A 144,179-nucleotide genomic window follows, 5' to 3' on the forward strand; every position below is an offset into this window, starting at 1 on the left:
CCTAGAATAGAGCGAGAGACCCTCCTCGACGTTCTCCGCCTCAAAGCTGTCTGGAACACTGCCTTCCCCCACCTCCTTCCCGCAGACTTCCTGCCACCTGCTGGGCCTGGGGGCTTGCAGCTCCCCTGCTGCTGGTGTGGGGCCTCGCAATCCCCAGGCCCAGCTCCCTCGGGCTTGTGCCGCCAAACCTTGGCGTCTCTGAGAACAGCATTTGTCATTTGAGATTTTGGCGTCTACTCAGGTGTTAGTTTCCGAGGCCTGCGCGTCTGTCGGGACTGGGGTTCAGGCCTGAGGCAGCCTGGGTGGTGGAAGAGGGGGTCAGACAGGCACTCGGAGGCTCAGAGGACCCGAGAAACCACAGCACACTGTCACAGATGGGAGTATCCCCGAGCCACCTCACTCATTGCTGGGGAAGGCCCCCGTGCCTCCTGGGAGCTTTGCCAATGGCGCTCAATGACCTCTCTGTGCTTTCTTTGCATCCAAATACCTTCCCCTCTCCCCTCCCCCACAGGTAAACATCTCAGCACTGGGGTTGCAGAGGGTGGGGAGAGCTTGAATGTTGCCTGTCTTGCATCCTGCCTGCCAGGGCTAGGAAGGGGGTGGGGGAGACACAATGATGAACCCCTGATGTGAGGGTCTGGGGAACCCAGAGAAGAGAGGCCCTTCCTGGCTGTCGCCAACTGGAGTGTGGGTTACCAACTGAAGTAGGGGGTTATCAGCCCCGCTGATGTCCTCTGTGTGGCTGGGATAGAGCAACAGAGCAGGCAGAGCAGTGCTCGGGTCCACCTGGGGGCTGAGGAGTCTCCAGCCCTGCTCAGGTCTATGAGAAAACTCCAGAAGGAAAGAATAGGAGCAAAGGTGAGAGTGAGCCAAGGGTCCAGTGGTCTGGATGAGAGGTCGCTCCGCAGAGGGTGCTGGGTGGACCCTCTGACTTGGATAGATCATTATGGGCCCAAGGACCGCAGAGGCCAGTTCCTTCTTGCAGGAGGCAAGCGTTTCCTCTTTTTGTATTTGTAGGAAGAATTTGTGATAAAATGACGTTAAGTATTCTTTAAATGAAGTTGTTAGTTAGAACTAAATATAACAGAAGAAGTGCAAAACTTACCTTTGAAAACTATACAACATTACTGAAAGAAAGTAAAGAAGACCTAAATAATGAAAAGATATCCCATGTTCATGGATTGGAAGACACAATATTGTTAGAAAATGGCAATATATGTCAAATTGACTTACAAATCTGATATAATCTCTATCAAAATCCCAGATGGCTTTACTGCAGAAATTGACAAACTGTTTTTAAAGTTCACAAGGAAACAAAAAGACCCAGAATGGCCAAGACAATCTTGAAAAGAGAAGAAAGTTGGAGGACTTACATTTCCTGGTTCAAAATTTACTACAAAGCTACAGTAATCAAGTGGTACTGGCATAAGGATATACATATAGACCAACATATATCCTTATGGGATAGAATTGAGGATCCAAAAATAATTCCTCACATTTATGTTCAATTGACTTTTGACAAGGGTGCCAAGATAATTCAATGTGTTGGCCAGGATGTGGAGAACTTGGAACTTTATACACTGCTGGTGGGAATATAAAATGGTGCAGTCATTTTGGAAAACAGTCTTGCAGTTCCTCAATAGGTTAAACACAGAATTACCATGTGATCCAGCAATTCTACTATTAGATATATACCAAAGAGAAATGAAAATATATGTTCACACAAAAACTTGAATACAAATGTTCCTAGCAGCATTATTCATAATAGACAAAAAGTGAAAACAACCCAAATATCTGACGATTAACGAATGGATAGATAAAACTGGTATATGCATACAATTGAATATCATCTGGGAATTATAAGAAATGAAATGTTGATACATCCTACAATGTGGACGAACTTAGAACTCATTATGCTAGTGAAAGAAGCCAGACACAACAGATCCAGACCGCATGTTGTATGACTTCATTTGTATTAAATGTCCAGAATGAGCAAATCCACAGAGGCAGAAAGCAGATTAGTGGTTGCCTAGGCCTGGGGGGTTGTGAGGAAATGAGAAGGAGCTGCTAATTGGTATAGGGTTTCTTTTTAGGGTGGTGCAATGTTCTAAAATTGATTATGGTGACTATCAATAAGAATAACAGTGTAACCCTAAAAAGAATGATAAAGATATATTAGACACAACTTTATGCTCACAAATTTAACAATTCAGATAAAATGGACAAAGACACAAACTACCAAAATTCACTCAAAAAGAAATCCATAAATTGAATAGTTTTGTATTTATTAAAGAAGATGAACTTATTGTCAAAAATCTTTCCACAGAAAAAACACCAGGGCCAGATGACTTCACTGATAAATTCTACTAATCACTTGTTTTAGTTGCTTTTTTTTTTGTATAATTCTTTTGGACTTTCTAAGTAGACCATAATGCCATCTAAAAATAGAGAAAATTTTACTTTTTCCTTTGCAATATATATTTTTCATAAAAAGTTCTTTTTCATAATTCTCTATATGATTCTATACTAATTTTTCCAGAAAGTAGAAGGCGGGAAACACTTTACAATCCATTTTATGAGGTCAGCACTAACCTAATACCAAAACCAGACAAACATGTTGTAAGAAAATGACAGATCAGTATCTTTCATGAACATAGAAATAAAAAATTTTAACAAAATATCAGCAAATCACATCCAGCAATATGTAATAAGGATAACTTATGACTACATAGACTTTATCCTAGGGATATAAAACTGTTCTAGATTTGAAAATTAATCAATGTAATTCATCATATCAACTGTTTAAAAAATACATATGATATTAATAAATGCAGAAAATGTATTTTTAAAAATGCAACATTCATGGTAATAATGTCAATGAATTAGGGATAGGACATTCCTTAATATGCTAAGAGTTTCTACAAAAAACAAAAGCAAGAACACTTGCATTTGCCATTATACTTAATGGTGAAAGATTAACTCTTTTTCTCCTAATCGGAACAAGGAAAACATATTTCCCCTCACCACTCCTATTCAACATTGTACTGGAGGTTCTATCCACTGAAATAAGACAAGGAAAAGAACTTTTTATGAAAAATACATATTGCAAAGGAAAAAGTAAAATTTTCTCTATTTTTAGATGGCATTATGGTCTACTCAGAAAATCCAAAAGAATTGTACAAAAAAAAAAAAAAAAAGCAACTAAAACAAGCAAGCTTTGCAAGGTTGCAGGATACAAGGTAAATACACAAAAATCAATCATATTTCTATATACCAGCAATGAACAAATGGATATTGATATTTTCAGGACAATATTATGTATAATAAATAGCATCCCAAACCATAAAATACTTAGGTATACGTCTAACAAAATGTTTAGAATCTGTATGCTGAAAACTATAATGTTGATGAAAGAAATCAAAGGGGGGCTAAATATAGGGGGTGATAAATTATGGTCATGAATGTGGAGACTCAGTCTTCTTCAGATGTCAGTTTTCAAAATTGTGGAGGGAGGAGCAGGTAGCTCTTGCAATTAAACTCTGGGTGGAACAGGGATAGCACTGGCCTTGGGGATGACAGCATGAGACATTCTCCCTCCATCTCTCATCTCTGCTGTCCTGTGCATGCTGGCCTCTTGCTGTATGAGGTGGGAACCTTGGTTATGGGTAGCTTCAGGAGGAAAAATCATTTTCCCATAATACCAGTTAGAAAGATCTCATTGAAGATCCTGATCATTCCATATTAGCTCAATGAGAAGGACATGCTATTGGCCTGGCTGGGGCCACAGGACCACCTTTGCTCAGGGAGGGGTGGGCTCTGGGACTGGCAGCCTCCCCAAGAACCCTATGGGGCTCATGAGGGAGGAACTGGCTCTTGGATTACGGGGTGGAGGGCAGAGACCAGCTTTGTCTCACGCCGGTGGACATGGCTCTCGGGCTGGACCTGGAAGCCGGGCAAGGTTTGGGTGGGGAAGTGTGAAGGGTTGTATCCCACTCAGGGGACAGCAGGTGCAGACTGTGGGGACACCATCATGCTGGAGAACCGGGTGCTCAAAGCAACAACATGGATTTCTTTGTAATAAATTCCATACATCACTACCTCGGCTTTTTTAAAGGATTCTGGATGGGTTTCGAGTTTTCCCAGAGGCCAACAGCAGAGGTGGATCCTCTATCCCCTGGCTTCCGGGGCTCCCCTCCTGGTTTGGAATCTCAGAAGATGGGGTAGCTTCTGGGAGTTTGAAAGTGCTTATTTCTTCTATTAATGGCATTCTTAGTTTGAGAAGTTTCTTTGCTTTCTAGAGTTTTTTTGTTTTTTGTTTTTAGCATAGCTATTTTTGATGAAAATATAAATATCCACCCCTCTGACTGCGAGACAGCTGTAGGCTCCTGCTCTGAGCAAAGATAGGCCTCCTCGTCTTCCTCTGAGAACTCTCCCAGACTGAGTCCCTTTTGGGGGCCCTGAACTCCAGGTCCAGCAGACACAGGAGGCACCAGCCCAAGGAGCTAGTCACAAGCCAGTCATGTCCCAGTGAGGACGATGCCTCCCCTGCCACTCAGGTCTCCAGGTTATCCCAAGGATACTGGCAGGGGTGAGGGTCCCAGGAGCAGGTGCACAGCCATGCCTCCCAACAACCAGAAAGCAGTTGGGCTCTAGAAGTATCTGAGGCAACCCAGGGCACAGGAGAAACTGTTGCCCTGAGCCATGAATGCACCACCACATTCAGGTGACTTGCCATGTTGTGTCTTATCTTGCTTTGGGGATCCCCCCTCTCCTCCTGCTGCCTGCCAAGTGAACATCTCAGCAATCTCTGTGTCACATCATTGTGTTAGTTAGCTAGGGCTGCCACAACACAGAATCACAGGCTGGGTGGCGTAAACAATAGAAGTTTATTTTGTCACAGCTCTGGAGGCCAGAAGTCCGAGATCAAGTTGTAGGCAGAGTCGGTTCCTTCTGAAGCCTCTCTCCTTGGCTTGTAGATGGCTGTTTTCTCTCTATGTCTCCTCATGGTTTTTGTTTGTTCGTTTGTTTGTTTTTGTTTGTTTTTTGTTTTTCTAGGCAGAGTCTTACTCTCTATGTCACCCAGGCTGGAGTGCAGTGGTGTGATCATGGCTCACTGCAGCCTCGAACTCCTGGGCTCAAGAGATCCACCCACCTCAGCTCCCTAAGTAGTTGGGAACTTACAGGTGTGTGCCATCATGCCTGGATAATTTAAAAATATGTATTTTAGAGATGGGGTCTTGCTATGCTGCCCAGGCTGGTCTCAAACTCCTGGCCTCAAGTGATCTTCCTGCCTCAGCCTCCCACAGTGCTAGAATTATGGGCATGAGCCACTGCACCTGGCCTGGTCTTTTATCTGTGTGCTGTGTACGTCTGTGTCCTAATCTCTTCTCTCTTTCTTTTTTTTCAGAGACAGGTTCTCTCTATGTTGCCCAGGCAGGACTCAAAGTCCTGGACTCAAGTGATCTTCCTACCTCAGCCTCCCAAGTATCATCTCTTCCTATAAGGACCAATCATGCAGGATTAGGGCCATCCTAATGACGTTATTTTAACTGAATTAACTCTTTAGAAAGCCTGTCTCCAAATACAGTCACATTCTGAGGTCCTGGGAATTAGGACTTCAACAATTAGGAGGGGACACAATTCAGTCCCTAGCAGCCACTGTGTGAGAAGGTCTGCATGACCCAGCTGACAGCCACCCACCCCTGGGCAGTTTTTCATCCCAGCACCTCAGGGGTTGCCTGCTGGCTGGGGGTGGGGGTAGGGCCTGGGGAGGGGAGCTCCATTCAGGGAACACGCCCACCCTGCTCAAGGAGCAGCCCAGCCTGCTGCTTCCTGGGCAAAGGCTCATCATTGCTTTGGTTGAGTGACATTGCGGTGGCTGAATTGACACTTTCAGCTCTGTGTGTCTCTAGCAGGTAGTGAGGAAACGTGAGGGCTGGGCTGGGCTGGGGGTAGCACTTCTGTCCTAGCTCCCCAGCTATGCATACATGGAGGGAGTCCAGCTCCTCTTGTCCTTCCTTCTGGTTCTTGATCATGGGCATGAAGGAAGGAAGATCCAGGCCCCCTGGCTCAGTGAATGTGCCTGCTTTCCACTCTTGCCGTCGCCCTATTACCTCAGGCAGGTCCATCCACACGCCCAGAGCAGGTACTTAGGGCAGCAGGTGATGCTCCAGGTGAAAGGGCCGCCTAATCCTCTCCTCACAGGGGGCCAAGAAACCTCAACTACCATTTCTAGAAGCATCTTTGGTCAGGGATTCAAGAAGGTGTCTTTCAAGAAGGGAGAGGAGGAAGAATCCCTGACCGAGAAGCCCCATGGGACATAAGAGACTAGATAGCAGTGGCTCCACCACTACCCAGCTGTGAGTCTTTGGACAAGTTGCTTAACTTCTTTTAGCCTGTGTCTTCAGATATTAATGAGACAGTAGTCTCAACCATCTTATCTATTTGGGAAGATAAAATAGCACAGATGAACATCCTGGAATGTGGTAGACACTCAATAAATGCAGGTTCAGTTGGAATCTCTTCTTGATGGAAGAAAGTGCTTTGTAAACATATGTCATGACACAAATGGCAACGGTTATTATTATTATTGAGACGGCCAGATAGGAGGGAGCTCCTGCAGAAACTCCAACCAGCCTGCCCACTGAAGTGGGGGCTCAGGAAGTTCAGGATATTTGCAACAGAGGAGCCTGGCCCCTCGTCTTCCTAGATGGAACCTGAGATTCAAGCTGTGGCAGAAGTGCTCTAGCAGGGATTCCCCGTAACGCGACTCCCTGTTTCCCCCTTTTCTTCCTTTGCATCCAATAAAACCCTGTCTCACTCACCATTCAAATCGTCTGCAAGCCTGAATTTTCCTGGCCATGGGACAAAGAACCCCATCTTTAACTGAACTAAGGAAAAGTCCTCCAAAAGTTTTGGTGCCTCATTTGGGGGCTCGAGAAGTGGTGAGTGAAATGGGGACTCAAAACCTCCCACTGTTGCTCCTAAGCGTTTTAATCCTCCAACTTCTGAGGGTGGGCCAAACATGCCCCCAAACCCGGGGGGCTCCCGAGGGTCGGGAGAAAGGTCCTTTCCTTACTTTTGGGGGAAGGACAGGCCAGCGGGGGCTCCTTGCTCCCTCTCCCCTCTGTGTAGGAGCTGGGATGCATGGCCCAGGGGTCCCACACAGCTGGCTGGCTTGTTCCAAGCCATGCACCACCACAGCAGCCTTCCCCTTCCCCAGCCAGGGGGTTCAGCTTCACTGGGCAGTAAACTTTTCTCCCTGATGGAAGAACCACTTGTATAAGAGTAAGAATAAGAGGTTCTTCCCCAGGGATTTTTAAACCTTTTTTCTTTCCTCTTCTCCACCCCGTCAGCAGTTAAGTTTAAGCAAGTTTTTTTTTTTCTTTCTAGAAGACATTTTGCTAGGCTAGGAATGATAAGAATCCCTGTTTATATTCTCTGTAAAGCTTTAATTGTGAAAAAAGGATTTGTGGGGCTAATGTTGGGCTGTGGCCAATCTGATGTGCTTTGCAAGTCTGTATGGTTTGTGCTGCAAGCCTCCATCTTGTTTTGCATGCTGGGGCATGGCCAGTAACCTCTTGGCAAGGCTTTAACAATCCTGCCTTAGGGGATGACTGTCTCTGGTTGGTATCTTCATGTTCTCCTTGTCCTGTCCCTTAAAGGGTCCCACCCAGCAACGGGGTTTTCTTGTGCCTGTCTGTATATGTATGTGTGTGATGTCTGTAAAAAGAGCTCTAATTAATTTGGCCTATAGAAAAGCGCTTGGATCAAAAAAATTTTTTTTTTTTAATTCTTTTTTTTTTGAGTTGGAGTCTCGCTCTGTCACCCAGGCTGGAGTGCAGTGGCCGGATCTCGGCTCACAGCAAGCTCCGCCGCCCGGGTTCACACCATTCTCCTGCCTTAGCCTCCCGAGTAGCTGGGACTACAGATGCCTGCCACCTCACCCGGCTAGTTTTTTGTATTTTTTAGTAGAGACGGGGTTTCACCGTGTTAGCCAGGATGGTCTCGATCTCCTGACCTCGTGATCCGCCCGTCTCGGCCTCCCAAAGTGCTGGGATTACAGGCTTGAGCCACCACACCCGGCCAAAATTTTTTTTATTTTTATTTTTTGAGATGGAGTTTTGCTCTTGTTGCCCAGGCTGGAGAGCAGTGGCGCAATCTTGGCTCACTGCAACCTCCACCTCCAGGTTCGAGCGACTCTCCTGTCTCAGCCTCCTGAGTAGCTGGGATTATAGGAGCACACCACCACGCCCAGCTCATTTTTTTTTTTTTTTTTTTTTTTTTTGTATTTTTAGTAGAGATGGGGCTTCACAATGTTGGCCAGGCTGGTCTCGAACTCCTGACCTCAGGTGATCTGCCCACCTCAGCCTCCCAAAGTGCTGGGATTACAGGTATGAGCCATCGCGCCAGCCTGGATCAAATATTTTTCAAAGGGAATACAAAATCTGTGGTACCTTTCAGTTCATGTGACTTTAATCTTTGAGAAATAAAAACAGCTGTGAAGATTATGAATGCAGGTCAGATGCAAAGTTTGCTAAGTGTTTTCGGGTTATGAACTGCTTTTTGGGTTTTGAGAACTATTTGACTTGCCGGCTTCATAACTGGTAAGGCTTGGGGACATATGGAACTAACCAGGCCCTTAACTAAGACGGCAAACCTTGACTGCAGTTAACACACAATTCAACTTACCAAGTTTTACCTTAAAGTTAAAAATTGCTAGGAGTTACGATTATGACATGTAATTGAAACTACCAAAAATAGATTTACATGCAAGGGGTGTAAGAAGAGTAAAATGTGAATTTTATGTAAAAGGTTATAAGAAGACATGGACATGTAAACATTTGCCTAGGGTTAAAGGATTATTTTGAGTTAGATAGGGAAAGCTGAAGGTTCAAACAAGTGGTGGAAAAGCTGTGGAAATTAATCTTGCAGAAGAGGTTCTCTGTGTGAACATGTTGACTAAATGTAAAAGGGTTATAAAAAGCTTTTGCTTCTTTAAAATTTCTGAGTCATCATTTTGAGAAAATAAATAGTTTGTGGTCATCTGGAACTCTATTTCACAGTATCAGGTGCTTTAAACATATTTAAAAGGCTTCTCGAAATCAAACTTAAGTTTCAAAATGGTCTTTTCTGATACCTGGCTTTTCAGATGTTTCAGAGGGCCCCTGAAACATCCCAAAAAAAGAAGTAAACAGGATTATTTGGCATGTTTAGGTACCTGGGATTGCCAAAATGATTTTCAGTCTTCTTTAGGTTATACTTTTGTGAATACTGATATATGTTCCAAAATTGTATGGGATTTCTAAGATTCTAATGTCTGAGTATATGCTATCAATCATAATTAAGGTTGGTGTTTTAAGTTATTGTAAACCACAAAGATAACCAAACAGTGTCAATTGTGTTTCTAACTGTAACTACCCTGGATGTTTTGTTTTGATTCTTTTCAAAAGGAAGAAAGAATGTCACTTTCTAACAGGTCCCGGAGCTCCAAGTTTATCTTGGGACCTTAAGGTGAATTCACAGTTGTTTGAGGATACAAACCCATGGTTGGGCTCAGCTTTAAAAGGTCTTGTCTGAGATTCCTTGTGGAACAAACTCGCATCAAAGCCAATCCAAAAGGCCTGTGTAGAAATAATTATTCTTGCTGCACTGTATGCAATTAATCAGGCCAAGTGTAAGACTAAAGTCTATTTTGCAAACCATTCAGTCCTATGATTTTTTTTTTTAACAAAAATGAGGACTGGAGAGAGAGAAATCATGTTTCAAAACTTATTATACATTTGTCATTAAATTCTAAACTCATTGGTTGTTTTTAAGTTTTCACCTACATTTTAGACTAACCCTGCTTGCTCCTGTGAACCAACCAGCAATCTCCAGCTGCAGCTCAGAAAGAAAAAAGGCATGGATAATGTAGAAATCTGAATCAATATTCTAACTCTGAGCAATTATCCTGCAAGTCCTGCCAGGTGATTGGAATAAATAGGATGCCTATCACTTGGAGGTTTCCTTTTTGGGAAAGTAAGACCAAAGCCAAGCACCATGCACCCAAACCCTCACAAGCATTACTATAGCCACCAGTTATCTGGTTGTGTCACAAGACATCTTTTTCTCTCCATTGTTAGATGAGGACTCAATTCCACAGTTTCACCTTAGCATTTGGCTTGTGATAAGGAGTCCATGCAACCCCCTGAGACACATTTTTGTCCCAAACTCAATTCCAAGCTTTGAGTCAAAGTCCTAGGAAGGAAAACTGGATCTGAGGGATCCAGAGACAAATGACAACAGAGGTTAAAAGGCACAGTGCAGGTGAGCGTGGCTCATTCCCACCAATTAAGCCAACCCCAAGCTTCCTGTTTCATGGATAAATCTATGTCATAAATGAGGTCTAGGGAACTCCAAGGCTACTGACAGTAGGAGATAGAGGCATAGGTGAGAGCAGATAATTCCTATTCTCTAGGCCTTCCCTGCTTCATGGGTGCAAGCCCCTTTGCCACTCATGGTGGCACCTGCCAAGGTCACCAGGACTTGGGGATACAATGATGGAACAGGGAAAGAGGACATTCTCATGTACTCCGAGTATCTGCTAGGAAGAGAAGGGAACCAGGGACACCTGCCCCCCACTTTCCAGATGGGCAGCCATTCATCTGCAGTCTGTACCCCTTTCAAATGTACCCTGAACCCCTAGGACTCCTTTAAAAGGTGTCTTCTTTTTTCCTTTCTTCTCCTCTGTCCTCTCTTCACTGATAGGTAATTGTGTCTCTGTACTATGGGACGATTCCCTCAGGTGCATCCTGCGAACTGGAAAGAGTTAATTTCCCAAACCTTAAACTGTTTGGCTTAGGATTAGGCTCAGGGGAAGGGAACTCAGAAGCCCAACATGCTAGCAAAAGGGTCCAGTTTTTGCCAGTCGGGCTTTTGGCCTCCCTCTCCCTGTGCAAACTGGTAAAAGGTCTCAGAATTTTTGAGCTGTCCTTACCCCTCCCCTTGTTTCCTTTTTTTTTCTTTTTTCTTTTTGCCCAGGCTGGAGTGCAGTGGCATGGTCTCGGCTCACTGCAACCTCTGCCTCCCGGGTTCAAGTGATTCTCCTGCCTCAGCCTCCCGAGTAGCTGGGATTACAGGCATGCACCACCACGCCCAGCTAATTTTTGCATTTTTAGTAGAGACGGGGTTTTCACCACGTTGGCCAGGCTGGTCTCAAACTCCTGACCTCAGGTGATCCACCCACCTCGGCCTCCCAAAGTGCTGGGATTACAGGCGTGAGCCACCGCGCCGGCCTGTTTTGTTTTGCTACATGTTTTCTAATGACCCTGTTTGCCTGTTCTTGCCTTCAGGCCTTCCGACTCCAAACAGTCATGCAACCAGAGCCTCTGATGATGGCCTCTTCTGCTGGGAAGCCTTAGACAGGCATCTGAGGGAGCTCTGACTGCCATTTCCCAAAAACAGTGCCCCCTGTCAGCAGGAAGCCGTTAAGATCGGTCTTCATCCTTATCCTTCATCTAAGGGCAGTTAGGTGAACGTCTTTAGAGGGGAAATGAGAGAGCCAGGTGGGAGGGGGTCCTTGCAGAAACTCCAGCCAGCCTGCACAGTGAGGTGGAGCCTCAGGAAGTTCATGATGTTTGCAGCAGGGAGGAGCCTTGTCCCCTCTTTCCTGTGTGAAACCTGGTACTCAAGCCGTGCCCAGGAAGCGCTCTGGCAGGGACTCCAGCCTAGCGAGACTCCCTGTTTCCCCCTTTTCTTCCTTTTCACCCAATAAAACCCTGTCTCACTCACCATTCAAATTGTCTGTGAGCCTGAATTTTCATGGCTGAACTCAGGAAAAGTCCTGCAACATTATCACCCCAAGTTTTTCCTGACGTGTTCTATATAAACTGAATCTTGGGTCTCATGACCCTTCCCTAAGGCTTTACTCAGAGGCTGACTTGGTATTAGGAGCCCAGAAATGTTCATCTTGTTCCTCTTGGGAATGAAGACTCATCCTCTGGATTCGGTGGCCCAACATGCAGCCTGCACTGATTTGCCTCCCGGGGTTCCCCACCTGGGACTCTCACTGCACCAGGTTTGGGCCCTACTCCTCCTCTGAGGAACGCATGGGCAACCCCATCCTCAAACCCAAGCACTGCCTTCCCACCTCCTCGAGTCCCTTGTCCCCTGCACATCCTCATGTGTCCCTTCCTGTGACTGCCACTGGCAAGCATGAGCCTCTCCCAGGGCCTAGGGTCTAGGGTGTAGGGAGTTGTGGGGAGCAGATGCCTTCGTGTTTGTCACAGCCCTTTCCTTCTGGGGTTGAGGAGAACTCTGTCGGCAGGGAACACTTATTCATCCCCCAGCAGAAAGGCAGTGGCTGGCTCAACGCACGTCACCCTTCTTGAGGTTAAGAGACTTGGTGCTGGGAGAAGAGAGGGAATGTTAGTGCATGCAAAGGGTTTCCTCCCTTCACCTGGCAGTGCTGGAAGGATAGCTAACTCTATCTCCCATTGTGCCTTCTCATGAACCCCTCTGAAGCTGAATGACTGCAGAAGAATCCTCCAGCCAGGAGCATTCCAGTTTAATCTGAGCACATTGAGTATTTGGACAATGCAAATGATCACAAAATGCTCCCTAGAGTGTCTGGGGAACTCTGAGAGTGCCTTGGGTAATTGTACTGCCTTGGGCTTCAGATCCTGGTCTTAGCAGCGACTGAAGTCAACCTTAGGCACAGATGCCATTTCTGGGACCTTGGAGAGGCCATTACAGTAGAGCTTCAAGTCTCACCAAAGGTTGTGCTTTGAAGATGATTCACTCTTTTGGACAACAGCAGCATCGAGGCCATTGAGACTGCAGCCTCTCCCCAGGTAAGTGGACCCTAAGAGTGCTGGGCTGGCCTAAGGAAATGGCAGGAGGTGGGGCAGGGCCCTTCCCTTGGGTGTGAGTGACAGGAATGACACCTGGACACTCGTTGTCAGAGCACTCGCCCCCCCATGGCACCCAGCACTGAATGCAACGCTGCAGATGCAGTTTCATTCCAGACCCCAGCCTGCAGCTCCTGGTGCATCTGAAACCAGATGGCCTGTGTTGTCAGCCCCAGCAGGCCATGATGAACACTGAGCCACCTGTTGAGTAACTCCCCAGGGATGAAGGAAAGCACGGAGCTTTCTTCATGCCAAACACAACTCTTTCATTGAACGCTATTAGATTTCATTGTGTTACATTGCCTCTGCCCGTCAGGAGATTTTGGGATTCTGATTTATTCATCTAATACACTTATTTCTCCTTATCCACAAATTGGTAAGTTCTGTAGGTCTTCATCCCATTATGAGTGAAGGCAATGGCTGGGTTGTGGATGCAATTCTCTCCCAGGTGCACCTGTCCTTCGTTATAACTGAACAGGTAGTTATACATTCTCCTAACCACTCTCACCCAGACTCTCATTTATTCAGAAGTCTTTGTCAAATATGTATGTTGCCCACATTTCCCTCATCAACCAGTCTAACAATGAAGAGCAGGAAATGAGCTGCATCTGTACACTTATTCTTGGTAAACCCAATCTGGGGCCTGATGCTTGATTTAGCATGCAAATTCCTGGTTGCAAAGGGATCAGATTATCAAAGATGAGACTGTTTGAAGAGTAACTTGCACAAGCCTTTCGGAAGAAGGGGAATTCGGGAAAAAGGTCTGAAAGAACGCAAGACCTGCCTTGGGGAGGACAGCCTTCATAACGCAAAGCAAACCAATAGCAAAGGCTGCAGAGGTGGGATGAAGGCGTGTTGTCCCAGTCAGAGATCTGTCCGATTCGGAACACGGGAGGACACAGGGATTTGATAAACTACCAGAAAGGTCACAGGAATGTTTATTACAACATAGAAAAGAGGGAAAGGAAGAAAAAGGTTTCCAAAGTCGTATTTCCAAGGCTTTAAAAAAACACAAACTTGGAATGCCAAAGAGATGTCATGCTTTATATATTTATAATAGGAATGTGTGTATGTATAAATATGTACATGGAGATATGTACACAGGTTTTGACTATCATATATGGTGTTTTTCATTGCATGTACAGCAATGCTGCTTGAGTGAAGGGTTTTAAAGCTGGCAGAAGGCTGGAGAATCTGGAACCCTGCTTGGCCCCTAGAGGGCGCAGCGGAGACCCCTGAGCAGCTCCCAGGGAAGGTCTGTGGGGCTGGGTCCTGAGGGTGCAGGGGAAAGTTGAGCTGCAGGCGAGCTTGGGCCCCAGGCTGCAGGGTTCCAGACAGGGCAAGTCTGGAAGCGTCCCTAGGTCCCCGACATTAGACGTTTTCTTCCAAGAAGGGTTCCAGTCATTGGAATAGGCTGGAAATACCCTCATGGCTGGACTGGGGTGGGGTAGGCTCCCAGCGGGTCAGGGTAGAAGTGAGACAAGAAAACTCCAGGAGCTCAGAGTCTTCTCTAAGAACAGTGAAAACGCACAGCAATTAATTTCACAGAAAGAAGAGAGACCCAAACAAAGCCAATCACAGTGTCAAAACACTGCAAATCACAACACAACACTCATTTGTATGTAAATTAAGTTGATACACACAGAACCAGTTATTTTGTTTTTTTATATGTTGTTTTTAAAAAAACGACACCACACACAACAGCAGGGAACTTAGCCGATGAAAAGGGCTGGCCACAGGTTCTCATGGGTGCCCAGGCCTTCCGGGGTGACGGTGCCCATGAGGAGCCTGATACAACCACCATCACTTTGTCCCTTGCTTGAAACATCCAATCAAGTGCTAACCCAGAAAACAGTGAATGGAACCTCCCTCCCCCTTCTTTCCTCCCTGGTTCCTGTGCTGGGGCAGGTGGGTGGGAACACTGCCCCTCTCCTCTGGTCAGGTCCACCTTCCCCTTCCCACAGGAGGCCAAGCTGGGGTCGTGGGGAATGGGCACAGCCGTTTGGTGCTGAGCCCACTCACCCTAGGAGTGCATGGGAGGAAGAGATCCACAGGTCAGGGTCCTGGAGACAGGAAACAGCGTGTGCATGTGGTCTGGGCAGGGGTCACGGGTGTGATGAGGGCAAAAAGTGCTGCCAACCAGCGCCCATCCCGGAAGAGGGGGTGTGGGCTCCTTTGGATATAAGTCCCAATCCTGAGGCTCCAGGCAGACCCCAGCCTGCTTTCCCCAGCGGTCAAAGGTGCTGGGAATGTGTGTGAATGTATGCCTCTGTCCATGTGGGGGTGAAATGCAATGGGGATGGACTGTGGCATCCACACCTGCCTGGATGGTTGGCATTTTGGCAAATTCAGGCAGAGAGGGAGAAGGGTTGGGGGCCGAGGTTCCCTGCTAAATGCAGATCCAGATGACTTGCACTGGAGACTCAGGACACACACACGGTGGACGCTACAGGGTACCTTTCTGCCCTCTGCGGTAGCATCAGGAGGGGAGAGTGGAATTGGGGGCCAGTGTTTCTGTTCAGCTAGAATCTTGCCAGCCTCAGCGAGAAGGCGAGGCCTGGGCAGGAGAGGACAGCCCTTGCCCAGATGGGGCTGGCCCTCCAAGCCCTTGGCTCTGACAGAAATGGGGAAACAATGGCTGCCTGAGCCCTTCTTTGTTCCTAACCTATAGATGGGTAAACTGAGGCGAGAGGCAGTTGGAGAGACGCCAGCAGTCATAATAGCACTCAGGCCGGAACTCACTCCTGGGCCACAAGGGGACATTTGGGGTCACTCTGGTTGGGATTCTTCCTTTCTCTGCATGACCTGGGATTTAGGGCCGGTGCATGACTGTCGGAGCGTGACCATCTCCATGCCCCCATGATCCCGTGAACATCCAGCTCTAAGAATCTTGCGGGAAGAAAACTGATGAAAAACACAAGCCCCTGAGCCTCACACCCATCTGCTCAGGCTGAGCTTTTTTGTGATTATTTTAAAGATCCAAGCCAGTCAGAAGGACCACAGTCACCTCCCCTGACTAGGCTGGCATCTCATCCCTAAACCCAGTGCACAGAAGTCTCTGGAGGCAGAAGGGGCAGTCCTGTCCTGGAAGAGTACGTCCCCACACCTGCCTCTGCTCACCTTGCAGCTTCACCTGTGGAGGCTGGGACGGCAGGATTGTGGAGGTGAGGGCATCCTTTCCAAGCACAGGACCACCAGGCCCACTTTAGCTCTCACTGAGTGCTTGCTGACGAATTAATGCAAAGCATAGAGGTGTTCCCCTGGTGAGGACTGCCCGAGGCCACTACCTGAGTGCTCACTGAACCCTCTGGAGAGGAAACCCTGTATTTCTTCGCCTGAGGCCCGGCTTCTTTCCTGGGAGGGTTGGCAGCAAAGGCCTCAGGCTGCACCCTAAGCCGGAGGCCTCCAGCCACATACAAGGTCATGGTCTCTGGGGAGCTTAGGTGCAGCTGGGGTGCAGGGGGTGGGGTGCACTTTAAAAGTGCTCTCCCACTTCCAATCCCTCCAGTAAAAACCCTCCAACAAAGCCAGCAAGAGGGAGGAATAACAGTAAACTCTGCTTTCAGCCACTATTGGGGAACTTCCATTTAAATGACATTGACCCCAAACATTTGTGCAATGCTCTGGGCTTTCTTTGCAAAATTCACTAACACCATAAGAAACAGCCAATGCAATTAAAACCTAAAGTGGGCCCAGGAGCCTAGAAGGGACTCTGAGGAGGCCGGGCTCTCCACCCTCAGGCCCAGGGGTTGGATCCTGGCAAAACTGAAGTGAATTCTCGGAATTGCAGGCCTCTGGGCAGGGAAGGGGTTAGCTAAAGAACAGGTTTCAGGGTTTTTGGCTTCAGCGGTGTTTTGTATTTTAAAGAGCCACACTGGTGCAGAAGGATCAAGGCCCTCTGAGCTTCCCCTCCTCCTCAAGGACCTCAGGCCTTCGGAAAGCCTTTGACCCCGGTCCTGAGGTTTCAGCCCCGCTTTGCGCTGCCTTACACTTGGTGTTGGGGTCTGTGCCTGGCTTTTCTTTTTGAGAGCCGGGCCCCTTTGCCCTCCTGGGGAAAAGTTAACCATGCGGCTTTTTTTTTTTTCTGCAGTTCTTTTTGCAGCATCCTCCTTACTGCTCCCGAGCCCTGGGCGTCCTGCATGAGGCGGAGTTCATCTCACACCTCTGAGATGCCTGTGCCAGCATGGCTGGAGCCCCGGGCTAGGAGAGTGGGCAACTTGGTCCTCCGCATTAGGATGGGGAAGCTCCTACTACCAGCTCTCTCTCTGCCACCATTCCCCGACACCCTCAGGAAGGGGCACCCTTCTGGGCCTGCCTAAAGGAGGGAGCATGGGTGTGAGGGCTGCCCAGGCAGGTGGGAGTATGGAGCCTTGTGGGGCAGGGTGGAGGCGTCCAGGACCTTCCCAGGAGGTTTTGCCCAACTCCCCCTGAGTGATGACAGGTCTCAGGAGGGGGCCACCCCCACAGATGGGAGGGAGAAGCTTATTTTCCTGGCTTGGGGTAGGGGCGGCTGCTGAGGGGATGGAGAAGAGATGGTAATTTACGTCGCATGTTTAGTGACACAATCCAGATGCAGGTGGGATTATGTCACTAAACATGTGACATAATCACCCTATTACTCCTGAGGGGCAAGGAGCCCTCCACAGGAGTGCTCTGGGCTGCCTGCAATTCTGCTCCTTCTTCTGGGAGTGCTGTAATGAGTGTGTGGAGGGCACAGGCTGTGAGGGCGGCCCAACCTGGCCACTTGCCCGTCCTGCCACTTAGGAGCCGAGTGTTTTAGGGCACACGGCTTACTCTCTCCTGGAGCTTCTGCTCTGACATGTGAAACTCACAAAGGCATCTCCCCTCCCAGGAGCTAAAATGCCCTGCACCATGCCTGAGTGAGGCTGCTCTTGGGGCTGGATGTGTGGGTCTGGGGCAACTGAGGGTGGGAACCATGCTGCCTGCCCCTTCCTTACCATAGCAGGGCCAGCGGTGTGGCCAGCTGGAGTGGGCCCTGGCAGCAGAGCTCTGCAGCCCCAGCGTTAGGCATGGGCCGGGGGCCGGGACCACAGCCAGGAGCCATCAGAATCCTGCCACTCCCATGGGGACCTGGCCTTCTCAGCCTGAGGTCCTTGATTCTAAAACTGACTCAGAGCTTAACATCCAAATCAACAGTCTCCACCATCCGCAGGACATACCCAGGCTACCCACAGCTCACTCTGGCTTTAGGTTCCCACTCTGACCCAAGGGAATGGCCACCCTGATCCCCGTGTCACAGTTGGGTACTGGGAGCATCTCATTGCCTCTGATGTTCTCTGCAAGCCTGTGATTCCTGCCCTAAACACCCACAGCCAGGGAGCGTCCCATTGAATTCCAATGGACAAAAGGCCCCAACCTGGAATGTGCCCTGCAGCTTCTGAACCAGCAGCCTTGTCTGCACTATCCAGGCAAAGCCCAACTTTGTCACCAAAGGACTGTGTGTCAACCAAGCACTTGCTGGCATGAGAACCCTAATTTTCAGCTGGCTGGTGCTTGAGAAGTTAACTCTGGCCCTGGTCTGAGTGGCCAGCTGGAACTACTTGGAGTAAATCAGCCACTGTCACTTACCTACTGAAGATGATCATGCTGGAGACCACAGTCTAATTTAGAGGGGCGGGGGCGCTATTCTGAACTGGTCCCGCCCACATGGCAACGCTCACAGCTTCATTCAGGAGACAGGCAGGGGCCTCTTGGCTTCTCCTACACATCAGTTACGCAGAAAGGGGCCTCCTCCTGAGGCTGATGTGTTCCCAGGTTTAGAGACACAGCCCTCAGGGGACAGGAGGATCTGGGGGCACAATGGCCCTCCACGCACACAAACAAACCCTTGTATTAAGCTGTCCCACACGGGACCCAGGGTGACACCTGCCACTCAAGAAAGTCCCACCTGCGTCTGGATTGTGTCACTAAACATGCGACATAAATTGCTATCTCTTCTTCACCCCCTCAGCAGCCGCCCCCAGCCCAAGCCGGGAAAATAAGCTGCTCCTTCCCATGTGTGGGGGCGGCCCTTCCTGAGACCTGTCATCACTCAGGGGGTGTCGGGCAAACTCTGGGGGCGGTGTGGGGTGAAGGGCTGTGGGCTGGTGGGCATGGGAGGGGGCGGCTTCCTGCAGCTGAAGCTATTTTATCTGAGTAGAGGGGCGGCTCCGTTCTGACAGTTTCCTCAAGAGCAGCGAGCACCAGCCTGGAGGATGCCCGCTGCACACAGCAGAAGGTTCTAGCTTTTTAGAGAAAACCAAATCTGATCCCACACCTTGAAGACACAGAGGCTTCCAAACAGGAGAGAAGAAGGCAAAGGCCTGGGTTGGGGTCTGTAAGAAGAGAGGACAGGACACAACAGACACTGCCAGGTGTTCAAAAACAGCAGCCCAGCCCCAGGTGGCAATGGAAGACGAATAGTAGCTAAGGGATCCATGCTGAGGGGAGGGTGGCAGGGCCCGCTCCTCGGGCAGGACTGTGATTAGAAAGCCCAGTGGATGGGTTAGGTGGGCTGAAACCCCCAGAATGGTGGCCACTGCTTCCCAAGCACTTTGATCCAGCAAAATCCCTTCTCCCGCCCTTAGGGAGTTCTGACAGAGTCTCTGATAGACAAACAAGCCCTTCAAAGAGGGACACGCCCAATGGCACTGTGTCAAGTGGAGTCAGAAGCTTGACTTTGGGCCAGCTCCACCTGTTAGCATTTCCTATGTTAGAATGAAAATGAAAGGAAAGGAAACAGATATGTAAGTGTCCATCCTCTTAGTATGATTTCTCTTGATTGATACTTGATCCACAGTAGTCTGGACAACTTCTGCTAGATTCTCCCCACTCCGGGCCCCATTAGGGATCTAGCCCTGTCCCAATCACTTACAGAGGGGCTCCTTAAAGAGGCCTGTGGTCCCTTGGCAACCGAAGGAGTCCCTGTGTAATGCTGACAATTTCACCCTCCTAACGCATCTGTTTGCAGATCCAGGTCCACAACCCCATACAATTGTTCTTGCAATTCTGAAACCCCAAAAGCTCTCAAATGGTAAGTTTTTCCCTAAGTTACTTAGTGGCAAAATTAGACTGAACTGAGGTGAGGCTATTTACAGTTTGTATAGATCCCAACTGATGGGACTAGTCACATGTTCCTCCGTAGAAATATTCACGTGTCTCAGGTTAGGTGGGATATTCCACACTCTGCCGGGAAGTCAGAAAGCGTACGATAAATGGATCGCATTGTCTTTCTCAAATCTAACATTTCTCAATTGAGAGACACATCTGGCCCCAATGACTTCAGAAAAAGGAATGTGGGCCAGAAATGCTTTTAAGTATTGGGAGAAAGACTGCTCGTCTGCCCGCTCCTGCTTCGGTCTAATAATTTTGTATATAAACATCTGGCAGTTCTGGCAGTTTCACCCCAGGGAAGGAGCCACTCCTCTCCTTCCCAGGAAAACACAGGTCACGACACACCCAGCCCTTAGATTTCAGCTGCGAGGAGGCAGGGGTGCGGTCAGGGAGGCAGGCCCAGGAGACGCCTGTGGGACTGGTCTCAGGCCAGCTCTGGGCACAGTGGGCCTTTCCACGCTAGAGTGGAGCCAGGCCATCCTTACCCCCACCCTGGTGCTGCCCCCAGGAGACCACACAGTAAACACTCAGATTTGAGGGCACCAGATTTTGAGGCGGGTGGGGTCCCAGAGGACGGGTCTACCACGGTCCTGTCCCCTTGGTGAGCCCCTGCTCACCCAGACAGGGCCTGGTGTGGCCCGGCCCAGCTGCTGTGGCGTGCCCTTGCAGTGGGCAGTGGGTACAGCAAGGCCGGTTGGAGCCTGCTGGAGCATCCCAGCCTCTCTGTGGGCATTCTCATCTCCACCCCACTCTCTGATGCTCTGGTGGCTGCGCCCACAGTGCTTTCCGGAGCGGGAGGGGCTGGCAGGCCTCACAACCTGCTGAGAAAAGCAGATGCGTTTTCAAAATAAATAATATTTTTAAAAATACCCCCTTTCCACCCCCAGTCCAGAAAATGGCAGAAGAGAACATGTAAAGGTCCTTGTGCCCAAAGCTGCCTGGTGCAGCCCTCACAGGGCCCCCCTGGATCTCCCCAGCGGCTCCCGTGGGCTCACAGCTGCTGTGGGATGCCCTGCTCCTTGTAGCCTGTGAGGAAGAAGCAAAGGAGAGATGGTTAGACACCTGCTTCCTTCAGGATTTCTCCAGGAGGTGCCCCTAGCCCAGAATGCACACAGGAGGCCTTGTTTATACTAAGGTATAAATGACTGCTACCATCAGAGCACAGCTTTTCCCAAGGGCTTTGACTTTCTAATGAGAAACAAAATAATCAGAAAGTGTGGAGTACTGGGTCTCCTGGGAATGTTTGTCGGGCTGGCATTTGGGGTGGGAGTTAAAAGGCTAACGACGTGCTCCTGAACCCACATCTGGAAGCCACTCATAGACTGGTCTGGTGTGATTTCCCAATGCAGAACCTTGGGAGTAGGTGTCAGGCAGGCTTCCCTGAGGGTTAAGAATCTGCTATGGGTGGATGGAGAGGAGGAAGAAAGGAGAAAGATGGCATACAGAGGGGAGCAGCTATCCCTGTATGCTTCCAACCTGCTGGACCATTACAGCAGGAAAAGGCGCCTGAAGGCTAAACCTTTAAAATATTGATCATGAGTCCTTAGGGAAAAAGTGAGCTCTGCGGATAGTAAGGAATTGTTACTGCTTTATTTAGGTGTGAAAGGGTATTGTGTTTGTTTTTTTAAGAAGATACCCTTTGGGAGGCCGAGGCGGGCAGATCACTATGTCAGGAGATCGAGACCATCCTGGCTAACATGGTGAAACCCCACCTTACTAAAAATACAAAAAATTAGCCAGGCATGGTGGCACGTGCCTGTAGTCCCAGCTACTCGGGAGGCTGAGGCAGGAGAATCACCTGAACCCAGGAGGTGGAGGTTGCAGTGAGCCGAGATCGCGCCACTGTACTCCAGCCTGGGAGACACAGCAAGACTCTGTCTCAAAAGATAAAAAAAAAAAAAAAAAGATACCTACTGAAATATTCCCAGCTGCTATTACATGAGCAGAATTTGCTGAGTGGTTATTCCTGTTAGCCAGTGAACTTAGTCTGAAGAGGAGCTTCAGTGTATTGAGCTGCTTTTTCTCTTCATTTTGCAGAGTATTTCTCAATTTTGGGTGCTAATAAACCCATGCTGTGGTAGGGAAGATGTAGGGAATGACAGAGGAAAAGAGGCTGGCCATGAATTGATAGTGATTGAGGCTGGTGTGGGCATTAGGGCCTCATTTTACTAGGGGCTCTACTTTTCTCTATGTTTAATCATTTTCCAAATCAAAAGTTAAAGCTAAACATAAAAGCCCATTGACCCACTGGGAGAGCGGGTGGGGTGTTTGTGTGCAGGACTGGGGGTCTCAGGGGAGGGGAGGGCCCCAAGCAGCAGCACGAGGCCTGCACGTCCGTCCGCAGACTCACCTTGGGAAACTGCAGCAGCACAGAGTGGGAGGCAGCAGGAGGAAGAGAGAGAGAAGAAGAGAAAACACAGCCTGAAAACAGAGCCATAGGGAACGCTCCGCACGGGAAACAAAGCGGATCCATGGTGAGGCCTGGGAGATGGGACAGGGGCCATGCCAGCGGTTTCTCAGATGCCAATCCCCAGGCAGGGAGTGCTCAGTGCTCACGGTGACAGCCACAGTGACCAGCAGTCTGCCCACCAGGTGTGTGGGCATAGCTAGGGGCACAGCGAGGGGCTGTCACACTGCCAGTGAGCTCTGTCCACTGCCTCCCCAGCCCTCCATATCTTGGTCATGCCCATACTGCTGCCTTCATTCTTTGTTCTTGTCTTCTTTTGAGACAGAATCTTGCTCTGTTGCCCAGCTGGAGTATAGTGGCATGATCATGTCTCACTGCAGCCTCAAACTCCTGGTCTCAAGTGATCCTCCTGCCTCAGTCTCCCAACATGCTGAGATATAGGCATGAGCCACAGCACCCAGCCCTTTTGTTTTTTCATCCTCAGCTCATGCCTTTCTCCAGATAAATTCCAGATAGACATGAGTGGCAGCTCCTGGACAGCTAGAGCTTTGACTACAGCAATCTAAAGATGCCAATGTGTCCCATCCTGGTCCCACATTGGCTCTGTCTGAGCTATGTGCTTAGCTGTTTCTATGGAGAGGAGCCACATATATAAAAATATTTTGGGGAAGACCCAGGCCAGAGGGTGGCAAACAGGTTTTATCTTTCAGACCTCTTGGATCAATTAGTAGTGACTGCCTGAAGCCCTGTGCTGAGAACATGTGAGATTGGTCAGCAGAAAGTGTAATGATTGATTAGCAATGTCTACCATGGGCATGGCAGTAGAAAGAGCCCACCATAAAGCTACCAAGTATTTACTGACAGGGTGTTGTTGATTGTTATTTGTTGTTATTCATATAAATCAAGCAACATGCTTGCAAGTTCCTGATCTTAGCTCCCACTTTCATCTAGATTTCTCTGACTCCCCTTTTAGGAGTTTTTCATGATGGTGTATTTGCTGATGACACCCCAGGCAATGCCATGTGAAAAACCAAGGTGTATTGTTACAACTGAAAAGTTTCCTCCATTTTTATAGCAAGGGGCTGGAGTGACACCGGAAAGAAGAGTCCCTTATCCAACTGTCTTCTAGGATAGGAAAGTCCATTGTACTTATTCCCTTCAAAGGAGTCATTCTCGGACACACAAGTTCCATGGTTGCTGGGAGTAATCCCACCTGCAGCACCATCTTATGAGTGGCAACTATTCACCCTTTGGGGGTGGGATTAGTTGTGGGAAAAAAAATGCAAAGGCTTCCCTTGCTGAGATGGGTGAATGAGTCTGGGAGTCAGGCAGTGGGCAAGAATGAGGTGTGACTGGTTTTTGTATGCAGCCTTCAAGTCTATACCCCTGATATGGTTTGGCTGTGTTCCCACCCAAATCTCATCTTAAATTGTAACTTCCACGATTCCCATGTGTTGTTGGAGGAACTGGGTGGGAGATGATTGAATTATGGGGATGGGTCTTTCCTGTGCTGTTCTTGTGATAGTGAATGAGTCTCACAAGATCTGATGGTTTTAAAAATGGGAGTTTCCTGGCACAAACTCTCTTTGCCTGCTGCCATCCACATAAGATGTGACTTGCTCCTCCTTGCCTTTTGCCATGATTGTGAGGCTTCCCCAGCCATGTGGAACTATAAGTGCATTAAACCTCTTTTTTTCCCCCAGTCTTGGGTATGTCTTTATCAGCAGTGTGAAAATGGACTAATACACCCCTAAAAACATTCTCAAAAGTTTGATGCAAAGACAGCAGCCCTGGAAACAGTGTGCAGACAACAAAGGGGCTGACACTGGCCCCCAGTGAAGGCTGCGTGGCAAAGGTGGGGGCTGCAGCTTCTTGCACTTCCTTATCCTGCAGCCCAGTTAGCGCCCCACACCAGCCACAGCAGAGGAGTTTCTGGCCAAGTCAGCAGCCTGGGGCAATGGAAAGTGAGGAAGTGACTGGATCCCCATCTGCACTTCTAGGGCCTCAATGCCTCGTCTAGGGCATGATGAAGGGAGCTCTTTAAGTTAACTGTAAGGTTCCAACCTCTTGGTTCCTGGGTACTAAGGAGATCAAAGACAAGTGTACCAGAAAGCTCTAGAGATCAGATGAGGCATCAACATACATTATTGAGACCTACCCTGTGACACAGTCATGTTCTGCTTTAATGCAGAGGTTCCTTACTCAGGTCCCCAGTGCCTGGCCAGATGCTCAGTTTGAGAGAAGATGAGCCAGTAAGAGGGGCTCATCTTGCACAAATTGGGCAGCCTTCAACCTTCCAAAGGCAGAAGTACCTCCCAGCTTCCAGTTGGGAACAGGGTCAGGAGCCTGCAGACCACAGGCCCCTGGGGAAGTGGCAAATTTCCTCTATAGAATTGTCGGGACCCAGTTTCAGGACTCACCCAAGGGCTGGCAGCACTTCCTTCCTATCAGTCATGTTCTTCATCTCTCTAGACAAATGAAAGTGGCCCCTGGACATGCCTGGAGGGTGAGATCCCATGAAGGAGATGCAAGGGCCTGCCTGCTGGGCTTACCTCACAATATTTCTCTGCCAGGGCAACCCCTGCCCTGGGCACACCCCTCCCAGGAAGAAGGAGCAGCTTCCCTGCCACTTCCCAGCTCATTCCTCCCTGGGGCAGCTTGCTGCTCAGCCGCTGGTCCAGCCTGGAGATCCCCTGCTCTGGCTGCCCCTGGTTGCCAGCATCTGGCTGGTTTGCTCTGATTCTGGGAGATCCTGGCAGTGCAGCTGACCCACTTCCTCCCCGATCTCTGCTGCTGGAGGAGCCACTTCTGGGCAGCCCATCTGACCACACTCCACTGCATCTCCCTCAGGCTCTGTGTCTACCTGCATCTTCTCTGGTCTGGTGGCCTAACTGGTCACTGACCCTTGTCCTGCCATTTATGTGTGCTCTTGGTCTTGGGTATTCACAGGATCCTGAACTGAGGCTGAGTTGACTATAGATCATTCTACATAATTCTAGGGCCCCTGAACCCTGAGTTTCCCCTCCTGCCTCTGCCACCCTCACCTGGCTCAGCTTACCTCTGGCACTGAAGATCCCAGCTATGAATGGTTTTGGGGGGTATAGGACATAATGAGGGGCATGGGGTATGGAGTGAGGCCAAAGTGCCTGAGAGGTGAGGTCAATTATTGAGGAACTGTGTCCTCACAGGTAGATAGGCGTGGGAAAATACAAGGAACGTGGATGGTGGTATGGGAGACAAGTACAACTGCTTAAAATGGGTGGAGTCTCTTTTAAGATTTTGCTAGGTTATTTTAGAAAGGGTAACTGAGTTGTCTTTGGTAAACTTGATTTTGTAACTTTAAACCCTTTCACAAAACCATTCTGTGTCTGAATCAAGTTTGTATTAAATGATGGAACTCTCCCTGCCATGATCTCATAATTCCCTGCAGGTGTTGGGCCAGGCCTGGTGGGGAGGGTCCCTTGTGCCAAGCAGCCCGGGGAGTTGTGAAGAGGGCACAGGCAAGTCCTCTCCAGAGCCCGTCCTTAGTGGGTGAGCGGGACCTCAGCCAGCCATGAAGGCCTCCCAAGTCCTTCCTGTCCCTGGTCACTCCCCCACCCCCAGGAGGCGCAGCACCAGCAGCTACTCACTGGCAAGGATGACCATGTCCATGCCCCAGAAGATGCTCATGATCCAGCCCACCATGACGATGGCCGTGAGGATTTGGATGAGGGCTGCTGCAATGTTCAGCCAGAAGACGCAGCACACATGCCTGTCCGGGAGGTCGGTGCGGGCCCCGCACAGCACAGTGAAGGCCGAGACGAATGTCCCTGTGAGAGGCCAGAGGGGACAGCCTTCTGAGGGTGCTGGGAGACAAAGGAGTCTGTGTGCTCATTGCCGGCCTGGGGCCCAGCTGTCCACCCTCCGAGAGCTCAGAGAAGAGCCACCTATGTCTGGCACCCTATCCTCTGAGTGGCACCACTGCCCAGACCCTGGTCCACCTCTCGTCTCCATACTGGAGAGGTCCATGGGCCACCTGGAGCAGGTATGGCATGGGGCTGCCAGGGGCCCCATACAGTCTTGGAACCTTTCGGGGAGACAAGGAAATCATATGACAAGCAGTCCTTTCTAGGAAGGAGCAACAGGGCCACTTGCAAGGACAACAGGCAGTTGGAAAGGGCAACTTTATGTGGCAAAGATTCCAAGGGCCAAAGAGTTCTGAGGTGGGAGCTGATGTGTCTGGGTTAACAGAGAAGCAACCTCAGAGGTAAATTCAGGAGAGGTGAAGGGCCAGGAAATGACCACCTGGCACACATGCTGATCGCTGAGGGACAGGAGCCAAGAGCCTAGGTGCCTGCACAGTGTAGAGGGTGCAAACTAGGATAGGTTTCCCAGAGTCCCTCCCTGATGGGGTTCCCCTAGACACCCTGACCTGTAAGGGGAGGGACAGTGAGCCTAAGCTCTGTTGAATATCCACAAGGTGTCAAGCAACATGGTGGGTGCAGTCACATTCTTCACCTTGTCTAAGACTCAGCCCCTATGGGTAATATCACTACTTTTACTGAGTTAGGCCCCTTTCCTACATGGGCTCTGAGCCCTCCTGATGACAACCGTGAAGGGAATTAGCATTCTCTCTGTCTGTCATAGTTCCCTACGGTGTCAGTAACAAGTTACCTAAACCTCATGGTTAAAAGGCACACAAATTTATTCTTTTATAGTTCTGGAGGTTAGAAGAGTCTGCAATGGGTCCTCAGGGATGAGTCCTTCTGGAGGCTCCAGGGGAAAATCTACTTCCTTGCCTTTTCCAGCTTCTAGAGGCCACCTACATTCCTTGGCTTGTGGACCCTTCCTCCATCATCACCACTAGCAGCGTAGCACCTTCTCCCTGACCTCTGCTTCTGTCTTTATATCCTCTCACTGCCTCCCTGTGGTAAGGACCCTTGTGATAGCATTCAGAACCCACTTGGGTAATCCAGGATGCTCTCCCCATCCATTTAATTTAATCACATCTGCAAAATGCGTTTTACTACATCAGGTAGGATATTCACAGGTTTGGGGATATGGATATGGACATCTTTAGAGGCCACCGTTTGGCTTACTACAGTCTTACACACACAGAGAGTGATTCAGTGTGCTGGTTAATTTTAGGTGTCAACTTGACAGGATTGAGGGGTTCCTAGATGGCTGGTGGGGCACTATTTCTGAGTGTGTCTGTCAGACTGTTTCCAGAGGGGACTGATGTGTGAGCCAGTGGACCAAGAGAGGAAGACTTGCTCTCAGTGTGGGTGGGCGCCATCCAATCAGCCGGGGGCCCAGCAGAAACAAACAGGTAGAGGAAGGGGAATGTCCTCTCTGCTTCCTTTCCTCCTTCCAGAGTGAGACGCTTTTTCTTCTCCTGCCTTTAGATATCACACTGCAGGTTCTTCAGCTTTTGAACTTTGGAACTTACCCCAGAGGCCTCCTGGGGGCCTCTCAGGACTGACTGGGGGCTGCACTGTTGGCTTCCCTGGTTCTGAGGTTTCAGACTTGGATTGAGCCACACTGCCTGCTTGAGCCAGCTACTAACTTCTCCGGCTTCGCAGCTCGCAGTCAACCTATCGTGGGACTTCTCCACCTCTGTGATCACGTGAGCCAACTTCCCCTCATAAATACCCTTCCAGGGCTGGGTGCAGTGGTTCATGCCTGTAATCCCAGCACTTTGGGAGGCTGAGGCGGGCAGATCACCTGAGGTTAGGAATTTGAGACCAGCCTGGCCAACATGGTGAAATCCCATCTCCACTAAAAAATACAAAAATTAGTCGGGCATGGTGGTGGGCACCTGTAATCCCAGCTTCTCCGGAGGCTGAGGCAGGAAAATTGCTTGAACCCAGGAGGCAGAGGTTGCAGTGAGCCAAGATGGTGCCATTGCACTCCAGTTTGGCCAGCTTGGGCAACAAGAGTGAAACTCTGTCTCAAAAAAAAAAAAAAAAAAAAAAAAAAAAAATCTCCTTCCATATATCCTGCTTGTTCTGTCTCTCTGGAGAGCCCTAACTAATACCTCTCAGGAACTAAGCATCTTGTCCAAGGTCACAATCACAGGCAGGCATTGAACCCACCAGAGTCAGATGCCAATGCCACGCCCCGCTGCACTGCCTCCCAGGTGTAGATGACCTGTTAAAAGCAGGTCCAGACCAGAAGGCAGGGCATTTGGGAAATTGGCCAAACGACTGGTGACCATTTTCACATTCCTCACGTTCCATTCTGTCAGTTCCTGCTCTTTGAGGCTGCCTTGCTTTTTATTTTGCCTCCCACTCTGAACTGAGTCCACGTGCTGAATTCTGAAACTGACCCTGCCTCGTTTTCCTCCTCCTCATCTTAACCACTGCCACCAACGTGAGGTCCCAGGCTGCATCTCATTGGTTTCAGGCCCTTCCCTGCCCAACTCGCTGGCTCCTACAGTTTCCAGGTCTCGCCTTTGCTCTCGCCCACACCTTTGTGCTTCAGATCCAAGGCTGAAGCCTGAGTCCACGTGCTGATTTCTGAAACTAACTCTGCCTCGTTTTCCTTCTCCTCATCATAACCACTGCCACCGATGTGAGGTCCCAGGTGGCATCTCATTCACCTTCATCCCTTGAGCCCCTTGCACAGTGCCTTATACACAGTAGGTGGCCTGTGGGCATTCAAAGAAGTACACCGAACCTCAAGTGTCTCCTCTGACCACCTGTCTCATCATCTGTGGCATTTGTTAAAAATGTGGGGTCTCACCTGAGAGCTACGGAATGTCTAAAGGATGATCCGGCATCTGCATTTCTCAACAAGCTTCCCCCCTGCCCTCCAAGGAATGATAAGGCTAACTAAAGTGTGAAAACCACGGATTCAAGATCAGGCTACTCGCTAACTACCCTACTATGTCCCTGGCACAGAGCCCCAGAGGCCCTGTAGGAGATCCAGAGAGGCAAAGCTGTTCTACTCGCAAGGGATGGACAGCCAGCTAGGGGCACAGAGTGTTGCCTGGAGCCTCCTTTCGGGGGGATGAGGTTGGGGTGCAACTCTGGAGTCTCTGTAGAGACTCATTCAGGAACCTAACTGGACCCCTGCCCTCAAGAACTCACAGTGTACTGGGCAAACTCATCACCCCATCTGACAGAGGAGAAGGAGGCTGAGGGCTCCTGTAAGGGTAAAAGTGATGAAGCTGGGACTTCAGCTCCAGCCTCCTTCTGCTGGGAGGAGAAGGGAGAAGATGGTGCAGGGGGCAGGGTGGTGACAAGGGGAAGGTGATGGGGATGAAGAGGGAGGACTGACTCTGGCCATTTGTGGAAGGCTTTGAATGCCTGAGTAAGAGTTTGCCCCCAACCTGCAGGAAATGGAGCTCTCACAGAGAGTTTTGAGCAGGAGAGAAATGCAATGGAAGCAGGGACTTAAGAAAATTAATTTGTCAGCAAGGTGGAATTTTTTTTTTTTTTTTGAGACGGAGTCTCACTCTGTCCCCCAGGCTGGGGTGCAGTGGCACGATCTCAGCTCACTGCAACCTCCACCTCCCAGGTTCAAGTGATTCTCCTGCTTCAGTCTCCTGAGTAGCTGGAATGACAAGCATGCACTACCATGCCCGGCTAATTTTTGTATTTTCAGTCGAGATGGAGTTTCCCCATGTTGGCCAGGCTGGTCTCGAACTCCCGACCTCAAGTGATCCGCTCACCTCTGCCTCCCAAAGTGCAGGGATTATAGGCATGAGCCACCGCGCCCAGGTGGCAGGGTGGATTTAAAGTGTCTGAGATGGGAAAGATGAACTGGGATGAGAAGTCAGCAGCTGAGGAATGGAGTAGATGTGGGCTCAGCACTTGGTAGTGGACACAGGAAGATGTGGAGGACTCAGGGACTATTAGGAAGTATGTGCCACCATCCTGTGCTTCTGCCAGTGCATCGTGCATGTGAGACAGGAGATGCACACAAGTGCACCTATTACAAAAGAGAATGCTGCAGAAGTGGAGAGATAGTTGAAGATGAACAAGAATATGTGTGGAAAATGTGAAGTGAAAATAACATAGGTGCCATTTGCTGCAAACTTATATTTGCTAAGCACTGTGCAACCCTCTCTTTACCTACATTACCTCTTATTCTTAAAACCACTGGAGGTAGTTATTATTATCCCCATTTTACAGATACAGAAACTGAGGCTCAGATAGGCTAAATGACTTGCCCTCACAGCAGAACCCAGACTTAAAGTCAATCCGTCTAGTTAAGAAGGCTGAGTTCTTTTCAGTCTAGGGTGTTGCATCCTTACATTAAAAAATACGGAAAGAAGCCGGGCGTGATGGCTCACGCCTGTAATCACAGCACTCTAGGAGGCCAAGGCAGGCGCATCAGCTGAGGTCAGGAGTTCGAGACCAGCCTGGTCAGCATGATGAAACACTGTCTCTACCAAAAATACAAAAATTAGCTGGGCTTTGTGGTGCACGCCTGTAGTCCCAGCTACTCAGGAGGCTGAGACAGAAGAATCGCTTGAAGCTGGGAGGCAGAGGTTGCAGTGAGCCGAGAATGCTCCACTGCACTCCAGCCTGGGTGACAGAGTGAGACTCCATCTCAAAAAAAAAAAAAAAAATTATTAATAATAAGCAAGAACCTTCATCCTTAATGGTTTTCAAATATCCTTGAACCTACTCCTTCCCCTCCCTATGTCTTTATGGAAGACCCTGAATTGGATGGTGTTCTGATTTCTGGGCTACAGTGTCCTAACTCAGTGGGAGCTGAGACCCAGTGACCCTCTCTTTGTGGCTGTGGCCTCACCTCACTCTTTCAGCCTAGGAAATGGGAACAGTGGTCCGTGTTCTTTCATGTTTTTATTAGACTGAACCATATGAAATTGGCATTTCTGCAGGTCAAGAACAGCTGAATAATAAAAGCCTAATGCGTATATGAAAGTTTTGAGCATAAGGAAACTTTGTCCTTGAACTCAGAGATTCTTAGAGTCAGAAGGTCATCAAGCCCATCTCTTGTCAAAAGATGAAATCTCACTGGAATTGCCAAAGTGATTAGAGGCCAGTGGGCTGAGTACCAAACTATTCCCTGTGGAGCAGGGAAGGCCTGGTGAGCCCAGTGCTCTGCAGATGAGCAGGGCTGTGCAAGCTGAATGATCCCTAGCAAAGGCTTTGGCTTATATGTTAGGAAAAGCTGGGCTGGCCCACACTTTATTTAAAGGAGGAGACAACCTTAGCATGTGTGTGGTGTCGGAGGGATTTTTGGTCTCTGCACCTTCTTTTACTCATGTTAACACACTCATGATAACTCTAAGCCATGTAAAAATATAACCTTATACACATACTGACTTCTACCATGCGCACGCATATTGTCCAGTTGTGTGAACTCAGATATCACTAGGAAACTATGACAACAGGTCCCTTTTGCCATATAAGATACCACACGCCATAAAAGGTAGAGATTAAGTGAATGGATTTATGATATAAAAACTGTTTTAATCTCTTCAGCAGTAAATTTTAAAAATGGTTTTAGCACATTTTTCTGTAAAGAGGTGTTAATTGTTTTAAATGAGTCTTACCAGTTAAATAAAATGCTCTACCCAACAGCCATGTGTTGGTTCTAATTTATTCTATTGAGCGCCAGCCATATGCCAATGCCGAGTCCTGGGAATGGGAGCCCAGACAGGTGATGGGAACTTGCCACCCCAGCCCGGGAGCTCACACTCTGGCAAGGACACTGGGTCACACCAGGAACAGTGACGAATTCTGTTTGGCCATAGCAGGGAAGACTTCACAGGAGAGCAGGCGATGGAGCAGGGAGCTGGGAAGCTGATGGGGAATCATGGAGGAAAGGACGAGGGGAAGAACATCTGCAGAAAGGCCAGCCTGGCTGTCCGGAGCTAAGCGGTGCATAGTCTGGAGCTCAGCGGTGCATAGACTGGACTCAGAGGAGGGAAGAGCATCTGGAGACAGGCTGACCTGGCCGTTCAGAGCCCAGTGGTGCACAGGCTGGACTCAGGGCATGTGTAGGGGAGTGATGAAAAATGAGGCTGGCTCAGACTTCTGTAAAAATTTCAGAAATTAAACAAATGAGGCTGGAGTGGGCAGGGGTCAGACTGGTGAGGGCCCTGAGGGCCTGGCTCTGGAATCCACCTTCCTCTTCCAGGCAACAGGCAGCCCTGGGAAGGGGTTAAACAGGGGACTATCGGGCCTAGTTTGAATTTGAGAACAAACACTTGACCCCTAAGGAAGGATGGGTCGGAAGCGGCGAGGTGGAAGGCAGGGAGAGGAGGCCTTGCAAAATCCTCAGTGAGAAGGGAGGAGAGGGCAGTAGGAGAGACAGGACCTGCAGAGGACAGGGAGGCAGCATCCTTGATTTAGTGACCTGCTAGATGTTGGGGTAGGGAAGGAACAGGGGCACAGGATGGGTTTGGGGTTCTGGTTTTCCACACTACAGGGTTAGGATGGAGCCATTGACCAGGGTGGGAAACCCAGAGTGGGCCGTGCCCACCGACTGAAGAGAGCTGAGTCAGAAACAAGGACCTCAGAGGTGTCAATTTCAACTAGTGGTTGAAAGTGAATGAGGTCACCCCAGGAGGGCATGAAATTCAAAGAAAGACCCTGTGAGACACCAAGATTTTAGGGGTGAGCAAAGGAAAAGAAGACCACAAAGGGAACAGGGGAGGTCCAATCAGACTGCCTACGAGAGGGCATCCCAGAAACAGGAGAGAACTGTCTGGAGGAAGAGGTGCTGGGGCAGGTCACCTGCTTCAGCAAGGTTCAGTGAGAGGGGCCACATGCAATCACAGACTCGCTTAGGCCAAGAGTGGCTCCACAGGGAGTCAGGAGACTGGCAGGGCTCAGAGCAGGAGGTCAGGGGGCTTGGAGAGAACGGAGATGTGGATTCCAGAGCGTGGGTGAGGACCACTTTTCCTTAAGTGGGAGAAACTTAAGCTTGTTTATCTGCTGAGAAGAAGCTGCCAGGAGGGAGCAGGGGACAGGGTGAAGACATAACCAGGTAGGGGATAAGTGGACATCAAGGTTCTTGGTAAAATGAGAAGGGGAAGTATCCCCTGATGGTTTTCCAAAGCAGTATGTACATCAGATGTCTCAAACTGAGGTTCATATGCACATTCTAAGGCCCCAACTCTAGAGCACCACAGGCACAGGGATGGATCTAGGAATTGCTTGTTTAAAAAAAAAAAAAACATTCCTCCAGCTGATACCAATTCCTCTGATGGGTGGAGGAATTAGCCTGGCAGATATAGAACGAGAAAATCATACAACTTCATCACAAATGAGTCCACGATTCTGGTTTTTCACTCTGTCCAACGGCTTCGCCCACATGACTCAGGGCTGGAGCGGGAAGACGGTCCTCTGCAGCAAGGACAGGGAAGCTGAGGCGGGCCCTCGGCATGCTGTTCCTGGAGGTCCCAGTGAACACTAACTGGCACCAGGGAAAATGATGGTAATGGACTGTACTGTCAACCACCAAAATCAATGTGTTGTAAGATACCTGGGACTTAGGCACAGACATGTGGTTTGCACGTCCTACCATGATCCTGGGGAAAAGGGCAGGCAGCAGAGGCCCGTGGAAGTCCTCCCACGGAGAGGTGCCGCAAAAACACAAGAAGAGCCAAGCTTTGCAAGCACAGCGCCCCCTGGCGGCCATCACTGTGGTCTCTGTGCTTGCAGCTTCCCCAAGGAGCTCAGGGCTCAGGCCCCAAGACAAGGCAGTGGGGAGAGAAAAGGGTCTCTCCACTTCCATCCTGGAAGCCCCAAAGAGATTCTCTGGGCCTGTCCTCAGGGGAGAGCTCCTGAAGCTTGGCTGTCAGGCACGAGAAGGCAAGCAGTCAGGAGTGGGCTGGTACAGTCTCCCATCAGGAGGGGGGCGGCTCTGCTCCCACAAGATAGAGCCTGGGAGCTGGAAGCATCCTTTGAGCTCTCACTAGGTTCAGTTTTTCGCATGACTCACGTGGGAGCTTTGGGAGGTGCTGAGTTTGGAGAGAGGATCTTGAAGCGTCTTGGAACTTGGTGGAAAAAGGGCAGAGCTGTCTTCTGAAGCAGCTACTTCAGGGCAAAAACTGCCCCTGGGACCTAGGCCAGCAAGTCGTTTGATCCCAGTTGTCACCTCCAGCTGGCTCTGTAGTCATTGTGATGTGCTGCTCCTCAGTGGCTGTGACTTACACCTGGACACCCTTCCTCACTCCCGGGGTGGTGGTTGAGCGAGGCCTTTTTCAAGGCCTTACCCTGAATGTGAGCTTTGGGGGTCAGGAAGGAAATGTACAGCTGATTTTGAAAGCAAAGAAACAGGTTCTTCACACCCTGAGAAACAGGACCCATTGCCAAGGGCTGCCTAGTTCAAGGCCAGAATAAGCTAAATGGAAAATTATGTTCAGGATCAAAATGAGAGATTGCTAAAAGCACACCTTCCTGGGTCCCGTCACCCTAAGATTCTGATTTAGGGGGTCTAATCATCTTTGCCTCATTGTGCAATTATTTCAACCAGAAAGAAAAGGAAAGAGAACTGACTACAAGTTCACAAATACTTCTGGACAAAAGTCCCAGGGACACAGAATCGGCATAGCCTTGAACGTGAAGGGGGCCTATATGGCCATGGCCTAAGTAAACCAGAGGAGGCTGCAGAAAGCAAGGCCAGAGTCCTGGGCCACTCAGATGGTCTTCGTGCCAACTCTTTTGGGTTCTGTTTTCTCAAGAAATGGAGCAGAAGATTTGGGATATCATGTGCTCATATGTGCTGAGGGAAGGCAATGTCATCCTTTCAGCTTGGTCACTCCAGAACAGAGCACAAGAAGGCCACACTAGGTGGGAGACGAAGGTGTCAACCAAAGGCCATATCAGTGCAGCGTTCGAGGCTGAGCAGGTCTGTGGAGGGGCTATGTCTTCCCCTGGAATTACACCAAGTCAGTCACCCAGAAAGTATTTTGTAGACCCAGCACTGTCTGCAGCTTCATGTCCTGGCCAGCAAGGAATTTGCAAGGAGGACTCAGAACATAAAACCAATCTAGAATAGTGCAGGGTAAAACACAAACAGTTCCAGCATCCTCATCATCCTGACCCTCCACATACTTTTTCAGAAAGAATCTGCCAGTGCCCTTGATACCTCTATCCTGGAGCAGCAAAGGGTCCGTGAGTGGCTTTCAACATTAGAGAAAGCACAGACACCCTAGTGAGGTCACACCACCCACTGGAAAGCCGAATTTGCCAGCATTTCGTTGGGATCCCATCATTTCAGTGCAGTAACTAGGGGGTCTTTCCTGCTATCAGCAGTTCCCAGTGGCCAATAACCCACCTTTGATCAACTAGAGATGGGAGAGTACATTTATTATGACTTAAATCTTTCTAAGCATGGGTTTCATGGAAGAGAATGGGGAAAAGTGGACCTGTGACCTTCTGTCTTCCAGCAGAGAGAAGGTGTATGGCATCTTGAACCACTTCTCCCTTAGCCTCAGCTGCTCCCCCATATCCAGAGGCCCTCCATTCTCTCCCCAGTCAGAAAGTGCCAGCTTGGGACGAACCCTCTTCATTCCTCCCAGGGTCTCGGGTAAACGCTCAGGGGTCTTGGGCAAATGAGTTGGGATTGTGAGGTTGACGGGGTCAGGGGAACACAGTGGGGTACGAGTCTTCAGGCAGACAAGGGGTGTGCAGGTGAGACCCTGGTAAGTCACAGTCTTCAGGTGTATTGCAGCATCAGGTGGGCTGCAGCTGTTACTGTGTGCCTTTGATTTTCCAACTGGCATAAAGGAAAGAAGACAGGAGCCTTCCTGGATGCCACACACCCATCCAGTGTCCTTCCTTCCGAGGACAGAAGGAAAATGAGACCAGCTCCCTCCTCCATCCCCCTCAGTCCCCTGACTGACATCAGTTCTCATCCTGCTGGGGGTGAGGGCGACTGGAGCTAATAATTAATTTTACTGGCTCCAGGCGTGCATCAGCTTCCTTGTGCTTATTAACAAACCTCCTCTGCTCTCTGCCTGCCCCCTCCTAAACCTCTGATGTGCTCCCAGCCTGGGCACTCTGTGGCAGGGCTGGGGAGCTGTGCTACAGAACTGGACACCACAGGTCTCTTCAGGGGTCTTCCCAGGATGTTAAGCTGGAGGAGAAATTTAACCACATGGAATTTCTCAGTTCCCTAACTCCGAGCCTGCCATGACAGAGTCTAGGCTTCAGTGATAGAGGGTGAACTGAGGAGACAGGGATGGGATGGGGAAGGGTGGTTGTGTAATGGCCAGGGCAGGGGAGCCCAGGACAATGCAGTGGCCCTTGAGGGCTTAGCCTTGTCCTTCCTACCTTCCAGCAGGTTGGTGTTAAGGGTGGCCAGTCTGGTGGAAAGATGGGTGAGGGCAGCAGTGGTGACATTTGTTACAGGAGACAACACGGCTACCATCTCAGAGTTTGCAACCTCACAAGATGACATTTCCATGGGTGGGTAGACACAGAGATTAAAAACAGAGAGGGGTTCTGCCCAAGGCTGCAGCAGCCAGAGAGACTCTCTGAGATCAAAGGCAGTGAGAGCCTACAACATGATGAGACCCAAAGGGATCTCTTGTGGGGATGGTGCAGCAACTGAGAACAGGGATCCCTGAGCTGACCCCTTGCCATAATGGTGCCACTAATCCACAGGCCCGAGGCTAAGACTTCCAGGCTCATGCCCGGACCTCATCTGATTGCCCAAATAACAAATAACATGGATATAGTGCCCACCATGTGCTCAGCATGGAGCTTGTTAAAGCTGAGGCACTCTCTCCTTACCAAACGCAAGCCTGGGAACAAGACTGCCCCAGGCATTCAGCAGCCCAGTGTGTGTGAGCTCAAGTGTGCCAGGCACCAGTGGGAGCTCATAGCCAGGCGTGGGTGACCCCTGGGAATGGTGGGAAGAGCTGTCCCCAGGTGCCCTGAGCTGTGGCTACACACACTGGGCATATGGGAGAACAGTGCACCCTGAACCCTTAAGTCTTTGAGCCCTCGGAAGCAAAAGCCTCAGTGGGCCTCTGACATAGCAGGTAGTAGCAGATTCCAGTCACTAGACCTGAAGACTGCATTCCATTGTGCAAAAGTTTGATGAGATCATGGAGTTGGAGTCTCCACAATGGAACTGATGCCCTTATAAAGGGATGAAGAAATGCAAGCTCTTTCTCTCTCTCCCTCCCTACCTTGTGAGAAAACCAGGAAGAGGTCCCTTCCCAGAACCCAACCACACTGGTATACTGGTCCCAGATTTTCCAGTTTCCAAAACTATAAGAAATAGATGTCTACTATTTACGCTACCCTGTCTATGGTATTCTTGTTATAGCAGCCTGAACTAAGACATGTCCCCTCCTTAAAATCATACCCAATTCATTTCATCCATTCATTTTTCCATGTATTCAGCTAGCATTTATGAAGTACCTGCTGAGTGCTTCAGTGTCCAGGCCCTCAAGTGTCCCACGGGGTGGTGAGAAAGGCAAATAACCCACAGAACGCAATGCTGTGTGGTCAGTCCTCTGAGCAGGGACTCAGGCAGGACAGGCAGGATAACACTGTGAATACAAAGGTGGGCTCTGGCGTCAGAATGCCAGGGTCTGAATCCCAGCTGCATCACAGATAAGCTGTGCAACCTTGACAAGTGATGGCATTTCTCTAGACCTCATCTCTAGATGATAGCATTTCTCATTTCCCCATCTATGAAACGCACAATGATAGTAGACAAGGGTAAACGTGAGGGTTAAATTAACGCATATAAAGTACTTAGAACACAGCATGAAACCAATAAGGCCTAGCTGAGGCATGAGGACGGCCCCACACTGAGTAGGAAGGAAGATGACGGGGACTGTCCTCTGAGGAGGGAATGCTGGAGGAGAATCTTGGCAGATAGGAGTTATTAATTATGACTAAGAAAACAAAATTGAAGATTTCAATGAATCCTGCTCTCACACTGACTTGTGGCCAATGGCATTATTCTTCACTCCACCTTTTAAAAAAAAATTATTATCATTGTTAAGTTCACCGTGTCAGCCTCATGAAGCCTGAGGCTAGGCACTCATCCCTATGCTGCAGTGTGACACAGCCAGGAAAAATTATCATTGTGATGACTACACAGCAAGATGGGCAAGTGCTTCAAGTGAGATTACACAAATAGAAAGTATATTGTGTGGGGGACTATTTTAACATATGTGTGTATGTGGACAAAGACTGAAGTGTATTAAGCAAAATATTGTAAAAACGGTTTTGCCATGGCGGAATTATAGGTAGCTTTTCTCTTTTTTTCAAAAACAAATTATCATTTTGGTTAAAACAAGGTTTTAGGCAACCTGTTGAGATCTAACTCTTCAAGGACGTCTATCAGTTAGCTCCTCACTAGCTGCAGAGAAGGCAATGGAGTGGTTGAGTAAACAGGGGACAGATGCACGCAGATATCTAACACAAAAAATTAAATGATGCCATGGGACTCTGCAAGACTGTGACAGAAGTCCCTGAATTTCCAGGAACACCCCTGGAATGCAGCTCCCAATCCTATGGTGTTGTTCCCAGTTAACCAGGCAGAGTGGGGCTCTCAGCCAAATGGCAGGCTTGGGTTCACCTGCTGGAGATGAGAGGCCAGACTCTGAGGCTTCTGGGTTGGAAACCAGGAAAGGACTCCAGTCCCAAGAGGCCTTCAGGAGCCACTGTAGACTCAGGCAGCCACAACACAACAACAGTGGAAAAGGAGATGGTTTGACTGAGCTGGCGCCCAGCCTCTCAGAGGACCAGGAAGGGAGGAGAGGAGGTGGAAGAAGCCCTGTGTGGGGCTTGTGCTCAGGTGCACCCTGTCAGCTGGTGATTCCCCACAGGCCTGGCAGACACATGTGCTCCTTCCTGGAACTGTGCCTTGCCGGGTGGCCCATGTATATGCTCTAGTGCTAGGGACAACTTCCTGCCTGGGGCACATGGAATCAGTTCAAGATGGCTTTCTCCATGGGGAGGTGACGTTGCCGCTCCTGCCATGGGGACATACCACACTTGCAGGGAGGAGTTGTCCCTTGTGGTCTTTAATTTGGAAGTAATCAACTCAAACAGGCTTAAATTACAAAGGGATTTATTGACGCCTGTAATCCCAGCACTTTGGGAGGCTGAGGCAGTTAGATCATCTGAAGTCAGGAGTTGGAGACCAGCCTGGCCAACATGGTAAAATCCCATCTCTACTAAAAATACAAAGATTAGCCAGGCATGGTGGTGCGTGCCTGTAATCCCAGCTATTTGGGAGGCTGAGGCAGGAGAATTGCTTGAACCTGAGAGGTGGAGGTTGCAGTGAGCTGAGATCGTGCCACTGTACTCAGGCCTAGGTGGCAGAGAAAGACTCTGTCTCAAGAAAACAAAAACAAAGGGAAATTGGTTCACAAACTGGAAAAAACAAAACAAAACAAAACTAGAAGGGCACTGTGGGATCATGTTAGGAAGATGGAATCTAGGGCCAGACTGCTGAGTGTTATTCATGACTTTACCATTTACTGGTTGACTGAAATTGGGCAAGTTATTCTACCTCTGGAGGTCTATCAAACCTTTTCGGCCCAATTTCCTCATCTGTAAGATGTGGGTTATACTAGTATCCATATCCAGGATTTTGTGTGAGGCTTCATAGAGATTATGCATTTAAAATGCCTAGAACATATTAAGTACCTAACATCTGTTTGCTATTTTTACTGTTAACAGGAATTCAGGGTTGGTTTGATTCCTTGGCTCAATGATTCATCAGAGACCCAGTGTCTTCCATCTCTCTGCTCTGTCTTCCAAGGTGTGAGTTTCATCACAAGGCCAGCTTCTCTCATGGTGACAAAATAATTGCAGCAGTTCTAGGTTCACATCCATACACCACATCTCCAGAGGAGACAGCACATTTCTGTCTCAGCATTCCAAGTAGGAGTCCTGAGATTTACTGAGATAGGACTAGTTAGTTCACTTGCCCACTCTTGAATCAATGATTTGGCAGAAGAAATAGAGTCAGCTTCCCCTACAAAACCCAGGTGGCATAAAGGAGACATGAACTCCTGAGTGAAAATCTGGATTTTATTGGGAAGTAGGAAGAGGGTAAAATGATGCTGGGTAAGTGATCAGTAATATTCACTAATGGGATAACTGCATTATTAAATCAAGCATAGAAATGATAAATTGAACCATCTTTTGCCAAAGGGGGGTGTAGTGGATTTAAAACATGGCACCCAGGCCGGGTGCAGTGGCTCATGCCTACAATCTCAGCACTTTGGGAGGCCAAGGTGGGTGGATCATGAGGTCAGGAGTTCCAGACCAGCCTGGCCAACATGGTGAAACCCCTTCTCTACTAAAAATATAAAAATTAGCCTGGCATGATGGTGGGCACCTGTAATCCCAGCTACTGCAGAGGCTGAGGCCGGAGAATTGCTTGAACCCGGGAGGCAGAGGTGCAGTGAGCTGAGACCACCCATTGCACCCCAGCCTGGGTGGCAGAGCAAGACTACATCTCAAAAAAAACCCAAAAACCAAAAAACAAACAAAAAAAACCACTTGGCACCCAATTCTTTGACACTCTTTCATCAGGAAATGGGCCCATATAATTTCCTCTTAAAACTGAACTCTCTAAGAACCAACAGCATGTAACAGAAGTGGCACTATGCCAGTTTCCTGGCTCAGGCCTTAACAAACTGCTGGATCTCACTTCCTGCATCTTCAGCTGCATACTCTTGAACCCAGCCACCATGCTGTAAAAAAGTCCAAACTAGCTAATGTGGGCAACTCCAGGGAGAAACCTCATGTAGATGGTCCAGTCAACAGCTCAGGTGAGGTTCCAGCTGATGGCCAGTTTCAGCTACGAGACATGTGAGTAAAGATGCCTCTAGATGATTCCAGTCCCCAACCATCAAGTCACCCTGGTTTTGAGTCTTGCTAGCTGAGGCCCCACACATCATGGAGCAGAGACAAGATATCCTGAATGTGTCCTGTCTAAATTCCTACCCACAGAAGTGATGTGCATAATACAATGGCTTTTTTTTCACACCACTAAATTTTGAGATTGTTTTCTATACAACAATAGATAGTTGGAACAAGAGCGTCACTGGGCAACATGTCAATGGAGGGGGAAGAAGAGTAGAAGAAGTGGGTGAAGATGTTTAGTTTTTACAGCAATCATTTAGCATCTAGAATCCTAAAGGCCTGTACTGCTTGGTTCTTGGGCAGAGGGGGTGATTACTCCCATCGCCCCTCCCAGAGCTCTGCCCTACCAAGTCAGGACAACTGACAAGAGTCAGAGAGTCTGTTAGGATAACACTGCACTGCAGCCATGCTACAGGAAGTACATAAGATTATCAAAAGATAGCCAGTGACAGAGAGGAGGATTCTAGTGGACACAGAGCTGTGAGGAAAGAGAAAAAGGAAGAGGCTAGTGAGGAGTAGCTCCCTGACGACCTTTCTAGGTGGACAGGAATGGACTAATAAGGCACTGGGGAGGAAAAACAGAATTGCTTTATGTTGTCCTGTAGGATAGACATGTGTGCTTGCTTGTCTAGCAAAAGGTACCTTCCCGGTCTTCCAACTGGCAAAGGTAAAACCATGATCATTATAATCAATCTGTAATGCACTGAGCACTCATTAGAAGTTAGCATTTTACCATATTTCCTCACTTGATTTCTACAACAATCCCAAGTCTTTATTCTCATTTAACAGACAAGAACAGGCCTAGAATGAATGGTACATTAACCAACGGCAGTGGATTTCAGAAATGGCCCCAGTTCTCCACTTCCTGTATCCATAGTATTTGCAATGTGACTTTGCTGCTCCTCCCATTAAGAAGTAGAATCTGCTTCCCCATCTTTTGAATGCAGGCTGGACCTGGGACTTTCCTTGGCCAATATAATGCAGGGGAAGTGGTGCTGTGCCACTCCTGAGCTGAGGCCACACTCATAGAGCTCTGCACTGTCATCACATGGACAAGCTCTGGCCAGCCTGTTAGAGGATGAGATACCACATGCAGATGGCTGCAGCCATCTAGCCATTCCAGCTAAGAATAACCAAGCCCAGCGTGACCAAAGAAATGCCCCCCTGAGCCCAGCCCACAGAACTGTGAACTCCATAAACACTATTGTTTTAAGCCACTAAGTTTTAGGGAGGCTTGTCATGCAGCAAAAGCTAACTGAGACCGCCCGGGCCTGTTTTCACAAACTTGTTGGCTACCAGGAAAGGAGAGGGAGAGGCCTGAGGTCTGTGGCCCCTCAGCTTCATCAGAGAACAAGAGGGGAAGGGGGTACTGGGGCTTTAGGAGACAGCCTACCCTGGGACTGTGGAAAATCTTTTCAGGACTTTGAGAGTCAAACAAAAGTGGCCTGGCTTCCTGTGCACTGGCTTTCAGATGTGATTGACTTTGGAGTGACCCTTCAGGATCCACGTACTGATGTCTTTTTTTTTTTTTTTTTTTTTTTTTTGAGATGGCATATTGCTCTTGTTGCTTAGGCTAGAGTGCAATGGCACAATCTTGCCTCACTACAACCTCCACCTCCCAGGTTCAAGCAATTCTCCTGCTTCAGCCTCCCCAGTAGCTGAATGGTGGCACCTGCCACCACGCCCAGCTAATTTTTTGTACTTTTTAGTAGAGATGGGTTTTCATCATGTTGGCCAGGCTGGTCTCGAACTCCTGACCTCAGGTGATCCACCCGCCTTGGTCTCCCAAAGTGCTGGGATTACAGGCATGAGCCACTGCGCCTGGTTCATATTGATGTCTTAAAAGAGCAAAGAGCCATATGGATTTGAAAAACCTACTTTTTAAAAGAAAACTAATTTCAGGAAAGAACCAAGGATTAAAACCAGTCATTGCAATGGTGAAGGATGGCACTGACCTTTCCCAGGGCGGGGGCTGACACAACAGCAGCAGCGTCCACCTCCGTATCAGTGGAGCTGTGGTCAGGATCCCCGGGACCAGGGCTTCCAGGAGGAGGCTGGGGACAGCTCTGGTAGCAGCATGGTTGCAGGGTGACTAAGTGAGGGGGAACTGGAAGGGGAGGGCCAGACGTGTGAATGAGGGGCAGGGCAGAAGCCTTCAGTTAGAAATAGAAGAAAGGTCAAATCTCAGATAAACTGCAGCAGCTGCAGAGAGGACTTACAACACTCCACAGTGGACAGGTGCAGGAAGTCCCTGGAATGGGTCCCCCTGAAGGATGAGAGCATTTCAGTGACACAAGCCGGCTAGGCCAGGCCTGGCTCAGGATGAAACCCACTAAGAGGATGGTGGTCCTTCACCACCGGCTCCTCCCTGATGTGCCCATCTTCCCATCCACTGACTCTTTTCAGCTCATTTTGCTGGTTTCTAGTTCTTCTCCCCACCCACTACCTGGCTGCCCATCCTCCCCTACCATCATCTCTGTGTGTACTCCTGCTCACTGCACTCCAGCCTGGGCAACAGAGTGAGACTCCATCTCAAAAAAAAAAGAAGAGGAAGAGAGAGCTAAGCTCATACACTCTTGCCCTCTCACCATGTGATGCCCTCTGCCATGTAATGATGCAGCAAGAAGGCCCTCACCAGATGCTGGCACTATACTCTTGGACTTTTCGGCCTCCAGAACTGTGAGCTAAATAAACTTCTTTCTGTTATAAATTACCCAGTCTGTGGTATTCTGTTATAGCAACAGAAAATGGACTAAGACTCCGACAAACCAACTGTCTGTCCATCCATTCAGTATTCACTGCCCACTGAGTAGGAAGACTGCTAGCTGTCCCCCAAATCCCTTCTTTTTGACTCCTGGGCATTTAGCCACTCATCTAGCATCTACATGTCCCAGCCTTCTCTGCAACCAAGAGAGGCCATGAGACTAAGTTTGGGACAATGAGCTATGAGCAAAAGTGATACATGTAGGAAACTTCTGGGTCATCTCCAAACTAAATCCAGCTGCTTTCCCTAGACTTTGCTCTTTTCCTTTCCTATGGGCTGGAAAGAAGACACGGCGGTAACCCAACTTCAACCATGGGAACTAGGGCCACACCCTGGGCCTTGGCAGAAGACTATTCACCAAGATGATTCCAATGAATGACCTCTTAGAAGAGAGCTGCCCTGCCAGCCTGGCACAGCCTGATAGATAGCTTGACGTGAGAGAAAGGGCTTCTAATGCATTTAAGTCACTGTGTTTCTGGTCTCTTTGTTATGGCAGCTGAGCCTCTACTCTAACTACAGACCCACCAGACACTATGCTTGGTGCTGGGGGCACAATGGTGGCCCAGACATATAACCCTTCGATTAGTGGTGGATCCAGACACACAGTTGGGTATTTGCTGGTCAAGGTGATAAAGGCTGTGAGGGGGCAGCATGGGGAGCAGTGGGGCAACAGCAGCCCTTGACCCAGGCATAAGAGCACGGGAGGGCTTCCAAGAGGAAGGAGAGATCTCAGGTGAGTGTGGAGTCTAGGAAAGGGGAAGAATGTTCCAAGTAGAAAAGAAGCGATATATGCCAGGGAGAGTGGGGCATACTCAAGGTATGACTTGTCCTCCTCTGCCCTCCCCTTCATCAACCATGCAATGTTGAAGTCCTCAGCCTCAGCCCTAGACCTCTCCTCTCCCCAGCACACAGCTTCTCCTAAGATCCTCTCCCCTCCACCCAGGGCACCTGATTGAAGACTTCATTCTCCAGCACAGACTTCACCTCTGAGCTCCAGACCACTGACAATGGCTTACTTGACAACTCTTCTGAGATATTTCAAAACCCTCTCAGAAACAAGTACAAGAACAAATTCCTGACCTGTCCCTGCACTAAGCCTTGCCCTTTCTCATCTCAGAGATCCACACCCACTCCCATCACCTGCACCAGCCAGAACCCAGGATTCCCTATGGCTCCTCCTCCCCACAGCCCATCTGAGACCAAATCTGTCATTTTTACTTCTAAATGTCTCTTACTTCCACCCACTTTGTCTCTGCTAACGCTGCCTCCTAGTTCAAGTTCCCATCAACTCTTGCCTGGACTGCTGCCTCCTAACAGGTCTCCCACAGCTGTGCTGTCTACAACAGCTGCAGGGGTGTTTTCAAGATGCAGATATGATTATCCTTCGGCGGTTCCCATTGCTCATAGAATAAAAACAAAGGGGCAGGGCAGGGTGGCTCATGTCTGTAATCCCAAATCCCAGCATGTTGGGAGGCTGAGTCTGGAGGCTTGCTTGAGGCCCGAGCAACACAGGGAGGCTCCATCTCTTCAAAAAAAAAATTTTTAATTAGCTAGGGGCAGTGGCATGTGCCTGTAGTTCCAGTTACTAGGGAGGTTGCGTAGGAGGATGGCTTGAGCCCAGGAGTTCAAGGCTGCAGTGAACTATGATTGCACCACAGCACATCAGCCTGGGCGACAAAGACCCTGTCTCAAAAAAAAAAAAAAAAAAAAAAAAAAGATATAAGGCCTTCCCAAGTTGGTCTCCCTGATCTCTCCCACCCCAGCCTTGCTTTTCACTGCACTCTTTCTTGGCCAGTGAGGCTTCCTCGGGAGGCCTCCACGGTCCCTCACTCTCCTAGCTCTGAATGCCTCTCCTTCACAGACCTCCTCATCTCACTCTTGTGGGTGGATTATCTGATGTAATGTCTATCTCCTCTAAGAGACAGGAAGCACCACATGGACAGGGACCAAGTAAATTTTGCTGATACCACTGTATTCCCAGCACACAGCCCAGCACCTGGCACAGAACTGAATGAAGGCTGCACTCACATGTTGGGAGTTGGCATCCCTTATCATGATGGCCTGGCATTCCCATACCCCATCCTTCCCCCATCACTCAGCTAATGCCTCACAGTGGCTTCTCTCCACCATGCTGCCAAGATAAGATAGTTTCCTTCTATCATTTGCCAAAGGGACAGTGTGAGATTAGGACACCATGCTTCTCTCAAAGAATTAGTGCGCATAGCCGGCTTCACAGCTGCAGACCCTAAGAAAATGCATTGGGACGGGCCAGGCGAGAACTCACCATCCATATAGGTCAAGCGCATCATGAACCTGATCAAATTTAGGGATGCGCAGAAGATTCCTCATGCAGAGGTATGGGCTCCACTGGAATAGGAAATTCCAGCCACAGCACTCACTTCTTGCCATTATGAACTTTTAGCTCCCCAAGATTCTCCTTCAAAATGCAAATTTATCTTCGATTAAATCCCTAATACATCAGTGTGACTTTTTTTAATTTCATTGCTTGAGAGAGAAATCAGCAAGAGAAAACCTTGGGGTATGCGGGGCAGCTGATCAAGACTCAGGGATGGGAGGGGAGAGGCCTTCCAAGGCCCAGTTGCACTCATTGTCTCTGCCCAGGGAAGCAGTCACTACAGGGGTGGCTGTGGAGTTTAAACGGCCTTCACCGAGAGAGACTCAGCCCAGTCATGGCTGCCTTTTTAAAAAAGTGATTGGGGCTGAGTGCAGTGGCTCATGCCTGTAATCCCAGTACTCTGGGAGGCCAAAGTGGGAGGAGTGTTTGAGCCCAGGAGTTCAAGACCAGCCTGGGCAACATGAGACCTTGTTTCTACAAGTAATTTAAAAATTAACCAGGCATGGTGGTGCATGCCTGTGGTCCCAGCTACTCTGGAGGCTGAGGTGGGAGGATCACTTGAGCTGAGACAGTCGAGGCTGCAAGTGACCTGTGATTGTGTCACTGCACTCCAGCCAGGGTGACAAAGCGAGATGCTTTCTCAAAAAAAAGCTGGGGGTTGGGGAGAGGTGTGGGGGACTAAATGCAGGATGATCACTTGAGGGCAAGAGTTTGAGACCAGCCTGGGTAACATAGTAAGACCTTATCTCAGTTTTTTAAAAAATATTTTTTAAATTAAAAATAAAGAAAAAATTGAAAAGAGACTACATGACCATGATGATGTGTAAAGACATTTTGAGAAAGCACGTAGAAGCAAGATGGTGAGATGTGGAGAAGGTGGCAAACAGCAGTGTCTTTTTGACAGCATCATCCTCCACCAAGGTCCAACAAGGTCCGGCGTCCTGGACCCACAGGGAGGGCAGTCTGGGGCCACCTCTCACATCTCATTACAATGAAGAAATAAGGCTGCATGTCAGGGAAGAGGCCACGGGGGCAGACCTCCCCCAAAGAAAAGGGTAGGCCAGGCCCTCCCACCTTCCCCGGGCTAGTGGTGGAAGCAAGGCAGTGACTGAGTTTTTGCACTCACTCTCTCCCGCCCTACTGTCTCCTCTGTGCAGCCTCTGATTCCTTCACCCCATAGAACAACCATCCCCCGCAGAACAACCCATCTATCTGGGGAGAAGACTGCAGGGCAGCCCCTGAGTCGGAATCTGACTGAAGCCTCCGAAAGCGGTGCATGCGGTCACAGTAAGAGCAGCTGCTGCTGGCCGCCTCTCCCTTTTAGTTGCCCTTACTCCCATGAAGACAATGGCCCTGGGGTCCGAGGGAGTCTCAGCTTTCCCTCTGGCAGCTAAGGGCACCATGGGTAGAGGGCTTTCAGCCATCATCATCAGTCCCTGGCGTGCGTGCATGCATGAGTCTGTGTGCCTGAGTGTGTGAGTGTGTGAGTGTGTGAGTGTGCGTGAGTGTGTGCCTGAGTGTGTGAGTGTGTGAGTGTGTGTGAGTGTGTGCCTGAGTGTGTGAGTGTGTGCCTGAGTGTGTGAGTGTGTGCCTGTGTGAGTGTGCGTGAGTGTGTGCCTGAGTGTGTGAGTGTGTGAGTGTGTGCCTGAGTGTGTGTGTGTGCCTGAGTGTGTGAGTGTGTGTGAGTGTGTGAGTGTGTGCCTGAGTGTGTGAGTGTGTGCCTGAGTGTGTGAGTGTGCGTGAGTGTGTGCCTGAGTGTGTGTGTGTGAGTGTGTGCCTGAGTGTGTGAGTGTGCGTGAGTGTGTGCCTGAGTGTGTGAGTGTGCGTGAGTGTGTGCCTGAGTGTGTGAGTGTGTGTGAGTGTGTGCCTGAGTGTGTGAGTGTGTGTGTGAGATCCTGTTTTGTGTGAAGAGCTGGCAGGGTGGGTGAGATAGCAGAGAGCCTCCCACAGGCTCATTCCTTCCCGAGGCTTCATTCCCCATCTTCTCCATGGTCTCGAGCTGTACTAGATTTCTGGGTACAACTTCACTTTTTTTTTTCAACCGGGTTTGCTTTGCTTTTTGCTTTCCTGTTTACTAGAATCACGTCACGCAGATACAATGATGACAATTCCTGAAGGGAGAGCAGTCTCAAGAAGGGACACTCTCTTCCCTGCACGGGCTGTGAGTCCTTCAAGGCAGCACAGCCGAGAGGTTAAGAAGACCCAACACCAATGCTGAAGCCGGCCTGCTTGGGTTTGAGCCTCAGCTCTGCCACTTCCTACCTGTGTGACTTTAGACAAGTCACCTAACCTTTCTATGCCTTGGTTTCCTTACCTGAAAATGAGAGCAGTAATGCCTATCTCTGTGTGTGGCTGTGAGCAGTAGAGGGGGTAACAGGTGCTTAGAACTGGAGGGAGCAGCGGTGGTCACTAGGAAAGTGTGTGTGTAGCTATTTTTGCTGTAGAAAATAGGGCTGCATTTACTCCCCTTTATAGTCTAGGCACCAGTGCAATGCCTAGCACATGGCAAGCCTTTCATAAGGGTTTATTAAATGAATAGATCTCCAGAGAGGCATCAGACAAGGCCCAAAGAGCTGTGTGTCCACGGAACTAGACAAGCTGTGTTTGTGGGTTTCTGCTGCCCTGTACTCTCGTGGTTGCCAGGGGCTGGGGGAGGGGGGAGTGGGCAGCTCTTGTTTAATGGGCACAGAGTTTCCGTTTGGGAAGATGAAAATGTCCTGCAGATGGATGGTGGTGATGGCTGCACAACGTTGCGAATGTACTTACTGCCACAGGACTCCACTTAAAAATGGCTGAAATGGTAAATATTACATTTATGTATAAAATGTTATGCACATTTTACCACAATAAAAAAGAAATCTCTTCTGGATGTCCACTAGCTCACTAGTCATTGGCAACCTTGGCAAGAGATGGGTCTTTACCTGGGACACATACACTCCACACAGCAGCCAGTCGGGAGCCTCGATCACGTAATCTCTCCACAAATGAATTTCATTTCACCATGGCTTTTCGAGAATGGGGAGAATTTCTTTTTCTTTTCTGCTGTGAATGAGGGCTACTGGCCTTGCAGGAGACTTTTGGCTGGGAACCCCAGAATACCTGGCCATCCCAGGCCCATAATACCAGCTCTGTCTCCCTAGCCCCTTGCCCAGCAGCCGCCCCAGTCAGGAGCTCCGAGAGACTGTGTGTCACTCCCTCTAACGAACCACTCCTGCAACCTGCAATAAGGAGAGACCATAAGTTTACCTGCCAGGGAGCAGCCGAAAGAGGAGTCATGCTCCATTCTGGTGATCCCCGTCTGATTACTGAGCCAAGGAGAGAATCACAGGGTCAGACAGAGCTGTGTCTGAGGCTGATGGATTTTCAAAGCAGAACTCATTAGGTACAGGGATACTTAACTGAGGCTTTGCAACCTAGGGCAGTTCTCTTTCCAGCAAGCTAAACAAGCAGGAAAATAGGTGGCAGCCCCTGAGATGGGGAGGGCAGGACTCAGCCCTTGGCCTGATGTCAATGCAGGCTCTGGGGAGAAAGTCACCAGCAGACATTTCCTATTAGGGAAAGAAGGCTCTGTGGATGTGAAAGCCTGAATATCTATTGGAGTGCAGTTGCCTTTGATATTTTGGTGGTTCAGACTATCCACTGCAGGCTTCCCCATGCCTAAAAGGAGCTGAAAAATGGGTGACCAGATATGACATGGTGTTGATTATTTTTGTCCTCCCAGAAACAGCACTTTAGGAAATCTTGTCCTGTTGAACACCAAGAAGCACACTCATGTTTGCCCTGGCCTGGGTCTTTGCCCCGTCTTCTCCCCAGCCCTGTTCAGAAAGTCCCCATTGCCACTTAGCCACCCCCCACTCTGTTCCCCACAACCCAGAGCCCAGCCAGGCCTTGCGGCCCAGTCCATGGACCTGGCCAGCCACCATCGCCTGCCTCCTGCCTCACCCACCCTGGGTGTGCCAGCAGGGATTGGAGAGCAGCCTGCTGGAGCATCAGACCAGGCCAATCTGTCTTTCTGGGAACCTTCAGCCTCCAGCTGGAGCTGACTCTCAATTTTCGGTTGAGAAGTCACTTTTCTGCATTCCCACCACACTATCTATCTGCAATAGGGCAGCGTGAGTCTCACCTTATTGAGGGCTTCTGCTGTGCGGGCCCATTCTGTATAAGCCTGATCTAGTCCTCACAAATCCCTGTGATGTGCAGGGCAGTGGTCAGGCGACTGCTCCTGGTACCTGGCTGCCTGAGCCCACCAGCTCTGCCCCTTCCTAACTTGGGCAGGTCCATCAAGTTCTAGTGCCTACTTCACAGGCCTGCTGTGAGCAGCCAGTGAGTCCACATATGCAGAGTTCCGGGATGCAGCCAGTGGCCTGGCCAGCAGGGAGCCCAGGCATGTGACCCTGGCCCTGCTCGGAACTGACCGCGGTCCACACCTGCAGCTCCCCATGAGTTGGGGTGGGCCTTTCCCTGAGGGGCTGTGAGACCCACAGCCCTGGGGCCCCGCTGACCTCGAGACACGTCCTCTGGGCTTCAGGAGTCCTGTCACTTCTCTTGCAAAGCTCTCTCCACTCTGAGAGTTGGCAACGGTAACGTCCCCACCTCGGGCTCCCTGAGGTGCACATGTTTATGTGAGGTTACGACTTCTCTTGCAGGCCTAGTCACCTGTCACTTTGGCCTATTTCACATCAGTTTCTCTTCTTCTGGAAACAGTGACCATAGCTTCTTTTGGGATCCTCCTCTCCCCCATGCTCAGGTCATGAAGTTTGGGTGGGACTGACCTTGGCCCCAAGTTCCCAAGGTGGGCGCATGATACAGGTCTGGCTGATCCAAGCGTCTCATTGCCCCATCACAGTGATTACATAGGGAAGGGCACATGACTCAAGCCAGGCCAATGAGATTCAACTCCAGGAGCTTTACAGGACAGTTAGGGAAAAACAGCCCTTTTTTGAAGGAAATTCTGTCATTTGCAACAACGTGGGTGAACCTGGAAAATGTGATGCTAAGTGAAATAAGCCAGATACAGAATAATAACTGCATGATCTCACTTATACGTGGAATCTAAAAAAGTCAAATACACAGAAACAGAGAGTAGAACGGTGGTTACCTGGGTCAGGGAGGTGGTGAAATCAGCAGACAGAGGTCAAAGGGTACAAAGTTGCAGTTACATAAGATGAACAAGCCTAGAGATCTAATATATGGCATAGGGACTATAGTTAATAAAAGTATAGGCCGGGCGCGGTGGCTCACGCCTGTAATCCCAGCACTTTGGGAGGCCGAGGTGGGCGGATCACGAGGTCAGGAGATGGAGACCATCCTGGCTAACACGGTGAAACCCTGTCTCCACTAAAAATACAAAAAATTAGCCAGGCGTGGTGGTGGGCGCCTGTAGTCCCAGTTATTTAGGAGGCTGAGGCAGGAGAATGGTGTGAACCTGGGAGATGGAGGGTGCAGTGAGCCGAGACCGCACCACTGCACTCCAGCCTGGGCGACAGAGTGAGACTCTGTCTCAAAATAAATAAATAAATAAATAAATAAATAAATAAATAAATAAAAGTACATTGCAGGCTGGGGGCCATGGCTCATGCCTGTAATTCCAGCACTTTGGGAGGCCGAGGCTGGAGGATCATTTGAGGTCAGGAATTTGAGACCAGCCTGACCAACATAGTGAAACCCCATCCCTACTAAAAATACAAAAAATTAGCAGTGCATGGTGGTGTGTGCCTGCAGTCCCAGCTACTTGGAAGGCTGAGGCAGGAGAATTGCTTGAATCCAGAAGGTGGAGGTTGCAGTGTGAGATCACACTGCTGTACTCCAGCCTGGTGACAGAGCAAGACTCCATCTCAAAAAACTAAAAAAAACAAAGAAAGTATACTGTACACTGGCAATTCACTAGGAGAGTAGATTTCAGGTGCTCTTACCACATACATCCACACAAATGTAACTCTGGGAGGAGATGGATGTGTTCATGTGCTTGACTGTAGTATTCATTTCACTATGTACATCAAAACATCATGCTGTATGCCTTCAATATACACAATTTTTATTTTAAAAATTAAAAATAAATAAAACCCCCTCTTTTTACTGGAATTGCTAGTTAAAAAGACATTGTTACTATGGATCACTATGAGTCACTGTGTAAAAAGAGTCTACTTAAAAATCAAACAATATAGAGGAATGGAAGTTGGGCCAAGAGCTAGAAAGCAAAACAGAGCCTTGAGGACACATTTGAGCACCTGGATCCAGCAAGGCCTGAAATCCACTGTGCCCTGGATTTTACTGTTCTGTGAACCAATGAATCCCATCTTCTGTTTAAACCAGCTTGAGTTGGTTTTCTAACACTTTTAACTGAAAGAGTCATGACTAACCCGCCACCATCTGTTACAAAAGCTCTATGTGCATTAACTCACGGCAACAAGCCTGTGAAGTAGGTACTACTAACATCAGGTTCATCAAACCTGAAGCACAAAATGCTTAATTGACCTGGCCAAGGTTAGAAAGAGCTGGTCAGGAATGGCAGGACTGATGCATTACTTTGGAAAATCTGCTGTATGTGGTAACTAACATATGCAGGGATCCAGGTGCCCAGATAACACTACTGCAGGTGCTGGACTAACTCCAGAAAGTTGGATTAAAATAACAAACTAAACCCCAAACCTGCGGCAGGCCCAGGACTCAGACATGATCTTCGTCCTACTGATTCCCATGTGACCTCCGTCTGGGGATCGGGGTCAGGAGGCCTGGGTTCTAGCCCTGGCTCTGCCACCATGTGACCTGGGAGAGTTCCTCTTGCCTCTGAGCCTCAGTGCCCATGTCTGTAAAATGAGAGGCTTGGATTGTGTGTTCCTCAAGGATCCTTCCAGCTCTAACTTTTCATGAGCCTGGTCCTGTGAAACCATTCTGGCAGAACTAGTACCATGGACCCAGACTTTCCTGCTCAATGCCAAGGCAGGACCACTTGAGGGGCTTCCAGGCATTTCCCCAGAGGTTGGGGCACTTTCCCTGGGGCAGAGCAGCCAGAGTACCTGAGTCCCAGGAATGCTGCCCAAAGGCCGACTCAGGGACTTAGGGGACTCAGGAGGCTTCCCTGGCCTGCTTAATCCACCGGGAGGCCCTGCCCTCTAGGAGTACTTAGATAAAGGGTGCTTCCCTCTGCTCGGTCTGCTCATGGTAAAACTGTGACCAACTCCACTTTCCCCTTTCCATCTCCCAGAGGTATCTAGCCGCACAGGACTCTTAGCCTCTCCCACCTCAGGTTTCCTGGTTTCCAATGAAGCCCAGCTTCATGACAGTATCACTGTAGACCCAGGATTTGGTCAAGTGCCTACTTTCAACAACACATACTTGTTGAAAGTTGTTAAATGAACACAGTAGGTATCAGAAAAACAGACTGAAAAAAGCCCTGAGAATCTCAGAGTCAATGGCTCTCATCTTTCCAAGGTTAAATTACATTTCAATGACCTTGACCCAGGACACCTGTGCTGTGAATGCCCCTCTGTGGAGGAAGATGATGGTGCCCGTTTCTTTGACAACAAGGGTAACAGGTTCTGACAGCAGCCTGTATCATCGTCATGCCCTTTAATTCTTATTTATTGACTGTGCTTGTTCAACAGTGTCTCGCTGCCTCTCTGCTCTGACCGCCTGTCCATGCCAGTGTAGCAGCTCTGACAACACAGGTTTTTAAGCAACTTTGCTCAAGAGGCCTCCAGGCACTCAGAAGTGCAAAGTAGGAGAATAAAGAAGGGAGAAGGGGCCAGGTGTGGTGGTTCATGCCTGTAATCCAAGCACTTTGGGAGGCTGAGGTGGGTGGATCACCTGAGATCAGGAGTTGGAGACCAGACTAACCAACATGGAAAAAGCCCATCTCTACTAAAAACACAAAAGTTAGCTGGGGGTGGTGGTGCATGCCTGGAATCCCAGCTACTCAGGAGGCTGAGGCAGGTGAATCGCTCGAACCCCAGAGGCAGAGGTTGCAGTGAGCCAAGATCATACCATTGCACTCCAGCCTGGGCAACAAGAGTGAAACTCCATCTCAAAAAAAAAAGAAGGGAGAAGGTACCAAGGGGTAACCCTGGGGTCCACAAAACCCCTGGGGCATCCATGAACTATAACTGAAAAAAAAAATTTGCATCTTAATTTTCACTAACCTTGAACTCAATTTTAGCATTCCTTCTCATTATGAATGCAGACAATAACCACAGTAATGTTAACACAATCTGGTCTTTATCACCAAATGGAAACCATAGACATTCCTGCTACGGTCAAGAAGTCGATTTCTCAAAATATCATTTGCACTTATCACTATTTCAAAGTTATGGTGCTTCTTAGACCCTCTACTGGATCTTCTTATTTAATATATCAATACAGAAGCACAGTGTTTCTAGATGCAAATCTATAGTTTTTGTTTTGTTTTGTTTTGTTTTTGAGACAGAGCCTCATTCACTCTGTCTCCCAGGCTGGAGGGCAGTATGCCGTCTGGCTCACTGCAACCTCCGCCTCCCAGGTTCAAGCAATTCTCCTGCCTCAGCCTCCCAAGTAGCTGGGATTATAGGTGCCCACAACCATGCCTGGTTAATCTTTGCAGTTTTAGTAGAGACAGGGTTTTACCATTTTGACCAGGCATCTTTGCAGTTTTAGTAGAGACAGGGTTTCACCATTTTGACATGGCTGGTCTCAAACTCCTGTCCTCAAGTGATCCTCCTGCCTCGGCCTCCACAAGTGCTGGGATTACAGGTGTGAGCCAAAGCGGCCGGCCTACAAATTTGTTTTTAAAAATATTTTAATAAGTCTTTTTTTTTTTTTTGAGACGGAGTCTTGCTCTGTCCCCCAGGCTGTAATGCAGTGGCGTGATCCCCGCTCACTGCAAGCTCCACCTCCCGGGTTCACGCCATTCTCCTGCCTCAGCCTCCCCAGTAGCTGTGACTACAGGTGTATGCCACCACGCCTGGCTGATTTTTTTATTTTTTTATTTTTAGTAGAGACGGGGTTTCACCGTGTTAGCCAGGGTGGTCTCGATCTCCTGACCTTGTGATCAGCCTGCCTCGGCCTCCCAAAGTGCTGGGATTACAGGAAATCTTTTTCAATATCATTGGGGCTTTTAAAGTCTATGTATTAAGTGCATTAAAAATGCATTTTTTTAAAAAAAAAAAAAATTATTCTGAGAAAGGGTCCAAAGCTTCATCAGACCGCTAAAGGGTCCAATGACACAAAGGCAAGGTTAGGAACCTCTGGATTTAGGTCTTTAATATCTCCTCCCAGGTTCAGCCCTCATCCCTTCACATATGAAGGATGAATGATCATTTGTTTGGATGCTGTGGTTCCAGGTGCAGGGGAAGCAGGGAGCCCAAGGAGGGAAGAGCTTTCTGTGTGATGCTCCTTGAAGAAAAGGCTGCTCTGGCCAGAAGGAAGCCAAGTGGAGGGAGGTGGCTTGGCCCCTGTGGGGTAGAAACTTCTCTCACCCTGGTGCTGTGTAGTCTAAAACAATGGCGACTACATCTGTTCGACCTTCTGAGTTTCTTCACCTGTTAGAGGAACTGTGCTTAGCTTCTTCCCTCCTACTCTGTAGATTTCTATTGTATTTTACAGGGTGGTTTTGGGCATCATTGGCTGCTCTGACACTGCCAATGTGCTTTGGATGATCTCTGTTGCTAAGAAACAAACCTCAAATGTATCTTTAAACACACAGCTCCATAAAAGCACATGCCTCCTGACTCAACTCCATTATGTCTTTTCTTGGGCTGCTGGGATACACTAACAGCTGTTTTCCAAAGGCCACATTTTGAACCTCAAGGAAATCTCACTAACTGTTCTGCTTACCCAGAGGAGCCACCAGAGGTCCGGGTGACAGCCCTGAGCAGAAAGGAGGGCATCACTCCAGCCAGGTGCCTTGCAAACATCCAGCAGGGGGCTTGTGAAGGAGGGCCTCCAGGGAGGGGCAGGGCTCAGGTTGGTGGCAGAGCTGAGGAAAGGAGGAGCCCTGATGTGTGGCAGTCACCCCGAGGGACCAGTGAGCTGTGGGCCTGTCTTGGGGGCTCCTTTTTAGTATTTCTAAGAACCACTGACCTCATCTTACTGCAGAGCAGCTCCAGATTAAAAATGCTTCAAACCAAATCCAACCCCAACTTCTCTCCCTGCAAGGCTCTAACCCTCTTCAGTATTTTTACCAGACAGTGCAGATCCCACCATCCCCTCCCAATCCTGAAGGCAGAAGAGGGGCACGCAGGCAGGCTATGGCTGGAAGTAGCCACTCCTGGCTCTCTCTCTTGTCCCTTAGTCCCAGGCTTTGGGGGTACGTTACATTGAGCTTCCCCAGGAGCGTTTCTCAAATGGGATGCTTTTCAAACAATGCAAGTTATCTGGCCCCACTCCATTTCTGCTAACATTGAGTCAGAATCTCTGAGGATAGAAGCTGGGGTTTTACATTTTTATGAAGCTTCCCAGGGGATTCTGAGGTCTGAGAACTGTAGTGTGGGACCGCACATCAGCCATGTCCCTGACAGGCTATTTGGCCCCAAAATTACTGAGCACCTTCTACGAGCCAGGTATTGTACCAGCCACAGAAGTGCGGAGCTGAGTGAAGACTCGACCTGTGCTCAACAGGCCCACAGCCTAGTGGCCCTGCTGGGTCACAGGGCATTGGACCTCTCATAGCTGGAATGGGAGGGCTGGCTTCACCCCAGGACAAATTCTAAGGATAATAATAATAAGGACAATATGTAAGCCTCGCTATATATATGTGCAAAGTGCTATTCTAGGACTTTATATGTAATAACTTTTAATATTCAAGAGAACCCTATGAGATGGGAACAATTATTATCCCATTTTACAGATGAAGAAACTGAGGCATAGAGAGGTTAAGTCACCTGCCTAAGGTCATACAGCCATCATGTGATAGCGTGGGATCCAGGAGGTATTCCTTCAGAAGAAGAAAAAAAAAAATTATCCCCAGAAAAGGGACATCAAAACTTGGGGAAGCATGCACGTGTGGGCACACATACAGCACACCAGCATTCTGGGACCTGACTGCCCACCCTCAAATACCCTTTTGCTGGGGACACCACAAGGACCTCTGCCTCCCACCCCACCTCCTCTGAACAGTGTAGTTGGCGGTTCTGCTTCTGCTTATCCTTGCTTCTAGAGAATGAGAGAGGCCACCCTCATTCCTGGCACCAGGAACAAAGTCTGTCCCTGAAGCAATGAGGTGTCCTCCAGAGAGCAATGTCCCAGGGGCAAAGCTCCTTATTGCATTTCATGCCTTGGGCCTCCTTTCAAAGCCAAAGTCAAGGGACAAGGGACATGCCCGCTCCTCCCCACAGCTGGGACAGTGGCCGCCAGAGGGGGCAGCAGGCAGCCAGGCACCAGACCTGGCCGTTCTTTGCTCAGCAGTCTCCTTCCCTCTCCTCCTGGCCACCCACCAGCCTCAGTCAAGCTGCCTGCTACTGATGCTTTAAACTTTTTTTTAAAAAAATTAAATGTGTGTTGAGGGAAGATGCTGGAGCTGCGCTGCAGGCAGCGTTCTGGTTCCAATTCCCACTCTGGATGGGGCGATGAACCACATTCCTGAAACTGTCCCTGCCAAATTCCTCTGGGCTATTTCAGGGCAAAGAAAAAAATGCCTGGGAAGCCCTAGGAGCAGCGCTGATAGGCCCTGAACAACCCACTCCGCCTAGGGTTGACAGCAGCCCCGAACCCGCAGTGGGACTCACAGCCCTCAGCACCCTCAGAATGAGGCCCACCCAAATCTCACTACTCTAGAAGCACAAACTCTTTCTTTTTCAATAAACACACTTGAGAAATCACAAATCAGCAGCAGCTGCCGGCCTTTGCCACAGAGTCTGCAGACTGGATAGTCTCCTGGCCTTTCCCACTAGTGTGAAGTGAGAGACCATGCATAGCGGAGCTGGTGCTCTGAGTTTTCTGATTTGTGCAAACTTCTGGATGTGGACTTGTCTTAGGCACTTGTGGGATGCCAGTGTGCAGGCTCCCGGGCAAGTACATGACCTCTCCCGGGCATCTCAGGTTCGGCTTCCAAGGAATGGAGATCAGTGCTCAGCCAGACAGGTAGTCCAGTACCTCCTCTTCGGGGTGCCCTGTTCGCATTTCTGACAGTACATAAATAATAATGTTAACACAAGGGCTTTCTGGTAATTCATAATTCTTTATGATTCATAATTCTGTATGATTCAAGCCCCTCGGCTGTGTTCAATTAGGCGGTGCCTGGCACCAAATGCCTGACCTGCTCACTAGAGACCCCTTGGCAGAGTCATCTCATGCTGGCACACTTCCACTTTTAACTGCTTTTACCTGTCATTTCTTCTCCAACGTGTGTTTGGCTATTAGAAAATTCTCTGTCTTACTTATTCATCTCCTCCCTCGATCTCTTTGTATAGCTCATTCTCTGGGAAATAAAATTTACTGGCAAACCCCTGTTTGTGAGCCGTAACAAATGTCTGGCATCACTGATACAAATGATGCTGTTTAGGGCCATTGGGACCATCTACCTCTTCTCATTAAATCTGCTTTCCCTCAACCACTGGCATTCAGGATGAATATAAAACTATTTCTTATTCAATGTTTCCTTATTTTGTTTAATAGCTAATACTATTGTGTTTCTACTTTCTGTTCTTCTCCACTGCAAATGTTCAGCATTTTAGCAGGGTAGTGTGGTAAATGGGATTTTTGAACAAATGTGGTTTGAGAAAAGAGCCCTCGGGGCCCTCACCACCCCTTGGATAGCTCCAGGATGGACAGTCTTCAAAGGCTTTTTGAGAGCAAGGTTTGGGAAGATATTTCAGATCAGTCTGGCCTGGACAGGACCATTGATCAGCAGAGCAGGTGCCCTGACCTCAGCACCCTACTGGCTTCATCCTAGGAACAGGCTGGTCTCCTTCTCCCTGACCAGATCTACTTCCAAGAAGCCCCTTGTGTCGTGTACTGTTTAGAAATCCAGGCCTCTGTCATAACATGGACTCTTGGAATCTTATTTGCAGCATTTGCGGGAAGCAGCAATGGGGTTGCTGCCAAATTCACCACCTACCTTCCCCCCAACACTGCATATCAACCTCAGCCTTCAATGTGCAAAAATCCCCACAAAAATCATGTTTATGGAAATTATATTGCCATGGCAACTGTAAAGGTCTCACAAGTATTTTTAAAATAGCAAATTAACAAAACCCACTTATAAAAATCTAAAATCTGTTCCTTCATAGGAATTAGTGATCATACAAGGTCCAGCAAATATAAGATATGTTTTGTGACATGGTGGCAAAAAGTCAGTTAAAAGGGCTCTTGATCCTGGATTAATTGGGACAGAGAGTTGAATTAGTGAAAGCAAAGTTTGATTTTTTTCTATTAAGAGGTTGCACTTTGAATTTATTCTGGAAAAATGACACCAAGACCTTCTGGTACCAAAAAAAAAAAAAAAAAAAAAAAATGTGGGTAAGAGACCTGAATTGCTGAAATACTAATTTATTACTTTCTATTTTCTCATCACTCATATTATTACCTTCCATACTCTGCAAGACTATTCCATTTTTAACTCATAGGTTTTTAGCAGTTGCATAAGCTTCTGCCGCTGTGATTTAGCCTGGCTGAATCTCTGTTATAAAACCTGCTTCTCAGAAGTCTGCACACAAATCACACAAGAGGGGGGAAAAATCAGAAGTACCCTACTAGAACCTTTATGCCTTTTAAAAATGTAATTGGCATGGCTATCAAAATGGATTCTTTTAAGTAGATGATGCACTAATTTTTGGTGTCTTTTGTAAAGACTTAAAACATAATAGGCGTATTTTGATGACTTCTCATAACAAGAAATCATTGGAGGCTTTGACAGTTCAAACAGTGGAGGCTCTTTCTGTGAGTGGAGGAAGAGAAATCAAACCACGCAACTGAGGATTCCATTCCTAAGCAGGTGTCATTCTCCAAGGGAAGAGGAACAGAAGAAAGGGTAGTGGGGGACAAAAATGCAAAACGATGGGTCCTAGGGAGAGGGGAGTATGCTGGACTGAGTGGCAATTTGCTTTCAATATTTTCTGTTTATCACAGAAAGGCTAAGGAGGAATCACTGGTAAGCCCAGGCACAAGCAATGGGCTGGGCAACTGTTGCACCTTCCAAAATGAAGGCTCCAGGTGAAAGAGGGAAATGACATTCTGGGAAGGCAGTGATGCTTCCAGCCATCTGGGTTTCTTGGGAGGAGAGCAGACAGAACCAGGATTCTGCTGCTGGGGAATCCTCTGGGCAGGAGGTGCAGCCCAGAGATCTCTGAGCCAAGTGTGGGCGGGAAAGGGGAGGATGGGGGGTATGCAGAACTACCCAGGCAGGAGCTGGGCAGGGAGTCACGCCTAGCACCTTCTCAAGTCTCCACCCCTCCCCCGACTAAGGCATCTCCTGAGCACCAGAGCCATTTGCAAGCTGGACACCCACACTTTTCAGACAGCAGGAAGCTCTGGCTCCATGTACTGGTTGTTCCAGAGCTTCTAGGAGGAAGATTGGGTTAGAAACCAACATCTTTAGGAAAACCAGGTGGAGGTGGGTGGGGATGAGGAGTGAGGGTGGGGGAGCAGTAGTAGTGCCAAGGTTGGTGGTTCAGGACCCCACAGTCTAGTCAGGGGTGCTAAAAACAAACATCTCTGTGTGATCAGCAGGTCCTAGCAGGAAGCAAAGGCTCTCACCCCCAAGGTCTTCATGAAGGAACTATACACAGAGGTCTGGGCAGGATGGGAGGCTGAAATGCTGGTGCCCAGCAACAGTAGGAGGCCATTCCCACCTTTGGGCCTGAGGGGCAGGGAGAAGGAAGGCTGTTGTTGGGCGGAGAAGGCTGGGGTAGTGGAAGGCGGCTGTAGAATGGAAGTCGTGGTCATAGACAGGAAGTTGGAAGGAACAGGAAACAAATACTCCAAACTGTCCCTCTTTTCCTCCATCCCTACAAGAATCTCCCATTGGCTAAGACACCTGGAAGCCAGAGGGCAAGGGGGCTGGTGATGCAGGCCGTCGAGGTCAGCCCCCTTGGGTCCAGAGCAGGATAGGGAAGAGCAGAAAATGCATGGGGGAGGGCAGGGGAGTGGGAGCCACCAGCCTACCTGTCAAGCCTCCTCCCCTGCCCACCTTTGCTAGGGTAAGTCTTCTTACTCATTCAGAACTGAAAAGCATGAGATGCATCAGGCTAAGCACTGAGGCTCCCATCAACAGGATGAGCTGGAATGAGAAGCTGGGATTCCAGATCTCAGCCAGCAGAAGCTACACTGTCCTTGAGGAAGGGGCACATTTCCCAGCACATTATCACTCAGCAAGTAGGGCTGGGATTCTACTGGGTGCTCTGCAGTGGGCCCTCCACTAGAGGAAGTCACACAAAAAAGGTATAATCAGAGAGATAAGACTAACCCACATGCTAAGTTAGAAAACTCAAAATTAGAGTGGCAAGTAGACCAGATAATCCAAGAGTAGATGCCTGGTTCTAGTGCATATTCTACCCGTTCTACCCATCACCCAACCACCAACCCCAGTCATTGCTGACTGTCTTCAGATGCATGTGAAGAATCACACTATTTCCCCCCCATGATTGGTGGCAGTGCCAGTCCCATGATGCTGAGCAGGGAACCCCATGAAGAATAAGAAACAATGAGATGGAAATAAGCCTGGGAGACATAGCCACTAACCCACTCCCTTCCCTGAGTCCTCCTTCAAGAAGTGCTTTGCTTGACCTCCAAGCATTTCTTGAGGACCTACATCTTGAAACAGGGTAACCTAGCTCCTAATTCCTCAGGGAAACTCACACAGAGAGATCTAGAACATCCTGGGGCATGAGTTGTATTGGGAGCAGAAGGGAAACTAGAAGGAAAAATAAACCACACAATGGGCCCACCCAATGGGCCCAAGTAATTGGGTATCTCCTCAGACTCAAGACTTTCCTGAGTTTTCTTTCTCTATAGCCCAAATCAATTCGGAAGCACTGAGGCCCTTGTTCTCAGGATGTATCAGCCTCAGAGTTCAGCCATGGGCAGTCAGACCCAAGACCACCCAAGCCTTTTGGCCAAGCCTGACCCGTGAGCGAGAGTGCATCAGAGCCTGCCACTCTGTCTGCCTTGAGCCTCAGAACCCCAGTGATTTGGGCCTAAGATGGTAATGTTTACTTTTTTCCCTTCTGAGTCAGGCCACAGGGCAATTCCTGGAAGGATTCCACTTGCGTGTTCAACCCACATGACCTCTCAGAGCAGCCAAGGCAAAGGGGCAGTTCTCCCATGCCCTCTTGGCATGGCAAAGTCACTGGTTGTTGACTTGAGGTGGTTTCTTTGAGGTCCATGGACAACTTCTGGACTCCACACTAAGTCAAAAAGAGGAATAATGAAGAAAACGAAGACTTCTCCAAAATAGCTCTGCGGCATTGGGATCTGCTCTGGCTCTGACTGAAGCATTCAGATTCCTGATCAACTCCAAAGGAAGCCTGCAAAGGCAGCCTGTTCAGATCCATGGGCCACTGAAGGGAATCGGGTGTGCACAATGACCCCAGCCTCCTGAAAAACTCACTTTAACTAAGTTAGTTCATCAAGCCTATGCTGATGGAGCAGAGAAACACCTCATACTCCCAAATGGCTGCAATAAACTTTTGTGTGCCCTTAGGGTTTTAATAGTAAGGATCTCTGAAAAAATCTCCTTCTGGGGTCTGTACCTTGCAAATCAATGCCACCTTGTGCCCTGACTTTTTCCTGTGGTCCCCAGATAGCCCCTGACTTACTTATGGCTGGTAGACCTTATGGAAGCGATAAGAGAGAGGATGTGACTGGCTTAGAGTACAGCAGTTTGGATTTAGGTGCAATCACCATGTCTGAATTGCATGAGTGTGTTTGGCTTTTTTGCCAAAAAATTCAACTTTTTATTTTAAAACGGCTTCAAACTGGCAGAAAAGTTGCAAAAATAATGCAAAGAACTCTGGTCTATGCTTTACCCAGATTCCCAACTTTTAACATTTCACTCCCATTTGTCTTGCCATTCTCTCTCTCTCCACATTCTTATTTGTTTCTTTCTGAACCATTTGTGAATAAGCTGCCGACATCATGGCTCTTTATTTCTTTACATTTCAATGTGTTTCCAAAGAACAAAGATATTCTCTTATATATTCATAGCACAGTTAAACTTAGGAAGCTAAATATTGATACAATATTTCATCTAATTTGCAATCTGTATTCTAATTTTTGTCAATTGTCTCAATAATGTCCTATTGTGATTCTCTTTTCTTCCAGTACAGGATATAATCCAAGATTATGTTTTGTATATAGCTGTCATGCGTTTTAGACTCCCTTAATATTTTATGACAATGATGCTTTTGAAGAATACAGGCCAGGTACCTTATAGAACACCCCTCAATTTGGGTTTGTCTGATGTTTCCCCATGAGCAGATCTGGTTTATGAACCCCTGGCTAGAAGACTACAAAAGCGATACAGTGTTCCTCTCAGGATATCATACCAGGAGGTACATGATGTCTTGTTGATGATGTTAGTTTTTTAACAGCTTTATTGAGATACAACTTTCTTTCTTTTTTTTTTTTTTTTTTTGAGATGGAGTCTTACTCTGTCGCCCAGGCTCGAGAGGGCATGCAGTGGCGCAATCTCAGCTCACTGCAACCTACGCCTCCTGGGTTCGAGTGATTCTCCTGCATTGGCCTCCCGAGCAACTGAGACTACAGGCATGCACCACTACACCTGGCTAATTTTTGTATTTTTAGTAGAGATGGGGTTTCATCATGTTAGCCAGGCCAGTCTCAAACTCCTGACCTCAGGTGAGGTCTCCCAGAGTGCTGGGATTATAGGAGTGAGCCACCGTACCAGGCTGGAGATACAATTTTCATATCATAAAATTCACCCACTTAATAATTCAGTGACTTTTAGTATAGTCACAGCTTTGTGGAACCATCACCACAATCAATTTTAGAACATTTAGAACATTTTCATCACCCTCAAAAGAAACCTCATACCCATTAACAGTCACTCCCCATTTCCCCCCAAACTCACCTCCCGCCCCACATACTGTCTGTCTCTATGGAGTTGTCCACTGTGGAAATTTCGTATCAGTGGAATCACACAATGCGTGGCCTTTTGTGACTGAGTTCTTTCACCTAGCACAGTTTTGTCAGGGTTCAGATGATGATAATTGTGTTCACCCAGTCAAGATGTTTTCTGGTTTCTCCACTCTGTCTTGTTCCCCCATGTAAATTAGAAGCATTCCAAGGGTAGACACTTTACAGTCATGCAAATAAATATCCTGCTCCTCATTCAACTTCCCCCTAGACTTAGATTTGATGGTTATTGACCAAACCAATCTTAATTAACGAGGTTTACTAAGATTGATTCCTTCCACCACTCTTCTCACACTCATCAGTGGTTAGCTACACAATTGGAAAGTTCACGGGGTAATTAGAGACAGTGGCCCCGCTCTTCTCAGTAACATCATAACTGCTCCAACAAGTCCCCCACAGACCAGGCCATCTGTCCCAGCAACATCTCTCCTCTGCTCCAGTTCCTCCCCGAGTGGTTGGGGACCAAGGACTCCTCAGAGACACACACGCTGCAGGACAGCACATCTGCCCTATTCTGCATGAAGCCCTGAGAACTCTGAGCTAGGAAGGCCAAGAAGTGACAGGAAAGCCTGTGTTCATTGGAGAAGGGTCCACTAAGTTAAAAGAACAAGGACCTGCTCTTGGTTCCATCTCTCCTACCAGTAGTTAATATGCAAATCAAATGTACCTTCACTTTAGCAAACACCTACTAGAAAGGTGCTACTTGCGATTGGAAGCAGAAGATAAGTAAAGCACAGCCCCTACCCTCAAGGAGATGATTTCACATAAAAGGATTAAGATAACCAAAGAGCCAGATTCTCAAGGAGAGCAAGAGGAATGTCCTAAGTGACCTGACCATTCTGAAGAAGGACGAGCCCACCTCACTGGTATGGTCAGGAAAGGCTTTTGGAAGAGGGCATTTAAAATGGGTCTCGAAGGCTGGGTAGGAGTTAGACAGTGATGATAGAGGAAGGTGTACTAGGCAGAGGGTATAGCAGGAGCAACAATGTTCCCAGATAAAGGTCTACATAAAGCGAGGGAAAGAAGGGGTGAAGCTCGCTGGACCCTCGTGGGTCCAATGTGGAATGTGAACTTGGCTCAATGGACAATAGGGAGCTCCTGAAGAATTTCAGGGGAGGAGGATCCAATGATCAGAGCTGAGACATGAATAGAAATGTGCTTAATCTGCTATAGAGAAAATCAAAATGGGAGCATTATACCACAGCCATTCTGAGATGTGACCCAGGGAACCCATTTCCATTTGATCTGCTGTCAGTGCTCCCTTCTGCAGCTTGGCCTAAGAGTGACACTTCTGAAACCTATGCAACATCCCCAACCAGGGCCAGAACTTATCCATCCCAGAGAGAGTGACTCACTCCATCACAAACATGCCCCACATTCCAACTTGTGCCACTGGCTCTGTGCTATTCCATTTTCATTGAGAATGTTTTCTGCTTGGTGACAAGCTTCTTTTTCAAATGAAACAGAAAATAGAAGATGACAATCTCCCAAACAATGTTCCATAGCCTGGAGGCTGCTCACGTCTTGCCAAACAGCAACACTAATGTGAGCTTTGTCTTCTGAGATGTGGATTCCTGCACTGGCAGAACTTGGAGACAGCAACAGCAAAAGGGTTCCCAAACAATTACCCTTCCCCAAGAGCACCTGGATTACAGTGTTCTTGTCTCATTAAACTTCCAAGGTTAGTATTCCATGGTGTATATGTGCCACATTTTCTTAATCCAATCTGTCACTGATGGACATTTGGGTTGATTCCAAGTCTTTGCTATTGTGAATAGTGCTGCAATAAACATACGTGTGCATGTGTCCTTATAGCAGCATAATTTATAATCCTTTGGGTATATACCCAGTAATGGGATGGCTGGGTCATATGGTACATCTAGTTCTAGATCCTTGAGGAATCGCCATACTGTTTTCCATAATGGTTGAACTAGTTTACAATCCCACCAACAGTGTAAAAGTGTTCCTATTTCTCCACATCCTCTCCAGCACCTGTTGTTTCCTGACTTTTTAATGATTGCCATTCTAACTGGTGTGAGATGGTATCTCATTGTGGTTTTGATTTGCATTTCTCTGAATACTATGCAGCCATAAAAAAGGATGAGTTTGTGTCCTTTGTAGGGACATGGATGCAGCTGGAAACCATCATTCTTAGCAAACTATCACAAGAACAGAAAACCAAACACCGCATGTTCTCACTCGTAGGTGGGAACTGAACAATGAGATCACTTGGACTCGGGAAGGGGAACATCACACACCGGGGCCTATCATGGGGAGGGGGGAGGGGGGAGGGATTGCATTGGGAGTTATACCTGATGTAAATGACGAGTTGATGGGTGCAGCTCACCAACATGGCACAAGTATACATATGTAGCAAACCTGCACGTTGTGCACATGTACCCTACAACTTGAAGTTTAATAATAATAAATAAATTAAAAAAAAAAAAAAAACTTCCAAGGTTCTGGAAGAAAAGTGGTCAAGTAGTGAGGTTGGAAGACAGGGCTGAGGAAGGAGCAAAAGGCTATAGATCTCCTAAAAGCCATTGAATCATATACTTTGCGTGTTTTTTTGTTTTGTTTATTTTGAGACAGAGTCTCACTCTGTCACCCAGGCTGGAGCGCAGTGGCATGATCTCAGCTCACTGCAACCTCCACCTCCCAGGTTCAACCGATACTCCTGCCTCAGCCACCCAAGCAGCTGGGATTACAGGTGCCCACCATCACGCCTGGCTAATTTTTTTTTTTTTTTTTAGACGGAGTCTTGATCTGTTGCCCAGGCTGGAATGCAGGGGCACGATCTCGGCTCACTGCAAGCTCTGCCTCCTAGGTTCACATCATTCTCCCGCCTCAGTCTCCCTAGTAGCTGGGACTACAGACGCCCACCACCGCGCCTGGCCAATTTTTTTGTATTTTTAGTGGAGACGGGGTTTCACCGTGTTAGCTATGATGGTCTCCATCTCCTGACCTTGTGATCCACCTGCCTTGGCCTCCCAAAGTGCTGGGATTACAGGCATGAGCTATCATGTCCAGGCGGAATTATACACTTTGAAAGAGTGACTTGTGTAGTATGTAAATATATCTCAATAACGTTGTTCTGGAGGGGCAAGGATGGAGCAGTGAGGAGAAGGGTCCTGATGGCAGGCACTGATGCGGTCACCAACAGGTCATGTGGCTATGCAGTTGTTCTCTGCAGTCCTCACCAGGTCTTCATCAACAGCAGTGTGTTCAGTTAACTAGACAAATATGAATTAACCCTCCAGGATAAGCCAGGCACTGTGACAGGCAGGGAGGCCCCGAAGCCAGGGTAACTGACGGTGAGATTGTGGGTTAGAGCCTTGGATGTAGTAGGTGGCCTCCTTTCTTCCCTTGTCTGTAAATTGAAGGGGTTGCAGCCATCCTAAAGTTCCTTGGCCCTTGGAAAGTTGAACCATTTTCATTGTTGAGGTTTCAGGACAGGATCTTTTCCACAAACAGCAAATTGCTCTTGGCCTCAGCATTAAACTTCTCAGACAACAGAGACCAGAGCTGGACTGAGTGCTCTGATCAACAGGGGCCTCTGACCATGGGCCCTACAAATTCCAGGTTCAGGGGCTGTCCTGGCCTCATCTCATTTTATTCTTTTCAAGAAAATTTACTTCATCAATGCAATTTACGGCCTGTCATAAAATAAATGCATGATGAATCCCCGTGTCCTGCCTTTTGATTAGGAAAATATGGTCTCCTTCCCATTGCCTCCACTTTTTCCTAGGAATGTCATTTCTAGTATGTGCTCGGCCTGGGACCCAATTCTCATGGGTTCTCACTGCGAAGTTCCCATGCTGAAGACACACCTGCCACCCCACACTGCCCCAGACTGTGGGGCTTCAAGTATGCTATAAACCACCAAGTGTGTGCCTCAAGCGTATGTGGACACAGAGATTTTCAAATCCAGACCTAGAAACTAAACTATGCTCTAATTTTTATTGTAAAATAACTATAGGTAAAGTCTATGGAACATTTGTGCACACAAACACACAGGTGCACATCCACCCACACACACAGACACACACACACACACACACACGCTCAGTCTCCACTTTGATGTTCCCCACAGCCTTTTTTACCAAACTGTAAAGTTAGCCTCAGAGACACATCCCTCACATAGGCCCAGGGTTTGGGGAGTACAGTGGAGAAAGCTTCCAGTTGGTGTGTTGAACTAAGCCCTGGAGGATGTGTGCCCTTCCCCTTCAAGCCAGCACGTCACGTGTGGGAGGTTTGGTTGGGTGCCCAGTGGGAATTCCTAGGTTTCAGCTCCATGTGCTGCATGGAACTGAGATGCTGAAAAAAGGTGGAAGTGCTTGTTAGTCACCCTGTCCACCCCCAGTTCCCACTCAGAGAAATACCCCAGGAATGATCCTGGGAACAAAGGGGATTTTGCTAATGATTTTTGTGTGTTGACTTTGTATCGAACGACTTAATTGTATTATATTCCAATATGTTCTAACAGTTTTCTGGTGGAGTCTGTAAGGTTTTCTATATACAGGATTATGTCATCAGCAATGACAATTTCACTTATTCATTTCCTATTTGGATGCCTTTTCTTTCCTTCTCTTGCCCAATTGCTCTGGCAAGGACTTCCATTATGTTGAATAGAAGTGGCAAAAGTGGGCATCCTTGTCTTGTTCCAGATCTTAGAGGAAAGGCTTTCAACTTTTCACGTTGAGTATAATGTTAGCTGTGGGCTTCTCATATGTGGCCTTTATTATGTTGAGGTATGACCTTTCTATACCTAATTTGGTGAGATTTTTTTTTATCATAAAAGGATGTTGAATTTTGTCAAATGCTTTTTCTGAATCTAATGTAATGATCATATGGTTTTTGTCCTTTATTCTGTTAATGTGATGTATCACATTTACTGATTTGCATATGTTGAACGGTTCTTGCATCCTAGGGATAAATCTTAATCATGGTGGATGATCCTTTTAATGCATTGTGGAATTTGGTTCACCAGTATTTTGTTGAAGATTTTTGCATCTATGTTCATTAGGAATATGGGCCTATAATTTTCTCTTCTTGGACATGTCAGAATGACTTTTATTAAAAAGATGAAAGATAATAAGTGTTGGTGAGGACGTGGCAAAAAGGGGAACCCTTGTACACTGTTGGTGAGAATGCGAATTATAGGACAATTATGGAAAATAGTATGGAGGTGCCTCTAAAAGCTAAAAATAGAGTGACCATATGACTCACAATCCTACTTCTGGGTATTTACCCAAAAAATTTGAAATGTGTTTATTCAAGAAATGTCTGCACCCCATGTTTACTATAGCACTACTCACAATATTTAAGTTATGGAATCAATCTAAGTGTCCATCAGCAGATGAACGGATAAAGAAAAGGGGCTATATATGCACAATAGAGTATTTTCAGCCTTAAAAAAGGGAAGTCTATCACTTGCAACAACATGAATGGAATTGACAAACATTGTGCTAAGTGAAATAAGTCAGGCACAGAAAAATACTGCATGTTCTCACATATATGTGGAATCTAAAAGAATCAAAGTCATAGAAGAAAAGAGTCGAATGGTAGTTGCCAGGGACTGAGGTGGGCGAAGGAAATGGGGAGATGATGGTCAAAAGGTACAAAATCACAGGAGAAGTATGACTTTTTTCCCTTTTTTGAGTTCTATTGCACAGTGCGGTAAATATAGTTAATAATAGAGTATCATACATTTCAAAGTTGCTAAGGGAGTAAACTTCAAATTTCTTACCACAAAATCTGTTAAGTATTTGAGATGATGGATACATTAACTAGCTTGATGTAATTATTCCACATTGTATTCATAAATTATAGCATCACTTTGTACCCCACAAATTTATATAATTAGAAATTGTCAATTTACAAATTTAAAAGCGCAAAGGGGATTTTGCTAATATTAATTGGTAACAATAACCTTTTCTGACCGTGGAGTGCTTTACAGTTAACGGGGCATAATGACTTTGTGAGATGCCCAAGTAGAGATTATTATTTTCATTTTATAAGTGAGAAAACTGAGGTTCAGAGAGGCTAAGTGACCTGCTCAAGGTTCCATGCTACTGAGGAGCCAGAATTAGGTCTGACGCCTCCTGGCTTCTAGTTGACCTCCCTTTTCATGATGCTTGTGACATCATGAACCTAATGTTGAACTGGAAATGGCATTTGATTTAGACCATCCAGGTCATTCTGTTCAGTCTGTTGCTCATCTCCCAGATGGCCAAGTTTGCCAGGAAAGCATTGCCTCACCACTGCAGACTGGATGAGATGGGCCCTAATGGCCCATCCTTTCCTCCATTAAAGCACACACTACTGTCTGTATTCATTAGCATCTGCCTTCCCGTTAGACTGTCAGCTCCTTGGCAGGGACCACATCTTCTTTGTCTTTGTGCCTCAGCTCTGATCATAGACCTGGCACACAGTAGGAGCATGTTAAGAGTGAAATGCTGCTGAAGGCACTCAGAAGCAAGCCCTCCTCTGCTTAGCAAGCTATCTAACCTTCATTGAAACACAAACTTCCACCGTATCATCTCTTAACTGACCACTCCCATGACAGCTGGGTCCCTTGCTATTTCTCAGAAGAAATTCAAATGCTGTTAATATATCCACTTGAAATTACCCTTGAAATGGGACAGGTCCAAATTGAGATGTGCTATGAGTGTAAAATGTACACCGGATTTGAAAACTTAGTATGCAAAAAAGAAAATACATCTTATGAATAATGTTTATATTGATTATATGTTGATAATATTTTTAATATATTAGGTTAAATGAAACATATTGTTAAAGTTAACTTCATCTATTCCTTTTTACTTTTTATGACATAGGTATGTACTAGAAAAATTTTAAATTCCCTATGTGACTTATATTATATTTCTATTGGAAAGTTCTGGCTTAGGTCCTTACAGGTCATAATAAAGACTCGAGCTTTTACTCTGAGTGACATGGGAGCCATTAGAAAGTTTTGAGCTCAAAAGTGACACAGTCTGACTCACTCATGTTTAAAAAGTAGCACTCTGGTTGCCATGTTGCGCACAGACTGTAAGGGACATGAGTACAGACAAGGAGACTATGTAGGAAGCTACTGCAATAATACAGAAGAACATGGAGGCTTGAACCAGAGAGTGGTAAAAAGTGGTGAGATACTGATCAGGCTTGGAAAGCAGACCAAGAGGACTTCCTAACAGATTGGGCATGGGGTTAAAAAAAAAAAAAAAAAGAGTTGAATCTCAGTTTTTGGCCAGAGCCACTGGGAGTCCTCCATTTGCTGAGATGGGGAAAGAGGAGGGAGAAGCAGGTCTGGGAAAGAAGACCAGGAGTTTGGTTTTGGATGTATTATGCCTAGGATGCCTTTTAGTTTCCAAGTGGAGACAATGAGAAGGCAGTTGGATATATAACTCGGGAGTTCAGGAAGAGGCCTGAGCTGGGGGTCAAAACTGGGGAGTCGTCATCACAAAAATGCAATTGAAAGCCCAGAGACTGGGCAAGATCACTGCGAGAGTGAATACAGGCAGAAAAGAGAAGATCAAGGTCAAGAAGACCAAGCGCCCTGGGGAGCCCTAAAGTTTAGAGGTTGTCAAGAGAGGCAAAGGAAATAGAGAAAGAGCCTTGAGGTAAAAAGAAAACTAGGAGGGAGTGGTGCTGTAGAAGCCAAGTAAAGAAAGCATTTCAGGAGGAGGTAGTGAACCCCTTTGGCCGGCACTGCTGATAGGTCCAGGAAGAGGAAGACAGAGAACCGGACACTGGATTTAGCAACCTGGAGGAGACTGGCAACCCTGATAAGTGCAGTGTAAGTGAGTGATGGAGGCAAAAACGTGGTTAAAGTGAGTTCACAAGAAAATGAGAGAGAAGGGATTGGAGACAACAAATACAGACAGTTCTTTCAGGGAATTTTGCTGTGAAAGGGAGAAAAGAAATGGGCACAGGTCAGAGAGGATATTGGATCAGGAGAGGCTATTTTTAAAAGGTAGACAAATTCAGCATGGATGTGTGCTGCTGGGAATGAGCCAATAGACAGAAAAATTGATGATGCCAGAAAGACTGGGAATTCTGATGCTTCCCCAGTCTCCAAAGAGTACACTTATATTGCTTTTTCATGTTTTATCAACTTTAGACATCACCTATCCACTTTCTGCTGTAATACGTACAAGCCAGCTTGCTTATATCACCCCTCATTGCACTTTTACTCTTGTTCCCACATTATTTCAGCAGATCACTATCATCTCACTGTCCCAACACATCAACTATTTCAGTTCATCTATTGGTCACCTTGGTGCCTTTTATTTCTTGGTCTATTAACTACAGACAGCATCTCTTGACTCCCATTTTGTATGATTAGGGTATTCATGCTTCTACCCTACCATCCGCTGTAAGTCAGTTTTGCATATGTCATTCCGGGGCCATAACAAGACCCACAACCACAAAATCTCAGCAACTCAGGCTTATTTCTGATTCACATGCCATGCCATGGCCTGCTTCTGATGTGTTGTTTATTCTGGGAACTAGCTGAAGGGCATCCCCCATCTGAGACCTGCTATTTTCATGAGAGAGGAAAAAGAACAATGGCAGAACCTCACACCGCCTCTTAACGTGTCTGTTCCGCATGGAATATGTCATTTCCACTCACATTCAATTGGCCAAAGCGAGTCACGTGGCCAAACCGGATTATCAGTGGACAGGGGAGGAAATATTCTCTTACAAGGGCAGGCAAGCCATATGGCATCAGGTGGGGGTGTGAAATCCTCTTTCAGGGAGAACAGTGAATAATTGGGAACAGCAATTTAATCTATCACAATTCCTCTTCTCTCTTCTTCTACTCTCCAATTTCTTTTATATTGTCAAGCCAGAAACTCTTTACATACTTCTTTATAGCTATTCTTAAGTAGTCTTCAGTGCTTTGTTGTTGATTTTAGAAGTTGAAAGTCACTAAGCAGCATTTACATTATGACTAAGCAAATATTCTTTACTGTAGAGCCAAAGAGTTCATATCATGCACCACTGTTTCAATGACAGACCCTATGTGCTTAGAGCCTTTCTTACATTCCACCACATGCTCAAAATCAGGCCACATTTTGGACTGCTTCATATTCGGGCTATCCCTTTCATAAGAAATATTTTGTTTTTCCAGAAGTTTCCAATTATGTTTCTTTTTTCTTGTTGATAGAAGAAAATTTGCCTTCTACATCATATCCCTAATATCCTCCAAATTTCTTCCCACTCCATTTATTGTTTGGACTCTTTTTTTCCTTTTGAAGCCTGCTGTCCTTCTGACCTGATTGGGCAAACTGCCTCATTTTTGAATCTTAATGCTTTTGCATGGCTCTTTGTCTTTACTGCAATTACTAATTGCCTTCTGTTTTGTTTGGGTGATTTTTTTGGCTTGATTTCTGCTTTTCATTACAAACTTAATTTTTTGCAGTGTCCTAATAATACTCTCTACTCTCTGGAATGTCCTTCTCTCAAGGCACCTTCAGAGACCTCTTTCCTTCCACTCTAATGAAAAGTAACTACTCTCTGGTTCTGCTGAATAATTTCATCCTGGGGTTGCTTTTCATGGCTACTCTGTATAGGATCCTCTGTTTCCTGAATCTCATATCTCCTTTCTCGGTTTACTCCCTTACTTTGTTGAAAAACCTCTTCAGGAACTTCCTTCAAAAGGTTTAGTAGGCTGTAAACTTCCTTGGTCCTTGCATCCTCAAGCCTACTTCCCTTTCATATTGAATAAAGGCTTTGGACCAGATGTTCTCTAATGCCTATTTCAGGAGTATAATTCTAGTCTATATGTATTTGTGGATAACATACTCTTTCAAGAAGACATTTAAAACAGTTGCTGCTCCCAAGGAATTTAAGATCTACTTAGATAGACAAAGAATAAAGTCTCAAGACAGCAACAAAAAATCTATGATACAAAAGATGCTGGGAGGTGGGACATGATTAATCATCAGTTTGAGACTTGGGTCTAGAGGAAACAGAGAGAGAAGCAGCAGAGCCAGCCTGTGGTGCTCTTATTTAGCAAGCAAGACTTTAGCAGCATCAAAGGTAGGCAGTGTGTTAGGAATAGATTGTTCCTATCTGATGTCCTGAGTCCAGTGGAGTGGTTAAAGGTCAATGAAGGTCATTCTCCCTTTGACTTTCCCTGTCACTGAGATACCAACATTTTCGTTTCACCAAATCAAGACAGATAAAATTTTTAAATACAAAAGTATAACGATACCCTTGACCACTAGACAAACTCTCTGGCCATTTGGGGGCATAACAATGAACTTTCATTACAAGTATGAATAATCGTGTATATACTTATAAACACCCTAATTGTTGGAACATGAAAGTACCAACGGTGGTCTTTATTAGTAGAGTTTCACTGAGTAGGACTAAAGGTGACTCTCTTTACTAATGTCCATTTGTAAAAATTGTTTTTCATTGTTCCAGTGAGGAGTTGGAGTGATTATAAATCACTTCTCCTTTCCAGCCACTCCCTAAGAGAGGGCACATCCCACTTATGATATGAGTATTATCCCGAGAGCACTGTTGCTTGGGTGGAGAAGGCACTGGGGAATTTTAAGGATGGGGCTTCTCCGTGGCAGGTCCTGAAGACTGAATGGACATGAGACACCTACATCAGAGGGAAAAAAAATAAACAAGCCTTCATTCAGCAAAGACGGCCCTCTCATCCAATCTGCAATCAAAGAAAGTACTTGCAGGGAAGGAAGTTTCCAGAAAAAAAGAAGAGATCTTTGGGCCAGTGGTCTCAGCAATTTCCAGAATGGGAGTTTAGTGTGATGGCAAGTGCTTAGGCCATGTGATAGATTTTCTCAGCAAGGTCTAACCTAACACTACTCCCTCAGGGAGGCTTTCTCTGAGCCCCCTTCCTTCACACCCAGGAAGAATTAATTTCTGCTACAACACTCTGTTCCTGCTGCCATCCTAGCACTTACCAAATTCAGACAAAGTTGGCATCAATTTTCCTCAACAGTCTATGACATCCTGACTGATTTATTCATCATCACAACCCCAGTCAATGCCTGGCATGTGGTAGGTGCCTGTGTTGGTCAAATGAATGAGTGAATTGAAAGAAGCTGCATTTCATCAAAGGGCAGAATCAGCCATGAATATTCAGTTGTCCCAGGAGCTTCAGACTAGCCAGGAGGCCTTGGAGAAGTGGATCTGGGCCAAGTGGTGGATTTCCAAGAGCTGGGGCCATTTAAACCATTCCTGGGAGAGGAGAGCAATAAAACCACCTGCAAGATTGGTCTGAGCTGCTTTGTTGCCTGGGACTCCACTGCAGGTGGAGAGGGGAGCAGAGAGATCAAAAGCACTCAAGCAGCCTTTGCTTCTGAGTAGTCCAGAGGGCAGTGCTGCCCCTGCCGCAGCGACCCCTACCCAGAGATGGGACCAGTGCTCAGCTCTGCAGAAAAGCAAGACGGACCCACCATCCCCGGAGAGCTTCCTATGCACAAGACACTGGGCTTTAGGTAATCACGTTTCATCCTCTCAGTAACGCCAAGAGATAGGTGTGCCTGACTTACAGATGAGAACCACCATTAAGGATCATTCTGTGTGGAGAGGAGCTGGAGCCTGTGCACCCAGGAAACTGTACAATAGCAACCAAAGCAAAATGAAAAACAAACAAACAAAAATCCAGGATTATGTCACTGAAAATTCAGAAATCTGTGCACCTGTTTTATTACTTTTGTGGTTTGCATGTCTTCCCTTTATTTTCTCCTGGTTTCTTATAATGGTTTGTTTTGTTTGTTTGTTTGTTTCACAAAAATCCCATAGGATTCTGATCTCACAAAGGGAAAAGCTGGATCCCCAGGGCAAAGAGTCAGGGGTCAGCAGAATGGACAATGCCCTGCAGCCGATGCTGTCAATGCAGCAGGGCTAAGGCTAGGAAAGGCACGTAGTGAGGGGAGACACAGGAGGGCACACATAGGTGCATGGGTGGGCAGCTGCTGTCTCTTGGGGCTGGTCTCCCACAAGGTGGTTTCCTCGTGCAGCAGTGACTTGGTGCAGCCCCTCGCACCTGGCACCAATGCATTTGTTTCCTCAAAAGATCATAGGGTGGCATTTACCTCACCACTTAAAAAAAAAAAAAAAAAAAGGTGAATCAAAATGCATGCTGGCTCAGGAGGATCTTCATATCCGCCAGAGGGAGGGGCAGGCAGTCTCTTTTTACTCCAGCAGGTGGGAATTTCTGATAAAACTAAATTAACATCAGCTTGCCTCCTTGCAGTATCTAAATGTGCAAAGAGAGCTGATCTGATGACACCAGCCAGGGGGACAGGCTGCTGGAAGCATCCCAGGAGACAGAAGCCCAACTAAAGACCACCTAACTTACTGCTCAGATAGGCTGCTCTGGCGGAGCAGCCCTTTGGGGTAGAAAGACAAGTAAGCTCGAAGGGGAAAGTGAACGGGTCCTGCGTGGGTGGCTGTGGCCTTGGCTATCACGGCAGCAGAGGCCCCTGCTGAGCAGGCTAAGAGCGAGCAGACCGTGAGAAAGGCCAAAGTCAAACTGAAAAACCCTTCCAGCTGGCCTCTGCTGTTGGGAACTTGGAGCCATACGCTGGCAACGGGCTCGGCGACAGGGGCACGCTTTCTCCCGGAGAGGGCACTAGGGCGCCTACCTCTTCGGGCGGGCATGGGAGAGAGGGGGGCACCTCCCAGCACGCAGGAGTAGCCAGTGCCAAGCTGGAGGAGGGGAAGGGCGTGCAGGCAGAGACTTGGGGGTGGAGTTAAGGGAGGGAGGGTCAGGAAAACTTCTCATTCCCTGCCTCCGTTCACCCTCCCGCATCATCTCTGTAAGGGGCCTCCGCTTTAAAACATGGGACATAGATGCCACCAGAACCCCTGCCGGCTGCCAGAGTCCTGCACAGAATTACATCGGCGCACTCTCTACTTCTCAGGAACGGAAGGGATCCGGGGGAGCTATGGGTTCATCTCTGGCCACGTGCATCCAAACTAATAAAATCATCCCCCATCCCCCTGGAGCCGTGCGGGGTGCTCGCGGAAGTGCAGGCACCCCTGAATGAGGCGAGGAGACTCTGGCTAGAGTTCTCGTCCCCACACGGTCCGCATCCCGCGAATCAGAGGGGTCTGCGGGTGTCTCTAGCCCGGTTTGTCCCCTTTCCCCTGCTCAGCTGACTTCGACGCCCGGGAGTTTGATCCTTGCCACCGAAGCCCAAGATCTCCTTCTGCCTCAACCCCACACCTTTCGGAGAAATGGGCTCGCGGACCGATGCGCGCGACGGAGAGGAGCGGCAATCGGGACGCCCGGACTGGAGCCCTCCTCCGAAGCCGGCAGAGCCATTCCGGCCGCCGCCTCGGGCTCCAACATTGGCCGCAAAGTTTCCGCTCTTTGGGGCCCCGCCTGCGGGTCGGAGACCCCAGAGCAGCCTCTCCCCTCTAGGGTGCCCACTCCACGAGCTTCTGCCATCTGCCAGGGGACGCCGGGAGCCGGCGGGCGCGCGTGGTCGCAGCACTGGAGCGCGCAGCATCTCCAGGAGGTCTCTGGCAGCGCCCGTCTCTCCCCCTACGCCCTCCCGCTGCGGGGTCGAGGTCGCAAGGGTCGCGACCGCCGTGTCTTACCCAGTCCCGGCACGAAAGTGTTGAGGAAGAGGCAGATGACGGCTACGGGGAAGGGCATGTAGGGGATGGCGGCGCGCAGGGGACCCTTCTTCTCGCGGACCTGCACCACTACTCCACTGGACGAGGACGCCCCCCGGGGGTCCGCCGCCGCCACCGCTGCCGCCGCCGCCGCCGTCTCGGCGTCTTTGTGCGAGGGCTCCATGGTCGGGTGTGCTCTCAAGCAGCCGGGCAGCACGGCCGGAGCTGGCGCCCAGCGCACGGGAGCAGGAAACGGCCGGCTGCGGCTCCGGGCTCAGCGCCGAGCTCAGGCGGCCGCAGTGCTCCGTGCGCCGCGCGGCTCGCGGAGACTCCCGCCCTCCGGCGTCCCCACACGCCCGGTGGAGGGGCGGGGAGGGCGGCGCGACACCCTGTGACAGCGCTCTGACGCCCCTCCTCGCCAGGCCCCTTCCCCGTCCCCTCCCCCCAACCAAAACCACCACTCACAAGGAATGGAAAATCAGGGCGAAGGGAAGGCAGTGGAAGAGAACCGCAAGGGGAGCTGGTTGCCCAGGTGCTGGAAGGGGTGGACACACCTCGCCCTCCAGACAGGTGAACGGGGAACCTTGACCACGAAGCCCTGCGAACTGGGAGTGTGTGCTTGGCTGACGCTGTCGGGAAAGCCTCAAGGCGGAGTCCCCTAATCTAGAGCATGCCTTTGGCCAGGGGCATGGGGACAAGGGATCGCGCGGCGCCTGACACCTAGTCGGCCTTCAGTGCGTTGTGATTTAAATGATTTTGTTTGGGGTGAGCGCAGTGGCTCCCACCTGTATTCCCAGCACTGTGGGAAGCCAAGGTGGGAGAATTGTTTGTGCCCAGGAGTTCAAAACCAGCCTGGGCAACGTAGCGAGACCCCCCCAGCTCTATTTTGTTTAAAAATTTTTTCACTTAAAAAAAAAAAATGAGTGAATTTGTTTCAAGTGTCAGAGAAAAAGCAATCCTGGGATCGGATCGATAATAGAGGAAACAGATTTTCAAACACCAGGCCAGGTCTCCGCAAGACTGGTTAAAAATGGGACACTTCCCTACACACACGCACCAAAAGCAGAAAGAAATGCGCCTGTTGCAGGCATGTTGGGAAGCGTTCACCATTCCCTGAACCATGCTGGAGGAAACCTGGGCCTTTTGTGAACCCGACGTGGTGATTAAAGAGCCAGTGAGGACACAGCGCCGTCTGGCGTTAATAATGGGGCAGCTGGTAGAAGCAACAGCCGGCAGCTTGAGGTCCTGTATTGAATTCGATTTTCTGAATAAGGCTGCCTTTGCCTCCGCACCTGGGAAAAGTAAACGGATGAAAGTTACCGCCTGTAACGTTAGGGAGGGGTTCAAAGCTTCAGAATTATCCAGACAACCAGCATATCGTCTGAATAATTGGAAGGGTGCAATATCCTCCCTTCAGGAATAATAGTGATCGACTCTATTATTATAAACAACCCAGGGTCTCAGAAGAGCCTAAAAGAACAAGGGTTATTGTATAAGTCTCTGAATAAAATAATTTTAAAAGCAAATGACCAGGGGTTAGTGATGATACTGGTGGACACACACATGCATGTGTACACAGACACAGACACATACACACACACACACACACGAGTCATTAGTTTAGGTTTGGCAGTCAGAAGAACAGGGTTAAATTTTTAGTCTTTGTTCAGTCACTAATTACCTGTATGGCTTAGAAGAACTCGCTTAGCCTTTTCCGGCCTGGAGTTACTGTGTTTATTAAAATCAAAGCAAGATTCCATTTAATACACACTTATTGAAGGCCTAGTAAGAGTCAGATTCCAGGGAGAGAGAAATGAGTAAAATCCAGTCTCTGCCTTCAAGAATCTAAGAAATGAGCCGAGAGATATTAACAACTACAAAGACAGACACAGAGACAGTGAGGAATGTTGCAGCTAGGATGTGTCGGAGGTGCTGCGACAACATGGACCTATCTGTGAAGCCAGCTAGCGTGGGGGAGGCCTCAGGGAGGTGTCCCAAAGAAGGCGATACTCAAAGGGACTTGAGCAATGACTACAGTTAACTAATCGCAGATTTGTTTTATTTTCAACAAACACTTATTTATCCAAGCACTCTCTGCCAGGCATCATTCTAAACCCTTTACACATTTTAACTCTTTTAATCCTTACCATAACTGTACAAAGTATTATTTATTACTCCATTTTACAGATGGGGAAATTGAAGCACAGAGAAGTTAAACTAATCCGTGGTAGAGCTGGCAGCTGAATGCAGGCAATCTGGCTCCAGAATCAATTCTATATAACCATTATTTTATTCAGAGACCTAGAAAATAACCCACATTCTGTGAATATTCTTTTGCAGAGCACTTGAACTGTCTTAGGGCCAATCATTCCTCCTGAAGAAAAAGGATTTCAGGGAAGTCAGTGGATTTGCATCCCCTAGTTTTCCAGATTATTTGCTGAATATCTTGGATGTCAGGAAGACATCCAGGCAGAGCAACAAAATGTACAAAGGCATGGGAGCCCAGGGAAGTAGGGATGATTCCAGGAATTGCAGTGTGGCTGGCACTAGGGCTTGTGTGGGCAGAGACAGGAGATGGATCTGGTGGGGTGGCCAGGCATCTAGTACTGAATGGCAAAGGAATTTGGACTTCATCTCGGTGGTGGTGACGCAGAATCACTAAAACATTTTAAGCAGGGTTGTGGCATAAGTGTTTCAGTTACTATCACTGTGTCACAAATTACCCCCAAGTTTAGCAGCTTAACACAACCATTTTTTTCTGATCACAAATTCTGTGGTCAGGAGCTTGGACAGAGCACATTGAGATAATTCTTCTTTGCTCCTTGTATCTGGAGCCTCAGCTCGGGAGATTGGAATGGCTGAGAGTTGGAACAGCTGGGGCTAGAGGACCCACTTCTGAGAAGATTCTCAGGAATATCAGCCTGCCTGGACTGGGGTAACTTGAAAGCTGGGTCAACTAGGATGGGTCAGCAAAGCACCTACGCATGGCCTCCCCATGTGACTTGGACTTTTCACAATATGACAGCTGGCTTCTGAGAGGGAACTTCCTGAGAGGAGTCCCTCAGAGAATGAACATTGCAGGACCGGTGGAAGCTGCGTGGACTTTTCTGCCCTAACTTTGGAAGTCACACAGTGTCACTTCTGCAGGGCTTTACTGGTCAATGCAGTCACAAGCCTGCCCAGATTTCATGGTAGACACCCTGCCTCTCAATGGAGGGGTGTCAAATACTTGGGCCTAGGCTTTTAAACCACCACCATTATGAGATATATTTGTTCACAGTGTGGAAGATGGGCTGGAGGGGATAAAATCAGATCACATGCTTATGTAGAGGCTGAGGGGGAGGAGGACTCTTCCTGATTGAAAAGGACTGAGAATGGGGGAGGGACAGTTCCCAAATGAAAACTGGGTAGTATAGCAGACAAGGAGGAAATGAGTTTGAAGGGTCTGAACACGTCCGAGAGGTAGCGGGCACTCATTGATTAAATGACCAGCATAGATAATTGTCTTGATAAAAGTTGGATATTGAGTCAAATTGAGAATCAAGAAAGCAATTGGGGCTGCAGATTTGGGAGCCATCAGCATACGAATGGTAGTTACAGGAGTTCAAGACCAGCCTGGGCAACATGGCAAAACTTCATCTGTACAAAAAATACAAAAATTAGCTTGGCATGGTGGTGCACACTTCTAGTCTCAGCTACTCAGGAGGCTGAGGTGGGAGGATCACCTGAACCTGGGGAGGTCGAAGCTGCAGTGAGCCGTGTCACACCACTGCACTTCAGCCTAGGCGACAGAGTACGACTCTGTCTCAAAATAAAAAGTTATAGAATTTCTGTAATTAAGCAGAAAGGAAGAAGGAGGGAAACAAGGTTTACATGGAGAAACACTAACAGTGTTTCATGGAAGCCAAAACAGGAAGATTTTAAGAAGGATGCAGTCAGCAGTGTCAAATTCACTGAAGGGTAAAGTAAAATCCCAAAAGTGCCCTTAAGATTTGGCAGTTAGGAGATTTAACTATCTGGGATCCCAGCTAAAATGTCTCACATGCTATGTATCTATTTTCAAGGAATGTGTCCATTTCGTGGAAGTTATGGAATTTGTTGGCATAAAACTTTTCCTACTTTCCTCTTATCTTTTTAATGTCTGTCAAAGCTGTAATGATGTCTCCTCTTTCATTTCTGATATTGTTCATTTGTACATTCCTTTTTTCCTCACTGCTCTTGCAAGAGGTTTATACAGCATCTACTTGACGTTGTGATTGCAGCTGATGTTTGTAGGGAAGTTGAAGATCTAAGGTATTTCAGGGAAGAAGAGGCTTCCAAATAAAAGTTAAAACCTTAAATGATCATCTCAAAAACGCAGACACAAACGCAACAGGGGAAATAGACCAAACAGTTCATTACACTAGCCAAATAATACATCTGGGCCAAGCATTGGGTCATGAAGATAAAAATATATTTCTTAGCCTTGTTCTGTCATCAGATGAATAAAGTACATCAAGTTTTGGACTTTTTTTAGCTAAAATAAAAATTTGCTGAACTCAACTTCCAAACTGCATGAGGAATTCATATTCTAACCAGGTGCCTCCTTTTTCGCAAAGATTGGTATCATAGCATCAGCTATGGAAAGACAAACTTTGTTTGAAGCTCTGAGCTTTTGAAAAAGTTTTTTTAACCTCTGAGCTTCAGTCTTCAAAATTGCAAATAATACCTAGCTCATTTGTGTATAAGAAGATTAAGTGAGATAATATGTATAAGGCACTCAATAAGTAAATAGCAACTGAATCAAAAGCTTTTTCATGCCAAGTGATGGAACACAACTCAAATTTAGTTTATGGGGAAAAAAGGATGGATGTAATGGCTTTTTAATGTATCAGCTTGGCTAGGCTCAACTCTAGCCCACAGAATTCCCTTTCTAGTTAGTTTCCATTTATGTTGGACCAATGGGAATATTCTTGCTCAAGAGTTGGAAGACAGAAAGGAGGCAGCAGCCATTTTATAATATTCACACACCTTCCCTGAGGCATCTAATCAAATGCAAATCTGGGTGTTTCAGTGAAGGAATTCTGCAGATGTGTTTTAAAGCTCCCAGTCAGGTTGGGTGAGGTGGCTCACATCTGTAATCCTAGTACTTTGGGAGGCTGAAGCGGGTGGATTGCTTGAGCTCATGAGTTTGAGACCAGCCTGGGCAACATGGCAAAATCCCATCTCTTCCAAAAATACAAAAAATTAGCTGGTTGTGGTGGCATGTACCTGTAGTCCCAGTTACTTGGGAGGTTGAAGCGAGAGGGTGGTTTGAGCTCAGGAGGCAGAGGTTGCAGTGAGCTGAGATCATACCACTGCTCCCCAGCCTGGGTGATAGAGCCAGACCTTGTCTCAAAACAATGAATAAATAAAACAAAGTTCCCAATCAGTTGACTTTAAGTTAATCAATGGAACCTGGGCAACATGGCAAGACCTGATCTCTACCAAAAAAAAATTTTTTTTATTAGCTGAGTGTGGTAGCACATGCCTGTAGTCTCAGCTACTCAGGAGGCTGAGGCAAGAGGATCACTTGAGTTCAGGAAATGGAGGCTGCAATGAGCCATGATTGTGGCACTGCACTCCAGCCTGGGCAACAGAGCATGATCCTGTCTCAAAAAGAAAAAAAAGACTCCGTCTCAAAACAAAACAAAAAAAGTTAATTAATGGGAGATTATCATGGGTGGGCCTGATTTAAGCTCCTTAAAAATGGGCCTTCTCCGAGGGAGATCCTCCAAGTAGCTGCTGGGTCAACAATTGCTCTCCTTTCTCCTTAGAACTTTTTTCCTGACTGCAGCTGAAGGACATCATCAAGCTTCAGCTCTTGCCACGGGCTTCCAGCCTATTTGTGACCTTCCCTTGTGGCTGCCTGCTGTAGTGGAAAAGTTAAATATTAAATTTGAACTCAATTGAACGTGGACACAAACAATGGTCACTAAGCCCCAGAACAGATTGCATGAGCCTCTTGAGGCATTCATTCATCTAGCAATGTTTTGGAGAAACCTGCTCCTATACATTAGTTATTGAAAAATAACAGACAATCGCAAAAACAAGTTGACCTTTTTGTGTTCCTTGAGCCCAGTCACAAAGGGCCCTCACGATTGGGCCTCACGCCAAACAAAAGAGCTAGGGTCCCAGGTGGCGCTGAAGCTCCGTGAGACCTCTCCTCGTCTGTGCACGGACCGGTGGCCCACTCTGGAGCCCAGGCTGTTGCTTCCTGGTCTAGTGATCCTTCCTCCATAATCTGGTGAGTGTAAATATACACACACACACACACACACACACACACACACACACACACATCTTTTCCCTTCTCCCCTTTCCGCTGCAATTTGCATTTTATATCATTTGCTTGTTATATCTGTATTGCTATATACGTGGGATAAATGTTGCTTACCCTCAAAAGGTATTGTGTGTCTTTTCTTTTCCCCTAGTGCGTTTCCTGTACAGAACATGTTTTGGCATCACAAACAGGATTCGAAAGCAAAAGTATGCCACTTTTCGGCTTCAAGGACAGAGATGGTAGCTCGGGGATTTCCCATATCCCAGGATGGGAACTCCCCCAGTTTTCCCCCATGGCAATTGCATGGTCCAGGGGAACTGGCCTTTGTGAGAACTGGGAATCTAAATTAGTGCAATTTGAACCTTTGGCTGTGTGTGAAGTGCTGCAGGGGATTCCAGTCGGCAAAAGAGATGCCAAGGAGATCTGGCGTGGATGATGCTTGCTTACTGCTTATAAGTTAATGTGTCAAGATAGGGATTGGTTGCTACAGGAAAAAAGCAAGCTGGAAAAGGAAGATGCTGACTTAATTTCTAGACTGGTTTTGGCCCAATGCCAGGCCTATGTCCTGACTGATCAAGCCCAAAGCTACCAGGCTATTGCTGACAAAACAGCTATCTGGGTGGCCCGGTTCAAGTATAAGAACAGGCAAGGCAAAGTGGATAGGCTGAAAGTTTAGGTAGCTCTTGCTCGAGCAGGCCCTGAGTGGGACCCAGACACATGGGATGGAGATGTATGGGATGATGATGAAGGGACCACTTACTCCTTTGGTGAATAAAGGGAACCTGCTGAGGCCAGACTCCGGAGGCGGCCACGGGCCGTACAGCAGGGGCAGGAGGGACAGATAGTCCAGAGAGATGCTGTAGAAGACTTTACCCAGCAGGAAATAACAGACATTTTACAAACCTTTGGATAAAAGGGAGGGGAAAGTGTAATTACTTGGTTGGTTCAAATCAATGAACAGGGTACCAATGGCATTAGAGTGGACTCAGGGAATGTTCTAAAGTTTGTTACCCTCTCGTGGGTACCCAAAATTCAGCTGGCTCTTTGAAACTGGGCTACTGGACCCCACCCTACTAATGATGAGGGAAATGTTTTAGATGAAATATCTTTGTAGCAACTGGCCATCAATGCGACCAGACAGAAATATTCCACAGAGGATGCCTGGCCAGATGAGGGAAAGCCCTGGCATTCACTGATATGCAGTTAAAGGAGAAGGCCATGAAAACAGCTGTGGTGCTGGGAATGGCTGGTAACATAGAGACAACACCCTTAAGTCCTAAAATCCGCAATAAGATTTTAAAGATTGCTCCACCTGCTTATAGAATGGTGTTAACATCTTTATTATTTTTCCCATACTGATACTCCCACACGGGAGGTACTGGAACAACTAGGTCAGCTACAGGACTTGGGCGATTGGATGCCCTCGGGGGAAGAGAGGATTTTAATTCAGGGTGAAACTGAAGAACTAGTCAGCCAGTGTTTGGAGCAGGTAAAAACCCAGCTCCTATCTCAAGGATGGGAAATTAACTCTAGTAAGATTCAAGGACCTGAACAAACTGTAAAGTTCCTTGGCATCCTATGGAATGCAGAGAAATAGTCCATTTTACCAAAGGCTAAGGCTAAAATACTAGGATTTGCAACCCCTACCACTAAAAAAGAGGCCCAGAAATTTACTGGCTTGTTTGGATTCTAGAGATATCATATTCCCCACTTGGGTAACATTTTACAACCTCTGCATGCAGTCACTAGAAAATGCTATGACTTTCACTGGGGAGAGGAAGAGAACATGGCTTTTGAACATGCTAAACAAGTGGTGCAACTGGCCCTGGATCTATGGCCCATACAGGATGGGCCAGTAGAACTGCAAGTAACTGTCCTAGATCAACATGCTATTTGAAGTCTTTGGCAGAAAGAGGGTACCTTTGGGATTTTGGACTTGGAAACTGCCAGAGGCTGGCATGAGATGGAGTCTCGCTCTGTCACTCAGGCTGGAATGCAGTGGCGAGATCTCAGTTCACTGCAAGCTCCACCTCCCAGGTTCATGCCATTCTCCCGCCTCAGCCTCCTTAGTAAATGGGACTACAGGCGCCCGCCACCATGCCTGGCTAATTTTGTTTTTGTATTTTTAGTAGAAACGGGGTTTCACCGTGTTAGCCAGGATGGTCTCATGTGTTAGCCAGGATGCTGGGTTTCACCGTGTTAGTCGTGGTTTCACCGTGTTAGCGGATGCTGGGATTGCAGGCGTGAGCCACCGCGCCTGGCCTATACCCCTTTCAAGAAGCAATTGTTAGCTTGCTGTTGAGCTCTGCTGGAAACAGAGTGCCCCTGCTTCAGCCATGATGTCATTATGAGGCCCGAAATTCCTATTATGACTTGGGTCATGAGCTCCCCAAAACTCACCAAATAGGGCACACCCAAGAAGGTTGCATCATCAAATGGAAATGGTACATACAAGGTAACGCTAAGCCGGGGCCAAAGAGGGTATCATTTTTACATGAAGATGTACAAAAGGACACCACCAAGCAAGTCCTGCAGATAGGGAAAGAGCGCACCCCACCCCCCCACCACAATGGGGCAAATCCTTTAAAGAACTAAACCCAGAGAATCAGAAACACATTTGGCTTACTGAAGGATCCACCAAATACATTGGTGGGACCTGATGTTGGAAGGCTGTGATTCATAATCCTGTTAAAAACATACACATTTCTGTTGAAGGAAGGGGTGGGAGTAGCCAGCTGACTAAACTGGTGGCCGTCCTCTGAGCTATTCAGGAGGAGGCTGGAGCTGTTCAGGATTTGTCATTTGTATACCGACTCTTGGTCAGCAGCAAATGATCTCGCTGCTTGGATGCCCCAGTGGCAACAAAACAAATGGTTAATTGGGAATAAAGAGATTTGGGGAAAATAATAGTGGGAAGATATCTGAATCCTGGTGCACACTACCATTATCACCATTTTTCATGTTGATACTCACGTGTCTCTGCTTTCTCTTGACAGACTAATCAGACCAACAAGCTAAAATTTCCACTATTACTGCAGACTCAGGCCCGGAAGAACCGGACTGGGCTGCGCTCACGCAATGGGTGCATCTCCAGTGAGGACATTTAGGCATCCAAGGAACCATGGCTTGGAGAGAGCAAAGAGGGATATCGTTACCCCAGGATGTTGTTCGCACAACTCTATCCCAATGCACTACATGCCAACAGTTAAAAACTAAGCCAGTTCCTCAGAGGGTTATGGGGCGCATTCATAGGGGAAAAACCAGGACAAATTTGGCAAATGGACTATACTTGTCCTTTGCCATTTTTAAAGGGTGCCAATATACGTGTACTTCTGTAGACACCTACTCAGGGTTCCTAGTAGCCTGCGCTTATGCTAATGCTAACCAAACTAACACTATTACAACCTTAAACATCCTAATTCTATATTATGGTGTGCCCATACAAATTCAAATGGACAGTGGCTCCCATTTCAAAGGCAAGGCTGTACAAACCTTTGCAGACCAACATGGCGTATAATGGATTTTCCACATCCCGTACCACCCACAGGCAGCTGGCCTAATCGAAAGAATAAATGGGTTATTGAAAAAACAGCTAAAGGTGTTAGGGCAAGGTAAGTTAGAAAAATGGAAGGATCACCTGTTTGACATACTACAAATATTAAATAATCAGTCATTAACAACATCGGAAACCCCATTGAATCGAATGCTTACCCCACATTTACAAATTGCTAAGTGTGCGGATGTACTCCAACCTCTCTCGCTAAAATGCTGGAAAATCCACCCAGAGGCTATACTCCCATGGAGGAGGACAAGAGGAGCTGCCAGTTTGGACTTATATAGTTTAAAGCCTGGGATAATTCCCCCCAAAGTACATACAGAGTAGCCACCAGCTTAGGAGTTATTATAGGTATTATACCTTGCAAACATTATGGGTGGATTACATTCCAATCAGGTCTTGCAATGTGGGGTATTACCGTACACAGTGGTACAACTGACAGTGATTACCAGGGAGAGTTAGGTCATTTTATACAATACCGCTCCAGATTCTTTTGCTATGGAACTGTAGATGCTGGTTGCTCAATTATTAGTGGTACCTTGTCAGCAATTAACCCTGTAGGAAATCTCTGCCCCAACAGAGGCTACATACAGAACCAGGGTATTCAGATCCACTGGTACACGTGGCTTAAATCCTGGAGCCAAAATATGGGTACAGCGTCCATCAGATCCTGCCCCTAAGACTGGTGACCTTGTAGCTATGGGAGCAGAAAATGAAGGCACAGTACAATTTCCTAAATATGAAAAAACAATATCATGTTCCCCTCCACTTTTGTTATTACAGGGAATGAACCTTTCTACTCATGGTCACCACCTGTGTCTTTGTGTCTGAGGCCGAGAATGAATTTATCACCTGGGTAGCCACTGCTGCAGAAGAGGTCAACTGCAGTCAGTGTTGGCTATGTGTCGAGTTGCCAGAGGCTGCAGCGAATGGATTACCTTAGAATATTATCTCTGCTAATATTTCCAAGTGGCTATGTCACTACCAATGGGGTTGGGAGAACAGCACTTGTAGTACAACCTGAACTTCTTTTAACCAAACCAAACAGTCTATTCTTGCCCAAGTTCAACAAAAGGCGAAATCCACCCTTCCAATGAGTCAAAAGCCTTTGTATCCTACCTGATATGCCTGGAACAGAATATACTGGGAACCTGTCATACTGGTAGCTGGACTCCATATGGCCCCCCCTTTTCTGGGAGGCCTTAAATGGCTTCCCCAATGCCACTCTGGGGTTTCTCCCACCAGACAGTTATCAGCACATACTTCAAATCAATAACAGTGTCCCCAAAGAAACACAGCACCTTTGTTACTTAAATTACACATTACAGCAATACGATTGCGGTAGAACTCTTCCCCTTCCCTGGGGGCCCCTCTGGGTATGTGAGTCCTATGGGTGGTGATACCTGCCCCCGAATTGAACAGGGAGATGCACTTGGGGGTGGCCATTAATTCCATTCACTATCTGGGATAATATTCCCCTCCCCAGTAATCTAGTGGCTTACAAATATTGCTGGTTACAAATGCGCCAGACTCCCTGGTGGTGGTACCATATCACTGCTGGTACCGCTTCGACAACAAATTAAAATATTAAGCTTGCATGTAGAAAAAGCTCTTAATGATAGTAGCACTGGACTTATGCTGTTATCAGATGAATTGGCTCAGGTGCGTACTGTTGTGTTGCAAAATCAAATGGCATTAGACATGCTTACAGCAGCCCAAGGAAGGGTCTGCGCCTTACTGCATGCCGAATGTTGTGTGTATATCCCTGACGATTCTCACAATATTATTCTCCTTGCCCAAGACATGCAAAAACAAAGCAGTTAGAATCTAACCATGGGGACCTCATTGTGAATTGGCTGTCCAACTAGCATTGGCATTGGCCATGGTGGGTATGGTTTTTATTAATTGTGCTTTTAATTATCCTGTGCTTACCCTGTATCTGTAATCTATATCAACTACGCCTTCCCCATGTATCTTTACACGTTTTATCCTACAACTGAGTATCAAATTGAGGCCGAATGTGGAGGAAAAGTTAAATATTACATTTGAACTCAATTGAACATGGACAAAGACAATGGTCACCGAGTCCCGGAACAGGTTGCATGAGCCCCTTGAGGTATTCATCCAGCAATGTTTCGGAGAAATCTGCCCCTGTACGTTAGTTAGTGAAAAACAACAATCACAAAAACAAGTTGACCTTTCTGTGTTCCTTGAGCCCAGTCTCGAAGGGCCCTCATGAGTGGGCCTCATGCCAAACAACTCGTTACAAAAGAGCTAGGGTCCCAGGCGGCGCTGAAGCTCCGTGAGACCTCTCCTCGTCTGTACATGGACCAGTGGCTGACTCTGGAGCCCAGGCTGTTGCTTCCCAGTCTGGTGATGCTTCCTCCATAGTCCGGTGGTGTGTAAATATATATGTACATATCTTTTTCCTTCACCCCTTTCCACTGCAATTTGCTTTTTATATCATTTGCTTATTATATCTGTATTGCCATATACGTGGGATAAAGGTTGTTTACCCTTAAAAGGTATTGTGTGTGGGCCAGGCGTGGTGGCTCACGCCTGTAATCCCAGCACTTTGGGAGGCCAAAGTGGGTGGATCACCTGGGGTCAGGAGTTCGAGACCAGCCTGACCAACATGGTGAAACCCCGTCTCTACTAAAATACAAAAAATTAGCCGGACATGGTGGCATGTGCCTGTAGTCCCAGCTACTTGGGAGGCTGAGGCAGGAAAATCACTTGAACATGGGAGGCGGAGGTTGCAGTGAGCTGACATCGCACCACTGAGCTCCAGCCTAGTGACAGAGTAAGACTCCGCCTAAAATAAAATAAAATAAAATAAAGTCGTGTGTGTGCATCTTTTCTTTTCCCCTCATGCATTTCCAACACAGAACACCTGCCCTACAGACTTCAGACTTGTTTAGCCACAATTGTGCAGCTAATTCCTTATAAGTCCATCTCTCTCTCTCTCTCTCTCTGCCTCTCCTATCTACATTATTCTACTGGTTCTGCTTCTCTGGTTGAACCCTAGCTGATACAATGGGCTTACATGGCTGGGAAGTCCATAGAAGGGCTCAAATTATGTCTATAAATATTCTAATCTCTCGATATATATCTCCATCTCCACCCTTCCCCATTTCCCCACCCCCCCATCTTTCAGCTCTCAGTTCTGCTCCCCTCTGTGTGTGACTTCAGTCTGCAGAGACTGACTCTCTCCTTGTGGTGAGGAAGATGGCCTCTGAAAACCCCAAAATCACACCCTTCCAAACAAGACCAGCAGAAAGAGACTTCTTTCTCACAGGGAGGTGGTTCTCATTGTTCCATCTTTGGTAATGGGCCCACCTCTTGGATCAGTCACTGTTGCCAGGGTACTATGATTGAGTACTGAGTTTGACATGGTTTATCATGGGTGGCACTCTGTGATTGACACCCCCCATCAAACCTAAAGGAGTGGATAGAAGCACTCCCAAAGAAATAGGTGGTACTGCAACCAGAAAAGGGGGGTAGGGATGCATGCTAGACAGACATAACTATAATGACCAAGGTCTACTAGAAGAAGCTAGTGGACCTCTTGGCAATGAACCTTCTAAGTCACTGGTCTTGAACTACATGAGCCTTGTGTTTGGGCTTCCCTCTACATGCTGACTTCCAGAACCTATCTTCTGGTTGCCTCTTCTGGATGCAACGTACTTGTGCAAAATGTGATCTTAAAGACAGAGCCTCAGCTTGGTGTCTACTCACACCTTCACTTCCACCCAGCTACATGACTGTGGTCAGAGCAAGTCATTTCTCTGTGTCTCTATTCTCCATTTGTTTAATATGAATTTCCACACCCACCCTTCCCACTCCAAAGGACCAGGAGTGTGGAATTAGATCATAAATTAGAATAGTGCTTTTATTTCAGCTCTTTGGATCAGGTGGTTTATTTCCTGCTTCTTCTGTGGATACAGCTTCCCCTCCTCCTTCCTAAAGTGACATTTGTCCTCCCCACTGGTTCCCTGAAGCCATAATAGTATTATGTTTGCAGAAGAACATGATGAGGGAGAAGAACGCTTCTAAAGCCAAGATTGATAAGAGAAGTGAAGGCATGAGTCCCCCCTCCTCCCATCTTCCCACTGAGAGGCTCGCTGGAGCCAGGGTGCCCTGTTAGACTTAGGGTGGGTCTCTGTTCTAATGGAAGGGACCTCTCTTCTGTAAGTCTTCTTTTTTTTTTTTTAATTTAAAAAAAAGGGAAAGCAACCTTGTCAGTAGAGGAATACTCAGGTCAGGCATCTGGATTTAGATGCTAGCTGTTGACAGAAGTATTTGGAAACCTTCGTGCTTCCAGGAAGTCAGAAGGGAGGGATGAAGGGCAGCAGAAACTATCCGACCTGCAGTGAGCTTGGGCACAGCACTCCGAGTGGGAGAAGATGGGACCGAGGACCCAGAGTAAGAACAAGGGTCACTGTCAGACAACCTTATACAGCCTTTAAGGACCCAAGGAAGAATCTTTGCCACACTGAATTTAGAGTGTTGATGATCTGAGAAAAACAGGCTGAGAGGAGCTCTAGCAAGGCTGAGGAGGAGATTACTGTCTAGGGATCTAAGGAGTCCCACAGTAGACACTCAGAGCTAGCACTTTACCTTGGCAAGTCACATTTCTTATGCCAACAGTTTTATTTACATTTTTCCAAAGTGGATATGGCTTTGGCTGATGACCAGGGTACCGAGAAAAATGGGGAAGGTTGTTAAGAGAGAACACGAGAGCCAGCAGAGGCCTCTCTGGTCTAAAAGCAGCTGAACTTGGACAGACTTTCATCCTCTTAAGAACCAAGGACTCCCAGACTGTGCACTGCTGAAACGTGGGTAGAGTTCTGAACCACACCTGGAAGCCAAGGGGACCCTCCCTGAGAAGTCTCTTCCCTTCAAGGAGAAGCCGCTTAAAGGGCAAGAGGGTTGTCTCCAGAGAAGAACAAGTAGTCTTTCAGTTAGTAGTTATTAACATGTGGCTACTTAAATTTAAAGTTAGTCAATATTGATTAAAACTTAAAATTCATTTCCTCATTCACACCGGCCACATTTCAGATGTTCAATGTCCACATGTAGAGGCCAGTGGCTGCCATACTGGACAATGTAAATAGAGAATATTTTCATCATCTCAGTAAGTTTGATTGTACAGCTCTGAGTTAGAATCAAGGTGGGGATGCATATTAAAAAGATGCAACATCAAAGTGGCTTAAATAAGATAATGGTTGATTTTTTTTTTTCCTAAAATTTTAGGTCAGTAAAGTAGCTTAATTCCCCAGAGTCATTAGGACTGCCTATGCTCCTGTGGTGGCTACAGAGTCACAGACCCAGGATCCTTTTATCTCAACACTCTGACATTCCTAGGATGCCAGAAAGGGTTGTCTGCATGGCTCAAGATGGCGCACCAGCCAGCGGGAAGAGTGAAGGAGAGAGTGCATCTTTTCCTTTCAAAGGCATCCCCTAGACCTGCCCTGCATAGATCTCTTCCACTTATATCCACTGGCCTCATCTAACTACAAAAGAGGCTAGGAAACTTTATTCTAAATTAAAAGTTAAATAAACAATCTAAATCACACTTTGGGAGCCTGAGGCAGGAGGATTGCTTGAGCCCAGGAATTCTAGACCTGCCTGAGCAACACAATGAGATCCTGTTTCTACCAAAAAAAAAAAAAAAAAAAGTCAAAACATTAGCCAGGCATGGTGGCACATAGCTGTAGTCTCAGCTACTCAGGAGGCTGAGGCAGGAGGATCACTTGAGCCCGGGAGGTTAAGGCTGCAGTGAGCCGAGATCGCACAACTACACTCCAGCCTGGGTGACGGAGTGAGACCCTCTCTCAAAGAAAAAAAATCTAAATCAAGTATTTAAAGCTCATTACTATGGAGGAAGGGGAGAATGGACAGGGAAGGCGTGTAGCAGTTTCTTCCATGGTAGTTATATATAATATGTGAATCCGTTTCTGCCAATATTCTCTTTTTTGTCATCTTTCTCTTTTCTGTCTCTCCTATTTCCTCCCTCTTCCTTTTATCCTACTGACCCCTGCACACCCCAGGTATCAGGAAACATGTCCAGTTCTTTCACATGCACAATCTCATTTTATCTTCACAAGCACCCTATGAGGTAGGTATTAATTACACCCATTTTACAGATAAAGACACTGAGGCTCAGAAAAGTTAAATAATGAGCCCTGCCTAGTTCCTAAGAATTGCTGGAAAGATTGGTCCCAAAGGCTTTCTTCCCACATTCACTCAGTTCCTCTTGCTTCTTCCCCTCTGCTTGTCTCAGGTCCATCTCTTCTCTTTGAATTCTCTCCCCTACCTCTCTCTCTGCTCACCTCCTAACTCCCTTCCCTTTCTCCCTGGCTTTTGGCTTTCATTCTTTTCTGTCTCCCAGCGCAACAGGCCAGCCTCACTCAGCCCATTACACGCTGGCCCCACTCAGCTCCTAATAAATCTATTAAGTTGCAATCAATCTATAAATCAGCTCTCCTGATTAAACCTGGTGAGGATTAGGTTTGGGTTTCCCTGTAATTACAGCAGATCTGAACAATAAACCAAATTGACTGGCAGAAAAAACATGAGGTTACCTCAAAACACCCTATCTGTTCTCTCCCATGGTTCATGTGGCCAGGTCATGACCACAGATGTCTGGTTGCCTGCAGTCCCCTCCCCAACCCTAAGACAAAGCGTGTGAGGACCAGAACAGACCTCTAATCTTGGGGTAGAGAATGGGATCTATAAGGTGGGCAAGGAACCTCCAGAGCTCTAACAGTCCCACTCACGAAAACCCTGTCTCCTCTGGGTCCTGGGTAATGAGACTCCCTCCTTCGGCTTCAAGAGGTTTCTCTCCTTCCACTTGGGTACAGAAGTGGGAGAGGACAGGACTTTCTGAGAGGTGTCAGTCCCCTCACTTGTCTGGAGACTGCCTTCGATTCGGGCTATTTCTGACAGAAACAGAAGGGGACCGCAGGCAGCAGTGAACATGACAGAGTGGACTAAAGATGGTGGGGGAGGCATTTGCTAAGAAGGACAGAAGATGACAGTGCCCTGGAAACTGAAAATCAATCTCCTCTGCTTCCCCCTCTCCAGAGACCACGGTGGAGTTAGGGCAAGTACCCCTGGTTGAGGCAGAGAGGCTGACTCTTCCTCCTGCCCTCCTAAGAATCCTTACTGCCAGGGTTAGGCTTCTGTAGCTTCCTCCCCCAGCCCCCAACTCCGCTTCCCTGCAACACACGCCCACATCCAGGGCTGAGTACAGAGGCTGGCACATCCCGGGAGTTCGATCAATGTGAATTGAATTCGCCCACTCATTCAGGCACCAATCAATCCCTGTCTATCCATGTGCAATTTTTATTATTCAGCTGTCCCAGACATCCCCCAATTCGCTGATGTCTTTTCGGAAGCAGTGGGAGTCCCAGAACTGATGACTCTCTAGAAGATGGAGAAGCCAAGAGGAATCCAGAGAGAAACAGGAAAGGAGAGAGAAAAAAGGAGAGAAGTGGACTTGGGGAGAGAAGGAGAGACAGCACGACACAGAGAGGCAGAGAGAGCATGCCTTTTTCCTTGAAGGTCATCTTTACCAGGCCACTGAGGTGAGTCATGTGCCACTATACTCCCTACTCTGCAATTTAACTAAACAAGTCATGAACTAAAAACCAAAGCAACAACAAAGCCAATCAAGAAAGCGGGTGCTATCAGTCCTGGACATCCTCAAATCAGCTAAGATAGATCCAAAGCAAAGATCCAGTGTCTTCTTAGTGTTCTGTTTCCAAGTCCTTCAATGATACTTCCTCTGGCTCTAAAAGCGGGAGGCCCAGCCCTGGGACCCCTGACCCAGCTAGCCTGGCTCCAGCTCCCCAGTCCCTCTGTCCCCGCTTCATGAGGCAGGACACTGGGTCCAGGAGGCTTTGGCACCCATTAGTTACCTGGTCTCATGTTTCCTGTGATGACACGTGGGGACATGAAGCTCTGTTATTCTGGCAGGCACCACAGACTGGTCTCTGTTGGCCTTTGGTTCCTGGGCATAGGTTGGTTTGTTTCTCACTTATGGCAGTACCTCTGAGGCTTCAGGGGAGGCTCTGGGCTGCTGTGTGACAAAGCGCTCCCTGAAGGCCCTCAGCCTGTACCCCAGGGGCAACTCTTTTTGCCCCAGGCTCAGCCCCTCCTTGTAAACTCTCCCAGGCCAGTCAGGGGCTGACTCAGAGAGCCCCAGCTATGGCTGTGCCCAGGGAGGTGTGCAGGTCATGGAAACCCAACAACTAAGGACAGGAAGTGTTCGGATCAGGAGAGGCAGTATCACACGGGCTTGAACTCTGACATTCCATGGAGGGGACCATCCTACTTCTGCCACTCATCAACTTTGTGACCTTGGGCAAGAGGCTTAGACTCTCAGAGACTCAGCTTCCACAGTTCTAAAATAGGACCTTCTTCGTAAAGTTGATATGAGGACCACGTACAGTGCTTAACCCAATGCCCAACACATGGTAAGTGCTCAATAAATGGGACTATTACCATGATCATTATTATGAACACTTTATAGAGGAGACTGGAACAATTCCTTTGGTACTGGGTCCCTGCAAAATGCAAACACACAAAGTGCAGGTGGTTTATCAGATCAGCCATCTTCTGCGGTGGTGGGAGGAGCAGACATAACCCCAAAATCCTACCAAAGATGGCCCTATTGGGTGGCAAAGTAAGTGGTGATCTAAGCAAAGTGATTAAGAGCCACCTTCCCAGCATCCAAATAGTAAAGACTCACAGCATGATGGCGTTTCAGTCAACAACATACCACACAAAGTAGTACACTGGTCCCTTAAGATTATAATACTGTATTTTTACTGTACCTTTTCTGTGTTTAGGTATGTTTAAATACAAAAATACTTACCATTGTGTTACAATTACCTACAGTATTCAGTACAGTCACATGCTGTACAGGTTAGTAGCCTAGAAGCAATAGGCTGTACGCCATATAGCCTGGGTATGTAGCAGGCAAACGCAATGATGTCTGCACAAGGACAAAATCATCTAGTGGCACATCTCTCAGAACAGAATCCCTGTTATTAAGCAACGCTTGACTGTAAACCATTTTTATGACTCACTAGTCATGGACTCCTAACATGTCTTCCCTGGTCACTTCTTTGGAATAAGGCAGAAGCCCCAAAGACCATGCAGAGTCCCCTTTGGGGACTTCTTTGATCCAATTATTTCTATCTTGTCTGACAGCTGGGAGAAATTTGTGTTAGGATAAGACAGAAAATTGAGCTGGTACGAACAGGTCTGGACTGGAAGAGTTGTGCATGGTGGGGGCAGGGGGCGGGGGGTGCAGGGTGTGTGTCCTCACAAGTGAGGGAAGGGATTATGGTACCGGATCCTGAGGTTTCCAAAAGAGGGGTGTGGGAGACACCCCCCAGGATTCCCATCCCCTGGCTCTTCACACCCTGTATATCTCCCTCCCCTTGAGCTTGGGTGGGACCTGTGACTTGCTTCTAGCCAATGGACTGTGGGAAAAATGAAGTCACTTTCAGAGGTAATTTAGGTCCCAAATTGGTTGATTTTGAGTTCCTCTAAAGGGAGACTGTCCTGGGTGGGCCTGACTTAATCAGGCAGGCGGCCCTTAAAGAGAGGGGCTGGGTCCCTCCTGAGGGCAGAGACTGTCAATGGTATTACAATACCATATTTTTACTGTACCTTTTATATATTTATGTACAAAAATACCATACTGCCTCATCTCCTGAGGGCAGATGAAGTCAGTGGCCAGGCCTTTGTGGCAGGAAGCTAGCAGCCTAGGACCTGAGGGCAAGCCTCCAGTCAAAGCCAGCAAAAAAGGGGACCCTCCCCAACCCCACCCCTTGGTACAGTTGCAAGGAAGTGAGTGCTGCCAACAGCCTGAGTGAATCTGGGAGTGGCTTCTTCCCCAGGTGAGCCTCCAGAGGGAAATAACAGCCCAGGGGACTCTGAGCAAGGGATGCAGTGAAGCCATACACAGACTCTTGACCCACAAACTGCCATAGAATAATGGATGTCTTCAAGTTGCTAAACTTGTGACAATCTGTTACAAAGCAATAGAAGACTAATATAGGGGTTGAGAGGAGGGTGTCCTGGAACAGAAGGTGGGAGGTGCTGAAGACAGGCTCCAGCTGTGGCACAGTGGTCTGCTTCTCACTCCAGGGGGCACTGGCTTCGTCCAAAAGATTCCATCCTGACCACCTTGCTGGCCCCACTCTGTTTTTGTCTGGAGGTGGAAAGGGGTCGTGTTTTGGACCTGAAGCCCTAAGAACACTTGCCTGAAGCTGAGATGGGAGGGTGGCCTCCTTCAGCATGCCACTAGGATGCCTCACCCTGAGGACGTGCCAGGCGCTCTGGAGCAAAAGGATCTGGGCTCCCAGGCTTGTCCAGAGACGGTGCTGCCGGGAGTGCAGGGCAAGCTCCAAATCTAGGGGAGCTCTAGATCTTCCAGTCAGACCTGGAGCTGGACTGGTGCCCTCACATTCCCGCAGTGCTCCCAGGAGTGGTCGTCCCAGCGTCCCTGGCTCTGGCTCTTGTCATCTGTGGGCGTCTTAGCACCTTTAGATAGACCTGGGGCCACCCCCGGGTAAGAAGGGCCAAGCCCCCTAAAACTGTACCCCAAGACCGCACCTCGGTGCAGGAGCTGACTCTGGCCCCGGCCCCACCCCTGCCCCACCCCGAGCACCTCCACTGCCCTCCCTCAATACCAAAGTCCTGGAGGGCTGCCTCCCTACTCCCGTCTTCCACCGCTACACCGGGTCTCCACCTGCAGCAGGGCACTTAGGCTGACTTAATGTCTCTCATGGATAAAATTGCTCTGAGTAGTTTTAAAGCTTTTAATTTTAGCCCTGGAACCTTTTCCTTAAACAAAAATCTCACAAGAAAACTCAGTCTGCAAGAACCAAAGTGGAGCTGCTCTGATGGAGTGCAAAGAGGTCACTGGCTTCTCCCCAGACAGTCTCCCTTACCCTCCCCCGCCCCTGCCTTCTCTTTCCCTGGCAGCCCCTGAAGGGCTGTGTGGAGCGGAAGCACTTCTGGGAAGCTTGTTTGGAAGGTGCTGACCAGGACCCAGTCACGTTTTCCTGCTTGTTTCCCTCAGGGCTGGTTGGGACAGGAAGTCCCGCCCTCTCAACCCCAGGGCAGCTGTCAATCAATGAGAGCACAAAGACTGTTCCCAGTTCACAGACACTGAGTCACCTTCCACAGCTGGGATCTTCTCCACCTGGAGGTCTATGTTCCCCGCCCCACCTTGCAAGTGGCTTGACGAATTTGTTTTCTGTGAGACAAATATTCTTGGCCTTCCAAGGAGAGCTTTAAATAGACTCCGAGTTAAAAGGAAGCTTATCCATTATTAAGTCCAGCTGTTAGCTTGGGCAAAAATTCCTTACACATCCCCACCAAGAGGCAATCTAGATTCTCTCTGAATACTCCCCACAATGGGTGGTTCACTATCTAACAAAGCAAGTGTCTCACTGTTAGGCAGCTCCTATTAAAACCCAAACCTGCCACCTTATAGCCCTCATCCACTGGCTCTGCCTCTGGAGCTTAAAATCATGAAGTCGTGGAACTTACACTAAAAGGAATGCAACTCACTCCAGGGTCTTCTCCTCTTCTGTTCCATTCTCCTTAGAGGGCACTTGTGTAGATTATTATATTGGTGGCCAAGGAAACATGTCGCTTAGTGTTTGTGGACTGTGTATTCCTCTGTCTCATTGGCTCTTGGATTATCCTCATGATTTGCTTTGACCAATGGGATATTAGCAGGCATAAAGAATTGGAAGCACTTGCAAATTTGGGTTCGCCCCTCAAAAAGTTCCTCCTTGGAAGCCAGCTGCTATGCTGAAGGAAGCTCAAGTTAGGCTGCTGAATGGTGCAAGGCCATGTGGAGAGAGGCCCTGGAGAAGGGTAGTCCATTTTTTTTTTTCCTAATTTTTGTTATGTTTGATGTTTGTGGGTACCAAAAATGAGTAGATGTGTATATCTCTGGGGAACATGAGATGTTTTGACACAGGCATGCAATGTGGAATAATCACATCATGGAAAATGAGGTATGAGGGGAGGCCATTTTGGATGTTACAATCACAAGCAAGCTCCCAGCTGAAGGCAACCACAGGAGTGACCTAAGCAATACACAAGGAACAGAAGAGCTGCCCTGCTAAGCTCAGCCAAACCACAGGATCTTGAGAAATAATAAATTGTTATTTTAAGCAACTAAATTTTGGAATGGGTTGGTAAGCAGTGATAGAGAATTGAAAACTACTGATAGAGTTTTTCTAAGAGCACATTTCTAGGATAATACGGCAAAAATTTTTCATCTTCGATCAGCCATTTACAAAGAGTATAGACAACCTACCTAAGCCAAGAGACAGCAAACATATTTACTGGAGATACTGGGAGCTCTGCCACTTAGAATTAAATCAGGAGTCAGTCAGAGATGGGAAGGAGTTAGGAGCCTTTGGCTTGAGCAAGTCAGAGAGCCCTGTCTGAATGGCAAATTATATGGAACAGTTTGGCTTTACTCACAAAATAAAATTATGCTTCCTTGCCACTTATAAATTACTTTTTATTTTATTGTCCTACAGACCATGTTCAGATAGGTTTGGATGCTATGCTGTTTTTTATGTGCCATTCTCCAAAGCTGTGAAGGTACAAATCATGGGCCATCCCAAGTAGTTTGGGGAAGAAATGTTTTTTCTTTCAAAAACAAGGTTTGGGTACATATTTGTGGTAATGACATAGAAATGAAAAAATAGCAAGATCAATTGGAGTTTATAATAGCATTCTGAACAGGGATAAATAGTGTGAAATGCTCCAGGATGAGGCTGCCCCAGCCTTCTCCCAGCATTCACTCCATCAGTCTTTATTGAGCACCTACAGTCCCAGCCTTCCAGGCACTCATGTTCAAGGGAGGAGACTGACAGGTGGAGCAGCAGGTGCAATACAGTGTGATAACAAGGAAGTCTGGGACAAGGGAAGTAGCTACAAGAGGCCTGTCTCCTAAAATAAGCTCTATCTAGGCTGAGAGCAAAAGGGTCAATAGAGCAAGTTGAACAAAGAGAAGGGACATTCATTGATTGCAGAGATTACTAGCTCCTACCCAATATCTATCTATCTCTTTTTCCTGATGATTGGAACTTCATTTTATCCTGCTAGGCAATATTTCTATCTAAAGGACTACATTTCTCAGATTCCCTTGTAGCTAGCAATGAATAATGGGATATAAATACAAGTTTATAGGGTTTCTTGGAAGGCGTTCTGACTCAACTAGGAGATACAACCAAGTTCCTCCATCTTTCTGCCTGGAATGTGGACTTGATGGCTGGAGCACCAGCAGCTATTTTGGGTCATAAAGCAAACTTGAGATGGAAACCAACTACTAAGTATGGTAGAGCGGAAAGTTAAGAAGAGCTTGTGTCCTGACAACTGTGAAGCTGCTATATCAGACCTGGAGAGCCACCCCTTGGCTTCTTTCACACGCCAAATAAATAAATGTCAGATTTAAACTACTTATTTGTTTTGTTGTTGTTGTAATATGCAGCTGAACCTAATCCTAACTGATATACCTACATGTGCCAAGGCCCAGAGATAAGAGAGCACATGACATATTCCTCAATCTGCAAATGGTTCCGAGTGGATGGAGCACAATTAAGTGTGTGACAGAGGAGGGGGTGGTGAGTGGGGCAAGAAAGGGAAGCAGAGGTGAGCCTGGAGTTCTTGGGCAGTGGAGCACAGAGGGAAATCATAATTGCTAGCTTTATAAAGGGCTTTAAACAACAGATTCTTCTCTCCCTATCCTCCACATCTGGAGAAAGGACAGCCTCCTGTTCCCCAGAGACCTAGGACTAGGGAACAAAATGTCCTAAGTTAAAGGGTGTGTCTCAAAATTGGGGACATGGCCACAGACAACTGTCATTGGATATGAGAACTGCCTCATGACTTTGCTTAAACCCACTTCCCAGCACGGTGTCAAAGTCAGCTTCCCTCTCCCAAGGGCTGTGCAAGATTAGAGAGCCTAACTTGTAGAAAACCAGGAAGGGCCTCCAGCCTTCCATCATGGAATTGTTTCTAAGTTGCCTGTTGCCAAGGCTGGGGTGGTCCACGGGCAGCTTTGTTGCTGCCCAGATAACCCTGAGAATAGGGATCCCCTTGAGGAGCCCAGGTCCACAACTCGCTGAGAGTGGCCTCCTCCTGCATCCGCAGACCACCCCAGCAGAGGTCTGGCAGCTCCCAGATTCCACAAGGAAACATGGCTTGTTCTCTGCCACCCTTGGAAACCCCCAAACCTAACCCTTCACCTTTGCTGGGGAAACCCCTCTTTGCCCCCTTTTGGGTGGGAGACTTGTCATTTTCCTCAGTCAAAAGTAATTCAGCTCAATCCTCCTGGGTAAGCCTGAAACACAGAAGAGATTTGCCTCCCACCTTTCCACACTTTCTCCCTGCCTTGGGGAAAGGGATAATATAAGGAACTTTCAAAAATACTTGTCATCCAACCATGCAACCATCACTGGCAGCAGAGCCCCTGAAAATCATACAGCCTGGAGCAGCTTGTCACAGAAGATAGTGAGGAAAGAGTCAAAGACAAATTTGATTTGATAGAGTCGTAAAATGGTCTCAGGAGCCAGGATGAAGAGGCTCCCACTGGCCAGAGATGTGACAATGTGAGTACCAACAAGGACAGTAACAGTGGTGGATTGAAACAGGTCAAATATATATATAAATCCATGAGTCTATAATGATACTTTTTAAAAGGAACCTAACTGGCTATCAATTGAGGCTATCAATTCATACTAATGAATTAATTCATTGTTTTGATAACTAACATATATACAAGTAAAATATCAAGCAAGAGATAAAGACAAAAAGAAACTACTCTGGCCCATGTAAATATATCCCAAGATGTTAAAAAAAACAAATTAGAAGAGTTTAGCATGTAATGACTGTGGCAGGAAAAGCAGTGCTTTTTAATGATGCACAGGGGAATGAGAAGTCCTTGCTCTGAGCCTTGGTAGTCCATGGGAGGGTCTATGTGGGCTTGAGCCAGCAGGGTTTCCTAGAACATGGTTCTCCAGAAAAAACGCCCTGGTGAAAACCACAAGCAGAGAAGAATGGGATGAGCTTGGGATGGAATAGCAACAAGAATATCCCAGAAAGCGTGTTTTTTTTTTTTTGAGACAGAGCCTAGCTCTGTCACCCAGGCTGGAGTGCAGTGGCACGATCTCAGATCACTGCAACCTCCGCCACCCAGGTTCAAGTGATTCTCCTGCCTCAGCCTCCCGAGTAGCTGGGATTAGAGACATGAACCACCACGCCCAGCTAATTTTTGTATTTTTAGGAGAAATAGGGTTTCACCATTTTGGCCAAGCTGGTCTCAAACCCCTGACCTCAGTTGATCTGCCCTGGCCTCCTGAAGTGCTGGGATTACAGATGTGAGTCACCACGCCCAGCCCCAGAAAGCATTTGGACACTTTCCCAGCATTCAATGAACTATGTGACACAATGTTCCGTGATGAACACAAGATGCCACCCGCATGGGAAGGATGAGAACTGAGTCAAGTGATTGAGTCTGGCAGTTTGTAGACTTCAAATCTCCTTCAAAGGAGTCAGTTCAGGGCAGTTGTGGGTTGTCCACCAAATCACAGAGTCTTAAGGAGGGAAAGGTGGAGCCAGACTGCTGGGAGGCAGAGCCAGGACAGAAAGGTAGGAGAGGCAAAATTAGCTTGAGGAAAAAGCAGAGGCAAAAAGTTTGTGATGGAAACGATAGGGAAAAGGCCTAGTAGATGAGTCCCGGAAGGCAAGAGAAAGAGGCATAGCTGAACTGGGCTGGGCACGGGGGGCACCTGGAGAACAGACCCAGAGATCTCTGCTTCGTAATGTGGGGGCAAGCATGCCACATAGCAGCCTGGTCTGGCACTTTCTTTTCCTCCTCCCATCTCTATTCAAGGATGGACTAGGGCAGGGTTCAAAGGCCCAGGAGAAAGTCAAGGAGGCTCCCAGGAGCTTGCTCCAGAGAAACCAAGAGGCCATCAGGTAGAGCGAGGAGATCTGGGTCACCAGGAACCAGGTGAAGACAGGTAAAGAGGATGTGGAGGAGATATGGAGGAGGTTGAGGAGGAAGGGAGTGGAGAGAGGGAGGAAGAGAGAGGGAAGTGGAGAAAGGGTGTGGAGAGAAGGTAGTAGGAGCTGGCAGACACAGAAATGCAGTGTATTTAGGACCTGCTAATTTTTTTTCTTTTCTTTTTTTTCTTTTTCTTTTTCTTTTTTTTTTTTTGAGACAGGGTCTCACTCTGTTGCCCAGGCTGCAGTGCAGTGGCGCGATCTCGGCTCACTACAACCTCCGCCTCCCGGGTTCAAGCGATTCTCCTGCCTCAACCTCCCAAATAGCTGGGACTACAGGTGCATGCCACCACACCCAGCTAAGTTTTGTATTTTTAGTAGAGACAGGGTTTCACCATGTTGGCCAGGCTGCTCTTGAACTCCTGACTTTAGGAGATCTGCCCCCTTCAGCCTCATAAAGTGCTAGGATTACAGGTGTGAGCCACCGCGCCTAGCCAGGACCTGCCAACGTTGAGTGTGGCCCTTTCATTGTGCAGATGAGGAAACTGAGACCCAGAAGAACAAGTTCTTTGTCATAAAGCCCAGTGATATCCCAGAGGGGCAGGATAGTGGTGAGAAACATGCAAAAATTGTCTTCACACAACTCCCTCAAACCCCCACTCCCAGAAGAAAGAGGTGGAACCATTCCCAGTCCACCTAGGTCAAGTGACATTGGATGGTGGCACTTGCGGGTGGGCTGAGGAGTCTGGGCTGTGTGAGTGCAGCTCAGTCCTTCAGGGTTAGGCTGTCCTGCCCTGCTCTCCCAAGCTTTCAACTCTGCAGGAAGTTCATGGCTCCACTGCTGCTCGGGTTGTGTGAAGCGGGAGAGAAAAGACTTGAAAACCCGTGTACACCTGCCCGATGCAGAAAGGACGAGGGTGCCCTTCTTCTATACACAGGTGGGACTTGGGCCTGGTCTCAAGAGGCACAGCTGTCCCTATCCAGGCCTTGGCCAGTCACAGTCACCATGGAAACCGTACTGTAAAGGACTGAATGACCTCAGATTTTGCGTTTCATCTCCCAACATAGGATTTTAGAATGCAGAGAGCAGTTACTGGTCTTCTCTTATTTAAATGCCAGCTGCGCAGCATAGAGGTCCCTGGAGGCCCTTTGAGCTCCTCCTAGCTCACAGGAACAAGTGTGTGGGTCATCTCCCTGAGCCAGCCTCTGCTGCAAGCCTTTGCCTTGACCCCTTGATCTATTATTATTCACTTGGCAACAGTGATTAAGCCGCAGGAGGTTGCAGGTACTGGGTCAGGCAACAGGGACAGGAAGATGAGTAGGAGACAGATCCTGACCCAAAGAAGGATGCAGTCGAGTTGGGGAAACAAACACATAAATAAATCATTATAAACCCACGTGGCAGGTGCATGGGGCACCCAACTCACAGCAATTTGCTCACTAAAGTAGGTGACAGAGGGGGCAACATTGAGGTGAAGAGTTTGAAGAAAGTGGTGAAGGTGTGGATGGTTATTAAGGGGAATCATCCAGAGGACCAGGTCAAGTGGCTGCTGGGTGACACCAAATGCCCTGCTGAGGCTGGGCCCCAGGCCAATCTACAGGCCACTTGATTTTTCTCCAGCAGGGCTCTGCTATGAAGGCAAATTGTGGGACTGTGGTCAGAAGGTGAAGCATTGGAAGTGAAGATTTCAGAAGAGGAACTGCTCTGGGAATAAACACAGGGTCCAGCATGTGCCCTAGGAATGGGCGGCAGACCAGGAGCCAAGGCAGGAGTCACAGGAATTACAGAGGCACAGGGATTCCCCCGGTGGCAGGACAGGTGGTTCCCACAGAAACTGCTGTCCTGGGACTGAAGGGGTGTCGGCAGGAGCGGAAAGGAGAAGGTAAGCCACATTCCAGCCTCTGAGGAATACTTTCCCTTCTCTCAGCCCAGGTCTCCTCATAATGCAGCAGAGATGATAATACCCGGGACACACTGTGTCCCCTTCCTTCCTCCCACACTGTCCCTGGCTTACCTCTCAAGATCACTCCAGAAAGAGTCAAGCATTGCATGGAACGCACGTACACCTGGCTCAGGAGTCTCGCCAGCTCAGGGATAAATTTGGACAGCGAGCCGTGATTGAATGCTGGTTCTAGTAAGAATTCAGTGTGTGTTATTGCATTAAGTAAAATAATGAGAGCTCTTAAGGCAAATCATAAGGCAGAAAGGCACACTGCGAAGGGGTTGAGTTGAAAGACTTTGCCCTTCCCTTCTCCTTGGGCGAACATGGCAAAGTGCTCTCTCCTTGTGCACAGCTGTCGGCCTTTTCAGATGCTGAGCAGGCGTCTAGTCAAGCCATTTCCTGCCAGGACAAATGACAAGCACCCCAAAAGGAGAACTTAGGGGAGCTCCAAGCCTCCTCTTTATAGAAAGCCATGTTGAGTCCTTCTCAATATGGCTCTCCCCAACCAGATGACTGCAGCTGAAAGAATAGCCTCAGCCCAGCCCTCCCTCTATACCTCAGCCCCTCCCGCTATACCTTGGTCCCTCCCCAGGCAGGCAGAGTCCCAGGAGGATGAAAGCAGGACTAGCTGTGTGCTTGTGTCCTCCTTAGCAGTGGAGAGGCAAGACTGGTTGGATCTGCTTCAGCTTTGGCACCAGGAGACCTGAATTTAAATCTCAGCCCTACTACTTCCTGCTGTGTGACCTTGGGCAGTTCACTCAGCCCCTCTGAGCCTCAGTTTCCTTTTCAGTAAGGCAGGCAATGTGGCATTGCGGTTGAGGGCCAATGTGGCTTTGTGGTTGAGGGCCAAGCACCAGAGTTATGCTTCTGGAGCTCAAATTCTGGTTCTGCCACTTTCTAGCTGATAGCCATGTCCTCCCCAGTTCCAAAGCCCAGCCTTGCAGGCACTCACCACAACCACATGGCTGAATAACTGTGGTTGCCAGCAGCCTCCTCTCCCCACAGCCACTCTGGGCCCATCCTGGACCAACTGGTCACTAGGTGTCTGGGTGCAGTATCCGTACCCCCCACCCCATCCCACCGCCCTTTTCCAATGTTCAGTGGAACTGCGCGTGGACTACACAGCCTTCCTTTTTCTGTCTTTAGCCACTCACAGATTCTGCCTCGATTTTCATCTTCGTTTGGATCTCATCAAGCGCTCCTAAATTCCTCCTCCTGATTCTGATTTTTCTTTCTTTGGTGCCATTTAACCACATGCTTTCATGCAATAGAACAATTTGTATTCATGCCCCTCTCCTCACTGGGCTAATTTAACAGCTCTGTAGAAACATAGGAGTGTAGTTTGCTCATCATCGCCTCTTCCAGAATGCCTTCCACAAAGTGAGGTATCTGTAAGGCAACCACCGTGATATGAGATCTTTTTCTCCAGCATTTATAGTCATCTTAACTGCTTTATTGAGATATAATTTACATAGCATCCGACGGTTTTTAATAAATGTACAGAGTTGTGCAATCACCACAATCCAGTTTTAGAACATTTCCATCACCCCAAGAAGATCCCTCGTGCCCATTTGCAGTCGCTCCCAATTCCAAGTCCCAGCCCTCGGCAATTTTTAATCATTTTTACTAAAAAAAAAAAAACCACATGAACCCTTATTTCCCCCCAAATGTTTTGCTCTTAGAAGTAAAGCTGCATGAACATTCATGTAGGGAAACCGTAACACCAATCTATGCTCATTTCTCCTAAACTTACTGACAATTCAGGGAAGGACTGAGTATATAACCTGAGTCCCGCATTCCACAGGTGACATGTGCGTGGATGAGTGCCACCACTAAGACCACATAGCCCATAGCAGGGCTGGGACTGGAACCACTGGCTTCCACTCCCAGCAATGGTCATTTCAGTCACTCTGTCCCTCTACTCAGAGATAAATTCGTTAACTAACTTTAATTAATTTAATTTGTTTTTCCTTTTTTTTTTTTTTTTTTGAGACGGAGTCTTGCTCTGTCACCCGGGCTGGAGTGCAGTGGCCGGATCTCAGCTCACTGCAAGCTCCGCCTCCCGGGTTTACGCCATTCTCCTGGCTCAGCCTCCCGAGTAGCTGGGACTACAGGCGCCCGCCACCTCGCCCGGCTAGTTTTTTGTGTTTTTAGTAGAGACGGGGTTTCACTGTGTTAGCCAGGATGGTCTCGATCTCCTGACCTCGTGATCCGCCCGTCTCGGCCTCCCAAAGTGCTGGGATTACAGGCTTGAGCCACCGCGCCCGGCCTTAATTTGTTTTTTCTAGTCACTGCTTCTCCCTTCTCACACCCCTTCCTCAGTGGAAGTGCTAACTGGAATTGAGTGGCTCAGAAACAAATGGCGAAGAAGGAGGTAGAAAAGAAAGAGTTAGGAAACCATGTGTCAGGCTCAGCATGGTGGTTTATGCCTGCAATCTCAGCACTGTGGGAGGCTGAGGATGAAGGATCGCTTAAGCCTAGGAGTTTGAGACAAGTTTGGGCTCCATAATAAGACCCTCATCTCAAAAAAACTAAAATTAAAAATTAACCGGGTGTGGTGCTGCATGCCTATAGTCCCAGCTATGCAGGAGGATGAAGTGGGAGGATTGCTTGGGCCCAGGAGTTCAAGGCTGCAGTGAGCTATGATCACACCACTGCGTTTCCACGTGAGTGATAGACTGAGACCTTGTCCAAAAAATAAAGTAGGTGGGGATCATAAGTCATTCCCCCAACTTCTCATGCAAGGAAGGAACAGTCTCCTCGGCTTCTCTGACTCCACAGGGAAGGTGGGGGGCTCTCCTAGGGTCCAGGAACTCACTGCTTGCAGCTCTTCCTTTCTTTTCTGGGTCCAGTCAGCCCTTTTCCTCCAACGCATCCTCCAGTGCCATGAACACATTCTTCCAGATGCGCTTATTTGTGAGTAGGAGACTTGGGAGCCAGAAAGCTCAGGGATGGGATGGGAGTGGGGGAGTCTAATACCACCATTCACTAGCTGTGTGACCATGTACCTTCCTAACCTCTCTGGGCCTTGGTGTACTCATCTGTAAAGTGGAACCAGAATTGCCTACCTCAAAAAATTATTGTGAGAATTCAATAAAATGGTAGAGGCAAGACATTAGGTTCAAAGTATGCGACCAATAAATGGTAGGGTTTTAATTAACCTCCTTCTTAAATTGTGATCCCAATAATGATTCCCTGAATACATATATTGGATGCACATGGCATGCACACAGCACTACAGAACTCTTTCCTTCTGTCGTGAACCATAGTGTTGGACCACCTCACATGTTTTCCTATCCCTTTTGGGAAACTTACCCTACTCCATAGAAGCAGCGAGTCATATGTTTTTAAAAAGAAACTCCGGTGGCAACGCAAGGAATAGACTGTAAATGTGGAAGCTAGGGGCCAGGAAGCTGAGCGAGAGATCATGCAACATTCCAGGCAAACCACGAGAAGGGCCTGAATGGGAGGGGCAATGGGGAGAAGCTGCCAGAGACCAGACCTGAGAGGTACTGAGGAAGCAGAATCAGTGGAGCATGGTGAGTGATGGTCATGGGAAGGGCACACACTTACTCAACCTCTCTCTCAAGAATAATGCCTGTCTCACGACACTGCCGGGAGGCGGGGTGGCCTTTCACTGAAATATGAACTAAATGCATGCAATGTACTAGGCTCTGATCCAGATGCCGGGAATACAGCCTAGAACAAGACAGAAGCCTTGTCCTCTTGTTGCTTATAGTCAAGATAGAGAGTAATGTCTTTGAAGAGACTGACGCATGGTAGGCACTTAATAAAGGGTAGGTGTCGTTATTACCACTTATAATGTAATGTTTAAATATATCCAGTGAGTCTGTGCTCTGTTTCGGCCACCTAATGTCTCTTCTCCTTCCCCATGGTGTGACATCATGGTAATAACAGTAAATGTCTCCATCTGTTCTTTCACTATAGATGCCAAAGTGATTCCTGGAGACTCTGCCAGCAAGGCTGTTCCTCTAGCCACCGCAGCACCAAAGTAAATGAGAACCCTGCTTGAACATATGGGTGCTCTCTCTCTAGGGACTTTAGATCCTGAACAAGTGACCACATGGGCAGAAGCAACAGAGTTAATTCATTCAAGCATGCAGAACCTGACCCAGACTATTTCTACCACAAGAGCCTCCCTTCCAGCTTGGGTATCTGTAAGTTTGAGAAGTCAGCCTACCAAGTGACTATTGACATCTCCCTCCAGGAGAATTTCAGTCCATTGTTACTGCTTGGCAGAGTGCTTTGGGATGTAACAGACATGGTAAATGAACAGAAATGACATCGACTGAAAAAAATGATACAATTTCACCTAACTTTTGTCCGGCTTCCATTTCTACTTTTTGTTCTTTTGTTGGAACTCAAGTACACAGAACTGGACTGAGTATTGTCCTTGGTTTATTACACATCCTGACTATTGGTCTATACATGGCTTGTTTTTACTTAGTTATTTAAAATAATATAAGAACCTGTGAATGCACCAGATCCAAACAAAAGCTAGGATCGTGACAATAACCTTGACATATGGTCCCACCCCATCACATCCTCTTGACTCCACTGACCAAGATAATCATTCTTAATCCTCTGTCCATCAGCTCTGTGCCTTCCTTTCAAACTAAGTTCTATTGTATCTATGTGTGCTTCTAAAAGATGTGCTTTCACAAAATTTTAGTTACTTTAGAAATTATTTTTTAAAAATGAGGCCAGGCATGGTGGCTCATGCCTGTAATCTCAGCACTTTGGGAGGCTGAGGTGCGCTGAGGGCTTGAGCCCGGGAGCTTGAGACCAGCCTTGGTAACACGGCAAAATCCTGTCTCCACAAAAAATACAAAAAAAAAAAAAAAAAAAAAAAAGATTGCCAGGCGTGGTGTAGTGCCTGTAGTCCCAGCTACTCTGGAGACTGAGATAAGAGCCCAGGAAAGTTGAGGCTGCAGTGAGCCATGATCATGCCATTGCATCCCAGCCTGGGCAACAGAGTGAGACCCCTCACCCAAAAATTAGGATATAATATTGTATGTAAGTGTTTCAGACTTACTTTTTTCCACCAAGTATTATATTGCTAAAATTATTCATACTGTTGTTTATGGTTGAGTTCATTTATTTTTATTGCTGGATAATATTTTGCTGTGTAAATAGACCACAATTATCCATTCACTTTTCCATTAATGGACATTGAGTTATTTTCAGGTTTTGCTAATGCGAAAAATGCCGCTAGGAGTGTTTTTATTCAAATCTCCTGTTTTATGTGCATGAGAGTTTCTTTTGAATATATACCTAATGGTAGAATTGCTGGGTAATAGGGTATGTGGATGTCCAATTTTAGAGGAGAAAGCCAAGCCCTTTTCCAATGTGTTTCACAAACATACAGCCTTATGAGTATAAGAGGATTTTTTGTTTTGTTTTGTTTTCTTTCTTTGGTTCTTTTCTAGACAGAGTCTTGCTCTGTCACTCAGGCAATGGTGCTGGCTCACTGCAACCTCTGCCTCCCAGGTTCAAGCAATTCTCCTGCCTCAGCTTCCCGAGTAGCTGGGATTACAGGCGTGCACCACCACACCCAGCCAATTTTTGTATTTTTAGTAGAGACGGGGTTTCACCATGTTGGTCAGGCTGGTCTCGAACTCCTGACCTTGTGATCTGCCCACCTCGGCCTTCCAAAGTGCTGGGATTACAGATGTGAACCACCACGCCCGGCCAAGAGGTTCTGTGGCTCTACAATCTTGTTAAAGCTTCATGTTGTCAGATTTTTAATTGCCAATTAAACAGAGGTAAAAACAAATGTTAGAGATTATAATGTGTGTTTCTCTGATCACTAAAGATGTTAAACATCTTCCCTTGTGTTTATCAGCCATACATGTTTCTTTTTTTTCTTTCTTTCTTTTTTTTTTTTTTTTTTTTTTGAGACAGAGTTTTGCTCCCATTGCCCAGGCTAAAGTGCAATGGCACGATCTCAGCTCACTGCAACCTCCACCTCCCGATTTCAAGCAATTCTTCTGCCTCAGCCTCCCAAGTAGCTGGGATTGCAGGCATGCACCACCACATCTGGCTAATTTTGTGTTTGTAGTAGACACAGGGTTACACATCTTGGTCAGGCTGGTCTTTAACTCCTGACCTCCAGTGATCCACCCGCCTTGGCCTCCCAAAGTGCTAGGATTACAGGTGTGAGCCACCATGCCTGGCCCATTTATGTCTTTTGATCATTTTTCCATAGGGTTGTATTTTTTTATTTGTTTGTGGAAGTTTTTTATCTATTCTTGACACTGATCTATTGTTGTCTACTATCTCTTCTCAGTTTGCAATTAGTTTCTTTACTTTTGCTTTCCCTAAGGTAGCTTTTGAAGAACACATGTTCTTAAGTTTATTGTAGTCAAATGTATTTATCCCTTATATTATTGCCATTTTTTTTTTTTTGTCTCTTGTTTAAGCAACCTTTCGCTATTCAGTCTTAAACATATCTGGATGGATAGATAGATAGATATAAAGAGATAGATATAGATATAGTTTGGTGTTTTGGGGGTTTTTTTTTTGTTTGTTTGTTTGTTTTTTAGATGGAGTCTCGCTCTTGTCGCCCATGCTGGAGTGCAGTGGCGTGATCTTGGCTCACTGCAACCTCTGCCTCCCGGGTTCAAGCGATTCTCCTGCCTCAGCCTCCTAAGTAGCTGAAATTACAGGCATGAGCCATCACGCCCAGCTAAATTTTGTATTTTTAGTGGAGATGGCATTTCACCATGTTGGCCAAGCTGGTCTCATGCCTGTAATCCCAGCATTTTGGGAGGCCAAGGCAGGCAGACCACTTGAGTTCAGGAGTTTGAGACCAGCCTGGTCAACATGGCAAAATCCGTCTCTACTAATAATACAAAAATTAGCCCAGCATGGTGGTGGGTGCCTACAGTCCCAGCTACTCAGGAGGCTGAGGCAGGAGAATTGCTTGAACCCAGGAGGCAGAGGTTGCAGCAAACCAAGAACCTGCCACTGCATTCCAGCGTGGGTGACAGAACAAGATTCCAAAAAACAAAAGATAACCATGTTGGTATTTTAATTGCTAATATTTTATTTAGTGTTTTTGCATCAATATTTATAAGTAAAATAGGCCTAAAATTTTTTTCTCATAAATCCTTTGTCTGGTTATGGTATCAATTTTGGGAATGGAAGATGCTGTCATCCAATTTTAATATGTTATATTTGCAGAGAAATCCCTGGGAGCTCGTTTTTAAAAAAACAATCAATGACACCTAGCAAGGACTGCTTTTTACCTTGGTATTTTAAAATTAATAATTTTTGTAGCATTTCTTATGGGTTGACATATTCACCAGAAGGTAGATGTTAAAATCTGTCTTGTTCACTTTATAAAGATCTAAGTAAGTTTGCCCAGCTCCAATCCTCCAGCACCTTTCCTGTTCACCATAATTCCTCAGAGCTGACCAACGATGGTGCTTCTAACACATCTGCACATCTCTGACAACACGTGATAACCTGGGAAGTGGCTCCTAAGAAACCCAAGAGCTGGCTAGTGTCTGATGCATGGATTTATGCACAGCATGTGGGACTTTGAGCTTCTTAGAAGAAAATAATTGTACATCAAAGGCATTCCCTAGTTATGAGCTCCTCGGTGAAGCAGCTATTGTTACCATTTAAACAGAACTTTCTAGCTTTGCTTCTGGGCAGGTGACCAAATGTGAGAGCAATTGGAGACCAGGAAGCACCAGTTAGGAACCAGGCATCATTGTCATTATCTGAAGGAGTGCCTTGTGGCTAGCTTTCCCACTACAGCAGAGCCTTGCCTCCATCAATATGCTCTGCTCATGCCCCCAGCCCAACTCTCTCCTGGTGAGTAGTGAGCTCCAGAACCCTTCAAAGCAAAGAGAAGTCCAGCTGTGGAGTTCAGAAGCTGAAAAACACCTCTGCCCAGTGCCCTCCCAGCACAGCGTCCTGGCTGCACAGGCCTGAGCCAGACAGGCTGCCTAATCACCAGATAGGGACCCTCCTGGCTCCATCATGGAAAGATAATTAGGTCAGTTTTGTTGGCAAAGCCAAACCAGGCAACACTTTGAATTAAACACAGTGACTCTCTATAAGACCCAAGGAATTTCTGAGGCCTGAATCAGAGGGATCATAAGATAAGGTGGCTGGTCACCTAAAGAGAAAGGGTTAGTGCTTTTTTTCTCCTGCCTCTTCTTTTTCTGCCTGTGATGATTAATTTTATGTGTCAACTTGACTGGGCCACAGGGTGCCCAGATATTTGGTTAAACATTATTCTGAATGTGTCTGGGAGGATGTTTCTGATTATCATTTGAATTGTTGGACTGAGTAACACAGATGCCCTCCCAACGTGGATGGGCTTGATCCAGTCCAATTAAGGCCTGAATAGAACCAAAAAAGTGAGTAAGGGAGAGTTTGCTCTCTGTCTGACTATCTTCGAGCTGGGACACCAGTCTTTTCCTGCCTTTGGACTTGGACTCAGACTCAGACTGGAACTACACCACCATCTCTCCTTAGCCACCAGCTTGCCATCTGCACATCTTGGAGCTTCTCAGTTTCCATAATCATATAGGCCAGTTTCTTAATACACACACACACACATACATACACACATTCTATTGGTTCTCTTTCTCATGAGAACCCTAATACATCCCCTTACTCTTCTTCCCTACTAGAAGGAAAGAAGAAAGAAAGGAAAGACAGAAGGGAGGGAAGAAGAAAGGCAAGGAGAAAGAGGAGAGAGAGGAGGTGGGAGGGAGCCATACATCTTTCAATTTCCTTGAAAATAGGGAATGGATTCAGTAGTTGACCAGGTTAACATGAGGAAATGGGGAAAGCCCTGAGAGCCAGGCAAACTGAGCATGTGGGTTGAAGCCAGTAACAGTCAGCAGCTAACTGGGAACACTCCATCCCTGAGATGGGAGCTACACCAAGCCACTGCCAAGCCATGGGCCCCATGCACACATCCCAGGGATGGCTGAATGCACGGTCCCCATGGCTGTTTTGTGTTTGATGAGCTGGACGAGTTTTTTCTATGGAATATTTTTTAATGGACCCTAGTTTCCTGGATAGACCCTGGCTGATGCTCTGTCCTGTTACCCCAACCACCCTATGGCCTTGGATTTTATTTTGCCCCTGAGGATCTCTCTTTCCTTTCTGGGTGCTATTTTGTGGTCTCTTTGACCAGACTTTATCAGAACAAAAACAAAGGGTAGGAAAGAGAATGACCCAGTATATCCCTAAACATTTCTGTAATGTTTCTCTTTTCCATGATAAAAGCAATAAATACTCAGAGAAAGCATAGAAAAGTATAGAAAAGATTTTAAAAGAGAGAAATTACCCATAGTTTCACTACTCAGCGACAACTGATGTTATATTTTGGCAAACACCTATGCCTTCACTTAACATATTTTAATTTTTCCCAATTTAGGAAGATAGAGATAAAAAGCTGTTAAACAAAGCATTCTTGGTAAAAGAGCTGTCCTTCTCATCCTCCAGCAAAATCTCCTCTAAAAATTATTCTCCTGAACTATTTTAATGTTGGGGAGTCAGTTCTCACTGTCTTTTCCTATGCTTTTAAAATCAGTTCTTAATTTGTTGTTTCAATTCTTATCTATCACATAACATGCTGCTGCAGTCAAATGGTGGCTGGTCTGAACCATCCAAGATGACTCACTTGTATGTCTGGTGCCTTGGCAGGCATGGCTGAGAGGCTAGGACTGCTCTGTCTCCACATGGCTTGGGCTTTATTTTTTGGCAAATGAATCCTGAATCTCAAGGGTGAGCATAACATGGAGGAAACAAAAGCTGCCAGTCCTCTTAGGCCTAGAACAGGCAGAGCACTGTTTCTGTTGCATTCTAGTGGTTAAAACAGTTGGGACCAACCCAGGTTAAGGGGAGGAGAAGGAAACTTCATCTGTAACTCATTGGCTCATACCTATAATCCCAGCACTTTGGGAGGCTGAGGCGGGAGTACTGCTTGGGGCCAGAAGTTTGAGACCTGGGCAACATAGTGAGACCCCATCTCCACAACCTTTTTTTTTTTTTTTTTTTTTAATTAGCTGGGCATGGTGCCAGGCACCTGTAGTTCCAGCTATTCTGGAGGCTGAGGTGGGAAGATCACTCAAAGCCAGGAGGTCGAGACTGCAGTGGGCTGTCATTGTGCCACTGCACTTCAGTCTGGGTGACAAAATTGAGAGTCTGTCAAAAGAAAAGAAAACAAAGAAAAGGAGAGGAGAAGAGAGAAGAGGGGAGGGGAGGGAAGGGAAAAAGGAAAAGAAAAGAAGAAAGAAACTGCATCTCTCATTGGAAAGAGTGACAAAAAATTATTACCATCATTAGCTACAAAATGGGAGGAAAGAATGGGAATATATACAAATTTGCTTACATTTTTAAAAATTGCTAAATGAATAAGCCAAAAACTCATAAAAATGGCCATCTATTAAGGGAGAGAGAAAAGGATGGAGAAGATATGAATAGGAGCTAGACTTCTCTGAATACATCTTGTTAGATAGTTTTGACTTTGAATACAAATTTTTAAAAAATCAAAAAGGCAGAAAAGAAGTCTTAAAAATTGAAAGTAAGAGGAAAGAAATGTACCTAACTGCACATCAAGTCAATGGCACAACAACATGAAGAAAATAATCACTTCACATGACTTTAAAATTAAAAATTTCAATTGCACAATCTTAGCAGGATATGTTCTAAGGACAAAATGAGTCGCAAATAAATCTTACACTGTATTCAGTAATCTTACTGTTAGTAGCAATATTCGTTTAGCTATTTTGAAACTATTATAGAATAAGGTAAATAAGTAATTATGTAACAATTGTTAAAAACCACGCTTTTCAGCAAAGAAAAAAAAAATGAAAGTGTATACCCAACCAAGTTAAGTGAAAACCCTGTAATCTTAAATTTGAATTGGAAGCATTGGTACAAACCTATAATTTTTTTCACTTTAAAAAATGTGAGAGTACATACAGCATAATCAAACATAAAAATCTGTGTGCCCAATGATATTAAAAGCAATACAATGCATAGGTCAATATTTTAGGCTGCTAGGGTACCAACTCCTTCTCTGGAAGCTATTGTCTGGCGGCTCACGCCTGTAATCCCAGCATTTTGGGAGGCCGAGGTGAGAGGATTGCTTAAGACCAGGAGTTCAAGACCAACCTAGTCAACATAGTGAGACCCCCATCTGAAAAGAAATAAAGAGGAGAGGAAAGGAAAGGAAAGGAAAGGAAAGGAAAGGAAAGGAAAGGAAAGGAAAGGAAAGGAAAGGAAAAGGAGAGACAAGAAAGAGAGAAAGAGAAAGGAAGGAAAGAAGGAAGGAAGGAAGGAAGAAAAAGAAAAAGAAAGAAACAAACAAACAAAGAGAAAGAAGGAAAAGAGAGAAAGCAAGCAAGCTAATGCCTGCAAGGAGAGAAAGTTTGTTTGTTTGTTTGTTTGTTTGTTTTTTGAGATGGAGTCTTGCTCTGTTGCCCAGGCTGGAGTGCAGTGGCGCGATCTCAGCTCACGGCAACCTCAGCCTCTCGGGTTCACGCCATTGTCCTGCCTCAGCCTCTTGAGTAGCTGGGACTTCAGGCACCTGTCACCACGCCCGGCTAATTTTTTGTATTTTTAGTAGAGACGGGGTTTCACTGCGTTAGCCAGGATGGTCTCGATCTCCTGACCTTGTGATATGCCCACCTCAGCTGCCCAAAGTCCTGGGATTACAGGCGTGAGCCACCTCGCCCGGCAGAGAAACTTATTCTTTATAGAAAATAATGGTCAGGTAATAAGTCAGAAGAGTGGTGGCTCATGCCTGTAATCCTAGCATTTTGGGAGGCTGAGACAGGAGGATTGCTTGAGGCCAGGAATTTGAGACCAGTCTGGACAACATAGCAAGACCTCATCTTTACAAAAAAATCAAAAAATGAGCCAGGAGTAGTGACATGCACCTGTGGTCCCAGCTACCTGAGAGGCTGAGGCAAGAGGATCCCTTGAGCTCAGGAGTTTGAGGCTGCAGTGAGCCGTGTTTGCACCACTGCACACCAGCCTGTGCAACAGAGTAAAACCTTGTCTTAAAAGAATTGAAATATCACTACCTTGCAATCCCTAAGAAAATAATGAATCTGAGCTGCTAAAACCATCAGGTTGGCAGGACCTGAACCCACCTGATCACAAAAAGAGAGACAAAGCAGACATCCTGTGTCTCATGCTGTAATGCAGTAAGAGGTACACAGCACCACCTACACGGCATTCTTGCCTAAAAATGGAGTCTGAATCCAGCAGCCTACCAAGGAGGGGTTAGGAGAGATACTGATCCAGTTGTGTATAGGCAATAGCAGGGTATTTTGTAGAGAATTCTACAGCAATAACGAAACCAATTCAATGTCAGTCTGCTTTTTATCATCGCTGTGCACCAGCAGTTCTAGACAATGTCAGTGATAAAATACCCCTTCCCTCCAGGATGTCAGTTTCCAGTGCTTCTCCATCCTTGATACGACTGCCTGGATCTGATCAAGTTTCTTGACCTAAATAACAGCTAAAAAGAAAATACAGAATACAGAAGAACAAGTTAAATGACATCACAAGAAAGCATTTATCCCAGTCCAGAATGTGGAGCATTCTACTGGACAAATCACTCAGGTTCTCTAGCAAATTATAGGCATGAAAAAGAAGAGAGCAGGCTACTACAGACTGAAAGAATGAAGGAGTCTTAAGAGATTTAATTAAATGGACCTATAGGCTTTGACACCTGATTTGGACAAACTGACTGATAAAAGATAATTCCATAAAGACAATAAAATGAGTTTATGCTAGGTGTGATCATGGCTTGGTGGTTTATATATATATATATATATATATATATATATATATATATATATGTTTATTATCAATTCAAAATGACCTGAAGATATTTGTGCATTTATAACCAAAATGTGAGATATCTAGAATTTGCTTTAAAATGCTCCAGTAAACAAATGAATGAGCAACAAAAATGGGTAGAATAGAGAAAACAAGATGCGCTAAAAGTTGGTAATAGTTGAAGTTGGGTGATGGATAGATACATGAGGGCTCCTTACTATTCTCTCTTTCTTTGTATATGTTTGACATTTTTTCATCACAAAAAGTTAAAAAAGAAAAGTTAATAAAGGCAATACATATACAAGTGGTAGCTATCATTATCATCATTATCATCATCATCATGATCGGACCCTGGTTGAGGGCTCAGGAGTAAGGCAGGTGGCATCTTATTCTCCGAAAGCCAAGTCAGGTGCCAGTCAAGAGAGCCAGGCTCTAGGCCCAGTGGCTGGACACAGAAAGAGAAAGGAGACCAGCTCAGTGGCCGGCCACAGATAGAAGCCAAGCCTAGCAGGTGGATCCCAAGAAGCTGAAGGCAATGTCACTACAAATAGGTGGTAGGTAATCCAGTCATGGGATTAGAATCAGGAGGTTAGTGGGGTTCTGGCAAGAGACAGAGCCTAACACCAAGCAACACTTGGACATCCTTGGGGAAGAGAACCTGTCCTCCACTGGCCAAGATCTCAGCCCTGAGGGGAGAGGGTAGGGTGTGATGGTTAATACTGAGTGTCAACTTGATTGGATTGAAGAATGCAAAGTATTGATCCTAGGTGTGTCTGTGAGGGTGCTGCCAAGGAGATTAACATTTGAGTCAGTGGGCTGGGAAAGGCAGACCCACCCTTAATCTGGGTGGGCACCGCCTAATCAGCTGCCATCATGGCCAGAATATAAAACAGACAGAAAAATGTGAAAAGGCTAGACTGGCTTAGCCTCCCAGCCTACATCTTTCTCCCATGCTGGATGCTTCCTGCCCTCAAATATCGGACTCCAAGTTCTTCAACTTTGGTACTTGGACTGGCTTCCCTGCTCCTCAGCTTGCAGACAGCCTATTGTGGGACCTTGTGATCACGTGAGTTAATACTACTTAATAAACTTTCCTTTATATACATTTTTATATATATATATAAACATATGTGTGTGTATATCTATATATACACACATATACATGTATATATTATTAGTTCTGTCCCTCTAGAGAACCCTGACTAATATAGAGGGGAAGGGGGGTTTGGGACAAAACAGGAAGCTGCCAATAGTTAGGAAAGTCCTCCTCCCTAGAACGACTGATAGTCAACAGGTCATAAAGATTTCTTCACTAAATCAGGTTGCAAGGGGAGCCCTGGGCTTAGGAACAGCAGGAACAGGCTCCAGACTCTAGATTCAGGTTGAAGGGGCCCCTACCGCACTGGCACCCCAAAGGCTGGGCTATGCTCTGGACATCCCTGAACCCAGGACAGGACCAACTAATTCCAGAGGGCAGGGCATGGCAGGAGCCTATGACGGGGACAGAGCAATATCCAGGGTAAGAGTTAAAGCAATGAAGACTAGCCACTTGCATGAACTTTCTTATTCACAATATTCTACACTATGTTTTAAATGACTTCTTATATCATTGAATATGTATTCGAATAAATTTGTTATATATGGGTATTAAAGTTCCATTAGTAATCTGTGTTCACTTAACAATCTGTTTGCATAGCTTCTAGCAACATGATATGCTCCCAGCTTTTTAAAAGTAGAAATGCATCCAGCCAGGAAAAGAGGCACATGGCTCAGCACCCTACATCTTCTGAGCAGCAAGGCTGGTGGTCTAAGTGTTGAGGACCAGAATGTGTAGCATAAGAAGCTGGTTTGGACGTGCCTCACATGCTGACAATATCGTAAGAGATGAAATAATGTGGGGACTTAAATTGCCCAGCTACAAGATGAGAGACAACCTAGGTCACTCTAAATGAAGTGGTTCCCTTTGCCTGTTCAAACTTTGGGGCTACTATGAACCCTAAAGGTGGTGACAGGGAATGCTCACACCAGCCCTCTCCGGTTCTTGACCTGGGGCACCTGCTGTGTCATGATGGATTGGGAAATGATCCTGTTCCTTCCAGCCCAAAGAAACTGCCTAAACCTAAACCTTTTTTCAGACTTCAATTGGAAAACAGAGCTCATTTTTTTTAAAATGCCAAAATATTGTAATACTGACAATTCATTTATCATCATGAAAGTCATGTTCTTGGTTGGCTAATTTGTCCCGTGTGCACCTCTCACCATGGATGTGGACTGACTTGAGCACAGTTCTCTCCCAAGGAGATGGCCTGTGTGCCCAAGGCAGCTTTTGCTTCTGCAGCATTTAGCAGAACAGCCAGCAGAGAAGACTGTCAATGTTTGTTGATGATCATGGTATTTCAAAAGCGGTGATAAGGGACCACAATTTGCTTTGTGGTTCAAGCTTGAGTGATTATTAAGGAATGAGTGTTTATCCCGACATGCGTCCTTCCATCCTCCTCCAGGATCCCTCTCTCCTTCCTTTTCCTCTGTCTGAATCTATGTCTGGTGATGGGAGTCAGGAGAGGAAGGATGTCCACCTCACATACCCTTTTCTTCACTGCCCTTACCTTTTCTTCTTTCCTATTCCTACTTCTGTCTCCTTAAACTGTAGTAAAAGATACCCCTGCCTGGGCATAGCTGAACAAAAGGCAGCAGAAACTTCTGCAGACTTAAATGTCCCTGTCTGACAGCTTTGAAGAGAGCAGTGGTTCTCCCAGCACGGAGTTTGAGATCTGAGAACAGACAGACTGACTCCTCAAGTGGGTCCCTGATCCCCGAGTAGCCTAACTGGAAGACACCTCCAAGTAGGGGCTGACTGACACCTCATACAGCCGGGTGCCCCTCTGAGATGAAGCTTTTAGAGGAAAGATCAGGCAGCAACACATGTGGTTCTGCAATATTTGCTGTTCTGCAGCCTCTGGTGGCGATACCCAGGCAAACAGAGTCTGGAGGGAACCTCCAGCAAAGTCCAACAGACCTGCAACTGAGGGTCCTGACTGTTAGAAGGAAAACTAACAAACAGAAAGGAATAGCATCAACATCAACAAAAAGGAAATCCACACCAAAACCTTATCTGTGGGTCACCATCATCAAAGACCAAAGGTAGATAAAACCACAAAGATGGGGAGAAACCAGAGCAGAAAAGCTGAAAATTCTATAAACCAGAGCACTTCTTCTCCAAAGGATTGCAGCTCCTCGCCAGCAATGGAACAAAACTGGATGGAGAATGACTTTGAAGTAAGCTTCAGAAGATGGGTAATAACAAACTTCTCTGAGCTAAAGGAAGATGTTAAAACCCATCGCAAGGAAGCTAAAAACCAACTAGAATAAACAGCGTAGAGAAGACCTTAAATGACCTGATGGAACTGAAAACCATGGCATGAGAACTACATGACACATGCACAAGCTTCAGTAGCCGATTCCATCAAGTAGAAGAAAGGGTATCGGTGAGTGGAGATCAAATGAATGAAATGAAGTGAGAAGAGAAGTTTAGAGAAAAAAGAGTAAAAGGAAATAAATAAAGCCTCCAAGAAATCTAGGACTATGTGAAAAGACCAAATCTACGTTTGATTGGTGTACCTGAAAGTAACAGGGAGGATAGAGCCAAGGTGGAAAACACTTTTCAGGGTATTATCGAGGAGAACTTTCCCAACCTAGCAAGGCAGGCCAACATTCAAATTCAGGAAATATAGAGAATGCCACAAAGATACTCCTTGAGAAGAGCAACCCCAAGACACATAATTGTCAGATTCACCAAGGTTGAAACAAAGGAAAAAGTGTTAAGGGCAGCCGGAGAGAAAGGTCGGGTTACCCACAAAGGGAAGCCCATTAGACTAACAGCAGATCTCTCAGCAGAAACTCTACAAGCCAGAAGAGAGTGGGGGCCAATATTCAACATCCTTAAAGAAAAGAATTTTCGACCCAGAATTTCATATCCAGCCAAACTAAGCTTCATAAGTGAAGGAGAAATAAAATCCTTTACAGACAAGCAAATGCTGAGACATTTTCTCACCACCAGGCATGCCTTACAAGAGCTCCTGAAGGAAGCACTAAACATGGAAAGGAACAACCAGTACAAGCCACTGCAAAAATATGCCAAATTGTACAGACCATTGAATCTAGGAAAAAACTGCATCAACTAACGAGCGGAATAACCAGCTAACATCATAATGACAGGATCAAATTCACACATAACAATATTAACCTTAAGTGTAAATGGGCTAAATGCCCCAGTTAAAACACACAGACTGGCAAATTGGATAAAGAGTCAAGACCTATCAGTGTGCCATATTCAGGAGACCCATCTCGAGTGCAAAGACACACATAGGCTCAAAATAAAGGGATGGAGGAAGATCTACCAAGCAAATGGAAAACAAAAAAAAAGCAGAGGTTGTAATCCTAGTCTCTGATAAAACAGACTTTAAACCAACAAAGATCAAAAGAGACAAAGAAGGCCATTACATAATGGTAAAGGGATCAATTCAACAAGAAGAGCTAACTATCCTAAATATATATGCACCCAATACAGGAGCACCCAGATTCATAAAGCAAGTACTTAGAAATCTACACAGAGACTTAGACTCCCATACAATAACAATGGGAGACTTTAACACCCCACTGTCAACACTAGACAGATCAACGAGACAGAAAGTTAACAAGGATATCCAGAACTTGAACTCAACTCTTCACCAAGCAGACCTAATAGACATCTACAGAACTCTCCACCCTAAATCAACAGAATATACATTCTTCTCAGCACCACATCGCACTTATACCAAAATTGACCACATAGTTAGAAGTAAAGCACTCCTCAGCAAATGTAAAAGAACAGAAATCTTAACAAACTGTCTCTCAGACCACAGTGCAAGCAAATTAGAACTAGGATTAAGAAAGTCACTCAAAACCGCACAACCACATGGAAACTGAACAACCTGCTCCTGAATGACTACTTGGTAAATAATGAAATGAAGACAGAAATAAAGATGTTCTTTGAAACCAATGAGAACAAAGACACAACATACCAGAATCTCTGGGACATATTTAAAGCAATGTGTAGAGGCAAATTTATAGAACTAAATGCCCACAAGAGAAAGCAGGAAAGATCTAAAATCAACACCCTAACATCACAATTGAAAGAACTAGAGAAGCAAGAGCAAACACATTCAAAAGCAAGCAGAAGGCAAGAAATAACTAAGATCAGAGCAGAACTGAAAGAGATAGAGACACAAAAAACCTTCAAAAAATAAATGTATCCAGGAGCTAGCTTTTTGAAAAAATCAACAAAATAGATAGACCGCTAATAAGACTAATAAAGAGGAAAAGAGAGAAGAATCAAATAGATGCAATAAAAAATGATAAAGGGGTTATCACCACCGATCCCACAGAAATACAAACTACCATCAGAAAATACTATAAACACTTCTACTCAAATAAACTAGAAAATCTAGAAGAAGTGGATACATTCCTGGACACATACACCCTCCCAAGACTAAACCAGGAAGATGTTGAATTGCTGAATAGACCAATAACAGGCTCTGAAATTGAGGCAATAATTAATAGCCTATCAACCAAAAAAAGTCCAGGACCAGATGGATTCATAGCCGAATTCCACCAGAGGTATGGAGAGGAGCTGGTACCATTCCTTCTGAAACTATTCCAATCAATAGAAAAAGACGGAATCCTCCCCAACTCATTTTTTCAGGCCAGCATCATCCTGATACCAAAGCCTGGCAGAGACACAACAACAACAACAAAAGAGAGAATTTTAGACCAATATCCCTGATGAACATCGATGCAGAAATCCTGAATAATACTGGCAAACCGAATCTAGCAGCACATCAAAAAGCTTATCCACCATGATTAAGATGGCTTCATCCCTGAGATGCAAGGCTGGTTCAACATATGCAGATCAATAAACATAATGCACCATATAAACAGAACCAAAGACAAAAACCACATGATTATCTCATTAGATGCAGAAAAGGCCTTTGACAAAATTCAACAGCACTTCATGCTAAAATAAGCATAAGCTAGGTATTGATGGGACGTATCTCAAAATAATAAGAACTATTTATGACAAACCCACAGCCAATATCATACTGAATGGGCAAAAAATGGAAGCATTCCCTTTGAAAACTGGCACAACACAGGGATGCCCTCTCTCACCACTCCTATTCAACATAGTGTTGGAAGTTCTGGCCAAGGCAATCAGGCAGGAGAAAGAAATAAAGGGTATTCAATTAGGAAAAGAGTAAGTCAAATTGTCCCTGTTTGCAGGTGACATGATTGTATATTTAGAAAACCCCATCGTCTTAGCCCAAAATCTCCTTAAACTGAGAAGCAACTTCAGCAAAGTCTCAGGATACAAAATCAATGTGTAAAAATCACAAGCATTCCTATACACTAATAACAGACAGAGAGCCAAATCATGAGTGTACTCCCATTCACAATTGCTTCAAAGAGAATAAAATATTTAGGAATCCAACTTACAAGGGATGTGAAAGACCTCTTCATGGAGAACTACAAACCACTGCTCAACGAAATGAAAGAGGACACAAACAAATGGAAGAATATTCCATACTCATGGATAGGAAGAATCAATATGGTGAAAATGGCTATACTGCCCAAGGTAATTTATAGATTCAATGCTATCCCCATAAAGTTACCAATGACTTTCTTCACAGAACTGGAAAAAACTACTTTAAAGTTCATATGGAACCAAAAAAGAGCCCGCATTGCCAAGACAATCCTAAGCAAAAACAACAAAGCTGGAGGCATCACACTACCTGACTTTAAACTATACTACAAGGCTAGAGTAACCAAAACAGCATGGTACTGGTACCAAAACAGAGATATAGACCAATGGAACAGAACAGAGCCCTCAGAAATAACACCACACATCTACAACCATCAGATCTTTGACAAACCTGAGAAAAACAAGAAATGGGGAAAGGATTCCCTATTTAATAAATGGTGCTGGGATAATTGGCTAGCCATATATAGAAAGCTGAAACTGGATCCCTTCCTTACACCTTGTACAAAAATTAATTCAAGATGGATTAAAGACTTAAATGTTAGACCTAAAACCATAAAAACCCTAGAAAAAAACCTAGGCAATACCATTCAGGACATAGGCATGGGCAAGGACTTCATGACTAAAACACCAAAAGCAATGGCAACAAAAGCCAAAATAGACAAATGGGATCTAATTAAACTAAAGAGCGTCTGCACAGCAAAAGAAACTACCATCAGAGTGAACAGGCAACCTACAGAATGGGAGAAAATTTTTGTAATCTACCCATCTGACAAAAGGCTTATATCCAGAATCTACAAAGAACTTAAATAAATTTACAAGAAAAAAATCAAACAACCTCATCAAAAAGTGGGCAAAGGATATGAACAGACACTTCTCGAAAGAAGACATTTGTGCAGCCAACAGACGCATGAAGAAATGCTCATCAACACTGGTCATCAGAGAAATGCAAATCAAAGCCACAATGAGATACCATCTCACACCAGTTAGAACGGCAACTATTAAAAAGTCAGGAAACAACAGGTGCTGGAGAGGATATGGAGAAATAGGAACACTTTTACACTGTTGGTGGGAGTGTAAACCAGTTCAACTATTGTGGAAGACAATGTGGCAATTCCTCAAGGATCTAGAACTAGAAATGCCATTTGACCCAGCAATCCCATTACTGGGTATATACCCAAAGGAAAGTAAATCATGCTACTATAAAGACACATGCACACATATGTTTATCACGGCACTATTCACAATAGCAAAGACTTTGAACCAACCCAAATGTCCATCAATGACAGACTGGATTAAGAAAATGTGGCACATATACACCATGAAATACTATGCAGCCATAAAAAAGGATGAGTTCACATCCTTTGTAGGGACATGGATGAAGCTGGAAACCATCATTCTGAGCAATCTGTCGCAAGGACAGAAAACCAAACACTGCATGTTCTCACTCATAGGTGGGAATTGAACAATGAAAACCCTTGGACACAGGGTGGGGAATATCACACACTGGGACCTGTTGTGGGGTCGGGAGAGTGGGGAGGGATAGCATTAGGAGATATATCTAATGTAAATGACCAGTTAATGGGTGCAGCACACCAACATGGCACATGGATACATATGTAACAAACCTACACGTTGTGCACATGTACCCTAGAACTTAAAGTATAAAAAAAAAAAAAAGATACCCCTGCCCTGCCCTGCCCCACCCCGCCCTGCCCTACTCAAGAGAATCTTCCTGGCCTGGGATTTGCTGGGGAGGAATGCATGGGACCCCCATCAGCTCGCACCATCTGCCCGCAATGTAGAGGGCCCTTTGCCCCTGCTTCTCTTCCCTGGACAGACCCTGGGATACTGGCCTCCTGAAAGCGCGTGCCTGGGGCTGAAATAAAGAAAAGGAGGGCTAAGTGATCTGGCCAATGTCCAGCTTTCCTCCTGGGGTGGAGACAGCTTACGGCTTGGCTGTGGTTCTCTGCCTGCAGTGTGAGGGGTTGGCTGCCATCCTCTGCTGTGAGCCTTAGGACCAGGCACATGCCATACACAACATTTCATCCTCGAAGTACTCGGGCAGTAAGTGTGGGTGTCTGCGAGCTGCCTGTGGCATGACACCCACACTCACTGAACCACACACATCCTGCTTTCCTCTCCTGCCTCTCTTTGCTCTACCCCCAACCCCCACTCATACCCCTGCTGCCTGAACAACAAGGTCCTCTTCTTGGGGACAGAGGGATGAGGGGTCACCATGACAGCATCACACACCTCAGAAACTCCTGCACAGCCTGCTGAGAAGACGTCTTAGGGAAACCTTGGCATCTCCATTGATGGAGGCACCCTCCTGAGCATTCCAAAGATGCTCTTGAGAGAGTTTTCTGGGCATTGCGATTAGGCCCTGGTGAGGAATGGGAGAGAGCCAGAGACACCGCTGGGGACGCCAGATTGGGGACAGTCCTCAATGAAAGGCCAAGGAAATCAGCAAACCTCCAAAGACCCTGTAATTTCCACACTGAGCTGTTTTATTGCTTTGATAAGAAAGGACCGAAGCCTCTTCATGGTTTGCTGGGCAATTTGCAGATAGATGGGTGGCAGCCTCCAGAGCTGGAGCTAATCCTGCTCTCTATCAGGGTAAGCTTCTGCCCAGCATTAATCGGGGGCTAATTAATGTCTCTAAGGAGAGGCTTTCAGGCTTTCATGTGGATTGAAGAATCACTCCAGCAGGCAGCTACAGTGCCAGTGTTGGCCTGGCTCGGGCCTGTGATGAAATAAGTAGGCCCTTCATGATGCAGGCAGTTTCCACCAGAGCCAGGCCTTGGCTCAATGAGCAGAGAAAGTCAAATCGTGCACCTGCCTGGAAAATGCACAACCTCTGGCCTCAGGAGCGCCCCTTGCAGCACCCACACATGTTGGGTCAGGCTCCTTGCAGACTTGCCCCCACAGGGTCAGGCTCCTCTTTGCTCTAGGCTGAGGCTGGCATTTCCTGGCAGACGAGCTCTCAGGGAAGTCAGAGCATCTTGGAGTTTCCATCAGGGGCGGCCTCCCGTGTCTGAGCCCCTGCATCACACATGTATTGCCCTGCCTGGAAAATACACGAAGGGCTTTAGAGAAAAGAGAAAGGCAACAATAGAGGGAAGGCAAATGGGAGATGGGGAGGGAACCAGGGCAGCGCCTCTGCTCTCTGATCAGGTGGCAATGCCACACCATGCCTCCACAGGAGGCTCCGGGGCCTGCCTGTTCCCCTCACCTTCTACCTTCTTGAGCAAGGCCAGCCAGGCCAGTGCTACCCTTCCCTCCCACTCCCTGGGAAGAGAAAACTCTGTCAGGAGACCCGAGTTCCTGCCTCCGCTCTGGGTGAGTGAACTTGGGTGAGTCACATCCCTACTCTGGGTTTGGTTCCCATCTCTGTTAAATGGTGGTGGGATCACTGGTTGCTCCCACATACTGACACCTCTGTGCTGGCTTGAAGGACTTGCGTGGAGTAAGGTAATGAATTATTTCAGAGAGCAGAGGGCTTAGCCCGAACATCTAGTAGTCCCCTTCCCCGCCCCTGGGGGTATCATCAAGGATGACTGCCCATCAGGTCCCACCAACACTCTTTAACCTACATCATGGTCCCTAAGCCTGCATCTCGCCAGCTACTCCCTTGCCTGGTCCTCCAAATGCCCTGCTGGTCTGGTTTACTCTGCCCCACCTGCCCCATCCATAACCAACCCCCTGCTCCTTTCCTCACCCTTTACTCTGCACCATTTTTCTTCAGAGCACATTTCACTGCAGATATTATCAAACCTGGTCATTTGCTTGTTGTCTGCCTCTCTCTCCCTGACAGCAGGAACAGGGTCTGCTTTGATCGCTGCCGCACACAGTAAGTGCTCAATAAATACTATTGCACAAGTGAATGCACTAGTGTGCTACCACCCTGTCTTTGCTCCCACTGCTCCCCGCCTGCCCTCCCTTCTTCCCTTCCATCCATGGTCTCCACCCCTTCAGGTTCCACTTCCCTTGCTTCTGGAAACTTCCCTGAGCAGCCACCTCCCTGCTTGGAACCCTCTTGCTCTAACACCGGCAGTGCCAGGGGTTCAGCTGGCCTCCCGTGCATCGTGGTGGGAGCAGAGTGCCAGAGACATAGGCATGCTCAGAATGTCAGCCCTAAGGCCAAAGGTTGGGATACACAAAGAAAACCAAATCCCACACACATAATTGGCATGGAGGGAAAAATCTGCTCTTTCTCAAAGCCTCCAGCCCACAGAACTCCATTTGTCCCTTCTGGGTACCACAGATGCTTAGTGACAGCCGAGATCTGTCTTGCAGAAGCAGGAACCAGAGAATATTTCTGGCCCAATTAAGCTTGAGTGCTTGACAAGTAGGAAATGCAGCCTCACCTCTTTGTGTTCCTAATGTGAGAAACATATGGGCTCTGCATCTGCGCCGTCTTGCTCGCCTTCCTGCAGGTGCGTCACACCAAGGGCATGGCAAATGCGCAGGTAACAGGGAACAGTACTGGGCATGATGAGGGGTATCTCTAAAGCGATGTGGCCAACTATCACGTTGACTTGCGGCATCAGTCTCAGGCAATATATATGAGTATTGTTTTGCAAATGATCAATATTAGAAAATCAATCAATTATCTCCGTTTCAAAAGCGTGAGGACTCTTCTCTTCACCATTCTTATTCGTAGCATTGAGTTTATAAGTGTAAACAATGCTTCCACTAATAAGGTTTCTATTCTTTCTCCTTCCAGGCTTGGCAGATTGTATGCTGTCAGTTTTAGCTGGGAGACCAGATTTGAGACATGATCTCTGATTCAACACAAGATAAGTCGTTCGATGGAAACTCAGATTAACTGGATAGTCTATTAAACTACATACTTTTGAAGAACTATTAAATAAAGCATATCTACTCTAATATAGGTGGACTATTTGAAACAAGCCCTGTTCAGTGCAGTAAATGTCTGACTCACCTTGAGAAGGAAACCACAAGTAAGCACCTTATGCCCAGGGCCCAGAGAGCGTGCCCTCCAATCCTCCCCGTCTGGGCTGGATCCTGCCTTGCCCTGGTCACTGGGAGTCCTGTTCCAGATCCTGGCTCAGGGAACCCTGCTGTCCCACTCCACACTGTTTGCTGCTTCTGCCCCAAAGGCCTCTCCCTGTGCTAGCAGACTCTTGCCTTCGTGTGGGCACAGGCCTGGTGTGGCACAGGCCCTTCTTTCTCTTGGGTTCTCTACGGAAATATAGGAAATGGGTCATTATAGTTAGGAGCGTCTGCATGTAAGACAGATGAGGTGTTGGTATATGAGAGGGGAGGGGGGTGGTAATCTGCAAATATCTTGTTCATTTATTAAAGCTCCATGTAGCATTTAATGTGTAACTGGTGGTATTCATTTCTGAACCTGTGTCTAGCACATTGTGTGGCATAGGGTAAGTCCCAGGAGGAGCTGGGGCTGAATATGAGCATGGTCAGGCAGGTGAGGGAAAAAACCAGTCAGGTTGGGCCATCAGAGTCAAACTAATTACAATATTATTAGTTACCATTAATTAAGGGCATCCTTTATGCCAGGTGTTTTACAGATTTTGAACAGCTGAACCCTTATAGGCCCCCAGTGAAAGAAGCATTATCAGTGCCACATTTCAGATGGGAAAACCAAGGCTCAGAGAGGTTCAGCAGCATTCCCAAGGTCACGCAGCTTGTGACACAGCCAGTTGTCAAACTCAGAATAGTCTCACCCCAACACCTGAGTTCTTGACCATCATATACTTCTCTTCCTTCCCTTCCCCTCCTTTTAGAAGGAGCACATAGGGGCTGGGCATGGTGGCTCACGCCTGTAATCTCAGCACTTTGGAAGGCCAAGGCAGGCAAATCATGAGGTCAGGAGTTTGAGACCAACCTGGTCAACACGGTGAAACCCCATCTGTACTAAAAATACAAAAATTAGCCAGGCATGGTGGTGCATGCCTGTAATCTCAGCTACTCAGGAAGCTGAGCCAGGAGAATCTCTTGAATATGGGAGGCGGAGGTTGCAGTGAACCGGGATCGTGCCATTGCACTCCAACGTGGGCAATAAAGTGAGACTATGTCTCAAAAAAAAAAAAAAGAAAGAAAGAAAGAAAAGAAAGAGCAAATGGGGGGGGTGTTCTCTCTCTGCTTTGGAGCCCCTCTCCCTCTGTCTCTGTATGGGGGAGCTTCTATCTTCTGCCTTCTCGCATCTTTCTTGCCTATTAAACTCTCTGCTCCTTAAAACCACTCCACATGTGTCCATGTCATTTTTTCCAGTTCAATGTGAGACAAGAGCCCTGGTGTTCCTCCACTCATCAGAGCCGTATCATTTTGGTGCATTGGCTGGGAAAGGAAATTCAGTCATCAGACTGGTGAATATGGAGTGGAGTTCAACATTAAATCTGTCCTTTAATCTCAAGGCTCTCTGCCAGCTACCCTGTCACCAAACTTTCTTTCTCTTTTTATCCACCGTCTCTTACCCTCTCGCTATGTGTCTAATGTGCAGGAATCTTTACAGTTCAGGGAAACAGCTCTGTTAGAAAAGATCGCGAATCGTGGCAGGCAGTAACTCAGTAACTCTCTCTACGTTTTCTCTGGCGAGCACATGGTATTTTTAAGCCACATAGTAGAAATCAGGTTCTAGGCCTCTTCCGAAAATGGGAAGTTTCTGCTTTTAACAGTTACGAGTAAAATGTCTTTGGCAGCCAGATTTTAGTCCCCATATTGTCCCATCAGTGGGAAAACGGCCATTTGATTCCTACGTTGTTTTAAGGCATCTATTTTGTCTCAGATTAAGATAGTACTTAATTAGCCAGGGAATTTTAAGTTCAGAAGTTAACCAGAACTGTTTTAAGGGTAAGTGCTTTAGCACGGGCTGTAATAGCAGGCAATCTAGCACATTGCCTCCGTTAAAGGAGTGTTGCCCAAAGGCAGCACAGTCTCTCTGGAGGAAGCCAGGCAAATCACATGGGTTCTAGGAATGCAAAGGGAAATCACACAAGGCAGATAAACTAAGGCTGCGTGGGTACACGTGGTTAGCCCCATCACTTAGTTCATTGGTTCCATGACTTGGAGGACCACGCCTACAACCATGGCGGGGGCATATTTTTAAAAGTTCCAGAATCCAGAAACTGAGTAGGTAAGACATTCGGAAGATGCTCCCCGTCTTCTCCTCTGCTCTGGGTCACATGGAAAGGAAGGAGACTAAGAGGATGCTTTTATTTTCACTTCTTTTTCTAAATGGATAATAAATTATCTTCAGCTTGCACCCCTCTGGAGTGCACTCTGAAACACTGGAACTTCCTTAACCTCAGAACTTTAAAGAAAACAACTCATTTTATTTTGCACAAGAGCACAGCATTTCTACTAAACCTCTGCAAGCGTTGTAAGATCGACTCAGCTGTTTTAGCAACACATTGGGCAGGTCCAGGGAAAGTAGTTCCCCAAAATTAAAAACAGTAGCTTTCAGGAAAATCATGTGACAGTCCTCCTTATTTGGGGCCCTTCAAATTCCCTTCTCATTGCGGGACCTTAGGCAAGTAAAGGGAAACTAAAGCCAATTTTCTGATGACCCTGATAGGTATATAGAAGCTTTCCAACATTTAACTCAGGTATTTGACCTCACACGGAGGGATGTTATGTTGCTGGTAAGTCAAACCCTCACTGCAGCTAAAACAGGCAGCTCTGCAAGCAAAAGAGAATTTTGGAGAAAAACAATATATCTCCTATAATAGTCCAAAAGGGAAAAGAAAAGAAAAAATAGGGAAGGCAAAGAAATAGGGGAAACCCCATTCCCAACAGGAAGAGAGGCAATACCTCTTGAGAACCCTAATTGGAATTCCTTTCTGTAGTGTTTTTCCTTCTTTTGTGGTTTAAAATGGCTTCTATCTCTTTTGTAATGTTCTTCCAACCTCGGGAAAGTTAATTTTCCAAACCTTAAAATGTTTGGCTTAGAGTTGAGCTAAGGGGAAGGGAACCCAGAAGCCTGATATGCCAGCAAAAGGGTAAACATTTCTTACCAGTTGGGCTTTTGACTTCTCTCTCCCTGTGCAAACCAGTAAAAGGAATAATAAGGATTATTGCTTATATTCTCTGTAAATTTACAATTAATGAAAAAGGATTTGTGAGGTTGATCTTAAGCCATAAACAATCTAGTGTGCTTTGCATGTCTTTCCATATGGTTCTGTCAAAGAAAGAGTATCTTAGATTAGGATGCATGCCCAAGACCCCATAAGCCTGCTGTTCAAGCCAGCCCAACAAAACTGTCAGTAAAAATCTTAGCTACAGGCCTCCATCTTGTTTCATGTCCTTGGGAACATGACCTGTAACCACGTGGCAATACTTTGTTTTAGTCTCTACCATTTTACAATGGTGACTGTCTTCTTGTGCTAAGTCAGTTCCTGAGTGAAGGCCACAAAAATCAAACAAGCCAGTTTGTCAAGCTGGATGACTCCAGCTAATCCATCAAGGGCAGGGTTTACAAAATATCTTAAGCATTGATCTTGAGAGCAGTTTAGGGAGGGTCAAAATCTTGTAGCCGTCAGCTGCATGGCTCCTGGGCCACGGTTTCTAATCCTGTGGCTAGTTTCTTGGCCTGGTCCCCAGGCAAGGGGAAAGTATACCTTGGGAAGTGTCTGTTATCGTCTTTGCTTTAGACTATAGACTGTAAACCTGGCTCCTCCCAAAGCTGGTTCAGCCTACGCCCAGGGATAGGCAAGGAGAACTTGAGGGCTAGAAACAAAATGGAGCTGTTTGGGTCAAATCTCTTTCACTGTCTCAGTCACAATTTTGCAATAACAGTTTCAAAAGCTGCCTATCACTCCTTTAAAAATACCTTGTACACTCGCCATTAAGTCATAACCCGATAAAGGCTTGTTGGTTTCACTTGTATGGTTATTTTTTGTAAAGTTCAGAAGCTGAAAATCTTAACTGCTTGGTGTGGCTCAAGTCAAGTAACAAGGGAACTTAAAAGGATTTTCTTAAAGAGCGGTCAGTTTAATTAAAAGTGGATATTCAAGTTACAGGTATACTTAAAAGGCCTTTATGTTTTTCTCTTCTTCGATCTTGTTTTTCTGGAAAAAGGCTCTTTTCTTCTCAGTCGACTGAATGATTTTTCTCCTTTTTTTTTTTTTTTGTCTTACCACTCTTAATGCATGCATGAGAGGCCCTAAGATAACTTCTGGTAGCATGGGACTCCTTGGGAAAAACAGAGGAGGCACCACAGAACCCATTTGGGGAAAAAAACCTCTGTTTTCCTCATGAAACCGCAGGATTTAAAAGGATCCTTCTCAAAATCGAAGGCTCTGTTCTGTTTTGCACTGATGGTTTTGAGTTTGGGGGTATCAGAAATTACTTCACATTATGAGAGCTTTGGTGTGTAATAACTAGGTAGAAAATGCACTGTAACCTATGGCTAATAGTAGTTATAAATGAGAGAAGCATGCTCTTGGCCACCTGGAAGATAAGGAAACATGCCCATCCCTCACTGGGAGATGAGACTGTCATCAGGGATGGGCTGATTACAAAATAAGCCAATTGGCTTTGGGTTGCCTTGTAATGAAACGCGTGGTAGAAGCACTACACTGTTTTCTCCCATAGTATCTATATGATCTTTTCATTAATTGAGCATTGAAATAAAAGCATAGCAAGGAGGTCTTAAGACACTAATCTGCTGTTTAGTAAAAGGGTCATAAAATGTTTGTAAAGACTTCACCTCCTGGTCAAATTGCTTTCATTTTAACTATTTGAGGTTAACATTAACAAACTAAAGCAAGGGTAAAATTTGGCTTTGAACAGAACTTTCATGTCATAGTAAAGGCTAATGAAAGGTGTTTGCCTTTTGAGTCATCATTTTGGCAAAATAACTTATGACAATCTGGAAATTGTCCTTCCTGATGCCTGGATTTTGGATGGTTCAGAGGGCCCCTGAAACATTCAGAAAAGAGGTAAACAGGATTATTTGACATGTTTAGTCACATTAGATTGCCAAAATGATTTCCAATCTTCTTTAAGTTATATTTTGGTGAATAATACTAATATATGTTCCAAAATTGTATGGGATTTCTAAAATGCTAATGTCTAAGTATGTGCTATCAATCATAATTAAGGGTAAAGTTATTGTAAACCATGGAAATAAACTTCTTTGTCAGTCTTGTTTTTAACTGTAACTAGCCGGGAATTTTGCCATTGGCAGATAATTGTTGTCTTGTTTTGTTCCTTCTCAAAAGACAGTTTATAATCAAGCTATATTAAGGACTTTAACAGGTGCTCTCAAATGCAAGTTTTTAATAGCTTTGAAGGTTGTAACATTGGAATAGAGAAAGAATATACAGGACTCATAAAGAACTAACATGTTCACAAATATCAAGCAAAACAAGAATTAACTAAGTGGACTGCATTCAGAAAGTGAAAGCAAACTTTTTGACTTTTGTTTGGAATATTGCTGATCCTTGTTTTGTTTTTCAGAGTCAAGGAAAATTGTTTTAAACTATTTACAAAATTTGGAGGATGTTTATTTTTCTCTGCCTGGTTCCTCTAGAATTTGGAAACTATTTGTGAGTACTCTTAACTTATGGCAATATAGTTGTTTGCATCAGTGCAATAAAAATCCATTTTTCTGATGGCGGCAGGCTATCCAGTCCTTGGCGTGGTGGGCACCATGATTGGTGGCGAGGCAGCCACCGCGGTGGAGGACTTGGTCTCGGGAGTACGGCAGGCAGCCAACTTCATGGAACAGTTTCGCTCCTACTTAGAGAGTGAGAAGCAATGGAAAGCCCTCATGGAATTCATCCTGCTCCACCTGCCCGACTACCATGACCCGCCCAATGGTGGTGGCTGCCTGGACCAGCTGCTGTCCCTCTCCATGGTCTGGGCCAACCACCTCTTCCTGGGCTGCAGTTACAATAAAGCCCTTTTAGAAGGTGATGGAAATGGCTGGTGGGATGAAAGTGGAAGACCTGCCACAATTTGTTACCAGAAGTGAATTAATGAAAAAACATCAAAGCTAAGCCAGAGGATTTATCACATTTTTATCATCAGCTACAGGATTAGAAAGGAGGCTGGGATGAATGTGACATAGACCACAGCAGCTCTCTTAAGACTCCTGGTATTAGCAACATAAAGAGGCAGGTAGAATTAGAAGGACTCTGTTTAGATTGGCTTTTTTAACATTCTCATTTTTCCAGTAGTTATCACTGTGAAAGTATACATGGGTATTTACGTATTTATAAATCATGCACTCTAAGATGAGTCATCAACACTGTAAAAGCCCTCTTTTCTATTTTCAGTTTTTTTTTTTTTCCTACTGACAAGTCTCACTCTGTCTCCCAGGCAGGAGTACAAATGTGCAGTATTGGCTCATTGCAGCCTTGAACTCCTGGGCTCATATTTTCAGTTTTTAAATGTCAGAATTTTTGTTTAAAATGCCTTTTTGGGACGGGCACAGTGGCTTATGCTTGTAATAATCCCAGCACTTCAGGAGGCCAAGGTGAGGGGATCACCCAAGGTCAGGAGTTCGAGACCAATCTGGCCACCATGGTGAAACCCTGTCTCTACTAAAAACACAGAAAAAATTAGCTGGGTATGGTGGCGAACATCAGTGGTCCCAGCTGCTTGGGAGGCTGCGGTAGGAAAATTGCTTGAACCTGGGAGGCAGAGGTTGCAGTGAGCCGAAATCGCTCCATTGCACTCCATCCTGAGTGACAAAAGTGAAACTCCGTTTCAAAAAAATAAAAATTTAAATTTGAATTTAAAAAAAAAGAATCATTTTTGTTTGTCAACAGGACACAATTGGAAAAACTAGCTATTTTACCAAGGCTTTGACTGAAAGGGTGTGTTTCCCTTTAAGGAATAAAGCCAGACATGCAGAGCCAATAAAAGCCCCTTGGGGAGAACTGGCCTCATACCTTGTCTACAAATCCCCGCACAGGGTTCCTAACCTGTGGTCAGTAAAGAATGTCACTTTCTAACAGCTCTGGAAGCTCTGAGTTTATCTGGGGACTTCAAGAGTTGAGGATCACCCAACTCACAGAAGCAATCAAACTCCAAATGGTGCTGCAAACTGAACCACACAGGGACATGCCATTCTTTGAGGACCCTTAGATCCACCCCAGGAGAAGCCCTAGCTGCTGTTCCCCATTCAACACCCCTTTTCAGCAGGAAGTGGCCAGAAAGAGTCATCATCCAAAACCCTGTAACAGCAGTTAGTGTGATATGGCCACAGGGAGGAATGTGGTAGGAGTTATTAAGAAATTATTTTAAGCAGATAGAGAGGGAAAGGAGTCCTTGGGAAGTTTTCATTTTTTAAAGCATTTCCAGAAAAGTTTCTTGTAAAGCAGCAGCTCTTATAGCCAGGCTGGCAACCTTTGATATGCAAATGCAGTCCATTAGAAACTGAGTCCACCCAACATAGCAATTCCCTCCGCCTTCTTGCCCCACATGTTCCTGGCAACATGGCTGCCCCCACATAGCCCCACATGTGTAGAACATCTTGGTGCCCTGCATTTGCATATTAAAAGGCTAGGGTGGGAGGTCCAGCTTTTTTGCAGGCTACATGAATGCCATGCCTGGTCAAACTAATCCCCTGGGCCCTATGCAAATCAGACACCACCTCCTCCAGTCTCTATATATACACACCTGGCTGGTTTCTGTCCCACTTGGGGTTCCCTCTCTTGGCTTTGGAGGCCCCCTCCCTCTGTCTCTGTATGGGAGAGCTTCTATCTTCTGCCTTCTCCCATCTTTCTTGCCTATTAAACTCTCCGCTCCTTATAACCACAAAAAAAAAAAAGAAAGAAAAAAAGAAAGAACAAATAAGGACAGGAATCTGAGGTCAGCGACCTGACAAGCCCCTGGGAAGCCTCAAGAGGATGCAGTTCCAATGAGAAAGCAGCTCTAGAAATGAGACCTGTTTTTCTACTCGACAAACGCTCAGCAGAACCAACCAGGACTGCCCATAGGCTGGTGTGCACCTGTACAGCTGACCTGTGGATAAAATGTTGAAGTATATTCCCACAAGTTAGCAAGTAGCTGCTACCCTGACATCTCCCCTCCTAGGCCCCATCAACCTGACCACTCAGGACCCTCCAGTGGAATCCAGGAGCTTCCCCAGTCCCACATTCAAGAGTTAACGCTTGGCCCTGCAAGGGGCTCGCAAGATGGCCCGGAGCTTGGCCCACTCTCAGGCATGCCAGTTTTTCATTGTTTTGAAATTCCTTTTGGGTCCAGCCCTCTCATGGAAACTTCTGGCCTGAAAGCAGCTCCTGGGACCCTGGATGAGGCAGTCCTCCTTAACCAGACCCCAGAGGAAAGTTGCATCTGGGCTAGGCTGTGAGGTCAGGCTCTACAGGCACAGAAGCAGTGGGCCCCAAAGCAGGGGGTTCAATGGGGCAGCCTTTTCTCTTTCAGTGACTCCTGTAACCAGGCCAGGCAACACCACTTGTGCCTACAGTGAGTAACAGGACTCTGGTGAACCAGACTGGCTGGAAGAAAGGTCCAGAGGAGAGTTCTACGGTGGATGGAAGGGATCAGAAGTCAAAAAGTCAGAAGTCAAAGCTGTCTGTGGCATGCAGCAAGGCCAGAGAGAGGGAAGTGAGCCTCAAAGGCAGAAGCTAGGATAGTAAGAACAATTTGACTTTTGGGAAGTAGGTCAGAGCCTGTGATTCCAATTTAAAGATGTAAATAGTGTAAGGGTGCCTGGTACACAGCCAGCAGTCCCTAAGACACAGGTGGGTGGAGGCCTAGGACCCGGCACACCCTGAAAAGCTACAAGGAGAGTAGCTGTGTCTGAGGAAAAGGACAAATCTTTGCTATCAGCAAGGACAGCACAGATCCCTCCTCCCACCCATAAAGTCCCCATTTTAAATAGAATATGTCTCCCATCCCCACACTCTGAGTCAAAATGCGATCAGATTTTATGTAGCTGATCCCATAAAAAGGACAAAGCCCTGTAGACTCCGCTCTGCTCAGCTCCACCGTCCCAGGCCTGCTGTTTGCTTCCCAGCCTCATATTGCATTAGTGTTCGGTTCAATGGATTTTTTATTACGGTTGGAATTAAATAACTCAAAGATGGATCCAGTGGGTTGAGGGAAAACAGAAGTTTAAATCAAAGGAAGTAACAGAGCCGATCTGGTTCCAGAATTGCAGGATGTACTGAAGCTCCCAGCAGGGCCTGGTGATGACGTCCCTCTCATGTTTTCTCTTTGAGCTTTTCTCCCCACAAGGCTTGCGCCCACGAGGGGGCTTCAGGTGACTCACCCTTCAGTGTGGGCACCTCACAGGTAGCAGAGGCAGTGGGCTGAATCACAGCCAAGTCTCTGGGCCACCACAAAACTCAGGGAAGATCAAACCCAGAATTTCTGTCCCTATCATTGAAGTATAGCTGAAGTGAATTGCCCTTTTTTGTTTTTTGGTGTTTTTTTTTCTCTCGTCCTGAGGTTCTAAGGGCAAGCAGCTGACCCTCCTAAAAGAGATTCTAAAAAATGGCCCGGGATCCTGCAGTGTTGAGTGTGGCCAAGATTTGTGTGGCAACAGGAAAGGGTCTATGAGGAGGGAGAGATAAGATGTGAGAACTTGGGATCCAGCAAGGCATGGCCCCTTACCTGTGGGCAACTGGAAGTGGCAAGACCTGGATAGGATCTACCTGGGTGTGCAGGGGCAAGGCTCAGGCCCACACCAGGGGGAGGCCTGGACAGGCATGCCCTGTGGGCCATCAGAAGGCCCTGCCCAGGTTCCAGCCTTTCCATGCACCCTTCTTCCCCTCAATGATTGTGCTCAAACTCTCAGGTTTTCTGCCACCCACCTTCCTGCCTCAGAACCTTGCCCATGCCATTACCTCTCCTGAGAACACCCTCCCCTTCCACCTAGCTAGCCTCTGCTCTTCTTTCAGACCTCAACTTTCACATCGTTTCCTCTGAGAAGCCTTCCCTGATCCCCTCAGACCTGCCCAGGTTCCCCTATAAAACACTCTCACCGTGCAAAGCAGGCTTGCTGTGCTCTGGTTACCACTTCAGCCCACCACGTTTTGGGCCACAATTTCTACCACTTGCATGAGTCAAGTGAAATAGACTACTCACATAGCAAGTTAAATAAAGCAAGTTTATCACTCACAGGCAGCAAGGGACAGTAGGAACCTGGGATTTGTGGTGAACCCGTCCCCAGAGGCTCAGGAAAGTTGTCCAGGGTGGATGGAATCTTGTCTACACGTCCCTCACATGCACTACAGCTACAGAACCTCAGAAAGCAGATTTAAACCCCACCAGCAACCTGATTTGCTGGGCTAAAGTTTTGTAGGGCATCCTATTCTAGGAAGGCCAGGAACAGATCCTGGGCTGTTTTGGTCAGTTCTTCCTTATCTCAGGATGTTGCATTCCCAGCACTTTCTACAGTTATTCTTGAGAAATACAAACAAGAAAGGAGGAAGAACTGGTTCTGTCAAGGCTACCTGAAGTGTGGTCATGAACGCAGCCCTCAGGATTTTCATGGCACTGACCACCATACAGCATTATGTTTAATTTATTTCTGCACTGCTGTCTATAAGCTCTCCAGGGGCCGGGACCACCTTGTTTTATACTCTGCTGTATTCCCAGTGCCCACAGAAGTTCCTGATATGTAGAAACGACTCAGCTACATTAATAAAGGAATGGTTTAAATTAAACTATTGGTGTTAGAAAGGCCCCAAGAGAAGGACAGGGCCAGATACCAGGGAGTCCAGGGCAGGGAGAGCTTCCGGGGGCAGCGGGACTCCATTCCCAAGGGAGGAGGACCTGCCAAGAACAAGGAAGGAACAAACTGCAGAGGCCTCCCAGCCTAGGCCACTCACCCTGGTGGGACTCAGGTCCCAGGAACAAAACAGGAGTCCAGCGCTCCAAAATGGGACTCTGTTGGAGGAGGGTTTGAGTCTTGGAAACAAGGTAAAGCCCACCCATGAGAAGTGGGGCCCCAAATCAGGACTGATTGCCACCAATAATGGCCTGATACTGAGTCACAGAATATTGGGACAAGTCTACTTAAATTCTTTCAGCCTGAATTCAGTAGTTGGCAAAGGGCCGAGTAGGGCTGAGTCAACACAGGAAGTCAAGGGAGAAGAGGAAGTACAGTCAGTGGCCCTAAGTGAGGCAAATGGGGAATAAAGAGCTGGGGACTGGAAGTCCCAGCCAGAGCAATTAGGCAAGAGAAAGAAATAAAGGGGATTCATATCAGAGAGGAAGAAGTCAAATTATCCTTGTTCACAGGTGATATGATCTTTTATTTAGAAAAACCTGAAGACTCCACCAAAAAACCTTTAGAGCTGATCAACAAATTCAGTAAAGTTGCAGGATACAAGTCAACATAATAAAATCAGTAGTATTTATATATATCAACAGCAAACAGTCTGGAAAAAAGTCAAGATGCAACCCCATTTACAAAAGCTACAACAAATATAAAATACATAGAACTATATGTATATTTTTTTGAGGCAGAGTCTCACTCCATCACCCAGGCTGGAGTGCAGTGGTGCAATCTCAGCCCACTGCAGCCTCTGCCTCCCAGGTTCAAGCAATTCTAGTGCCTCAGCCTTCCAAGTAGCTGGGATTACAGGTACACACCACTATGCCTGGCTAATTTTTTGTATTTTTAGTAGAGATAGGGTTTTGTCATATTGGCCAGGCTGGTCTCCAATTCCTGGCCTCAAGTGATCTGCCCACCCTGGCCTCCCAGAGTGCTGGGATTACAGGTATGAGCCACCACACCCAGCTCACAGAAATAAATATAACCAAAGAAGTGAAAGATCTTTACAAGGAAAATTTGAAACACTGATGAGAGAAATTGAAAAGGAAACAAAAAAAGGGAAAGATATTCCATGGTCTTGAAGGGGAAGAATTAATATTGTTAAATGTCAATACTACCCAAAGTGACCTACAGATTTAGTGCAATCCCAATCAAAATACCAATGCTATTCTTCATGGAAATAGAAAATACAATTCCAAAATAAGTACGGAAACACAAATACCTCTAATAGCCTAAGCAATCCTGAGCAAAAAGAACAAAGCTGGCAGTATCATATTGCCTGACTTCAAAATATACTACAAAGATATAGTAACAAAAACAGTATAATCCTGGCATAAAAACAGACACCAATACAGAAAACAGAAATAAATCAATGCATTTACAGCCAACTTATTTTTGACAAAAGCATCAAGAATATGCATTAAGGAAATAACAGTTTATTTAATAAATGGTGCTGGGAAAACTGGATATCCACACGCAGAATAATAAAACTAAACCCCTGTCTCTCACTATATACAAAAATCAAATCAAAATCGATTACAGATGTAAATTTAAGACCTGAAGCTATAAAACTACTAGAAGAAAACTTTGGGGAAACACTTTAGGACACTGGTCTGGGCAAAGATATTTTGGGTAAGACTTCAAAAAGCACAGGCAAGGAAAGCAAAAATAGACAAATGAGATGACATCAAACTAAAAAGCTTCTGCACAGCAAAGGAAACAACAAAGTGAAGAGACAAACTACAGAATGGGAGAAAATATTTGCAAACTATCCATCCAGCAAGGGATTAGTAACCAGAAAATATAAGGAACTCAAACAACTTAACAGCAAAAAACCACAAATAATCTAATTTTTAAATGTGCAAAAGATCTGAATAGACATTTCGTGAAACATACAAATGAATCACAGGTATATAAAATAATGCTCAACATCACTAGTGATCAGAGAAATGTAAATCAAAACCACAATGAGATATCATCTCACTGCAGTTAAAATGGCTTTTATCAAAAAGACAAAAAACAACAGATGCTGGCAGGGATGCAGAGAAAGGGGAAGTCTTACACGCTGTTGATAGGAATGTTAAATTGGTACAGCCACTGTGGAAAACAGTATGGAGGTTCCTCAAAAAACTGAAAATAGAACTACCATATGATCCAGCAATCCTACTGCTGGGTATAAATCCAAAAGAAAGGAAATTAATATATCAAAAAGATAACTGCATCCTCATGTTTTTTGCCAGCACTATACACAACAGCCAGGACGTGGAATCAACCTAAGTGTCCTTCAACAGATGAATGGATAAAGACAATGTGATACCTATTCACAATGGCATATTTTTCAGCCATAAAAAAGAGTGAAATTCTGTCATTGGCAGCAACATGAATGGAACCGGAGGTCGTTATGTTAAGTAAAATAAGCCAGGTACAGAAAGACAGGTATGGCATGTTCTCACTCATGTGGGAGCTAAAAACGAGGATCTCATGGAGATAGTAGACTGGTGGTTACCAGAGGCTGGGAAGGGTAGGGGGAAGGTGGGGTTTAAGAGAAGTTGATTAAAGAGAACAAAAATACAGTTAGATCAAATGAATAAGATCTAGTGTTTGATAGTACAGGAGGGTGACTATAATTAATTATAATGTATTATCTACTTAAAAATAGCTAGAAGAAAATAATTCAAATGTTCCTAACAAATAAAAGTTAAAATTTTGAGGCAATGGCTATCCCAGTTACCCTGATTTGCTCACCACACATTGTGTGCATATAGCGAAAGCCCCGCTAGTGTAAGCTTCCCGCCTCACAGATTGAATCCCAGGTTCCACCTCACAACAGGAGAGGCCAGGCTCCTCCTTCTGCAAATGGCGGAACTTCCCGAGGCTCCATCCCAGTGTGCACTCCTTCCGGCGTGCAGGCCAGTAGGAGGTTCTCCAGTGACCCCTTTCTACTTGGCTGCCTCACATTCACTCATTTATTCAACAGATAACCACCAAGCACACACCCTGTGCCAGGCACAGCTCAGCCACCAGCCAAGGGACAACAGCAAGGAGCACAGAGCTCAGTCCTGAGTTGGCGGGCTTCCTCACAGGCTTCCAGCCCAGAGCCAAGGCAGGTTTTAGAGCGCCTGCAGATTCGCCACTG

At 46.8% G+C, this 144,179-nt stretch overlaps 1 protein-coding gene and 1 pseudogene across 1 annotated transcript; one reads left to right on the forward strand and one right to left on the reverse strand.

Moving 5' to 3' along the window:
* Nucleotides 1–6,709: 6,709 nt before the first annotated feature.
* Nucleotides 6,710–82,590, reverse strand: STUM (stum, mechanosensory transduction mediator homolog). The gene is made up of 3 exons (XM_007988264.3): nucleotides 78,005–82,590; nucleotides 26,040–26,219; nucleotides 6,710–21,029 (listed from the first exon to the last, which is right to left on the reverse strand). Exons 1-3 carry the CDS (start codon nucleotides 78,204–78,206, stop codon nucleotides 20,995–20,997), a joined length of 417 nt encoding a protein of 138 aa, XP_007986455.1. The 5' UTR covers nucleotides 78,207–82,590; the 3' UTR covers nucleotides 6,710–20,994.
* Nucleotides 82,591–135,937: 53,347 nt separating this feature from the next.
* Nucleotides 135,938–136,286, forward strand: LOC103229990 (CDKN2AIP N-terminal-like protein pseudogene; annotated as a pseudogene).
* Nucleotides 136,287–144,179: the final 7,893 nt, after the last annotated feature.

Source organism: Chlorocebus sabaeus, chromosome 25 (genome assembly GCF_047675955.1).
Source record: "Chlorocebus sabaeus isolate Y175 chromosome 25, mChlSab1.0.hap1, whole genome shotgun sequence".
Classification (NCBI taxonomy): Eukaryota; Metazoa; Chordata; class Mammalia; order Primates; family Cercopithecidae; genus Chlorocebus; species Chlorocebus sabaeus.

Coding starts and splice junctions, on each gene's coding strand:
- STUM (XM_007988264.3), bottom strand. CDS start 78,206: ATGGAGCCCTCGCACAAAGACGCCGAGACGGCGGCGGCGGCGGCAGCG. Junction 26,220..78,004: donor CACTTTCGTGCCGGGACTGG/GTAAGACACGGC, acceptor GGCCTCTCACAG/GGACATTCGTCTCGGCCTTC. Junction 21,030..26,039: donor GGACATGGTCATCCTTGCCA/GTGAGTAGCTGC, acceptor TCTTCCTCACAG/GCTACAAGGAGCAGGGCATC.